The sequence below is a fragment of the Emys orbicularis genome, chromosome 16, assembly GCF_028017835.1.
Source record: "Emys orbicularis isolate rEmyOrb1 chromosome 16, rEmyOrb1.hap1, whole genome shotgun sequence".
Lineage (NCBI taxonomy): Eukaryota > Metazoa > Chordata > Testudines > Emydidae > Emys > Emys orbicularis.
This window is the reverse complement of record NC_088698.1, coordinates 31,384,859-31,521,654: the sequence shown is the minus strand read 5'-3', so window position 1 is coordinate 31,521,654 and position 136,796 is coordinate 31,384,859. Positions and strand designations below refer to the sequence as shown.

At 49.8% G+C, this 136,796-nt stretch overlaps 1 protein-coding gene across 1 annotated transcript; it reads right to left on the bottom strand.

Annotated features, from left to right (window-relative positions):
• Positions 1 to 15,361: 15,361 nt before the first annotated feature.
• Positions 15,362 to 75,757, bottom strand: SEZ6L (seizure related 6 homolog like). The gene is made up of 16 exons (XM_065417657.1): positions 74,974 to 75,757; positions 72,746 to 72,879; positions 54,484 to 54,676; positions 52,836 to 53,021; positions 50,776 to 50,938; positions 49,039 to 49,205; positions 44,212 to 44,406; positions 42,863 to 43,001; positions 27,706 to 27,902; positions 25,047 to 25,241; positions 24,504 to 24,695; positions 20,373 to 20,567; positions 18,324 to 18,356; positions 17,264 to 17,378; positions 16,770 to 16,872; positions 15,362 to 15,391 (listed from the first exon to the last, which is right to left on the bottom strand). The coding sequence occupies exons 1-16, from the start codon at positions 75,755 to 75,757 to the stop codon at positions 15,362 to 15,364; spliced, it is 3,021 nt and encodes a 1,006-aa protein (XP_065273729.1).
• Positions 75,758 to 136,796: the final 61,039 nt, after the last annotated feature.

Here is a 136,796-nt window from a genome sequence, read left to right as displayed (position 1 = left end):
CAAGTTCTCCCTATGAGACACATCTGCAGCCACTGTCTGAAAAGCAGCCCCAGGGTTTGGGGCCTCTGTTTTGGGGAACCCAACTTGAGACCCCTTGAACCTGCTCTTCAGCGGTGCTGAGCACCCATAACTCCTGCTAACGTCAGTGGGAGCCACAGGTGCTCACTGCAGCACCTTGGAAAAACAGGCCTAACACCAGGGTGAATCACGGCCTCCCTCAGTGGCTGGGAGCAGTACTGGCCCCTGCCCTGCTGAAAGTGGCTGGCAGCTGAGTTCAGTTAGTAACTCATGGCTGCTAGATCACTCAGGTGCACTTGGTTAGCCTGAGCAGCACTGCCAGCCATTCAGGCTCCAGTTGGGAGGGGCCTGGGAAAGAAAATCCAATTCCTGCAGGCAGAATGTAGCTGTGGGAGGGTGGCTGGGCTCCCAGAGACTTCCTTCTTTTAGTTAGAAATGGAGCTAGACCTGCCCACTGAGTACCACCTGAGCAATGCTTGCTGGGGAATGAGCTGATCTGGGAGGAATGGGGGGGAGGTGCCCACTCATAGGGCCTGGCAGTCACAGGGCTGGTTGCAGCTTCTCCCCTGTGCCTGGGGTGTGGGGATTACTTTGGATCTACGTGTTTGTACTTTTATTTGTATTTGGGGATGCTGGGCAGAAGGGGGAAAGAATTAAATGCTCCAGTGTCAGCCCCTGAGCTGTAATGAGGCCGTGCATTCGGTTCTGGGCACCAAGGTACTGACAGACGAGAGGGTGCTTGCAGAAGAGTGACGGAAATGCTCCAGGGGCTGTGTTGCGAGTGAATGACTGGAAAAGCTGAATGCATGTCACTTGGCTGGATGATGCCTAGGCAAAGCAACTGACAGCCCAAGTTAGTCCAAGTTGGGGGGGAGGGATAGCTCAGTGGTTTGAGCATTGGCCTGCTTAAACCCAGGGTTGTGAGCTCAATCCTTGAGGAGGCCACTTAGGGATCTGGGGCAAAATCAGTACTTGGTCCTGCTAGTGAAGGCAGGGGGCTGGACTCAATGACCTTTCAAGGTCCCTTCCAGTTCTAGAAGATAGGATATCTCCATCATTTCATTTCATTTCACCACTGCGGGGGTAGTGGGGTTGCTGACTATGGCAGTGCATTGGGGGAGAGTAATTAGGAATAACTGGATGAATTTAAGAAAGGGGGGGCCTTTAGGCAGTCTATCAGGAAAAGCTTTGTGAGCATGCGAAAGAGTGAGTGGAAGATTATTCTATCGACTGATCTCCTGTGTGGAGAGGTGGGTGGCCCATGCTTGTCTCATACTCATTACAGCAAGTGGGGTTTTCAAAGTACACCTACTAAAGACAGCGACAGCCACTGCTCTTCTGCAGAGAGCTGCCCAAGCCCCAGGCAGTCTATCCAGGACACCCAGCCTCTTGCATGGCAGGATCTGGTTTTCGGTCAGGAGGCAAACAGCTGCCAAAAATCAATAAGGGGTAAAGCCACAAGGTGTCCGACATGCATGAGACAATGAACTGTCCTCAGCCCCGGCTAAGGGGGAGCTGGTTAAAGCAAAGGAATTGTACAGGGTAGCATCTGCTGAATGCCTCTCTGCAGTAAACAGGGAAGGTGTCCTCCTAAGCCACAGCTTTTGCTGACATGGCTGACAAAACCAGCCACCTGCCAGTCGTGTCTCTTTATTCCTTCTCTTTCCCTCAGCTCCCCACAGAGGGTTTCCGCCTGGTGGCTCTCGGGGTGTCTCTGTGGGCCAGCATCTTGCTGCTTCTATGCCAGGTTCTGCTTTCTCTGTGGAAACCCCAGGCAGAGGAGGAGGACGGGCACCACTTGCTCTAAGTAGAGCAGCTGGGTCCAGCCTGGTGCAACTGAATTCCAGGGGTTATAAGCAGTTAGTTATCAGTTGCCAGAGGTATGCAGGGCAGATATAGCTGAGACCTTACGTAGCTTACCATGACCTCTGTACCAATGCAACACAACCCTTTTGGGGGACACGAGATCCCAGGAGATCTCCCATCACCACCAGGCCTGCGGGGGACTCCTGTAGTCATGCAGTCGCTGCTCCTGGACCCAGCACAGAGCCCCATTGCCTACAAGATTGCTGGCAGATAAATGCTCTGAGATTCTCCACTTCAGGTGAAGTGTGATAGAGAAGGAGAATCCAGAGGCCAATCCCCGTTTTTGCTGGTGTCAGAACAAAGGCTAAGCCACGGCACAAAGCAGGAGGCAGGAGATTAGCTCCTGTTTCACGTCACCCAGGAGAAGTGAGAACATCGATATTTATTTTTTTCCTTATTCCCCTCCACCCCAATCTGTGAGTAAAAATAACCCTAATTTGCCTCCCCAGGGAGCGTTCCATGTTTGAGCATCAGTTTCATTTCCCCCTCCAGCACATTAGTCTGACAGCTGTTAAATGAGGCTATCATCTTATTTCACATTACAGCCTACTTTAAATGCACAGCTCCAGCATGCAGGATTATTGTATTAGACTCGTGTGTGGGAGGCACGTTGGGATGCAGGCAGCCTCAGGTTCGCTTGGCAGCAGGGCTGGCGCAACCCATTAGGTGACCTAGGCGGTCGCCTAGGGCACTACAATTTGGGGGGCGGCGACCACAGCAGTATTTCGGTGGCGGGACCTTCCGCCGCCTCTGTGGAGGGCGGCATTTCGGGGCAGGACCTTCCGCCGCCTAGGGCGGCAGAAAAGCTGGCAGCGCTCATGCTTGGCAGTTTCACTGCCAGCACTTGCCACTGTTCTGTGCCCCTCTGGTGTTGGCCCCTTGGCTGTGACCAGAGCCTGGAGTGCTCTGTGTTTCAAGGTCCTCTGCCTGTTCTTCCCTGGGTGGGCAAGGGTTGAGAGAAGGACCAAAGATGGGACCTGTCCCTCGGTCAATAACCTAGCCCCTTCTCTTCTGTAGCAGTGAAAGAGGCCAGACTGGGCCAGCTCCCCCAAGGAGCTCGCCTACCAATAGCACTTCGGGAAATCAGGCCCCAAAGCTTTCCCTCAGAAAGAGGCTTATCTTGTCACCGTGGACACCAGCAAAGCTGTGCCGGGCAGCATGTGGCAGAGTTGTGCAGGCCCCTGCCCACCCCATTCCTGTGCCAGTCAGCGTGAGCCGGCATGTGGCTGTCTCAGCCTGGCCTTTGTGGCGTGACAAACGCAGGGCAGTCACAGAACCACACTTTCCCCTCTTCATGCCTATGGGAGGGGAAGTGGGGTCTAGTGGTTAGAGCACAGGCCCATGGTCCAGGACGCCTGGATTCTATTCGCTGACTCCCTGTGTCATCGGACAGGTTGCCTAACCTCTTTCAGACTGGGATTGCTGGTTTATATGCTAGGGACGCTAAAGATATCCTGGCTCTCCCAGCCTGAATGACTGGCTAGATAGAAAGTGCACTGAAATCCTCCGGCAGCCTGCTGGCACTGGCACCTGGTGGGTGGGTAAAGTGTCTCACTGGGTGTTGCAGAGGAGGCATTATTGTGTCCCAAGGCTTTCTGCTTGGAACATCCCATCCTTTGCACTCGGTTGGGGACCTGTCTGGGCTTGGCCCAGAGGGACTGTGGATTGTGCTGTCACTGAGCTGGGATCCTGGTTCTGTGCTGCACTTCATCAGGATGTGCAGGTGAAGTGACACTGCCTCCTCCTGTCACATAGGCAGCTCCAGATCCCACCTGGAGCTCTGCTGGTATTTAGCAAACGCCCGTTTTGCTCTCAGACTTTTCCAACATCCACAAAACTCCTTTCCTCTGCCTGACTCACCTTATGAGTCAGCGGCAATAGCATCAGGCCCTTTCCCCTCCCAGCACCTGTGTGTCACCTGCCATCCCAGAGAGCATTCTGCAAGGCCCCACGCTGCTCGCAGGGCTCTGGAACGGGGACTGCTGGTGGCTTTGCAGCTCTGCATGCACAATCAAGGTCGCTAACCTCGAAGGTGTCAGGCTCCTTGCCCCAGCCACAGAGCGGGTTTTCAGTTTACAGTTTAAAAGTCACTAACTCCTGAATTTCCTAGGTCACGTTGTCAGGTCCCAGCCATTCTCTGAGGTGCCATCTCAGAAGGTAATTGACTGAGCACCAGGGGCATTTCTGAATTAGTGATAGCAGACAAAGAAATACCAGAGCTTCCGAACTGCATGCAGACTCTTCCAGCGGCCTCTGGTGTTTTACGACCTCTTCCCTCTCCCAGGTTGTCTTGTACACAGGGGCGGCTCCAGGCACCAGCGCACCAAGCGTGTGCCTGGGGCGGCAAGCCGCGGGGGGCAGCCTGCTGGTCGCTGTGGGGGCGGCAGTCAGGTTGCCTTTGGCAGTGTGCCTGCGGGAGGTCCGCCGGTCCCGTGGCGTCGGCGCCAATTGGGCGGTGGGTACACCGAAGGCGCGGGACCGGCGGACCTCCCGCAGGCGTGCCGCCGAATCGGCGTGACCAGCGGACCTCCCGCAGGCGCGCCACCGAAAGCCGCCTGACTGCCGTGCTTGGGGCGGCAAAATACATAGAGCCGCCCCTGCTTGTACAGTCTAATCTAGGCCTGGTGGGGTACAGAACTGTAGAATTCATTGTCCAGTCTGCTAGTCAGATCTAGATCAGCTCATTATTTGTGTTCAAGTAGCATTCATGGGACTCCAAGCTGGATCAGGACCCTGCTGGGTACTGTATAGATCAAGGTTCTCAAGCTATTTATCGTTGTGGGCTGCAGATGCTGCTCTCTATGTGTTATGTGGGCAGCATCCACACTATAGATATACTGCCTTTATGGCCCTGAGGATGTCACATGGGCCACCGCTGTGTGCTGATTGGGCCGCAAGTGGCCCATGGTTTGAGTACTACTGGTATAGATACATGGGAAGACACTGATCCTGAAGACCTTACGGTCTTATTTAAGCCAAGACACAAGAAGTAGTCTTAAAAAACAAGAGGAGAGGTGGGCTGGGTAGCGGTGATAAGGCCACATGGGGACAGAGACAAACAATGGACGCGACCTGATGAGTCTGAGCCAATTTATGCTGCTTTGTAGCTACAGCATATAAATTAATCTCGTCAAAGCACCACTCAGCCTCATCTTCTCAAGTGGCCTTCATGCCTCATGGGAATGTCCTGGATGGTCTCACCGTCATAGACTTTGGGGTGATCCACCCCAGGTGTCCATAGGGCCCTGGGGACTCAGCTATGGACCTTGGCACTGCTGCATGGAAGAAGAGCAAAGGGCAGGTTGCAGAATTGGTAGCTAATGATGCTACATCCTTCCAGCACCATCATCAGAGCAGGGAGAGGAGGAAATAGGTCTGCCCTAGAACGCTATCATTTTGTAAATTCCAGATAAAATGTGCAGATTGTGTTATGTGTAAGTATCTGTTCCCAGCTCAGGAGATTGCTGGGGGGGTCAGGATTGAGGGGCAGCAGCAGAGGTGTGGGCATCCAAGACTGGAATAGCAGGGGGGCTGTGGGTTGGGATTGAGGTGCATTGGCAGAATCGTGTGTGGAAGCCCAGGGCTGGAATAGGGGGAGGTTTGCAGAGCGTGCGAGTTGGGATTGAGATGCATCAGCAGAGCTCTGTGTGGGAGGCTCCTGACTGGAATAGTGGGGACTGTGTATCAGGATGGTGATGCATCAGCAGAGCCGTGGGTGGGGGAGCCCCAGGACTGGAATAGCAGAGATGGCCCTGCCTGGGGAATGAGCTGCATCATCAGAGCTGTGTGGGGGAGCCCGTCTCGGGCATGGCAGTGGGGGCTGTGGGTCAGGACTGAGATGCACTGACACAGATGGACTCTTGCAGCTGATTGGTCAGCACATTAGAGCTGAGGGGCTGGGTGAGCAGAAGAATGTGCCTCGTACCAGGTTGGCTAGTGACAGAGCAATATGCTGCCCCTTTGCAGATTAGCACTAAATACCCAACGACTCGGAGGGTTGTAAACGCTGGAAGAGGATGATGAGTAATTATAAATGGACTCATTTGGCCCATACTGCTTTGATGCTGTATGTAAATCCAAATCAATAAAGCTCCTGCCAAGCAGCTCTGACTTGGTGTCAGCCCCTCTCGCTGGCTGGGAAGAACGGCCCAGACAAGGCTGTGATTCCTTAGGCCCTACTGATGTAAGAATCCCGTCTACTCAGCTACACTCACTGCTGGGCCCTGCACACAGATCCCTCCCCCAGCTTCCTGGCTTGCAGCACACACAATGCAAGGAGCCCAAGCCTGAGCGCTTGCTTGGCACAGACGCCCCCGGGTGCTGGGGAGTATCCAGCCACTTCATACGGCCAGGGCCCAGGGCGTGAGCCGACATGAAGAGCGGCAGGAAAGCAGTTAGCTAGAAGGTAAAGGCAGGAATCTGGGCAAAAATGAGCCAGCAATGCTTTAAGTCCCTTAGTGAAAAGGGGAGACCCTGAGAGCTGGCTGAGGACTAATGGGGTGAGCAGTGAGCTCCCTGCAGTGTGGGGCACTGGGAGGTGTAGCACTCCCAGGTTAGATCCAGGTTCTCAGTTCATGGGACCCTGTGCAGCACCCAGCGGACTATGGGGGCTAGGGGACAATTCGACTAGCCACAGCTCATCAGGCAGGAGCAGCGTATGGCCCCGGGGTGAGCGGAACATCTGCAATCTCAATCCCTCCGACTCCCCCAAGGGCTGCAGAGGTGGCTGCAGGAGCTGGTGTGTCGGCTCCCACCCCCTTATGGCCACACAGCCTCCGCCTGGCTGGGCTCATTTGTACCAGTGATAAGGTCAATAGATTTCCATCTGAGTCACAGTCACTCACAGCAGAAAGTGGCTCCACAGGCTCTAATGTGGCAGCTCAATCCAGCAGGCGACGTGAGCTGCCTGACAAACCGATCACATGGCCGGGGAGCACTGGCTGTGCGCTCTCTGCACTGCAGCACTCCAGCCTGGAAGTGGGGCAGCCACTCCCCGCACGACCCAGCCATGGGCAGTCGGATGTCAGACCTCCAGCGCCTGCTCAGCCTGCATCCAGCTTGCTGCAGGAACATCGGCCCTTCCTGCCCACACATGGTCCATGTAATCAACTCCACAGAGTCTGGGGCAGCTCAGGGCAGGGGGAGCCAGCTCTGGGGGCAGCAAGCCAGCGATGCTGCTCTGGGGCTGACGCTACACATTGCACACCCATAACTCCATGGTGCGCCACGTCTCAGGGCTCTGCAGAGAGGTAGACAGGCAAGTGCCCCACTCTGCACTAGGAACAGTGGCTTGTGTTTCTGAGACTGGTTCTCTCTCTCCCAACATTTGAAACGTTGGGGCACTTTGTGCAGAGGGAGAAATAACAGCAACCCCCTCCCTTCCCAGCTGCAGCACTGACGCAAGGGGCTGGAGACTGAGCAGGAGCAGTGGGAGAGCTGCTCGCTTGGCTGCATAGGGGCAGGATGGGAATCGCAGGCAGTGACTTTACCAGGAGGAATTTTAGTGCCACTCCAAAACAGGGAGAAAGGCACTTCTGCAGCACGTGGGTGAGAGACGCCGTGGGCAGCAGGCGCTGTCCGAGCTGTGCCCCAGAGAGCAGCGGCTTGTGTCACCTCAGTGCCTCCGGCCGGATTTGGGAGTCAGAGCGATCCCTGGAATTCCGCCCTGGGCAGCTGTTGCCCCAACAGATCATTCTCGGGAGAAAGCTCCCAGCTAAAGCCTGCTGAGGAGCGGTAGGGGCCAGGCCGGGGCTCTGGCAAGCCGAGGTGACGCTGAGGTGTAATGGAGAGCTCGCTGCCATTGTTCTGGAGGCCTCCGAGCCAGGCTGCTTTACTGGTGGGGAAGAGGAAAAGCCCCTGCAGTTGAGACACCCACACCCCTTCTTCAGGTGCGATGGGATTTCCCTCCCACTCCAAAGAGCCTCTCTGACTGACCAGGCCCTGCCCCTCGTTCCATGGCCATGTTCGATAGCGCCTCCCCCCGGGGGTCAACCAGCCACTGCGGAGCCCGGTACCACTCAGCCTGGGGAAGGGTGGCAGGATCTGGCCAGCAGTGACTGGCAGAAATTACGGACAGTGCCAGAGTCGGGAGAGACCCAGCATGTGAGAAGGGGGGATCCTAGCCCTAGGGCCGCCGGAGGGGGAGGAATCCCACTCACGCAGGCGGGAAGGGACAGGGCTCAGGGCCTCCTAGGCTGAGCTGCTGAAGACATTTGGTGGCTGTAAGGACAGCGCTTGCCGGGTTCCCTCATCCCTCATGTGGGTTCTGTGTGCATGAAAGCCGCCCCCCCCAGTTATCAGAGCCGTAGCCACCCCAGGCTCAGCCCCGATGGCTGGGCCATTGCTGGAGGAGAGGGGTCTAAAGGGAGGCCCCCTCTTGCTGGGGAGGGACGTGTGCATCTGGCCAGGCCCGTTTGTTCTCGTTTGTCTGAGATCCTGGGACCCAAACGCTGGTGCCCCATCGATTTCCCTTGATGGTCTCACTGACAGGACACAGCGGCTCCCTGCCAGCTTTAAGCCAGTCAGCTCCACCGTCCAGCCCCTCAGCTGAAGCTGCCGTTGAGATGCACCCGTTGTCGTGATCCTTGGGACCAGCATAGCTGCCTGGCTGTGGCGTTCTGCACTGGGGATGAACGCTCTCCCTTCCCCCAGCAGGAACCACCCTTCGGCCTCCCCATAACAAGCCAAGCCCCCTCCTGCTGCCCTGCACTGAGCGCTGGGACATGTTCACTCTCTGGGGCTGGGGTTTCCCTGACACCAGACACGCTTCCCCGCTCTCCTCCTTCCCAAGGGACCCACCTCCCTCCGCTGGCTGGGAGCTCGTGACAGGCCACAAGCCCTGTGGGAGCTCAGGCCAGGGGCTTAGGGGGGAACCCCAAGAAAAAGCAGCCAGAAACCCTCCCTGGCCTGGCTCCCTGGCAGCCTCCACCAAATCCTCAGCCTTTGGCCAGGCCCCAGATGTCTGTGGCCTGGGAATTAGCCGGGGTCCAGAGAGCCAAGGGCCAGAGTTCTCCTCCCCGGCACTCTGATTGCTCTAATCCTGCTCTTGTGAGTGTGAGGACTCTGGAACCCGACTACCGACATTACCAGTCAAATCCCCCCTCAGCCCCCCCGCTCCTTCCAAACCATGCCAAGCACTGTGGGGCAGGGGCTGTCTGTATTCGGTCCTGTACTGTGTCAAGCACATCCATGTGTAACGAACACTAATAACCTTCAGCTGCACAACGTCCCTTTCCTCTGTCCCAAATCCCCTGGGCCTCCTGCCCTCCCACACTGGTAATTCGGCCAGGCTAGTGGTGATGTGCAGCCTGGGGGCAATGCAGTCAGACATGTCAGGTTTGGGAGATAGATTATAAAGCCAGAAGGGATCATTGTGATCACCTAAATCCGACCTTCGGCATAACCCAGGCCATAGGACTTCCCTGGGCTCATTCCTGTTTGAACTAGAGCAGCTCTTTTAGAAAAACAGCCAATCTGGCTTTGCGAAATTGCCAGTGATGGATGGAGACTCTACCATGAACCTTGGTAGCCAATGGTTAATTACACTCACTGCACCGTATTTCTAATCTCAATGTCGACATTCAACTTCCAGTCACTGGATCTCGTTATACCTTTATCTGCTGGCTTAAGAGCCCTCTATTTTCAAATTTCGGTTCCCTGTGTAGGTACTTATAGAATGGATCAAGTGACCCCTTAACCTTTTCTTTGTTGAACTAAATCGATTGAGCTGTTTGAGTCTATCACTGTAAGGCAGGTTTTCTAATCCTTTAATCATTCTTGTGACCCTTCTCTGAACCCTGTTCCAATTGATCTGCATCCTCCTTGAACTGCCGACGCTAGAACTGGACATAGTATTCCAGCAGCAGTCTCACCAGTGCCATATAGAGAGTTAATAGAACTGTCCTACTCCGACTCAAGAGTCCCCTGTTTATACATCCAAGGATCGCATTAGCCCTTTTGGCCACAAACTCGCACTGGGACCTGATGTTTAGCTGATTATCCACAATGACCCCCAAGTCCTTTCAGAGTCCCTGCTTCCCAGGAGAGAGTCCCCCATCCTGTAAGTCTGGTGTACAGTCTTAGTTCCAGATTAAAACACATTGGTTTGCTTGTGCCCAGCTTACTAGCCGAGCCAGATTGCTTTGTATCCCTGAGCTGTTCTCTTCATTATTTGTCATTGCTCCGATCTTCTGTGTCACCTGCAAACATTACCATGGATCAAAGCGTTAACCAGCGGAGGGCCAAGAGTCAATCCCTGTGGGACCCCACTTGATGATGATTTCCCATTTACAATTACATTTTGAGGCCTATCAATTAGCCAGTTTTTAAACCATTTCACATGTGCCATGTTGATTTTGTATCGTTCTAGTTTAGTAATCAAAATGCCATGTGGTACCTAGTCAAATCCTTACAGAAGTCTATTACATCAACACTATTATCTTTATCAACCAAACTTTGTCATCTCATTAAAAAAGATATCAAATTAGATTGACAAGATCTCTTTTCCATAAGCCCATTAACTATATTACTCTCCTTTAATTCTTTGTTACTCAAGTCCCGTATCAGCCATTCAATTATTCTGCCTGCCAAGTTGCAGGGCCATCTCCCACAAGGCTCATTATTTTTCAGGGTGTAGGGCTGAGTATTTTTACCAAACCTGGAAGCCAGCCGACAATAAAGAGGTCACAAAGCACCAACTTACAAAAGCAGCGACAACACTCCTATTGTCCACACTTATTAGAAGCTATAGGATGGATTCCAGTGCCTAGTTATCAGAGCTCGGAACCAGGAGACAGGACATGTGAATTCTACTCCCAGCTGGGTGATCTTGAGTAAGATGCTTAACGTCTCCATGCCTTAGTTTCCCTATCGGTGAAACATGGGATAGTAAAGTAGCTACTTACAGGGGTTGTGAGCCTTAATTCATTAATATTCATCCAGCACTTTGAGATCCTCAGATGAAAGAGGCATGAGAAGGGCAAATGGTTATTCTCAGCAGTGTATAAATGAGGAGAGGTCAGACCTGACGCAAAATGAGGAATTTATTGCACTCAGGGTACAGTACCACAGACAGAGCTGAAGTATGTTTGTACATTAATATGGAGGGAGAGTTATGACTGCCGGAATGCTTCTCTTAACACAGTAAGTTCACCCATATTCAGATTTAAGAATAAGATTTAAGATTTAAGAAATTGTAGTTTACCTTCAAGAAAATTGCATGAAAAATATACATTATGTCGCCCTACAAATCCATTATTGTTCATGTGAACAAAAGTAGGATATTCTGACTCCTGGGATGAAAAAATACCAAGAGGCATCGTAGACAGGTGAGCAGCCGTGATGCAGCTGTACTGCATGCAAACCACTTGTAAAGCTGTACACGAGTACAGACAACGCTACGCAAACCTGTGGCACAGTTCGGGTTCGGCCTGTCCCTGCTGGCGTACAGGGAATGTTGTGAGCTGTGCATTGGAACTGCCCTGTTCTGCATATGCACCTCTTCTCCCTTTAAAGCCCCCAGATCAACCAAAAATAACTATATAAGAAAATGTTTTCATTTTTCCATCCAGTTCCACCTTGGGCTTTGTTTTTGAAACTGTGAACATATGAAATGGAGACCAACATAAATACAGCAAAAAAATCTAGACTGGTGGAATTTGCCTTAGACACTTTGCTATCCCTCCCTAGTCAACATTATGCTTTAAGGGCCTGATCCAAAACTCTGTGAAGTTGGTGGGAGTCTTTCCATTGACTTGGACAGACTTTGGCTCAGGTGGGCAGAGTGTCCTACGTCATTCTGCCCTTAGGAGAACAGTAGTGTTGAACGTACTGCTTGCCACACGCTTACTCCTCCGGACAGTCGATCTCCTTTATCTCCACTGACCCTTCTGACTGCTGACAGCGGAAACACAGACCTCATGGAGTATGCGCTCCATCAGCAGATGTTCTGAGCTCTGCACCCAAACCAGAGTCCCAGCTCAACTGAGGAGAAAGTCCTAGACTCTGCCAGGGCTAGCGCAAATCTCTGATCCCACGGGGTTGGATGGTTTGGGCCACACTGACTCCCAGAGGGAGCCAGTCTCTACGGTCGAGGGGTGTTTCCCTGCCCCATGGGGCAGGACGTTGTGATGTTCAACAGCGAGGCGACCGGGTAAGGTCTGTTGTTTTCATCCATGAATAAGGCAAGGGCATTTGTCTCATTTCCCACTTGCTTTCATTCTGCCCCGGGACAAAGTGCAAACGCCTCTTAGCTAACGGCACCAGCAGTAAAAGATCCACTGCCAAACCAGCCCAGGAAGCAGATGTGTCTCCCCTTCTCTTCCCTGGGAGTGGGGCCTGTTTACTGCAGGGTTGAAATTTCTCCCAGTCTTCAGCCAGTGGAAACTGCCTCCAGATGAGCCCAGACGACCAATGCAGAGGCTCTGTGCCCCAGAAAACAGATGCATCTGGTAGGGTCCCTTTGCTTCCCTTGCTCAGAAGGCTTGGTTTAACATGCTAAATAATGCACTAAAGCAACACAGCAGGAGGCAAGGGAAGGCATTTTAAAGTGAGCGGCCATGGGGCCTTCCACCTCTCCATCCTATCATATTTATATATGTATAGAAAGGAAATAGTAACTAAATAAGGGATCACTTCCATTCCTGGTTACCTGCCATTCGTCCGCCTGCCCTGATGCGCTGAATTTATGTAGCACAGCAAGCTTCTTCTAAAGAGGGCGGCATATTGCCCTGATAGTGTGGTAATACACTCTTGAGAGTGAAAAGCAAAGGAGCAGTTGCTCCTGTATTTCTTCCCAGGGGGAAATGAAGAGATTTGCATCTCGATAGTTTGTAAAACCAAATCTAAAGGAAACTGAAGACTCATTTGGGCTGGGTAGGCTTTGGAGAACACAGAGAGCCAAATCTCATCCCAGTGACTAGAATCTAGCCTTGAGGCGCCCCTGAGAGCCACCAGGCTCATATGCTGCAGGGGATAACCTGTGCCAATTTTCTGGAGAAAAACTCCACAGTTGAAATACTGTGAGATGGACCCAAGACATCAATCTTCACGGTTTGGGTCCAGGGGGACTCTTCTGCACCATTCACTCATTTCAGATCAGACTCATTCACGAATGTGACAATGGAAGGGTCTGGTGTGTAACCATGGAGACCTGCGGATCACATGGCAGATAGCGTTGAAGTGTATGCAGCATGTAATACAGGCTGAAGCACAGGCATATTCTGTGGCTCAAATTTTTGTTAAACTTATTTTCAACCATTAAAAAATATAGTACAATTTGTATTAAGGTTACACTAAATTCTAGAGCTTCCCATGGAAGTACTGTATCATGTTCAAAAATATTTAATCCCAACAATTTTCACATTGTTCTTATAAAAACAGACATATATGAACAGAAATGAAATACCTGGTACATTTCTGGCACCTTTTTTTGTTTTTGTTTTTCTTTTTTTTTAACCTTTACAAATTACAAATACACATTCAGTTTTGTTTTTTTCAAAGGAAAAAAAATCGAATGTCTCAGTCATAGAACTGCAGAGATGCACTAACCTTCCCTAAACTAAAACGGACTTGAAAACATTGTCATGGTTATAACTGCCATTCTACACAGACAGAAAAAAGACACCAGCAGCCAAAGAAACATCAACAATGTCGCTGTCCCTCCAATGATAGCAGGAATGGTCCTGTGTGACCGCCAGTTTTGTGAAGAGAAATATTGGTAACTAAGTCACTGGAACCTTTTGTGAATCTTTATGTTTCCATGAAAAGAAAACATTTGAGCATTTGTTTTGTTAAATGTGAACATATTATTCTCCAAAACCAAAGAATATGAATGTGGTGCTTGAATTCCAGTTGTCACAGGGTTAGATCAAGATGGAAGTGGCTACTAAAGGCTCTATTTTGCCTGCTATGTTCCTCCAGTGATTGGGCTCCTGTGCTGAAGTCAGGGAAGGTTTGCTACCTGACTTTCTTCCCTACAATCATCCCACTAGTCTATTCTCTCTTCTCCAGGTGGGGTTTGCCCAATGCCTGACTCACAAGCGGAGTGCAAATCTAGTTGATTTCCTGTTAGCTCAAAGCTGGACAGTGCAGCTCTTAATGGACAATGCTTACTGGACACTGTTTTCTGCCACGGAGTAGTGGCAGCGCCCTGGAATGGGTTTGGAATGACAGGAACGTGGTGGTTTGGTTGCTGCCACAAAGTCTTCCCATGCTGCTGAGATCTGATCAAATGCACTCTGCTGGTTTTGCATGCTCCGGGAAGATGGGAGGAAGGACTGACTCTGGCTCTTCTCATGCAGAGTTGTGGCTAACTAACCAGCCCACCTGCCCTTCCCAGAGCAGCTATTCCAGAAGAACAGTGGACTCTTCCAGTTGCATGAGGGCACCGTAACCTTGAAGGGCGAATGCTCCAAAATTAACCAGAGCATGTGATAGGATCCTGTATTCCATCGTTATTACCCTGAGATACTTACAATAAAGTGGGCAAAAGGTGAACTCAGACTTTGAGAGAGACTGCATATTCCTTGCAATGGCCACAGTAAATGTTATTAAAGAGCAATAACAGGTGTGAGCAGAAGACAAGCAAGCCTGTTTGTTCCCAGTGTAGCAGAAACACAGCCCTAGAAGATTTTACCCATGTCTGCCAAGGTCTCTCAGACCGGGGTTGATATGCTCAGCAATCGCTGGTTGCACACGTTAAGGCTTCTCTGCAGCAGCTCACATGTTCTTGTATGTGCCTCTCCAGGATTAAAAACAAACTGGGCCAAGCAAGTAGCATGTAACTTGCTAGTTTGGTCTCTGCTTCCCCTTTCTCCCCAGACACCCGAGGGCATCGCGCTGTACCTGCCTGGTAACTTTCCTGAGATGGGCCCCAGGAGAGAGGCTGCTCCCTCTACTCACTGCTCTTTGAATCAGAGAGCGTAGCACCAGATGCCTGATCAAACTCTAGGAGAACCGGAAATGTGTGGGCAGTAGTTAGGCTTAGGACAGTGCTCAGAAAGACTCTCTATGTATAATACCAAGGAAGCAAGCTCTGTGTCTAACCCAGCTCTTGGCAGTTAACTGCAGGATCTTGCATGGAGACATTTTAATTTTTAACACCACGAAAAACGTAAAATCTCTTTGCGTGTGGCCAGTGCAGAGTTGGAGACTGTCGCTGCTGCGGGATGGGGCCAGCTGATCCTTGCACCTCCCCACCTTCATGTGTGGACTGGTAACTCTGCACTGGTCCTCAGAGCTCTGGTACACCCAGGGAGCGGAGTACAGCCTGCTGGGAACACTCTGAACACATCTATCTCAAGTTAAATAGAATAAATACAGCGAAGAAAACAGTGAAATCATCAATAAAGAGGCAAAAGGACAGACAAGAGTAGGTCCAGGATTCCAATTAAACTCCACATGGTCTCTGGATTAGTTACGGAGGAAGTTCTATTGGAGTGAATTAAGTTCACATTTGGAGACTCTCGTATCACTGTCTTTATATTGAAACTTCATATTCTCTTGTTTCCTAAAAAGAAGAAAAAACACGTTTAAAGGAATGGTTGGGTTTCCACCCACATTAATCAGCCCTGGTCTATGTGAGATCAGACCCAGGTGACATCTAGGCCTTGTCAATGCAAGAAAACTGGCTTGATTTCATTAAATTGGTTTAGAAGCTGATGTAGTTAAAGGGTTCAAAACCCCAGGTGTCTCCCTTTGATTTCTATTTAAGAGGGCCTGTGCAAGAGGGCGATGTCAATTTAACTAGACCCGTTTCTAAACTGATTCGTTATTTGGTACAGTTTTCTCATGGAGACAACAGTATGGCCAACCCCGGACATTCAGAAACCATAAATCAGGTCCCAAAAATCACAAGATTGGTTTAAAAATCATGAGGTTTAAACAGATAATACATTTGGGGTCTTTTACTCTGCCTTCCAGTTTCGGAGCCTTTGGGTCACACTTGGGTCACATTTTCCAGCTTTTCTTCACAACCACAGGGGCTGGAAACTGACTTTTTAAAATGAAAGCTGAGATTCTCATGCAATCTGTGGCCTGTGGGAGCTGGGGCTCTGAGTCAAATACCAAATATTGTGAGGCTCGTGATAAAACTGAGAGTAGGCAACACTGATTTGAAGACCTAACTCACGCCAAGGCACTGCCTTATTTCTCATGCCCCCAGACACACACACCTGGCTGCTCAAACATGCCCATTGTCCTAACATGGAACTCAGAGCTTGGCTGTGAGACTCTCGCCCCATGTAACGGGAGCTGGTTGCTCAGCACCTGGCAGGATCTGGCGCTCTCCTAGTTAGAAGTTAGGCAGAAGCCATTGTGCAAAGCAGCTGCAGGAGGTGAGGACAGGACTTCCAGCAGGCCCCGCAGTTTCCCCTGGCACTGGGCTTAGCTCAGAGACCCGTTGGGGGAACTAGTTCAGTGTAACTGCTGTACCTGCCCCATAACGAGCCTGTCGTGTCACTGCAGACTCCACAGAGCCACTCACATCCCCTGCTTTAGACCTCAGGGGTCATAGCTGCGCCTGGGGGAGTCTCACACGCCAAAGGGCCAGGAGAGGGGAGCCCAGCAGTCAGCAGGAGGGTATTAGACCCTCCTTGGCTAAACTCTAACGCCCCTCGCTCTGATTGTCTGGCTCACCCTGTCCCCAGGGTGGGGTGGAAATGCTGGTGCTGTTGAAACTCCCCTAAAGACTGATTTTCTGGCTGACCCGCTGCATCGTTTGCCCACCGGGACACAGAGGGCGATAAGAAGAAGAGATGTTCTCTCAGGAGGGACCTTGAGGGGGCTTCGTAACCTTCCCTCTTGCTGTGAGTTTGCGCCAAGCCTTCACCTTCAGTTTAACGTAATGTACGGATGGAGAGAACTGAGGCACCGAAAGGCCAACTCACCCCTGTCTCGTAAATTGGATTGTCAAACTCCGTCTCTACGGTGATCTGGCTGTATGGGTGGGAGTACATGAGGGGCAAGCGCAAGTTGGAGTAGTACCGACATCTGAGAAAAAGAGACGCAAGACAGAGAAGTCACCTCGCTGGGTCGGAACAACGCAGAACCCAATGGCTTGCGCATGTGGAGTGGTGAAGCCAATGGAGCAAGGCAACCCACAGTCACGCTCCCAAATCACCCATTCCCCTTTGCTCTCCCGCCTGCATTCACTGCTCAGCACGGAGATCACGCAATACCAGCAGCAAATACTGCGAGGTAAGGGCCTAATTATCAGAGCTGCCTGGCCCCTCAGCACCCACAGGGTCCAGGGGTAGCTGCTGGGTGCTCCCTCTCGGGAGGAACACAGCACTGGGCAGAGGGCACTGGGAGGCTTCTGAGCTGCTGTTTGCCCAGCGCTCAGAGATCCCTGGTTAGTGTTGCTGTTACAGTGGGTCCCCACCTTGTGATATAGATGTATGCGCCCCCCAGCAGTAGTGAGATGATCAGCACTGGGATGAATATGGCTAACGCCATGTTTCCCCCTTCAAGCGACGTCTCTGCGGCAGCTTCTGCTACTGAAAACACAATATTCATTATGTTCCCATAGGCCAACGTTTGGGATTTCCCCCCCCCGCGCTCTTGGGCTCTGCTTCCCTCCTAACCTTTCCCTCCCCTCATGGTACTGCCTTGTCTCTGTGGCCAGCTGCAGAATGATGCTTGTTTGAAATGTAACCATAAGACCCAGGTTTCTTCAGGTCCACCCAGAGGATTCAGGGGGCCTGGGGTCTTCGGCGGTGGGGGGCCCCCGCCGCCGAATTCCCGCTGAAGACCCGGCACTTCGGCGACGGTCCCGGGGCGGAAGGACCCCCCGCCGCTGAATTGCCGCCGAAGACCCGGAGCGGAAGAAGCTCCGGGGGCCCGGGCCCCACGAGAGTTTTCTGGGGCCCCCGGAGCGAGTGAAGGACCCCGCTCCAGGGGCCCCGAAAAACTCTCGTGGGGGCCTGGGGCAAATTGCCCCACTTGCCTCCCCCCCCCCCCCCGGGCGGGTTTCTTCACCAGCCCAAACCAACCCCATCTATTGTCTAGTGTCCCTTATCAGCTGGGAGCACAAAGTGGGGCCTTGAGGTGCCCTGCAGGAGATGGGCAGGTGAAAGAGAGATTTTATTGTCTGAAATGCAATTGCTATCCAGTGGTCCTAGCTGCAGGCCCCAATGGGTGACCACGAGTACTCAAAGCCTCAGATCAAGCCCTTCTGCCCAGAGGACCTCCCCAAATATTCCATCGCTCTGAAGAGTCCTGCACTGAGGGCACGTGACACCCTCCCAGGCAGAGCGGTCAGCCCAGCTGCGTTCCAGAGTCCCTCATTTCTGAACTGCAGAGCAATGTCAATGCTGCAATGCATACTTGGTGCAAATTTGTTTGCATTGTCTGACCAAATGCAGGCGCTGCACTCTCCAGAGGGCGGTGCCAGACATGTGCTCTGCCTGACTGGGATTTTCCAGCAAATGCATTTCACTCACCTTCTAAAGCGTGTTCAAAGCTGTCTTGATTCACTGCAAGAGAAATTGGGAATCGTTGGCAGGGTTCGAGATGGTCATGGGGGCTGGCAGCCTCGTGTGAAACATGAAAAATACCCACATTTCCCTTAGGTGGATTTACTGTTTTCCCTCTTTGTGAAAACTCTAGTGCCCCCAGGCCAGAAATTAGAACTAGCCAGAAGGACATTCCCAGCAGCATAAGGAACCCCCCTGGATCTCCTCCTTCAGGGGAAGCTCACTGAGCACTTTCATAGGAACATCTGATGGGCAATTGTCTGCTCTCTTTTCTCCATCAGTGGCTTGTTTCAAATGCTTCCAAGAAAGGTGCCAGAAAGCCCATCGTGGGTGATTATGGAATGACTTGCCCTTTGGGTATCAGAGGGGTAGCCGTGTTAGTCTGAATCTGTAAAAAGCAACAGAGGGTCCTGTGGCACCTTTAAGACTAACAGAAGTATTGGGAGCATAAGCTTTCGTGGGTAAGAACCTCACTTCTTCAGATGACTTGCATCTGAAGAAGTGAGGTTCTTACCCACGAAAGCTTATGCTCCCAATACTTCTGTTAGTCTTAAAGGTGCCACAGGACCCTCTGTTGCTTTTTGCCCTTTGGGGACATTTCCTGCAACCCCGTCAGGAGCAGTCGCCTCATGCCCTGAGCACGAGAGTTTATAACCTTCATTAATATTTTCCGCCCTGTCTAATTTAACTGTGGCTGCTCTCATTATCCATATCAGTGTCTGTTTCTTTCTTGAATCCTGCTCTACTCTTGGTCTCAATGGCATCTTGTGACAGTGAGTTCCAAAGGCTAATCCCATGCTGGGTAAAAGGAGATTTCCTTGCATCAATTTTAAATTTGCTGCCTTTCAATTGCTTTGAATATCCTCTCGTCCTTGTTTTAGGAGAGAGAGGAAATAAAGTTCTGGTAGGCATCCCGCATGAGTGTCCCTGTGCATCCTTCTCAACTTCCCCTCCCATTCACACCCAGGCCCCTGCCCTCTGCAGTGACACACCCCAGAGGTCTCTTCCATCAGCACGTGGGCACGGGGAGTCCCCCATTTGGAGTCTCTGCTTCTCTCCACAGACCCCAAACCATGCCACCAACACTGAGCTCTTTGGATGCTTTTGGCCTTTCTGCACCCATCGAAGGCATTCCCGGACTGGCCTTACAACAAGTGCCATATAACTACAGGGCAAATCAGCTGCAAAGCAAAGCATGGGGTCAGGGGAATTACATTATCCTCTCCTGAGCAATCTGCAAAAGCCTGGAAATACGCTGCTGTTCCAGGACACTGTTACTGGGCAATTCACAAGAAATTGAGTGGTGGTTAGTCCCTGCTGTTTAGTGTGTTACCAGGAGGTCCCTCCTTGTGTCCATGAAATAGACTCAAACTGAAAACTGGCCAGTTCACCAAGCAAGGCTTCCTCTGGGCCAAGGGTTATGGCCATTGTCATCAACTCGTGACCCAAGGCAGAATCACAACGGTACACGTAGAGAAATGTTAAATGCAGGAACAAAGTGTTCACCGGACTTGGGGCAGAATCCAGACCCCTCTGGACACTCTGGGGACCATTCCTGCTCCCCCAGCCCCGTCTGCCACGTGCTAGGCAACTGCTGCTAGTTAGCAGCTTCCGACACAGTTCACTAGGAAGGGGTTGAGATGGATTCCCTCCCCCGGGCGGGCAGAACCTCTTAGAGATAAATCCGTAACAACTACCAAAATCTCCGATGCCTGTGGCTGGAAACCTGGCAACACCAATGCGTCAGAGAGCCTGGGTGACACCTGGAGAGCTGTTTGTTTTCAGGGCTGAAGGTAAAACAGAAGAAGGAGCTCTTAAGGAGGGGACTGCAGTGACACGCTCTGCTGCCTTTTAATGGCGGTGAGAATGGGGAAATCTCCGTGCTGGAGGAGGTTGCTGCTCAGAGCTAATTCTCTGGCGTGGCGGGAACCAACTGACACCTGCAAAATCCCGGTGGATTCCAGCCCCTTCCCAAAGTGTGGTCTTGTTTTCCAGCTGTCTCAGAAAGCTCGTTACCTTTGCAGATGGGCAGGGGTCCGCTCCAGTGGGACGGCTGGCCCAGAATGCATTTGATAGTAACCTCGCCCATTAGCTCAAAGCCTTCATAACACATGAACGTCAGGGATTCGCCTGGCAAGTAAAGGCGTTTGTAGAGTATTTGGTAGCCATTTTCAGGTAATCCTGGATTATCACAGGCAAGGGACTCTTCAGCTGAAAAGAAACATCCCAGTGAGAGTCACGCTTTTTCTGCCTGTCCCGAGCGTTTACCTAGCCGTCAGTCCAGTACTGTGGGATCTAAGCCGTAGCCACAGTAATCACTGGATTTATTTTTTCCTCACCTTCACCAACTACATTTGGCTAAAGAGGAACAGTATGTCAGGCAATAGCCTGGTATATTAGTCCGCTCAACAGCTGTTAAGTGTCTAAGAAGGTGAACTTTGTGCTCTGGTATTCACCAGCAGAAGTTGGTCCAATACAAGATATTACCTCCCACACCTTGTCTTGCTAATATCCTGGGACCGACACAACTACAAGTACACTGCATACTGGTATTATACAGTCACCATCACCACGAAAATATACACACACTCCAGAGCTGGGCACAGACTTATTCCCATAGGAAATAGTGGGACCTGAAGCATTAATTCTATGAAGGGACATCTGAGCTCTTTGGCAATAATCTAGCATCGCTGTTCTCTGTCATGGCACCAGAGAAAGGATGAGCGGGAGAACTAGGAACATCAGCAAAAGCCCTCCTCCGGAACACACAGGAATAAAACAACAAAGTGCGCTGGCAAATGGAGCTGTGATTTCCCAGTGCTGCTCTCTCTTCCTCACACTGGCTATGGAGCGAACTCCTGAATTTCAGGATGTGCTACGACAACAAACCTGATCCACACAAGGGTTGCAGGAAGTGGCTACTCAGCGGAAATGCCAAGGCAGAACTGATAGGCATGTCAGAGATCAGCCTGGGACTCTGTCTACAGGCCGGGCCTCCATAGAGCAGATACAAACCGACTGCTGATTCTGGTCTCCAGGCCCTGCAGAGCGATGAGCACTGTGATAGCCAACCCAGCCTGCGCAGCCTTTGCAGAATGCCAAAGGGTCTCATCAGGCAAGTGGGGCCGAGTCTTGCCTCTGCCCAGAGGATGATGGGGGGCGCTGAAGCTACTTAAAACGACACAGCAAACTCCAGGACCAGATGGGGTTTCAGACAAGCCCAAGGTGGCATTCTGCAGGGAGAGGGCGTGAGAGGCAGAGAGCGGGCGGCCCTGCCAGATGTGCCCAGCCAGCAAAGCAGCGTGACTGCAAAGAGACTTTGCTCCGTTGACCAGAGTGGAGTGATGGGCGATTGACACCGGCTGGGGATCTGGCCCAAAGCTTTTCCTTAGCTTTTTACACAACTGTTTACAATCCGGAACCCCCCTTACCCCTTCTTTTTATCCTATGACTGCTGGTGTTAACAGGCCACTCCACCTCGAATGGGCCCTTCCAATATGTGCCGACTACTTATGCTAAACTATCTGTTCCACCTTGCACTTAGCTGTGATGCCGGGAATACCTTGCCGCCGGAAAGTTGGTCTCTCTCACCAACAGAAGTGGGTCCAGTAAAAGCTATTCCCTCCCCCCTTGTCTCTTGCTATGAAATCAAACACTTAGGGGGGAAGCTGGCTTGGGCTAAGTGTCCAGCAGAGGGAGCAGAGACTGGGTGCTGCATGGAACAGGCAGGTTGCAAGTGAGCGGGGCAAGGGCACCGTCAGCTCTTAGCCAGCACTTTCTGGGGCGCCCTGTGTGTCCCTGTAAAGGTGCTAGGAGCCCCGTGGGCATGCGCTGAGCAGTCTGCGGCACTGGGGCAGCTGCTCTGGTCCAGGCGCAGAGAGTTGGGATGAAGGTACATTTATCTCTACTTCTGGTTTTATTTTCTCCCGGTTCTGAGTGGGGCTGAAGCAGTAGCTAAACCCCGACCTGCGCTCTGCCCAGGCTGGGTGTTGACCCAACACCAGCATTTCTGGTGCCAGGCCAACCACTGACTGTCACCCAGGGTCCAGGAGGCTGCCCCTTCCCCTTGTGCGCCCGAGGATGCAGGGCAGAGCCGAGGACTCCAGTAAGGCAGTGAGTAGTGGCTACAGAACGCCAGCGGGGGGAGATGATCGTTGCCATTAGCTCACTGACTTGTCCAGCCGCTGCCAGGCAAAGGCTGTGGCTGGGCACCGGAATGGGGCGCATGCTAAAAGGAAGGAGACAGGCAGCAGCAAAAGGGGGGGTGACAGCGCTCCTCCTAGATTTGGCCCTCTAGCTCCCTCGTGTAAGGAGCCTGTGGTTGCACAGCTGCCTGGTCAGTAGCAAGGTGCGAGCTCAGGATCTTCCACACCATATTACAGGCCTCCTCCAGCTAAAGGACATTTGCCATTTATGGTACAGGTTACTGGGTTTGTATCCTGCAGGAGCGAGAGCATGGCAAAATCACAGACACTTACGCAGATCTGGCGCCCTCCCCAGCAAATGACAGGAGTTCATGCATCGCCCGCCACGCCTTCCCCCCCCCCCCCAATACACGACATGGCCTCTGGAAAGATTCCCAAGAGAAGTAATATGCAGCGTCACTGCTGCCAATTCATGTGATTTGATCATGTCTCTCGTGGTATTTGGCACTCCTCTTAAAAGCCCCAGCTCCCGGAGTCAGGTGATTTACACGAGACTCTCAGCTTGCATTTTTCAAAGTCCTGGCAACCAATAAAAACACCCCTCCCCCATTTATCGTTTTTTAAAACCTCAGGATTTTTAAGCCAGTCTCATGATCTTTGGGGTCCAGCTCATGATTCTGACTAGCTGGGGCTGGTGATACTTGGTGTCTTGGAGGCCTGGCTGGATCACTGAAGGGAAAGTGGTCACGAACGGTGCCTGTAGGGACAAGGGCACTGGCTCACTGAAGCAGCATGCTCCCTGGGTGTGAGGAATATCTCTCCTGGGGTGAGCAGGGTTTTCACCCCCCTTGTTGGAGCTTGCACTGCTTGAACCATTTTAATACGTTTTTTCATTGAAAATGGCCTTAAAAAAAAAAAAAGACACCACTGATCTTTTCATGAAAACAGCTGACATGGTCAGCACCTACAAAATGGCCTGCCATCTCCTGGCCCCCTTTCGCAAGTTTTGACTGAAAAATCCTGGCAATGGCCATTGAAATGACAAGGAACGTTGACACCTCCCCAATTTTGAAAGTAATATTAATGACAAATGGGGGAAAACTGAAAAATGGGTCAATTTTGAACCCTGCAAAATGAAATCAAGGCAGCACTTTCTCACAGTAATAGGGATTTGACCAGCTCTGCTGGTGGTAACAGCCAGCGTACAGCTGGGGTGGCCTTTGCTCTAGATCAGGAGCTGGGGGACAAAGTGGCAGGAGCTGCTGAGCAGGGAAGATATTGTGTTTCTTCACCTTCCTTGCACCAGTCAACATTGCCTTCCGCTCTGGCAGTATAGGACCCCATTAGCAGGCAGGGTCAGGCGCTGGTAGCACCCCTGCAGGGAGATGGGGTGACACAGGTCTTCTGCAAACGAGATGGGAGGCCACAGAACAAAACCCACAGTGATTTCAGCAGCAGGCGCTGCCTGCTCTGCTGTTGCAGAGAGACCTGCTATCAGGGGTGTTTCTATTACACTGCTGCTCGTCAGCCTCTTTAACGAGCTTTTACTTATTCTCTCATTCTAGACCCTGGTTATTTGAATTATTAACTGCTTTGAATTGCTGGTGAGTAGGAAGGGATTCTTCAAACTTCCGGCAACAAAGAAAAGGCCTGCTGGATGGATGGGACCAGTGCGGCCCACATGGTATCTAGTGTACGGCATCTGGGGCTATAGCAGGGAGAACATCCCTAAAGATCTAGCTGTTGAAAGGAGGAAAAAACCTGGAGGAAACTGGAGGTAACAGAATAGGAGCAATGGTGTCTGATGCCTGGCTCAGTATGTCTGGTGCTTACAGAACGGCCTGTCTGCTGGGACCCTGGGCTCATCCGCTGCTTGCTCCAGCGGGTTCTGAATTTCCAGTGGGAAACTTGCAAATCAATTCAGATAACAAGGAGTAAAGTAAAACTGCAGCCACGAGAAGAGAAATAATTGCAACACCATAGAGCACGGAGCCCAACTTACAGACACAGTGGGGTAGCCTTGATGTCCAGATTGGAGTTCCTGTTTCGCGGCTGTAACACGTAAGAAGGGAACTTCCTTCCAGTACAAAGCCTGGGTTACACGTGTATTGAATGGTGGTTCCAACCAGCAGCACTGGATCAGAAATTAAACGGGTCGAGTGGTCCACTTCCCCAGGGTCTGTGCAGTACATAACTAGAGACAAACAGGTTCTGTAACTCCTCACAGGAACGTGACACAGGACAAGCAGCAAAACAGGAAGGCAGGCAGTGGGGGCAGATAAACAGATCAGTAGCTCTGAAATGGACTGGTGTGGAGTCCACTGGCAAAGTCACGTGAAGGAGGTTGGAAAACGCTTTATTCGGCATGTGTTCAGCACAACCGAGTCCCATTTCACATGCACCCTGACATTCAATGGGTCTGATCCAGAGTCCAGAGATGTCAAAGGAAAGCTCCCCATTGATCTGAATGGGCTTTGGACCTGGCTGACTGTGTGCATGAACCCAGCAATACCAAGCAATGTGTGTATGGGGGGGGTTGTCTTACTTTTTTCACAAAACGGAGGGTCGCTGCTCCAGGTGAGGTCCCATTGGCAGGTGAGCGTGTCACTTCCTACGATGTCATATCCTGGATCACACTGGTAGGTGATCTTGGCCCCTCTCACTAGCGCTGTGTGTGATGTGGTCTTCCACCCATTCTGAATTTCAGGCAGGTCTGAACACGAGTCGTTCCTTGAGACCTCTGTAGCCACAGAAAGATGCTGGCTAGTACTTAACGATCTGCACAGATTGCCCCTTGGCCTGCCTGCTTGCTTTCTCACCAACAGGAGGCGACCTTTCTCGGTGCTGCACAGGGTGCCCGGAGAGGGGTTATTTGATTTACAAAGTGAAGCTGATGACCCAGAAGCCTTCCAGCTCTGAATGTGAAAAGCATACAGCCGGCCATTTGCTAGCCCTGGCGGTGCTGGTGCCATGGTCAGCAGCGGGAGCGTCACAGCACAGTGTGATCAGCACAGCACCGGGTTAGGGCTGGGTTTAGAGGCTTCAAAAATCCCGCTAGACCCTAACGAGTTTCAGAAATGGGCGGCGCTTCCTAAGCGTCCCTTCACTGCCCAGGCAAGCGGTGTGCCTGGGTCTGTACACCTGACTATTGCTGCCCTCCTGTTAACGATCTGTCCCATCGTTAACGAGGAGCTGAAATAGCCTCCTGGGCCCAGATCCCCAAAGGACGGGGCTGGCCATGGGGAATTCCCGGCTAACCAAAGCCGCCTGGTACATTTGCCTTGATTTGGAGGCTAAACGCAGTTTGTCAGCATTAGTGTAAGTTTAGCAGAAGCTAGTTGCAGGCAGCTGATCCCGAAGGGTTTGAGTTTTCACAACTGCTGTGAAAGCAGCGCTAGCTGAGCGCAGCACTTACAGTTCAGGGCTAATTTGCTCCACCGTATTATTTCCTGCCCCCTACGTTCCTAAGGTCTGTGACTTTAAGACACTCAAGCGGATCGCTGTGTCCACAGACGCAGTGCGGCGCTTTACGGAAGGGGCCCTGCAGATCACAGCTGACCTGCACTGTATCTCATTCTCTGCTGCTGTAATAGTGCATGCAGGCGGGAAGGAGAAATGCTCGCTGAGCACCACTGCCAGCTCCTGGAGGGGGGCCAGGTGCTCTGCGTGTGTGCAAGCCGGGTGCTCTGTCTGTGTGCAAGCCGGGTGCTCTGCGTGTGTGCAAGCCGGGTGCTCTGTCTGTGTGCAAGCCGGGTGCTCTGTGTGTGTGCAAGCCGGGCGCTCTGCGTGGTGTGTGCAAGCCGGGCGCTCTCCACGTGTGCAAACTGGGCACTCTGCGTGTGTGCAAGCCAGGTGTTCTGCACTTGTGCAAACCGGGCACTCTGCGTGTGTGCAAGCCAGGCGCTCTGCATGTGTGCAAACTGGACACTCTGCGTGTGTGCAAGCCGGGCATTCTGCGCGTGTGCAAACCGGGCACTCGCGTGTGTGCAAGCCGGGCGCTCTGCGTGTGTGCAAGCCGGGCACTCTGTGTATGCACAAACGGGGCTCTGGATGCAGCTGGAGCGTTGCAATGCACACGTGGTACTGGGTAGCCCATCACCACCCTGGGTCGGTGCTGAGGGACCAACGGATGAGCCTGACCAAAGCACTCCCACAGCCATGCTAGTGCAACCCATCCTGTGCAGTGGGCCAGCCCCCGCCATGCATCGGGGAAGCCAGGAGGACACTAGGTGGTGTGTGCAGAATGAGGGAGTTAGAGGGTTTAGAAGGTGGGAATGAGAGACCGGCCCAAGGTAAGGCCAAGGGGCCAGGCTATCCCCACGGAGTCAGGGAGCCGTCAGTCAGCACCAAGCACCTCCCACCCCCAATCCTGAGGCAGTGAGCGTCACTCTGGCCTTTCCCCATGGCCGGTGCGGTACTGCAGTTTGGCAGCGCTGTCTGGCCCAGCCCATGGGGGCCTGCAGGGCTGGCAGAAGTCCAGGGACAGTAGCCACAGAGGGCTGTTGTAGCAGGTGGCCATTGCCTGGGGGATGTAGGCAATAGTGGCTACGGGTTTCAGAGGAGCACAGGGAGCCTCTGCTGCTCTAACAGCCTGCCCAGGGCTAGCGCATGGCTCGGCTGAGCTGCACCAGAGCCCTGGGGCCCATTGCCTGCCCTGGGTGAGGTAGCTCAGCATCGGAAAACCTGCATCCCCTCACTCACCACCCCAAATTCTGGGTTAGAATTCACTGAGTCGCAGACCCTGGCAGACGCCACACCCAGATGCAACGTGTCCAGCCTCACTGCCCCACGAGCAGATCGCAGTGCCCCCCCACTGCCCCAAGAGCAGATCGCAGTGCCCCCTCACTGCCCCAAGAGCAGATCGCAGTGCCCCCCCACTGCCCCAAGAGCAGATCGCAGTGCCCCCCCTCACTGCTCCAAGAGCAGATCGCAGTGTCCCCCCTCACTGCCCCAAGAGCAGATCGCAGTGCCCCCTTACTGCCCCAAGAGCAGATCGCAGTGCCCCCCACTGCCCCAAGAGCAGATTGCAGTGCCCCCCCACTGCCCCAAGAGCAGATCGTAGTGTCTCCCCTCACTGCTCCAAGAGCAGATCGCAGTGCCCCCCCCACTGCCCCAAGAGCAGATCGCAGTGCCCCCCCACTGCCCCAAGAGCAGATTGCAGTGGAGGCCCTGGCTGGACGGGGCAGCCCCCCCGGCACACCTACCTATGTAGTTCATGATGAATCCCTGCCCCTTCCCGAAGATAAGGCCCGCGGGGTCGGAGTGGAACTGGATGGTGAGGTCGGGGGTGGAGGAGTAGAGCTTCTGGGGGCCACTGCTGCCAACGTACTGCCCCAGGATCCGGGCCGTGAGCTCGTCCCCGTCGTAAATGGTCAGGATGTCGCTGTTGCTCAGGTTCAGGCTGGGAAGGGAAGCACAGAGAGGAGCCTGGTCAGACTGGGCGCACAGGGGAATCCAGCCGGCACGTTACTGAGTCAGACCCAGGGGACGTGGGTACTGGACCCCGCCAGTTCCAGGCCACAACACCACCAAACATGTCCGCGAGGCCCGGAGCCACCCCCCAGCAGACTCCCCTCACTTCTTCCACGCCCAGGACTTGGGTATGGAAGCGAAGTGTGTGGACCCAATGTTCTGACGAGCGCCCGGAGAAATCTCTGCTCCTGGAGGGCTCCGCAGACAGGGAACAGCTTGCACAGGGACCTGCTATCGTTTGAATTAACACAGGGGCCGATCCGGCGCCAGTGAGCAAGGCGTGGGACAGGGAGCGTTGCAGAGCTGCGGTGGACCTGAAAGCCTGCGGCCTGCGCCCGTGGCTGCACGGTGCACGGACGGCACGAGGCTGATCTCTGACTGGACGAAGCACAGAACACGTCTGCCTCTTCGGGCTTTTTCACAGTGGTGCCGTGAGCAACCGTCACCCCCCTTCACCCGCTGCTGGCGTTAGCTGACTTCTGACGGCGCGGCTGGATTTGCCACAGCTTAATTGAACTGAATTCTTTGTTCCTTTCGTACGGCAGAAAGCTCAGTGCTATGGGACATGGAGATGAGATAACTGGCTCCTGCTCTGAAGGGGAATTCAAGTTATCGTGTCACAACATCCACACCGCCGACGTTCCCGCTGGAACCGAAGCCTCAGGCGGCTCTGGGAGCAGCAGGGAGCCGGGGCCGGAACGAGGTGGGCAATAGGCAGGGTTACTTCCGAGCTAGCCGTGGCTTGCTGCAGGCCTCCATCGGGGCCTCCTCTTGCCCTGCTGCTGGGTCAGTGTGTGCCTAGCTCTCGCCCTCCTCCTGGGGCATTGCCTCCCTCTGTCACCGCTGCCTCCCTCCCTTCCCACAGCCAGCATCTGCTCCACCCCCCACCTCTGACCACGCGGCGTGTCCAGTTTTCCAGTGAGGAGCAGGAGGATCACTAGGAGGAGCTCGCTCTAACAAGTCCTTGGGGCATGGCGGATCTGACAGGCTGGTGCTGGCCTGGCCCTGGAACCAAGTGGCAGCGATGGCCAGGGATCACAGCCTGAGCTGGTATAAATCGGTACAGCTCCACTGAATTCAGGGGCAATTTAAATCTGGCCCAGAAAGTGTGGAGCAGGCATGGCCACCTGGAAAGCTGCGCTGAGACCACTGCACGCATCACTGAGCAAACAGGAAGGGGACTTTCAAAATTCCCAAGGACTTTAAGGGGTGGGGCTCACGGTTGGTCATCCGAGGGCAGGGCAGTATAGTTCAAACGATGACCAGAGAGGCGAGAACAGGCATTGTGGGACACCTCCCAGAGGCCAATCGCAGCACTGTAATCGACCAGGGTGTCTACACTGGCACCGCGGCCCTGTAGCCCCGGCGCAGAAAGCTCTACGCCTCTCGTTGGGGTGGTTTTTTTACAGTGCTGCAACTGTGCAGTTTCTGCGCACTAAGTGGCTTGGCAGTGTGTACACCTCGGGAGTTACAGCGCAGAAACCTGCCAGTGTGGACAAGGCTTTATTCCCAGGGCTCAGACATGTGTTTCTGAAGGACAAGTCTGTAAAAACTCCTGGAGCACGGGAGAGAGCCCAGAGGACTGGAAAGGGGTGAGTATAGCACCGCTCTATGAAAAGGGGAATAAGGACAACCCAGGGAATTACAGACCAGTCAGCTTCACTTCGGTACCGGAAAGATAATGGAGCAGATAATCAAACAAGGGCTTTGTAAGCACCTAGCAGATAATAGGGTGATAAATAACAGTCCACAGGGATTTGTCAAGAACAGATTGTGTCAAACCAGCCGAACATCCTTCTTTGCCAGGGTAACAAGCCTGGTGGGCAGTGGGGAAGGAGGAGATGTGCTGTCTCCTGACTTTAGTAAGTCTTTTGATAGCGTCTCACAGCATGGAAACCTCCAGGGACTGGGGCGCCCCGGCAGGGTCAGGACATGGCAGTGCCCATATCCCCTGCACAGGCACACTGGGGAGAGAGACGCTGCCCCTGTTGGGGCGTGCCCTGGTTTTACTATGCTTTCTCTTGCCCATCGCCGCTGCCACTCAACTGGGCACCTGCCCCACACCCACCCCAGCCTAGCGCGGCTTTGCTTCGAGATGCAAATGCAAATGTCTGAGTAAGGTTCTTTGTGGAAGCTAGCCAGCCAATCCCAGCAGAATGCTGGCACTTGGAGCAAATCTCTGCTTTCCAGCAAACACCATTTCTGTTTGATTACTTCAAACTGTCTGGCCTTCAGTTCTGCCCCGCCCCAGTTCCCACAAAGCTAGGAAGGTGCATTAGGAGCCCTGCCTTTGGATTTTCACTGAAAGCTTTAAAGCCGTTTTGACTCTAAGCTAGTACTTGATCTTCTGTGGAATCGTCTCTGGGAATCCCCAAAGAGCATCACAAGAGCTTCCCGCCGCATTGGCAGTATCCCCCTGGCAGTGGCTCTCAGCACAGGCAGCTTTCCGAGGAATCCTGTCTTACTGGCTAGCCACCTGAACATGCAGTGAGGCTGCCAGCTTGTATGTGCGCCGCATGAGGCAATCCTACGTCACATCTCTGGTCTCAGGGGCCTGGAACCCAATCCTCCGCACGCAGTGGGTCTGATGGAATCAGGCAGGAGAGTGGATGCATTTCATGCAGACGTGTTGATCCCACAAAAGAAAGAAAAGCCAGGACAAGGGAACTGGAGCTGGTTCCCACAGCTGAGCCTAGGGGGGACAGAGGAGGAGAGGATTTTATCCCTCCTCCCATCCTCTGGTACCTTTCCCAGTTACATCATTTCAACAGATCCTCCAACGACAATTTCTCCTTTGGGTCCGTCCGCTCCCACTCACTTCTCCAGCCCAGGTGGAGGTTTCTCTCATTATTAATTTTCCTTCTTTTTAGCCCCATAGCTACCACTGTGGGCAAGCGACAGCGAGGCGATGGGATGTGCCTTTTGCCTCAGAGGTCGCTATGGCTTGTGGTCCTTCCTCGCCCTCCCAGCAGCTGTGAAGGCGGAGTCACAGCCCTGTCGGTGGCAAAGTTATTCTGGTAGCGTGCAGCCTGAGACGGTGCCAGGCGCCCACGTGCGCTCTGTCTGCAGTGCATGGTGGCTGTGGGGAAAATAACTTGTGAGGGGAAATTCCGGACTGGTCTCCTCGCGCGCTGATGGAGACAGACCAGGGGAGCTCAGTGCCAGGCGCAGCTCACGCTGTGCTCTTAGCAGCCGTGTTAGTGAAAGAGCCTGAGACAGCGTCCCCTTGGCAAAGCAGCGTGCAGCCCTCCTGACATGCCGAAACAGGCCTGCCACTCAGAGAGCTGCTGAACACCCAGAGTGCAGCACCTCCCAGGACCCGGCCCGTGCTACTGAAACCAGCGTGCTGGGGTCCTCAGGCAGACAGTCACTTCGAGTCCAGGGGCCAATCAGGAAAGGGGCTGGGAGCTATTAGGAGAAAGGTTAATTAGTGAGGGCCTGTCCCCAAACCCACTGAAGTCAATGGGAGTCTTTCCATTGACTTCAACAGACTTTGGATCAGGCACATGGCATCTGTAGATGCTTTGAACATGTGAAGTCCAGCGTGAATACACACGTGTGTGCACGCGCACACACACCCACGCACACAATAATAATAATTTCTATTTTCCTGTCAGTGCAAAATCCCCTGTAGCTTCCCTTTCAATGGCCCCATCCATATTATCCAGGGGCAATGCTTCTACGTGGCCTGCACCTGTAATGCGCAGCCCAACGTACAGCGTGTCACAAAAACGTACTCGTCTCCTTAACTGAGACTGGCCAGTTAGGCGCCCTGAGTCCTGAGGCAGCCAAAAGCAGCTGTGCTCAGACTGTCAGCACCGAGCGGAGAGCAGCCATCAGCGGAGAATTCCTCTACACCCGCCGGCGAGCCCGGGGGTGCTGTGTAACGCTGGGCGAAGCAATGCTGGGGACACAGCTCCCGCAGAACCAGTCTGGTAGCCTGGTTGTCAGTGCAGCCCCAGCAGTGGGTCCCTGCATCCAAATAGCAACCAGGCCTCTTTGTTAAGCCGGCAGAATCCCTTAGATTTTCCTCCCACTGTCTGTTAATTAGTGTCAGTGATTACAGGTGATTCTAATTTTAGGCCCGGCTTGACAAAGCCCTGGCTGGGATGATTTAGTTGGGGATTGGTCCTGCTTTGAGCAGGGGGTTGGACTAGATGACCTCCTGAGGTCTCTTCCAACCCGGATGTTCTATGTTTGTATGATTCTGTGACATGCACACTAGTGAGTGACCAGCACTAAAACTATTCCACTGCCGGACACTAGGTAGGATCCCGTCCAGAGCATGTGTGTATGTGAGTCACAGTATGTACAAAGAGTGCCACCTAGTGGCACAGCCGTTAGGGTGTATGGCTCATCAGTGGCTAGTTTTAGCAAAGCTGTGGTTACATTACAAATGGCCTCCTGCCTGAGCAGATCTTAACAGGCCAAGCAAACCCAGCAACGACATTCAGCCAGGCAGGAAAAGCAGAAAAATCCCTCTGATGCCTCCTCATGAAACCCTGTCTTCCCAATCTTCTCCTTCATGCACAATCCAGATTTGCTCCGGGCTTCCATTCCTCAAACCCGAGCCGAGAGGGTCCCACTGTGACGATTTCCTGACATGCTTGCCTCTCTTGTGTGTATTCAGCCCCAGAAACAATCCCGGTAACAATGGTGCATAAGGCAAGCAAACTCTCCCCGCATGCTGAGGTTCATGCACAGAGGTCAAAAGTTGAGCACCTCCAGCAACGATACACCACACAACAAAAACACTAACCCAGGAACCTATCCTTGTAACAAAGCCCGTTGCCAACTCTGTCCACATATCGATTCAAGGGACACCATCATAGGACCCAACCACATCAGCCAGACCATCAGGGGCTCGTTCACCTGCACATCTACCAATGTGATATATGCCACCATGTGCCAGCAATGCCCCTCTGCCATGTACATTGGCCAAACCGGACAGTCTCTACGCAAAAGAATAATATTCAAAAACCAGTTGGAGAACACTTCAATCTCCCTGGTCACTCGATTACAAACCTCAAAGTCACAATACTCCAACAAAAAAACCACAGACTCCAATGAAAACTGCAGAATTGGAATTAATTTGCAAACTGGACACCATTAAATTAGGCTTGAATAAAGACTGGGAGTGGATGGGTCATTACACAAAGTAAAACCTATTTCCCCATGCTATTTTCCCCCCTACTGTTACTCACACCTTCTTGTCAACTGTTGGAAATGGGCCATCCTGATTAGCACTACAAACGTTTTTTTTCTCCTGCTGGTAATAGCCCACCTTAACTGATTACTCTCATAGCTAGTATGGCAACACCCATTTTTTCATGTCCTCTGTGTATACAGTATATAACTTCCTATTGTATTTTCCACTGCGTGCATCTGATGAAGTGGGTTTTAGCCCATGAAAGCTTATGCTTAAATAAATGTGTTAGTCTCTAAGGTACCACAAGGACTCCTCGTTGTTTTTGCGGATACAGACTAACACGCTGCCGCTCTGAATCCAATGAGTCTGACACCACTTGCTGTGAGAGCTGTGAAACAGGCCAAAGGGTTTGCAGGCAGTGTGATGAGTGCGAGTCTGTCCTGGCCCTTAGCTTAACAGCAGAGCTCTCATCTAGAAATACTGGGCACCCAGTTTCTAGCCCAGAGCTCTGTCCTGAGCCTGGAAACTGATGTCGTTATTGGCACATGCGCTTGTTTGCTGATTGAGATGTGTCGCGCTCTGTGAAGGGTGCACACACACAACACCGTCTCGTTTGCTCTGTCAGTTGAGTGCTCGAGTGGCAGCCACACCACACTTCAGGGGCTCGGACTTGGTGGTTTTTAAAGCATCAAACACAATTCCTGCAGAGCTGGAGCTGTGCTGAGCATTCCCAAGGGGCATGCAGCCCCACTGCCGCCTCTCTGGCTGTGGCACTATGCCCTTACCAGCTGGGGCAGCCATGGGGTGGGGAGCTGTGTAGACTGGATGCTGTTTGTAGGCTGTAGGCTGTGCTCTGTCTCTCAAAGTTACACAGAGTTCTCGGGAGTGTCCTACCTACACAATAAGCACCTTGAGAAAATATTAGGTGCCATGGAATTATGCTGTTTCTATTGCCTGGACCTCATCAAGTTCCCATTCAAAGAGAATGTCCTGGAGTTTAACTCCAGCCACAGGTGAGAGTGCCAGTGACTGCAGCCCTACTAACTAGGGCTTCCATAAAACTACATGTCTGAGGGTCAGAGCCGGCGGTGAGCTTCAGAGCACACTGGGCCAGAAGAATATAGGAAATAATGCAAGTTAGTTTGTAGCTTTGGACTGCCCTGGACAAGCATGTGTTAGCATGGGGTTCATTCATGGCAGAGACTGGCTTCAGTCCCCAGCTCATTTGTCTTTAATAAAACCTTTCCCCTGTTTTGGGGAACACTTCTTGGATCCACCCGAAAGAGAAGTAAAAGCTGTTTGCAAACAGGATGGAAGGGATCATTATATCAGTGAATGGCCATGCAGGCTTCTAAATCTGGAAGCAGGTTTGCAGAAAGACAGACAGAACCGGCCCACTCTCCACACAATAAACACACTTGCATGCGTATGTGCATGCGTGTCTGGGTGAGATGTTAAGTTCCCATCAAAGTCTTGGTTGTCTCTGAGCTAAGTGACCAAGTGAGACATGCACAGAGCCAAGGAGTGACTTGCGGAACAGGCACATACAAATACATCCAGCCCAGTCACACTTTCTCACAGTCTAGAGTAGGCCATTGAGCAACTGAATGACAGAGAAGGCAGGAGGTCAAGTGCAATTTGTGACCTGAAATGAGTCATGTTGTCGAGGGCAAGGCTTGTGAAAGGGACATTCAGTCCACCTGCTTTCCAACCTGTGTCAGTCTCCCTCTGCTCCCAGGAACCATCCAGTAGGTTCCCCCCTGCTGCCCAGTGTTATGGCCATGATGGAGTGTTTGCAGAATGCAAGGGGAGCTCTCCGCACACCTTAGGGCATTAGCAGGTCACCACAGTGAAGAAGAAGAGGCTTTGCCTTATGTGAGGTGTTACATATCCCGACAGGAGCATCACAGGAGTTTTTGCCCTCCTGCAAAGCATCAGGCAAAGCGTGCTGCTGGAGACGGGGATCACACTGGATAGCCCATGGGCCCCATATGCTATACAAATCCCATGTTCCTATCAATACTACAGGGAAATTGTGATTGGCACTCACTTGCATGAGTACCAGAGTGTAGGTAAGTCATTATTTATTGCGTGTCTCCATCTGCTGGACACTTGACTGAGTTAAAAGTACCAGGTGAGAGGAGGATGCTGGGTTTACACGCTGCCCTTTGCAGCCCCTCTGCACCTCATGCCTACGGAAGCGTCACTCGCTCTGAAGCTATCTCAGCCCTTGTAAATACAACATCTGCCCTAACAGTCCATTTTTACCGCAGTTGTTTCCAGGTTCTCAAATCTGTGCCAAAAGCATTGAAGTAGGAATTAAAAGGCTAATGAAAACGACCAGGGAACAGCAGTTGGTGAAGTGTTTATGGCTGTTCTCGGCACGTTTTTTGCAGAACCAAAGTTGTAGAGGGCATTGTTTGGGATTGGCGCCTTGTGTTTATTTGCTCTGAATTTTGATTAGCAACAGATACACCCAAACACCTGCATATAGTTTCAAACTGTCTCACCCATGGGTGTTCTGGGCCAATAATGATCCAGGCCATGCCTGAAAGGATGTCACAGAATTGGCCCATCAGCTTTCCCTGGGGCTGCGGCCACATTTCGGACAGCAGACTTTTACTGCTGGTAATTTGGGGAATGATGACGTCTTAAATTCCACCAGCGTTTAATAGTTTCAAAGGGAGAAAGGACAGCAAGAAAATTCATCCTCATTCCTCAGCTGCCCAGCCAGCCTGCCTCTGCTCTCAGGGCTGAACAGGCCCAAACCCTCTTTGGGTATGTCTACACTACAGGATTAATTCGAATTTATATAATTCGAATTTAGGAAACCGATTTTATAAATTCGAATGTATTCGGCCACACTAGGCACCATTAATTCGGTGGTGTGCGTCCAAGCTACCATAGTAGCATCGATTTCCAGAGCGTTGCATTGTGGGTAGCTTTTACATAGCTATCCCATAGTTCCCGCAGTCTCCACCCCCCTTGGAATTCTGGGTTGAGACCCCAGTGCATGATGGGGCAAAAAACATTGTCGCAGGTAGTTCTGGGTACAGCCTCCCCCTCCCTCCCTGAAAGCAACGGCAGACAACCATTTCGCGCCTTTTTTCCTGAGTGAACTCTGCAGACTCCATTCTGCATCAAGCATGGATCCCGTTGTGCTCCAGAACGCAGTCTTGAACATTATAAACACCTCGCGCTTTCTCGTGGAGTTTATGCTTACACAGGACCAGAAAAAAGAGGCGAGGAGGAGGAGGAGGCGGCGATTGCAGCGCAGCGACCAGCGTGATGAGGACATGGACACGGACACAGAATTCTCTGAGACCGCGGGCCCCGGTGCTTTGGAGATTATGATGTTAATGGGCCAGGTTATAGGCTTTGAACGCCGATTCTGGGCCCGGGAAACAAGCACAGACTGGTGGGACCGCATAGTGTTGCAGGTGTGGGACGATTCCCAGTGGCTGAGAAACTTTCGCATGCGTAAGGGCACTTTCATGGAACTTTGTGACTTGCTTTCCCCTGCCCTGAAGCGCCAGAATACCAAGATGAGAGCAGCCCTCACAGTTGAGAAGCGAGTGGCGATAGCCCTGTGGAAGCTTGCAACGCCAGACAGCTACCGGTCAGTCGGGAATCAATTTGGAGTGGGCAAATCTACTGTGGGGGCTGCTGTGATGCAAGTAGCCAAAGCAATCACGGAGGTGCTGCTACGAAAGGTAGTGACTCTGGGAAATGTGCAGGTCATAGTGGATGGCTTTGCTGCAATGGGATTCCCTAACTGTGGTGGGGCAATAGATGGAACCCATATTCCTATCTTGGCACCGGAGCACCAGGGTACCCAGTACATAAACCGCAAGGGGTACTTCTCAATGGTGCTGCAAGCACTTGTGGATCACAAGGGACGTTTCACCAACATCCATGTGGGCTGGCCGGGAAGGGTTCATGACGCTCGCGTCTTCAGGAACACCAATCTGTTTAAACGGCTGCAGCAAGGGACTTACTTTCCGGACCAGAAAATAACCGTGGGGGATGTTGAAATGCCAATTGTTATTCTTGGGGACCCAGCCTACCCCTTAATGCCATGGCTCATGAAGCCATACACAGGCAGCCTGGACAGGAGTCAGGAGTTGTTCAACTACAGGCTGAGCAAGTGCAGAATGGTGGTAGAATGTGCATTTGGCCGTTTAAAAGGTCGCTGGCGATCCTTATTGACTCGCTCAGACCTCAGCCAAACCAATATCCCCATTGTTATTACTGCTTGCTGTGTGCTTCACAATCTCTGTGAGAGCAAGGGGGAGACCTTTATGGCAGGGTGGGAGGCTGAGGCAAATCGCCTGGCTGCTGATTACTCGCAGCCAGACACCAGGGCGATTAGAAGAGCACACGATGAAGCGCTGCGCATTAGGGAAGCTTTGAAAACCAGTTTCATGACTGGCCAGGCTACAGTGTGAAATTTATGTTTGTTTATCCTTCCTGAAAACCCGCCCCCTTTATTGACTCATTCTCTGTAAGGAACCCACCCTCCCCCTTCCCCCAGCTTGCTTTCAAAGGAAATAAAGTCACCATTGTTTAAAAATCATTTATTCTTTATGAATTGATTATAAAAAGAGGGAGAGAACCTGAGTGGGGTTTGGGAGGAGGATCAGCGGGAAGGAAAAGCCCAGTAAAAAAAGGTTAAGAAAATGGCAGCCTTTTGCTTGGGCTGTCCACTGGGGTGGAATGGGAGGGTGTACGGAGCCTCCCCCCCCGTGTTCTTACACATCTGGGTGGGGAGGCTATGGAAAATGGTGAGGAGGTAGGGGGGTTATACAGGGGCTGTAGCGGCACAGAACCTGAGTGGGGTTTGGGAGGAGGATCAGCGGGAAGGAAAAGCCCAGTAAAAAAAGGTTAAAAAAATGGCAGCCTTTTGCTTGGGCTGTCCACTGGGGTGGAATGGGAGGGTGTATGGAGCCTCCCCCCCCGTGTTCTTACACGTCTGGGTGTGGAGGCTATGGAACATGGTGAGGAGGTAGGGGGGTTATACAGGGGCTGTAGCGGCACTCGGTTCTCCAGCAGCCGTTCCTGAAGCTCCACCAGACGCCGGAGCATGTCTGTTTGCTCACGCAGCAGCCCCAGCGTTGCTTCCCGACTCCTCTGATCTTCCTGCCGCCACCTCTCATCTCGAGCGTCTCTCCTCTCCTCACGTTGGTCCCTTCTGTCCTCACGTTGGTCCCTCATGTCCTCACGTTGGTCCCTCATGTCCTCACGTTGGTCCCTCCTGTCCTCACGGTCACTGGCTTCTTTCCTATACTTGCAAACCGTCTCCTTCCACTCATTCAGATGAGCTCTTTCATTCCTGGTGGATTGCATGATTTCGGAAAACATCTCTTCTCTCGTTTTTTTTTTACGACGCCTTATCTGGGATAGCCTTCGGGAAGGAGGAGGGAGGCTTGAAACATTTGCACCTGCTGGAGGGAGTGAAAAAAGGAGAGAATTTTTTTAAAAGATACATTTTTCAGAACAATGCTTATACTCTTTCACGGTGTATACTATTCACATTACATAGCACATGTGATTTCTGTGCAAGGTCGCATTTTGCCTCTTAATATTGAGTGCCTGTGGCTTTGCTGCTAGAGATCACAGACGCAGGTCGGGGCAACAGAATTCACCTTGCATGCTGCCATGGTAAGCCACTGTCTTTAGGCTTCTGCGCCCTGCTTTCCCACATACCAAGCAAAGCCCGTTGTGCTGCAGTTTTCCTGTTAGCTTGTTTTCTGCTGCTGAAGGTTAACACCCCCCCCCCCATCCAATTCTCTGGGATGAGTGCTTTATCCCTCCCCCCACCGCCTGGCTGGTATCAGGGAAGATCCCAGCAGGAACCAAACTAACCCCCCCCCCCCCCCCCCCGCCATGAATTCTCTGGGATGAGTGCTTTATCCCTCCCCCCACCGCGTGGCTGGTATCAGGGAAGATCCCTGCAGGAACCAAACTAACACCCCCCCCCCCCACCCGCCATGAATTCTCTGGGATGAGTGCTTTATCCCTCCCCCCACCGCGTGGCTGGTATCAGGGAACATCCCTGCAGGAACCAAACTAACACCCCCCCCCCCACCCGCCATGAATTCTCTGGGATGAGTGCTTTCTCCCTCCCCCCACCGCGTGGCTGGTATCAGGGAAGATCCCTGCAGGAACCAAACTAACACCCCCCCCCCACCCGCCATGAATTCTCTGGGATGAGTGCTTTATCCCTCCCCCCACCGCCTGGCTGGTATCAGGGAAGATCCCTGCTAGCAAAACGCGAAAAGCTCTGGGCCAATCCTCCCCCCCCCCCTTGCACTTGGCTAAATGCAGGGAAGGATTTCTTTTCAGCCACAGGCAAACAGCCCAGTAGGAACGGCCACCTCAGTCCCCTTAATTAAATTCCCTTATTTCAACCAGGTTACCCTAAGCGATATCACTCTCCTGAGGATTACACAGCAAGATAAAGAACGGATGTTGCTTGAATGCCAGCAAACACCGGGACCATACGCTGCCAGGCTCTGTCAGGCAATGATACCAGATTACTTGCTACTAGCATGGCGTGGTCAAGTGTCCTACCATGGAGGACGGAATAAGGCTGCACTGCCCAGAAACCTTGTGGCAAGGCTTTTGGAGTACCTCCAGGAGAGCTTCATGGAGATGTCCCTGGAGGATTTCCGCTCCATCCCCAGACATGTTAACAGACTTTTCCAGTAGCTGTACTGGCTGCGAATGCATCCCAAGTGCTCAGGGCAAATTAATCATTAAAAATGCTTGCTTTTAAACCATGTTTTATATTTTAAAAGGTAAACTCACCTGAGGTCCCTTCCATGGGGTCATGGTCTTGGGTGCTGGCTTGGGAGGCTTGGGAGGGTACTTCAGTCAGGGTGAGAAACAGTTCCTGGCTGTTGGGGAGAACGGAGAGCTGGGTGCTCTCTGCCAGCTCGTCCTCCTCCTCCTCCTCTTCCCCTTCCGCGGAATCATCAGGTGTCCCTGATGAGATTATCCCCAGCTCGGAATCCACAGTCAGAGGTGGGGTAGTGGTGGCGGCCCCCCCTAGAAATGCATTTAGCTCAGCGTAGAAGCGGCATGTCCGCGGCTCTGACCCGGAGCGACCGTTTGCCTCCTTTGCTTTTTGATAGGCTTGTCTGAGCTCCTTGACTTTCACGCGGCACTGATCTGTGTCCCTATTGTGGCCTCTCTCCATCATGCCCTTGGAAATTTTTTCATAAGTTTTGGCATTTCGTCTTTTCGAACGCAGTTCAGCTAGCACTGAATCCTCTCCCCATATAGAGATCAAATCCAGTACCTCCTGTACGGTCCATGCTGGTGCTCTTTTTCGATTATCAGCCTGCATGGTTACCTGTGCTGATGAGCTCTCTGTGGTCACCTGTGCTCTCCACGCTGTGCAAACAGGAAATGAAATTCAAATGTTCCCGGGGCTTTTCCTGTCCACCTGGCCAGTGCATGCGAGTTCAGATTGCTGGCCAGAGCGGTCACAATGGTGCACTGTGGGATAGCTCCTGGAGGCCAATAACATCGAATTGCGGCCACACTAACGCTAATTCGAATTGACAAATTCGATTTTGGCGCTACTCCGCTCGTCGGGGTGGAGTACAGAAATCGAATTAAAGGGCCCTTTAATTCGAATTAAATGGCTTCGTTGTGTGGACGGTTCCAGAGTTAATTCGAATTAAAGCCACTAAATCCGAATTAAAGGTGTAGTGTAGACCAGGCCTTTGAACTGTAATACACTGTGTGCCAGCAATGACTGAGAAAACCCCTGCAGCCAAGTATCAACCATTTCCTGTCCATGCTTCCCCAGCCAGCCTTGCTACACAGAAAAGTCTGAGGCCCAGGTGGAGAGTTTGAGACCTTGCTTTGGAGTCTGACGCATAGACCCAGCTAATTACTCCAGTGACAGTGGGCTCTGCCTGTAGCCCAGCTTGCCTGGAGCACTGGCGTCAGCTCCTCAAGCACTGCCGTGGACGCGAGTTTGGGATACTTTCGCTCCTTCCGATAGGGGCTGAGTTGTATAGAACACAAGGCCAGGCCCCCAAAAGGCTATTTCAAACTGAAGCTATTCCATCTGTAGACAGCAAGTTCCCTTGGTATCCAAGACTGCACGAGCTGCAGAGCTGGCAGCGAGGTCATCCCAAAATAGCACTCTACCTGCTCCGGAGCCCTTTTCCGAGCTCATTAGCAGCTAAAGGCGCGGACGCTCTGGAGTCTGGGCTGCTCCCCGAAAGCAGCGCGTTCTGTTGGCTCTGCCAGGCCCTTGAGCTGAGACTGTCTGAATGTCAGTGAGCCACGGGGGAGTCGGTAAAGGCTTTTCTGCAGGGTAAGTGACGGGGCGAGTTAGTATAGCATAATAATGGCACTGCAGAGCTGGGCTGGAATACGATCCAGTACCTGATTTTCAACTAGCTATGGAGCTGATCCCTGCCCAACTGTGATTCCTTGCCGAGGCCGATCTCACGCAGGCCTGGTATTGCTCCCTCCAGCATTAGGACTTGCAAGCACAGCAGCCATCTCAAGAGCCATTAGCTCGTGAAACGCCGAGACGAGCACGTTTCCCTTCCGGAGCAGCCCTCCTCATTACCGGAGCAGCGAGCCCAGAGTGCGTCACAAAGGATTTCATGCTGGGCTAGTGAAAAGAGCTTAAAAGAACCCAGCCACGGAGAGCCTCGGCCAGAGCCGGCCAATAGGGTCCCACCCAGAGCCCAGCTGGGGCAGGGACTGAAAGAGAGTGTTTCAGACCGGGCGAGGCTGGGTGGTGGATGGAGAGTTCTGCACCTTAGAGAACCCCACAGCAGCAGGAGTTTCATCTGCCTTCTCCCTGTGCATGCTGGGGTAGCCCTTTGCCAGGGCCAGGGAGCGCATACCTCCCTTGAGGGGCTTTCTCGCTCACCCCCATGCTCTAGAGCAGGCCCACGGGGGCCATGCTGCAGATCGAGTGGCACCACATTGGCATGGGGACTCTTGTCAAAATGGGCTTCACTGTTTAAAACTGCAGATTCTGCAAAAGGAGGCAGAACCTTCACCCATGAGTCCAGCAGATTTCCACGGGATGTGATCTAGGGTGATAAATCAAATGACACGTGTGTAATATTTTTCATCTTCAATATCTGCATCGCTAGTCCTCTTAGCACCTCTTCCTGGCTGGGGAGATCATTGTCCCTGTCCGATCTGCATCTAAAATAATGGCATTATTCATATTGCTCCCATTAATATCCCAAAGTCTCCTTCCTTGGAGGTTTTTAAGGTCAGGCTTGACAAAGCCCTGGCTGGGATGATTTAGTTGGGAATTGGTCCTGCTTTGAGCAGGGGGTTGGACTAGATGACCTCCTGAGGTCCCTTCCAACCCTGATATTCTATGATTCTATGATTCAATCCCTCAGACGGGTGGGGAAACCGAGGCACAGAGGTTCAGTGACTTGCTGAAGATGACCAGCAGTTTCAGAGACAGAAGCAGGATTGGAACTTTTGGGACACAGACTTGCTTTGCTCTGTGACGGAGATGGCTAGTAATGTAGCCTGTCTTGGCACAGTCAGTGCTATCTGTGGTCACTTTGTGCGTAGGCCTCCTGCCGAGGTCTAAGCACAGCAAAGGGCAGCACATCCCACAAACACACCCCGGGCCTTGTAACAGTTTCTGGTGTCAGCAGAGCAATCACACATGATAAACCAGCTGCTGGAGGAAAGGGATCAGCCCAGCCCGGGTCAGGCTCCTGCAAAGTACTCACAGCTGGATGTCCAGGAAAAGCCGCTTTTCCTCCCCAACGTGTATCCTCCAGATGCAGTCCTCTCCCTCAGCATAGGGCTCTGGCCAGTTGGGGGACAGGATGACTCCTGCCATGGCAGAGAGCTCCCCTCCACACATTGCTGAAATAGCGAGAGACAGAGAGAGGTGACTCATAAAAACGGCCAGACTGAGTCAGACCAAAGGTCCATCTAGCCCAGTATCCTGTCTTCCGACAGTGGCCAATGCCAGGTGCCCCAGAGGGAATGAACAGAACAGGGAATCATCAAGTGATCCATCCCCTGTCACCCATTCCCAGCTTCTGGCAAACATAGGTGAGGGACACCATCCCTGCCCATCCCGGCTAATAGCCATTGATGGACCTATCCTCCATGAATTTATCTAGTTCTTTTTTGAACACTGTTATGGTCTTGGCCTTCACAACATCCTCTGGCAAGTAGTTCCACAGGTTGACTGTGCATTGTGTGAAAAAATACTTCCTTTTGTTTGTGTTAAACCTGCTGCCTATTAATTTCATATGGTGACCCCTAGTTCTTGTGTTATGAGAAGGAGTAAATAACACTTCCTTATTTACTTTCTCCACACTAGTCATGATTTTTTAGACCTCTATCATATCCCCCCTTAGTTGTCTCTTTTCCAAGCTGAAAAGTCCCAGTCTTATTAATCTCTCCTCATATGGAAGCTGTTCCATACCCCTAATCATTTTTATTGCCCTTTTCTAAACCTTTTCCAATTCCAATATATCTTTTTTGAGATGGGGCGACCACATCTGCACGCAGTATTCAAGGTGTGGGCGTACCATGGATTTATATAGAGGCAATGTGATATTTTCTGTCTTATTATCTATCCCTTTCCTAATGATTCCCAACATTCTGTTCACTTTTTTGACTGCTGCTGCACACTGAGTGGATGTTTTCAGAGAACTATCCACAATGACTCCAAGATCTCTTTCCTGAGTGGTCACAGCTCATTTAGACCCCAGCAGTCCTGGGGGCTGAGGGAATGCTGCCTGCAGCGCGGTGGGAGCTCTGCCTGGCACAGTGGGAGCTCTGGCAGCTGACTTTGAGAAAGGTCAAGCCCCCCACTCTTCCAGTGCAGTCAACAGGCCCCATGGAGGCTAAGTCCCTCCCTGCATTTGCTGACCTGTCTCTGAATGCTGTGCAAGGGCTCACAGATATATGCCTTAACTTGGCTACGTTATCCTCACTCACATGCAGTCACTTTCTCTGGCAGCGCGGTCACTAACACTGGAGAGTTTTTAGTTTTGCATGTTCTCCGACATGCAGTATCAGCGCAAGGCACAGCGACCCCAGCTGGCTGAGGGTAACTGACCTCTGCACAGTGGCTCGGTGTCATTCCAGTAGGGGTCCCTGACGTTGATACACTCGATTATGGCAGGTCCCTGCTCCAGGGAATGGCCAGGGTCACAGGTGAACTCCACCGTCGTTCCCAGGTTGTAGGTAGGATCGGAGGTGGTAAAATTCCCATTCTGAATGTAGGGTTCATAGCAATGGCCTCGCTCGAAAGCTTGAAGGGAAACACCATGTTAATTGGGGAGGTGCAGCACGGACCCTGCTCTGGGGAGGAGACAGCACCTGTCACCGTCGCCTTTTCTAGTTTTTGTGCAACTGTCACAACTCTCACCACAAGTAATCAACAGAGTCTGCACTCTGGGCCATCAGCTCCAAAGCACCAGCTGAGCTAAAGGGGTAAGTCCATTAGCAGTAGTAGGCTGTTATCCATTGTACAGACCAGTGTTTCATAATCTCTCTGTAGTAGAGCTAGGGAGCAGTAAGCTGCTCTAGGAAGAATAAGAACCAGCCCGAGTCAGTGCTTATCTCCCTGGCAGGGCCTCACCGGGGGTCAGGACTGGTACGTCCCTGCTGGATTTGTGGCACCCAGCAGCAGTGAGCCTGGCACAGTCTGGATGCCAATCTAACTTGTGCCACGCTCTGGAATGCCATTGGGCTCCCCTGGCGCTGTGCCATGCGTGGAGGCATGTGGGAGGGAGAAAGCTGCCTGTCGAACTAAATTCCATTCCAATCACATTTGTTTTACATTTTTCTTTACAAACGAGAGTGAAAATCTGTTTAAAGGTCCCCCGGCCAGCCCAATCCCCAGACAGCGCTGAGCAAACAGAGCAAGTGCCCAGTGACTGTAAGCTGGGAAACAACGTGCGGAAGCCGAAATTGAAAGCTGTCAATTGACTGTAACTGAGCAAGTTCTAGTCAGGGCTGGGCTGGACGTTTTTATCACTGAACATGTTACCAGATGAAGAGTTCAGGGCTGATGTGGCACATGCTGGGCAAGCGCTCCTCTAGAAACCCCTCCCAAACTGCCGGTGCCTGGCATCTGCTTCACAGCGTGGCCACTGGATAGGATTGCTGCTGAACTGGGCTCTTGAACGGGGATGCTGCAGCTTATTTTACAGGCAATTAGGATTAACAATGGTTTATCTGGTCTGAGCTTTTAAGGCTTAGCCAAGCCCCACTTCTTTTGTGTATTATCAACAGTAATATACAAGCCGTGCTGCCAGTGTATATATTTACTGAGCAATCTTCTTCCCTGGAATTATTGCATGTTATTGAGTCTGGTCAGAGACCCGAGGTCTTAGACGGATCCTGACAGCAGCATGTATTTCAATGACAATTGTGGCAAATCTCTTGGAGCTCCCTGGGATTCACCTGGCATGTCCCTGAACCTCTCATTCTTCAAAGGAGAAGCTCTTGGCTATTAACTGGTTCACAAATGCAGCCACTCCTCAGTCAGATTGACAGCCGCTCGGCCTGCTCCATGGCAGTCCGCAGGCAGAAGGCAAATGACTGGAGTAAGATTACTTCGCTGTAATCTTGGAGAGGTTCCAAGTTAGGCATTTTCTGCAGTCACCAGGGGCTGTATTGCGTGGATCTGCACAGGAAGTTTAACTGGGGGACATATCAGCCCCTATTCTAGCGGCTCTCAAACTGCGGGCTGGGACCCCAAAGTGGGTCATGACCCTATTTCAGTGGGGTCACCAGGGCTGGCTGGGGCCCAGGCAAAAGCCGAAGCCCGAGCCCCACTGCCCAGGGCCAAAGCCTGAGCCCTACCACCCAGGGCTCAGGTTACAGGCCCCCCTGCCCAGGGATGAAGCCTTTGGGCTTTGGCTTTGGGGCCCCTGCCCAGGGTGGTGGGGCTCAGGCAGGCTCAGGCTTCAGTCTAGGGTGACCAGACATCCCGATAAAATCGGGACTGTCCCGATATTTAGGCGTTTGTCCCGCGTCCCGACCGATGTTTGGTCGGGACGCAATTTGTCCCGATATTTTGCGGCACTCCGCTTTTTTTTTTGCTCCACCGGTGCGCCGCTCCCTCTCCCCTCCCCCCGCCATGTGTCCCGATATTTTCTTCCTCTCATCTGGTCACCCTACTTCAGTCCCCCCCCCTTGGGGCCGTGTAGTAGCTTTTGTGGTCAGAAGGGGGTCTGGTGCAATGAAGCTGGAGGCCCCCGGCCCTGTTCTATGGGATAGAGGATGCCAGTCAGACCACCCTGGCCAGATCACCACCCAACCTGTGAGTGACGCTCACTCTGCTCCACCCACACGTGTGACTTATTCCAGCATCCGCAGCCCTCTCGCCCACACAAACCCTCTGCGGGAGAATCTGCTTATGACTTTGACTTTATTACTCTGCCTTCCGAGTCAGGGAGCCCTGGATTGTGTTAGGCAATTGTAACAGGACTGGAGAGCCAGGGGCTAAGCCAGCCCTGGTACAGGAGGGGCCCCACCTGGGTGGAATCAGGGTGATCCCAGGGTAAAAGGCAGCAGGAAGCTGCGGGGAGGGACTGGCAGAGTGGAGCTGCAGGGAAAGAGGGTCTCTTGCCAGGGTCCTGGAGGAAGGGCCATGCCCAGGGTAAGCCTGGGTGGAAGATTGATTTGGTGTTTGTCTGAGAACTTTGTGACTGTAATAACCCCCCCCCCCCCCCCCAGATGCTAAGCAGGGCTGCGACTGACAGCAGAGCCGGCTCCAGGCACCAGCGCAGCAAGCAGGTGCTCGGGGCGGCCCATGGAAAGGGGCGGCACGTCCGGCTCTGCGGCGGCGGGTCCCTCAGTCCCTCTCGGGGGGAAGGACCTGCCACCGAATTGCCGCCGAAGAACGAAGCGGCGGCGGTAGAGCTGCCACCGAAGTGCCGCCGATCGCGGCTTTTTTTTTCTTTTCTTTTTTTCGCCACTTGGGGCGGCAAAAATGCTGGAGCCGGCCCTGGCTGACAGAGACGGCGAAGTTTGCTGAAGGGGAAAACAGGGGCAGGAGATAGCAGAGGTGTCCAGGTCCTGAGGGGCACTTGGGTGGCAGCCCCCCATTACAGGGATGTCTAGTTAGTGCTCTGTGGTACTTAACATCCCCAGCTCCTCAGACCAGCCCGGGCAGCACTGCAGCGGTGCAGGACAGAGCTCTTGTAGGGCTGTCCATCCCGGGTTTCCTATTGCACATACCCCGAGGGAGGGGAGCTGCACCATTCCGTCTTTGAAGGGTGGAAGCAGGAAGGAACGGTTTGGGTTTGATTGAACCAACAGCAGGTCTGATGAAGGGAGATTGCACTAAGGCTCAGACATACCTGGTCTATTAGAACTCCCAACTGCTGACTAGACAGTCACTGAACAGTGAAATATAGAGAGCAGGGCCAGATTCCCAGCTCCTGCAAACAGGGGTAGCGCCACTGAAGTCAGTTCTGGTGATGTCAGTGCAGCTTCCCTGATTACACCAGTTGCTGAGGATCTGGCCCTCTGTACTTCCAATGCACTCTGAGTTAAAGTGAGCAGGGGTTATTTGTGATTAGCACAGACACTCTTTGTATAATGTAGTTTAATTACGCGTCATGGCACTTTTCAAATGTAAAGAAATTGCTCTTAACTCTGAGCACAGATGATTAGGTCTGGGGTAAGTGGGACTTAAATAGCAGCCAGGTGAGTGACACAGGGGGATTATTATAGCTTCTAACAGTCACCACGGAGCTTTGGCACCAAACTCCACAAAAGCTTTTAAAATAAAACAGCTGTATGGGAAAGCTGTGATTGTAGGGAAATATTTAAAGTGCATGCAAAACTAGGGGACAAGGCAGAAGACTGAATGTTCAGCGTCTTTGCATCCTCAGTAAGGAAACAGATTCTGATGTAGGATGGTGCCAGGGCAGGGGGAAGCAAAAGGGAAACTGGGAGTGAACAGGAGGTTTGATTTTCAGTTTTCAATGACATTGGAGGAACTGTGATTTCTCCACCCCTCCCACCTTTTAAAAAAATGTAGATCCAAACTGCCACTGCTCTAATCTGACTGCACCTGGTGCGTCTGTCTAGCAGAATGTATCTGCAGTGCTGCCTGCCATCCCGGGTACAGGCTGGCTTTTCCCTGATTCCTCTGGACAGTAACACCCCAGCAACTGGAACGGGGCTCACCTCTGAAGTAGTCACTAGTCCAACTCAAAACTAAACCAAAGTAAATCCGAAGCATAGGGCAGGAAGTAGCGTCCTGCTGTCAGACTAACATTTCTGGCTTGACTCTCCCCTGGGGTCTGGGAAGGCTCTCTGGTTTGTAGCCATTTGTCCGATTTGCCCCTCACAGCGAATGAAGGGAAAAGAACTCCACTTCCCGGGCTCTGTACTGCAGAAATGAACACTCGTTTCTTTTGCCTCGATTCCTGTTTGCTGGAACAGGTCTTTGGGGAGAACTAGAAGCTGCACCGACCATGAATCACCAGTGATACGTTCGCAGCTAGGAGGTAAATCCTCCCAGCATGGCTATGCAGTTGTCACATTTGCAGCAGCCAGGCTGGGAGGGGATAGGAACTGCTGGGACTTTCCTTCGGTAATTCGTGGGAGCCGCATGGGCAGACACTCGCCTGGCTCTGCTGGCCTAGGGATATTAGCGAGTTGACTACCAGTCTGCTGGCAGACTCAGCACCAGGTTCCAATCGATGCCTCCAATAATGCAGGGACAAGGGGAGGGGTGGCTATTGGATTCTGCTGGTGCCAGGGGCAAGCAGCTTCCTATAGCTACGAAGGGTAACCCCTGCTAGAGTAATTGCAATCAGTACATCTATTAATTGCCCGATTCCACTGAGCACAAGCAGCATTAGCTAGTGTCTGCCTGCTGCTATCCACCAGCCAGATCCAAAATTAAAGGGAGAGTCACCTTCAAATCGAATGTTGAAAGCTGTGGTGGCCCTCGCCTCATCCGCCAGGAAGTCAATGCGGATGGCGGAGCCGTCGCTGATCACGCCTTCAAAGGGGACGCTCTCTGTCCGCAGGGAATCGTAGAGGATGGCTGAGTGGTTCGTCTCTCCGCTGTACACCACCATTCTGTCCAGAGAGGACACGGCATGTTAGCAAAGGGCTAGTGGCTCCTCCGCTGGCCACCTTTCTGCCTGGGCAGGGACCGAGCCAGCACAGGCGGGGAATCGCTCACTCCACCCCCCACCCCCACCCCGGTTCATTTCCCAGCACAGGCCAGGATCAGAGTGAGGAGCTGGACGCACAGGAAGGAAGAGGATGAAACGTGTACTTGGCAACAGTGTGAGACGATTCTGTACAGGGAGTTGCTCCTTCCTCCTCACCAGGCCCCTGGCAGAGTGAAAATGCCTCCAACTTGCCACTAAAAATAGGGAAGCAGGAGGCAGTAACGTCTCTGCCTTTCAGCACTGTGGTTCCGCACCCAGGCAGGGGCCCGTTCGGTCATGCATTCGGAGGGCAGCGTTTGAAAGAAATGATGCAAACACCAATTCACAAAGCGGCTACGTCTGTTTTATCGTGTAGTAAACAGGTGCTTTATTCTCTGCTTTTACTACAAGCCATAAACTGGCTTTATTGCCTGTTACCAGACTGAATTTTTAATGCCACTTAAACACAAACATCAGCCCCATAAATGTGTGCTGTGTGTTATGGATGCCAAAAGACTGTGATCTGTCACTTTTCAGGGTTTGTGGGTGAGACGCAGCCATGGGCATTTGGGTTTTTTTGGGAGCCGGGGGGAAGTTTGTGGATTGGGCTACTGATTATGAGACCCAGTGTCACTATACAGACCCCATGCTAAATCACATGGTGGGTGGGGGTAACCGGAGACGTTTAAGGCCAGAAGGGACCACTGTGACCAGCTGCAGGTGATCCAGTTCCCGTCTGGGGCAGCAGAGCCCATTAGCTCTCCTGCCCTTCCCATCACTTTCTGTTTACAAGTTACTCCGGAGAGTCCTGCCCTAGAACAATGGATCTTTGACTCTTCTGTACCAGCGAGACTCACCTCCTCCCAGGATGCCCTCCCATCTCGCCGGGCACCCCTCCCACTCAGCAACACGGCAGAGCGGGGTGGTTGTGCCCTCTCCCCCCTCCCGCACACTGCAGACGCTTGCCCTAGAGAGTGCTGGCCTACAATGAAATCCCCAAACGGGTGATGCTCCCTGCCCCCTCCCATGCACACGAGACCCGCTAGAGGTCTGAACCCCTAGTGTGGGAATTACACTTCACCACCCAGGGCCATCGAAATCCCCAGCCAACTCACCGGCTCCCACTATAACGAGACAGAAAGTGCCCTGCTCCCAGCACGCCCTGGAGACGGGAGATCTACGCCTGGCCCAGGCGGTCTGAAAGGTGGCTGGGTAAGGCCCTCCCAGGTTGGAGTGAGGGAATACCCTATCCAGTCAGTCCTGAGGAAAACCCCTTGTGAGACCCTTGAGCCTCCTCCGGACGGGGTAGGGGGCTGCCAGGTCTTCCTCACGCTGATGGCCCAGGATGGGAAGAGCAGGGTGCTCAGACCTGGCGCCCCTGAACGCCAGCAGTACCCTGGGCAGCAATGGCACAGCTAACCTCCCTGCCCAGGTCAGCTCAGATGCTGGGCTCTCGGGTCAGCGTGCCTGCGTCTCCGCGAGCGACTCCTCACCTGTCCTTCTCACTCAGCAGAAGCCTCTCGAAGTGCAGGTGCAGCTTCTGGCCCTGGGGAGCGTCGATGGTCCACACGCAGTGCAGGTTGCTGTGGTTCCCGGGGTAGCTCGGCGAGAGAACTCGTCCAATCGTGGCATTATGCACCATGCCGCCGCAGGGTGCTGGCGAGGAAAGCACAGAGACGGTGAGACTGGAGCACGCCGCCATTCAGAGCTTCGGTCCCAGCCACATAAAGCGGGCCGCGCGCTCTGTACGCTAAGAAGGGCCTCTTCCCCGAGAAATGGGCTGCCAAATCAGGGCAGATTCTACTCTTAACTGCACCCGCGTAAACTGGACTGACTCCAGTGACTCCAAAGAAGTGGATTTACACCAGTAGAACTCAGAGCAGAATCTACTCTTGTTATGACTCCCCAAAGCATGTAAATCTTCCCTGGTTTTGCATTTCCTCCCAGCGGGGCACAGTGTGCTGGAGGGATACTAGGTTGATTTATTGCAGCTGCAGGTTCAACCCACGTGACGCTCGTGGCTTTGTGTGGGTTTGACCCCAGATCAGGGGAGCTCTGCTTTCCACTGGCTTTCTCTTTGACATTTTAGGTTCATTTAACTTGGGAAAGGAAAGTTAGGAGCGAGGGGTAGACCCCCAAACCCAACGTCAACTGAAACTGCCCCATCCTGCACTGCACATGGACAGGCGTGTGCAGCTCTGCATGGTGGAGACAGGGAAAGCCCTGCAAGCATGGGAGAGGGCATATGTAGGAAGGAGGCTGTAGAATGTAGTGAGGGAGGCTGTGCTTTGTATGAGTGATTCACACACAAGCTGGGTGGCTCTGAACCCAACTGGAAGTAGCTTAAAGCAGAGGAGTGCTAGAGGCGGCAGGAAAAGCTTTTTGAGATGAGCTGAGCAGATATATCATCTCCCGGGGGATTTGCATTCTACCTCCGCCAGAAGCCATGACGAGGCAGTGCCTCCTTGAGTCTGAGGGAAGGCGAGGAGACCTGGCCGTTCTGACAGCCCAGCAGCATATTAAGCAGCTGACAGACAAGAAGACATCTCAAAAAGTGCCCAGAACGCGGCTTGTGGCGCATGCAAAGGAGCGAACAGATGCAACCTCCCTAGAAGGATCTCATTCCACTGGGTGCACCGTGCTGGTCACACTGTGACTGCACAGACTGCTAGCCAGTGCCCGTTAGCACTCTCTGCTTTCAAGTGCCCGTAACTTGCTGAAACATTTGTCTTTGAGGCTGAGATTTGCCACGTCTGGTTTCTGTCCAAAGAGGAATTTTACTCCCCCAGAGCAAAACAGGTGAACTGCGACTGCTGCTGATAGTGCACAAATGGGATCAGGCCCATTTCATTGTTACTGTCCCCAGATGTGTCTGTTTATTCACTTATTGTGTCTTGTTATAAACCAAGACAGGTGGCTCTATGGGGCTTTTATTACTGGCTTGTACAGCCCCTGTGCTTCTGTACTCTTGCCAAATGAAACATGGGATGATTCTGTATGTAGATTAGTGGTGCAGGGCCTTGGTTTCCCTGGGAATCTAATACGTACTGAGAAATGCAGGAACAACTTGATAACTGAGCTTTGCTTGTTGTTTTCTCTCTCTATTTTTTAAACGGTCATTTCCTTTTTGTTACTTGCCTAACAGTGGGTCAGTTCTGCTCCCAGTCAGACATTTCTGTACTGGGAGCGGCTCCTTCCTCGTCACCAGGCCCCAGGCAGAGTAAAAATGCCTCCAACTTGCCACTAAAAAGCAAGAGGGAAGCAGAGGGCAGTAATGTCTCTGCCTTTCAGCACTGTGGATTCTTGAGACTCCAGCATGGCCGGTGCCGTGCCAGTCGTTCGACACCCGGGCAGGGGCCCGTTCGGTCACGCTTTACTTGAATAACGTGTAACTCCACTGAATCAGATAGGTACTCTGGATGCACGCTGGTGTAAATGGGAGCAGAATTTGGTACGGTTTCCCCCTCTCCCAGGCTCACATTCAACTTTTAACACTAAATTATTCTAGAGTCCAGCTTGTCCTAGCAGCTGTGTTAATGATCAGATACTGTACCTGAACAGACAGGTTCTGGGCTGCTCCAGTGAGGCCTCGATGCATTGATGCATGTGAGCAGTTTGGGGCCTTGGAGTTCATATCCCAGGTAACAATGGAAATGGGCGACTCCACCAGAATGCAGATCCATTACGGTGACATCGCCAAAGTCAGGCCTCCGTGGAAAGCTGCAGCTCAGCATGAACACTAGAACAAACACACGGCCAGATTTTAAGCATCACCACTGTCTTCTCTGCGTAATTCTGCAATAGGAAGAGTGGGTGAAAGCTGAAGAGGTGCTGGAACCTGGTCACACTAGCCCAGACACACCATTGTTGGAGACTTGCGTGTTTGTGGCACTGAACCATTGATTAATGACTTTTCACCTGTTCATGCTTTCGATTAGACATCTTTTCTAATTTTTGTTTCTAACAAGAATTCACTTGTTGTCATTTATTTTTCTGTAGCTGTTCAAGGGAAAAATAAAGATTCCGTACGTGTCCCTGTAGGATGGGCTTCTCTATGGGAACAGAAACAGAACGCAGTGCACCTAGGGGAAAATAAAATCGCTGGAAATGTGCCCGAAAGGCTAGACTTGTCAAGGCCCATACAAAGAACTAACCTGTGTCTGTACGGGAAGTGTCATAGAATAGAGATGGCTGCTCACTCTGGCCCTGATCCAGCAAAGCATTAAAGCATGAGCCTAACTCTAAGAACAGGAAGACAATGGGTTTCCTTACATGCCTACCTGCTTTGCTGGCGCAGACCCTCCGAGCACAGTCCCACAGAACACAGCCACATCCCACAAGGGGCAGAAGCCCCTGCAAAACTCGGGAGTGAAGCCTGCAGTTAGTGTTTGATTATTTATTCCTCTCCTAAGCAGGCGAAGGCTTGTGCAGGGGCAGATTGTGTTCAGCTACAATGGACACAAACTGGTTTTATTCACAAAAATAACAGGAGTACTTGTGGCACCTTAGAGACTAACAAATTTATTTATGCATCCGAAGAAGTGGGTTGTAGCCCACGAAAGCTTATGCTCTAATAAATTTGTTAGTCTCTAAGGTGCCACAAGTACTCCTGTTATTTTTGCGGATACAGACTAACACGGCTGCTACTCTGAAACCTGGTTTTATTCAGAGGCCTGAGGCCGAATGGGGGCTGGGGTATTTCCCTCTCAGTCCCTGGCTTCACCCTGAGCTTGGGAGCTACCAAAAAATGTCAAGCAAATGTGCTTCTGCCCATGCTTGTAATGACTGCACTTGTGGCCCAACAGCCGTTCAGGATACAGGGCCAGTGGCAGAGGGATTGGCACGGTAGATGGGGAAGGACATTTCATCTTCTAACAAGTCCCACTCACGTAGCATCTTTAGCCAGGGCTTGGAAAGGATTCTGCAAAGACGACACCCAGGGTCTGATTCCCTTCTCCCCTCCGTCTCCCGACTGCAATGAGAGCAGCCCCGTGGCACGGGAGAGGTGAAGTGACTTGACCAAGGTCACACAGCGAATCAGTGAGAGAGTCAGGAATAAAACCCAAGTCTCCTGGGTTGCAGCCCACTGCCCCAGCCACTCACCTGGCTGTGCCGGGGGGCCTGGTGTGCAAGGCCCCCCGCTGGGTTCTCACCCCCGGGGCTGGGGAGGGGCTCACTAGTTTCGGTTAATGAACACGTACCCTGATAATGAAGCTGAAAAGTCCCAACCACATCGTCTTGGAATGTCCGGAAGTAAACGGAAATAGTGTTGGTTGGGCTGCGAATCACCTGACCCTCCACCAAAAGTGTCTGATTGGCTAAGATCACCAAGTTGTCATCATCCACTCCACGAATGGCGAGCACCTCACCCTCTGACAGATTCACCCTCTTCACCTTAACAGCAGACAAACAACACACTGTGAGTTTTGCTCTGGCCTGGCCCTCGATGTACTAAAGCTCCCAGATCACCTACACAATACGGACACCTCCCTTCTTGGCTGCTTAGCATGGTCCTGACTCCTGTTCTGCACTGACAGGGCCTTTCATCTGAGTAGCTCAAAGTGCTGCACCCCGCCTGGAAAGTGTTATCCCCACTTCACAGCTGGGGACATTGCGGTGACCTGCCAAAGGAAGCTGCTGGCTGAGTCAGTAGTAGAACCCAGGTCCCCTGCCTCCCAGCTCCCTGATTGAACCCCTACCCCATTGTGCTTCTTACTTAGTCCTTGTCCTGCATGGAGAGCTGCCTCGGGGGCTATTGTGATTTACATGGCATCTAGAGTACATAGTGCTTTAGACATGTACACTCAGGCGGGAACTGGACCTTTGTGCCAACATGAATTTACTGCACTGTTAAATTATGCTGTTATTATTGGGATCATACTGGGGGAAAAAGAAGGTGGAGGGTACAGCTTCGCCCATGTGAGTAATCAGAATGGCAGTAGATTGTGGAGATGTTCAAAATAGGAAACTGCTGCTCCCCGAGTGCCACTGGAGCCCTTAATTGGGGAAAAATTAGTGATGGTACCTACCAACCTCCACCCACTTGTGGCTCCAAATGAGTCATCACTCAGTGTCAGTTGTGCACATCTGTGACCCTCCCTCTCTTTTCTTACCCGAAGAATGAAATAGTTAGTGACGTTGACCTTTAAATGATCATCACCATCATCATCATAAGCACCTAGGTGATAGGACTATAAATACTGTAGTAGCCAACATGGATTTGTCAAGATCAATCATGCCAAACCAATCTAATTTCCTTCTTTGACAGGGTTACTGACCTAGTGGATGGGGAGGGGGAGCAGTAGAGGTGATATAGCTTGATTTTTAATATGGCTTTTGACACAGTCCCACATGACATTCTTAAGAGCAAACTAGGGAAATGTGGTCTAGATGAACCTACTATGAAGTGGGTGAAAAACTGGTTGAGAAACTGTACTCAAAGAGTAGTTATCAATGGTTCACTATCAGACTGAGAGGGCGTCTCTAGGGGGTCCGTCCTGGGTCTGGTACTATTCAATATTTTCATTAATGACTTGGGTAATGGAGTGGAGAGTGTGCTTATAAAATCTATGGATGACACCAAGCTGGGAAGGTTTGAAAGTTCTTTGGAGGACAGGATTCGAATCCAAAATGACCTTGACAAATTGGAGAATTGGTCTGAAATCAACCAGATGAAATTCAGTACAGACAAGTGCAAAGTGCTATACTTAGGAAGAAAAAAAAATCAAACAGACAACTACAAAATGGGGACTACCTCGCTAGACGGTATAGTACTGCTGAAAAGGACCTGGGGGTTAGAATGAATCACAAATTGAAGATGAGTCAACAGTGTGATGCATTTGCAAAAAAGGCTAGTATCATTCTGGGGAGGATTAACAGGAGTGCTGTATGTGAGACACAGGAAGTAATAGTCCTGCTTTACTCGGCATTGGTGAGACCTCACTGGGCCCTGTGTCCAGTTCTGGGCACCGCACTTGAAGAAAGACATGGACACATTGGAGAGAGTCCAGAGGAGAGCAACAAAAATGATCAAAGGTTTAGAAAACCTGCCCTGTGAGGGAAAGTTAAAAAGAACTGGGCATGTTTAGTGTTGAGAAGAGAAGACAGAGGGGGAACCTGATAACAGTCTTCAAATACATTAAGTCCTGTTATAAAGAGGAGAGTGATCAATTGTTCTCCATGTCCACTGAAGAAGTCATGCAGGGGACTGGACTAGATGACCTCTTGAGGTCCCGTCCAGCCTTACACTTCTTTGATTCTATGGCTGTATGGTCACAGGGCATCTGTTACCCGCTTGCTGAGATAACTGGAGGAATGTGTAGCGCTCAGGGAGAGTTTCAGCTGACTCTGTTACACCCAGGGCTAAGGTTTTCTTCATCACCCAGAACAGCTATGGACTCAAAGCAAGCAAGCAAGCTGAGATTCTGGAGAGGACAGCTGCTTCAGAGAGGTGCTGGTATGGTGAATGGGGAAGTGTTATACTTTAAGGCTGTTAATTATTTGAGTGACTGAAGAGGACAAATTTGATAATGTGACTGGAAGTTAGTAGGCAGAATAGCACATCACCCCTAAGCCATGGCTATATCGCCCCCTGAGCAATGTGCATGGTCTCATCACTGTGCTCCCAGTCAACTCCTGCTTTCAGAAGGTGCATTTCACTACGTTTCCATAGTAACTCTGTGTGCGTTGACTGCCCTCCCTGGGGTGAGGCTGAGCTTGGTGGATGTTCTCAGGCAGGTTCTGTCTCAGCCAGGCCCTTCGCTCTCCATGCACATCCCTCCTCCCATACGGCCCTGCCTACAGAAAGCTTTCGTCACATTGTGACAGGATCTGCCCCGGGATGAAGTGCCATTGAGTTGGTTCGGGCAAACCTGCTGTAACTGGAAGCAGCTCCCCAGGGGCCTTTAAATAACAGGGCCACATTTTCAAGGGAAGGAACCTGAACTTTGCCAGAGCACTGTGACATTGCCCCATGTAGAGGGCTGCGTTGAGACTAATGTCTGCTCTCTGCACAGGATGGCTTTGATGCAATGCGTGGAACACCTACATTTGTAGATGCCAATGGCTGACTAGTGCCCACAGGGTTCCTGTCAGTAATTACACCATTGCCCTGGACATCTGGGCTGTTGTGTCTCCTCCGGAAAGGGCTCACAGCACATCCATTACAGAGCCAACTGCAACAGTCATCAGAGTGGAATTGGAATTAATTTGCAAACTGGACACCATTAAATTAGGCTTGAATAAAGACTGGGAGTGGATGGGTCATTACACAAAGTAAAACCTATTTCCCCATGCTAATTTTCCCCCCTACTGTTACTCACACCTTCTTGTCAACTGTTGGAAATGGGCCATCCAGATTATCACTATAAACGTTTTTTTTCTCCTGCTGATAATAGCCTACCTTAATTGATTAGTCTCCTTATAGTTGGTATGGCAACATCCATTTTTTCATGTTCTCTGTGTATATATATCTTCCTACTGTATTTTCCACTCCATGCATCTGATGAAGTGGGTTTTAGCCCACGAAAGTTTATGCCCAAATAAATTTGTTAGTCTCTAAGGTGCCTCATTCTTTTTGCAACAGTCATGGAGCTCTTACAAGCCCCCGGCTCCTTAAAGGTCACTGTCCCTGCAACCAAGCCAAGGCAAACTGGGCCGGGCTCACTAGAGACCTGTCAGTGCAGCCATTGGTTCCGTTCCTGCAGTGATCACTGCTGAATGATACAACAGTCTCCCTCCCCTCCTGGTCTGGTTTGCTACTACGACGGGAAAAATGTGGCTTATTATTTAATCTGGCTGGAATCCTTCACTGCAATGCTGCTAGCAGGAAGTGACCTGCTCCAACAATGCCCTTGGTTATAGAGGAAGCCTGAAGGAGTTAAAAGTCAGTGACAGAGAACTCTGAAAATGCAAACTGCACTGGGGGAATGTAGCATAAGAAGGTCTAGCGTCTACCCTGGGGAAGAGAGCGCAAAAGCAACTGCTCTAGGACTGAAATCGGTGGCCCAGAAGAGCTGAGAGAAAAGCAGGTTCCTTTGTAAGCTAAATTGTTGTTTACAATTAGCTCTTGCACAAGGCATCTGCTTGTAGGTACCACTGCTTCCATAGATGGCCATTTACAGAAAATAAAGCAGCTAATATTTCCAGTGAGCAGTAGAAAGGCCTTTTAATTAGTGCTTGGAACCTGGTAGCTAACAAGTAACCCCACATTTGTTTTCCTTGTTCTTTTAGCATAATAAAGAGGCTGGTATTTCAGCAATGAGATGCTCAACAGCTGCCATTTGTTTTCTTAAGGATGTGAAGACCAAGGCCCTATATTTAGCACTTCCCAAAACATTAGCTTGTAATTGCATGTGCTTGTGATGATGTGGTGACTAGAAGAATTTGTTGTTGTTGTTATAAAATTTGCTTGATTTCTCATCACATAAGAATGATCATCTTCACAACCCCAGCAGATGTGCTGTAACACCCAGGGCAGGAGCTCCAGCAGCCCTTGGATATCACATTGATAGGAGCCTCGTAAAGCAATTTGCAGCATTTTGAGCCTTTTGATCTCGTGGCTGCAAGGAGCTAGATTTCCTCAGGAGAAATGACACCAAACTTGATTAATAATGAAACTACTCCCCCAAACACCCATAAACCCTTTCCTAATTCAGTCCCAAGAAAGTGCCAAATCCTCACCCGATTCAGGACTACAAGATTGGGCCTGAAGGATGCAAAGTGCTTCTTCACCCGTTACCTCCCCTCTAAACAATCACCAGCAGGCAGTGAGTCTCCACAACACTTTGGGCAGATCTGAGTTGCTGATATTCGACTTAAGGACACAGCCCTTTGCCTGATGAGCTGTAAGGCCAATGATGAATAGGAACAGATGGTGACATATATATGTATGGGTACATATTTTGGCCAGTAGTAGGCAGTACACATTCTAAAACTCTCACCACTTGGTTTCCTTGGCCCCAGCAGAAGTATCTATTTCCTGCCTTGCTGACGTGGGGGGAGATTTGCAAAGGCACCAGTAGACTTAGGTGACCAATTCCTGCTGACTTTGAAGAAGAGTCGGGCACCTGTTACCTGTGCCATTAAAAATCTACCTTTGTTGTATAAAGCCCCCAACCAACTCCTGCTGCCATGCATGGGCACCTTTCCATTGACTTTGATAGACGCTGCAGAAGACCTTGAGTGAGAAAATGATCATTTCTAACCAAAAAGAAACCTTGACAGCTATTGGTTGCCAGGAGAAGTTTTGGTTTAATTTTTTAAAAACAAAGCTGGGTTTCATGTAATTTAATGATGCAAGTTGGTGCCTAGACTGTACCTCTGTCCTGGCATCAGTGAGGTCAGTAGCTCCTATCTCAGGGGGTATATGTGAAAATCAAGCTCAGAACAGAGCCTTGTTATTTTCTCACTAGACTCCTTAAACACAGGAGGAAAATATGCCTTGAGGCCCCGATCCAGGTGATCCCTTTAGCATGTGCTTACCTTTCAGCAGGTGAGTAGTCAACTCGATTATTCACCTGCTTAAAATTAAGCATCTGCTTAAGAGCATGGCTGGATGGGGACCCTGAAATTTACATTTTTTATGTAATTTTCCAGATGCCTTTCAACCCCTCTCCTGTATTCATGATGTTCCCGCATTGAACCCCTAACGCTGACAAAGCGAGAGCTGCAGAAAATCAACGTTCCTCTTTTCTCCTTGCTCCCTTATGGCCATTCTGAATAGACGTGTCTGCAGCACAGAGCCTCTCCAAGAGCTTGTGTCCAGCGCAGTTCGTAGCTGCCAGGCTCCTTGGCAAAGATGTCCTGATTATGATGAGTGAGCAGCAACAGCAACATCCCAGCATAAGGCCTAAGTTTCAAGGCTGTGCGATGAGTGAGCGAGTGCCGCTGGAACCCCTTGGAGGCAGGAGGAACTGGAGGGTCAAATGAGGAGAGCAGGAGTTTAGTTTAGAAGGGGTCCCGTTTTAGAGGCAGCACGTGAGGAAGTAGCCAAGGGCAGAAAGTTTTCAGCAGACATGAAATGAGGAGAAACAGGAGCTTTTCCTCCAGTATGTTAAGTTGGGAGTACATTTGTGAACCCAGCTGAGACATCAAGCTTGGGCTATGCTCTAGCTCAGACAGAACTGATGGGCTTGATGCAGACAACAGCGGGTGAGGTTCTCTGGCCTGCATTACGCGGTGGTCAGAGGAGATGACATAACAATGTCTTCTATCCGTGGGGGGGCTGGATAGACTATCTGTCTTCTCTCCTCAGCTGGTGTAGACTGTCACAACTCCAGTGAAGTCAATGTCACCAGCGGGGGATCTGCCCCTGTGAATCTGTGAACCTAACTACTTGTCCAGGAATGATGAAATTCACCAAGGCCTAGCTCCCACTTCTGTCCCCGTTCAGACCAGAAGTGGGAGATCAGTCTCCCCGCGGTGAATCAGCAAGAATTATATGCAGAAAAGGACCAATTTACTTCTAGTCTTACTCATGCGAGTAGCCCTTTTGCAGTCAACAGGTGAATCTGTTTCAGTAAGGCGAGGAGAATTTGGACCACTGACTTCAAAGGGCATTCCATGTAAGATGGGGCTCCAGCAGAGAAAAGAGAGGCCCATTGTAAAAAAGAGCAGCGTTTGCCTTCTCTGAATGCCAATGGATGTGGTTATAGTCCTAGTGTCCACATCCATGTGACACACATTATACCCAGGAGAGAAAATGGTGTAATAACCCCAGATGGAGGTGGGAAGAAAATGGAGAGATTAAAGGAAGATGCACAGCTGGGGTCCTGGTTCTCGTGACCGGGTAGCTTGAGAAATGGATTCCTAATAGCCAGGGCTTAGATGTGCCAGCGAAGATCCTTTAAGGGGAGGTGTCAATGGCACAAAGGACAGTGAGATGCTCCAGTCCCACTGAGCGTCAACAGGCGTTAAACTGCCCTTGGAAATCATCCCTTTGGATGCCACGTGGATTAGTACCATAGGAGCCCCACGCTAGAGAGAAGGGACAAAGGCCAGAGCCACTTTGCTTTACTTTGAGGGCTCTGCCAGCTGCCCACTGCCCTCAGCGATGGCACCAGTCTGATCGCTGCAGCCAGGCATTGCAGACCAGCCCTGCTGTCAACAGCCACATTGCTCCATTGAAGGCTGAGGAGTGAATGCCTTTAGTCTGCTGGTGCGGAACAATAATGCACTTTATGGGACTAGTCACAAGTTCCATCCAGGTTTTACGATCACTGGGAAGTTATGAGCAAGGGGCCGTGCTTTATAACTTGGGGTAATAACAGCAGAACTCATCCGCAAGACGGATAATGCCAGCAATTCCGGGTCACCGCCACTGACCCGTGGGCTGCTTTCGTCTCTAATTTTTCAAAGGAAAACAAATTGGCAGCTCACTTTTTCAGCCTGGAAACAGAACAACAAAAGCAACTGTGCTGGCCCGAGAGAGGCCGTGCTCCCTATCCAAGCCACCTTCAGCATCATTCAGCACTTCAGACCCCGCTGGCAAGCTGGCTCTCCCAGTGCCTGGCCAGTGTTGGGAGCATGAGCTACCTGAGGTCAAGCCCTAGCCAGCCAGCGGGAGGCGAAGCTGCTTGGTTGGGGAAGGATCCCTGGCTCCCATGCAGCACTTTTCATCTGTAGATGTGAAAGCACTTTGCAATCTGGCTTGTGTTTATAGATGGGGAAACTGAGGCATAGAGGCTAAGTAACTTGCCCAGGGTTATCCAGGAACTCTGAGGCAGAGCAGGGAGTTAAACCTGGCTCTCCTAAGTCTTATCACCTTAACCACTGGACCAGCGTGGCAATGAGGGCTGTCCCCTCTGCTCACAGCATGGAGGTGATCTTGGGTCTCTCCCTCCCCAACTGCTTCTGCAGGCCCAGCAGGCATGGCTGACCAAATGGGCCCTGGCTAGTCTTTGCGGGGTTCTCTTTAGGCTCCAGACCTGGCCACGGTGAGCCCTGCCTTGGTGATGTCTCGACTGAGAGCTTGGAGATACCCCGGGATGCTGCTGGCCCATGGTGCATTCCCTCTGGCTGCATTCGCTGCAGGGAATGCATGGCCCCCACTGGTTCCACTTCACTTCCAGACTGGGTTGGCTTTGATTTACCGAGGCTGTGGTGGGTTGGGTCCTGGCTCCCTGACACGCTTCCTGGAGGGCTCAGACTAACAGTCTGGGCTGGGGGAGAGGGCAGGTGGATTCTCCTTTCACGGACCCCAGTGTAAATCAGGGGGCACCTCATTGAAACCATTGTGAAATTGGTGGGAGAGGAGACTCGACTCCAGGGGGCTCTCAGAAGGGAAGGAGCAGCATTAGGGCTCCGTGCCAGGCACTGGCGTGGGGGGGGGGGAGTTGGAGATTCCTGCACGTGTGCTTGTTTTGGGGGGCAATTCACTTTTTCTTGGGCTTCCTGGATGAGAGGCAAGAACTGAGAGCTCGATTCCTACGTGCACAGGAGCATGCAACGAACATGTGCCCAACTTGTACACGATTGCCTTGTTTGTTCCAGACTCCAATGGCAAACGCCCCAATGAAAAACCTCTCTAGGCAGACAGAGACCTGGGCTCAGATTTAAACATTAATTCCTTGTTGATTAGGGGTGGATTAATTGGAATAGCTGATATGAACACAGCCAAACTCAGCCTTTGTATAAGTTAATGCAACTCCACTGACTTCCGTTGGGTTTTCACCTGGGCTGGATTTAGCTCATTGTGTCTGTTCTGAATCACTGGAAAAATCCAGAGACTTCCTGGCGTGCGTTGTGCTGAAATCACTCAAGGATGGTTCTGTTTCCAAACCAGGTTTGTCAGGTGAAGGCCAGCCCCAAAGTCACGCTGACAAATTGAGAGGGAAATATTAAAGGAACAGTCGTTGGAGCAGCTCTGCTTTACGGCTGCTTTCCCCATGTTCAGGGCCTGTCTGCGGAGGAGAAATTTCAGACTGGTATGTAGGCTGGAGACAGATCTCTGAAGGGGGCAGGTGCTGATTAATGCATTGCAGCACTTACCCAGCAATCTTACTCGCAGGCTTTCCTGACAGGCGTCAGCAGCAGGCCCCTGCGAGGGAAGGCTTTGCAGAGCTATTGCTCTAGCCGGCAGCCCGCATGGCAGCAGTCACTTTCCAGCTATTTCAATTCTGTCTCGGGTTAGTCTGTACTTGGGAAACGTACAGAAGAGGATGAAAGAAAGAGCCGGGGGGGTTCTTGCTCTCTTGAAGCAGATTTCTCCTTTATCACGGGGAGGTAGGTAACCAGCACAGTCCAGGGGACTCCCCTCTGTGTCTGGGATAACTGTCAGCTACACATTGGTACAGTGGCCTTGTGCCAGGTACCATATGTGCAGCTTCCTGCCAAGAACTGCAAAGGGAAATCAAAGAGTGAACTAATTTAAGCTCCTGGAACATGTGTCATTAAGACGGGGGCTGGGGGAAGAATCCTTCCAACCCAAACGAACAGGCTCGTTCACCCCCTAGAAAAAACCCAAACACCTTTACATTTAGCGGAAATCTCTCTAAGGAAATGATGTTTCTTGCCAAGAATGTCAAGAGTTTTTTATAAATGTAATTTTATTATAATTAGCTGCTCTGTCCTTATCGCTGCGATGCGGGGACCTAATTTGCAGCATGTCAGTGGCTCAGGGCTTGATGTGCTGGGCGGCTTGCAGTGGGCTCGGTAAGAGGACTGGGGTCTGAAACGTCTAATAAGGTGAGATTCACCCTGGGCAGAGCGCCAGCACAAAGTCTAGTTAGGAGCCACTTATATTCCACAAGGCTGAGGTACCACTTAAATCCCACTTCAGCCCCATGTGTGGTACCTAGGCCTTATGCACAGAGCTGAATTTCCCCTATAATTCATCAAGGGCCGGATTCACAGGCCACTGACGTCAGTGGGAAAGTTTGCATTGACTTCAATGGGTTCAGGCTGGGGTAAGGCCAGGATGACAGAGCTGCTGAGGTGTGCAGAGGGGTTCTCCATTCAGGGGCATGTGCAGGAGCGAATTGCTCGAGAGAAGTTATTAGAACTTGCCAGGGACTTTCATTTTCTTTCTCTTTTTTTAACTCCCGCACGGTGACATGGTAATGAGCTTTTCTCTTTTACGTCGCTCTGTCTCTTAATCTATATTACAAGATGTTAGTAATGTAGTAATGAATCTTTACTCTTCCAGTTTTTTTTCCTTCCATCAACCCATTTAATGAGTTATTACTCTATCCAAATGCATCACAGAGAAGGGCTTTTGTTTAAATTCAGCTTCAGTTTTTCTGCCTTCTCATCTGCTGCTGCTGTGATGCCATTAAAAGGCTTAAACAGGGAGATCTTTTCCTGTGTGTTTCTGAACTAGACATTCCCGTCAATGCTACTGATACAGCAGAGCTAATGAGGGACAAAGGGCAGTGTTTTGTTCTGTGATCTGCACAGGCCATCCCTCCAGTGCGCAGAACACAACAGTGTGCGCTGGGCCAGGGGCCGCGCTGTTCAGTAACCACGCGGGGCCCCAGGGGCTGGGAAGAGATCCCCTTTATTCAGTGAGTTAGTTCCCAAGTACCTCTGCAGAACAGAGCACAGGCTTCGGCAGCACCCGTCCCGCAGCCTTCCTGTCTGGGCAGCTAAACCACTTAAAGGTACAGTTCCCAATACCACTGGGGCCTAATGTCAGACATGAGGGGCCTGGGATCAGCTGGTAACCGCAGCACCAGCGTGGCTGAGTGGCATCGCCAGGACTGCTCTTCAGCCCAGCAGCAGCACTTGGCCCGCACCTGCCATCGCTCCTTTGCCTGCCTTGTTCCCTGCCCTGCTCCAGCCCAGCTCGGTTTCCGACTCCTGACTCTGGCCCTTGCCTCTGACCACTAGGCCTGACCAGAGGGAGCCTTTCCATTGTCTCTGGTGGGGACTGGACCAGGCCCTGAATCCCCTGGACCGTCCATAGGGGTTTGACTTAGGAATCCAGTCCTGAATATAGACCACAGCTGTGCTGCACCGGAGAGACGTGTGTGTGTCCCTGCCACAAAGCCTCTGCCGCAACTCGCAGGGCCTGGTCTCTCCACTGATGCTCTGATGACTAAGGCCTGGTCTACACCTAAAACGTAGGTCAACCTCGGTACCTCGCTCAGGGCTATGGAAAATCCTGTGCTCCGAGGGCCGTAGTCAGGTTGACCTAAGTCCCACTGTAGACGCAGCTAGATCAACGGAGGAGTCCTTCTGCCGACCTAGTTCCTGCCTCTCGGAGAGGTGGATCACCTGCCTCGATGGAGAAACCCGTCTGCAATGCAGGGAGTGTCTACACGACAGCGGCTGCAGCGCCAGAGCTGGGCTGCTATAGCGGCTGCAGTGCAGACGTACGCTCAGCTATTCTGTCGCCCAGCGACCCTTCCGGGCCGGGTAGGGAGTTTGTACGGCTGCTGCCCAGGTTGGGGCTGTGCAGTCTCCAGCCCAGGGAACCCAGCACCAGCACCAGCACAAAAGCCACTTAGAAACCAAACAGGAGCTACTGCAAAGTTGCATAACATGAATGGGGCTGCCCGGTTTAGCTGATGCAGCCCTAACGGTGTTATAGAATCACAGAAGATCAGGGCTGGAAGGGACCTCAGGAGGTATCTAGTCCAACCCCCTGCTCAAAGCAGGACCAACCCCAACTAAATCATCCCAGCCAGGGCTTCGTCAAGCTGGGCCTTAAAAACCTCCAAGGAAGGAGATTCCACCACCTCCCTAGGGAACCCATTCCAGTGCTTCACCACCCTCCTAGTGAAATAGTGTTTCCTAATATCCAATATCCTAGGTGGGATTCTCTGTCTCTCTCCCCTGCCACTCCACCACTGTGACCATTTCAGCAAGGCCTCTTCTGCTTCTCTCCGTTACAGGAGTCAGGAATTAAATCCAAATCACTTTAAATGCCAGCAATTACCAGCAGGAGTGACTACGTGGCGGGGGGAAAGAATGGCATTGCACTATTTCCGCACCTGACTCATGTAATTAGCTTTGTAGCCGGTGAAGCTGGGAGCATCTGTACATGTAAAATAATTAAAGGAGGGGGGAAGGGATTCTAAATGACAGGCTGGCAAAACAAGAGGGAGCAGCAGGAAAGCCATTAATCTTTTCATCAGGCCATCACGCTGGGCTGCTCTCTTCTCCTTCAGACTAGATGGGTGAGGCCGGGATCCCTCCGAGATGGGTAAAGATAATCGTCATCAGTGCTTTGATCAGCCATTCAGGCCATCTGAAAATCCCAGGTTATTTCCCTTCCGGGACTCCGGGAGTAGTGTGCGGCTAAACAACCCCGTCCTCAACAGCTTCTGACAAGGGCTGTGCGAATAATACATGACGCTTAGTTGGCACTTTCCCTCTTCTGATCACTTTAAAACACTGGATAATTAATCCTTAAAATACAAGTACAAGGGAGGCATTTAAATAGACAATGAGCCTCATTTTACAGAGGGGAAACTGAGGCACGGAGCAGGGACGTGACACCCTCTGGGCTACACGGGGAGTTGGTGTGAGAGCTGGGATTAGCATTCAGGATCTCCGGTGCTTGTATCATTAGACCACAGCGCTCCCCTGAGAGTGGAGGGGCCGTGGGCCAGGGACAGCCCAAACACTGACAGACCTGCTTCCTCGTCTACATCTTTAATCATGATTAGCCCTTGGATGGCATCTCTACCCATCAAAGCACTTGGCAGACATTTTCAGCCTCACTAGCCCTGTGTCAAAAGCCCTTGGTATGGAGGGAATCAAAGACTTCTCATATTTTGAGTGTTTGTTTATTTTCTGCAGTTACTGATGATTTGCATGGACCTCACATGACATTTAGGGCATTTAATTCCCTCTCCTGCCGACTGTCTCTCTAAGGTAATTTACCTTCATGTTGGTCTTGTGACCTATCCAGGGTTCAGCTCAGCGACTTCCCTTTTATCTCCTTCTAAACTGGCGTGACAGGATAACAGTGACACCTGGAATCACGGGGGCATTTCCGCCTGCGAAGTCCAAGCGTGCACTATTCTAGCTGCACACACTAGTGCTCTGTGTCTTTGGTGATATTCTCGGCGTAAGGACTATCCTTCCGTGCAGCCACATTCCCGTCGCACTCACCTGTATATCTGATACACTACATGCCATATAGAGATTAAAGCATGAGAAGAGATCAAATGTCTCTCACTTGCCCTGCATGCTATTTCCAGCCTCCATCTGAAATAAATCGCAAAGCTGGTTAAAGAGTCTTCCACAGAACTTGCTGCCCTTGGCGATAGGTGAGCCAGCTTTTGACACCAGAGCATGGTGCCCCACGTCCGATTCAGTGATCCCAGGAGAGGCTTCTCCAGCGTGGGGATCCTAGGAGCAAGGGTTTCTTATTTCCCTTCCGTTTGCTCATAGATTCTAGCCCATCTGCCAGGGAGATCATTAGAGGCTGGACGGAGGGGAAGAGTTTCTTGCTGTTTTCATCTCCAGGCAGCTGGTATTGAGGAGGCAGGAGACAAAGTTATGCAGGTGGGTTCCAGCCTGCCTGTACTTGGGACACTTGTACTGCAGTGTCCTGCACCATAATATGGAAAAATGGGCCCCCTGGCTCCCTTTCCTGCCTCACCATCAGTACCTGCTCAGGGCCCTGTTCGCCAGCCCTCAGCCAGGCAACAGAACAGGGTTAGCTGAGTCCATTCAACAGCTGTATGTGTTCCTGCGGCCCAGACTAGCAATGGGACTTTCCCATCCATAGCAGCAGGGACAGCTCCACTCTCTGGCTACCCCACAGCCTCACCCTGAGACTGGGCCAGCATGGAACTGATCTCAGGCAGGAATATTTGGATTCCCTTCATAAGCCGCACATGTGAAGGGACGTGAGCACTGCTCACCTACGTGAGGGGAAAACCGGGAAAGAGGGGCTGCTAGCCCGAAACAGTAAGTTATATTCTTGGCTTCAAAAGTCCAAAGTTAGAGCTTTCCCTTGGCGGCTTTGCACAGATTACTCCAAATGTTGCCCTATTTCCATGTATTGCTCTGCAGAGGTTATATTCTATCAGAGATTAACCATTGTCCAGCAATGTATCCAAAGTGCTAGGCTCAGACATGCTTTCTTTACAGAGCTTTTCTTTTCAAGCATCCCCCCCGTCCTGCTCTCCAAAATGTGCCTATTACGGTGGATAACTCCCCGTTCTTGGACGCTTCGGGCCTGGCTGTTCCTCTTGCTCTAAGGATGTTGCTTAGAGTGGGCTGAGTATTTTAGCAAGGGCAGCCAGCTTTCACATTGTTGTATGGGGCTGTGAAACAAATTCTCTCCCCATACATCCCCCAGCCTCCCCACTAAAACCTACCCCCGTCATCTGTGATCAGATCATTGCGCCCGGGCCTGGGCTGGGCATAGTGGCGAGAATTAGCGAGGGGTGTGTGTATGGGGGGCGGGGAGGCTCGCTACATTCCCCTGCTGCTACCTAGCCCACCTGCTTGTACATTCAAACCTAGTGACTGATTTGCTTTACATTCAGAGACCCCCAGTGGCTTAGCAGATCTGGGTGTACTTGTGTGTCATGCAGCCATGACTCCTGTCCTGTACACAGCTTGGTGAGAAACGAATGCTGCCTGTGCAGAGCAGATATGTGCTCGGAGCCAGGCAAGGCTGTGCTCAACAAAGGCAGATCTGCTTTGTAATATAACGGCTAAGAGCCTCAGACGCATCAGCAAAGTGAAAAGGGGAGTTCTGAAGGCGGAGAGGCTAATTTTATGCTCCATTAAAACCCTGACCTACAACGGAGCAAGGTCAGGAATGATGTCACTGGATGGGTTACAACGGGAGGCAAATTTACAGCAGAGCAGTTTGTCTTTAGCACCCTCTCGATTCAGGAGACGGAGTTCTTGTTAGAGAAAAGTTTTTAAAATATGCATAAAATGCCAGCGTTTCAGTGTTTGCCCCAATGCTCGCTCCACTTGACGACCGTGCTACACTTAATTCCATGAACACCCTTTCCATCAGGCTGCAACAAGGTCAGCCCTCTCCTTCAGTCCAGCCACGCATAACGGTGGGAACAAGCTCGCCCGTTCCTTTGAATGCACGTTGCTAATTACAGAGATTAAAAGTGGATGTAGCTTAATAAGAAATAAATTGTAACATGGGGAAAACTGAAGAAGAAAAAGGTCCCAAGGAGAGCTCTAGTCTAGTGCACAGACTACGCTGATGTTGTTTTACTCATGTTTCAAGGACAGATAGCAACTGCTCTTCTCCTTCTGGGGCTTATTTATCAGTTACCTGGCCAGGCTTCCAGGATGGCTTCTAACGCAGGGAAATATTAGCACCGTTTTCCCAGGAACAGCTCATTTCAGCTGCACACACTAAGCAAGGAGTGAGAGCTGTTTCCATGGCGTGTCAGTGACTGTTCTGCAGCTGACCCCAGTGGGACGGCCCCTAATCAGAGCACCTGGGCTGAATATATTTCTCCAGCGCCTTAATTGTGCCTGCAGGAACGTTCATAATTGGCCAGACAGGGGCCCCGATCCAGCAAGCTACTTAAGGGCATGCCTAACTTAAATCACCCGAGTAGTCCCTAAGCACCGTGCTGAATGCCGGCCTTGGCATATGGCAATTCCACAAACAGTGGGTCTGACACATCCGTCACATGACCCGCATTCTTTGGGGCAGGCACTGGCCTTTCCTATGTTTGTACAACATTGAGCACAATGAGGTGGTTGTGACTGTTAATATTAAATCATAATAACGCTAATATGTCTGCGGACTCCGGGGTCTGCAAACCCGCCAGGGTAGGCGTGTCTCTTTCCTGTGTTTGTACAGCGCTTAGCACCCTGGTGTCCGGATCCCGATCAGGGCCGTTGGGTGTATACTACACATCGTTACCATTACTCTCTTGTCACGTGTGGCCGCATGTTTATTTCTTCTGCGCCTGAGGATTATGGTCCATGTTGGTGAACGTGATTTCCTCTGGTGACCGCTATCAGACACGGGCCAGTATTGCACATGAACAAAAGGTGCGGCCCCAGGCGTGTGCTGCGCTTTGAGGCGCACACATGTTCTTACTTGGAAATAGTGCATTTTCCTGGTACTGAATTTGTGTCATGGATATAACAGGGGGATTCCTACGGAGTCAGCTCTGCACCTAAGAATAGCAGAACTGTTGGGTTCTCTTGACACGTGGGCGCTTCCATTTAGAGCCCATCCCATTAAGAGTTGGGGAACAAAGGAGGAGCAATCAGTCAATTTGGAGAGAATGCTTTTTATTTTTCTCCTAGCTATCAAGGCAGGATGTCTGTTTGGGGAATAAATTGCTTGCCATTGTCCCTGTGTTAAAGTTAATTGGATGGTATTTTAAAGCTTTGATCTATCTGGGGATCAAACTGTACCAGCTCCCTTCTATAGTTTATTTGTGACATGGGTTAGGAAGAATCTGGAGTTTTTGCCATGTCAGACTCATTTGTAGTAGCAGTTGCACCAGGCAAAATAATCTATATGACCATATGGCAGGTGAGCAGTAGGGAAGTGACATATACAGCTGGCCAGCACTGGTGATCAATAAATGGTAAACTACAGCCACCACCTGATGAATGTTATGTGTAGCTGCAGCTGGAGTTGTGTATATCGTTCACCTTGCATGTTAGGCAGGAGTTTATCCTACTAGTCTCCTTCTGTTTGTCTAGGGCACGGAGGCTTCTTTGGAATGCAAGGGTGATAATTTACATGAGTTTGAAATGTAGGTCCAGTGCTCTTGTTGGTTTCAGCCTCCCTCCCAGCTGGCACATAGGGCGTGAGCCTGGGGCTCTATATGGAGGGGGGGAGTTGATGGACATACAAACATGCATGGAATGGCCAGTGTAAGTGAAAACTGCCCGAAGCAGGACCGATAGAAATTAGGGCTAGTTGATATTTGTCTATCAGAATTCTTCTTGGACTGAAAACGGACTTTTCAACTAAGCTAAACTTTTTGCAAAAAGTATTTACTTTTCTGGGAAAATTTTGACTTTTCATGAAAAAACAAACAAACCCCAAAGTCAAAAAGATTTGGCGAAACCCCCAACATTTTGATTTGGAAATACTGCAGGGTGGTACCTCCCTCTGATCTCCCCTATGGGCGGGGCTCCCTGGCCAGGTTCCACCACAGCCGTGGGACTCCCATGTAGATGAGAACAGGGGCACAAGGTGCCTGACCTACGACTCCCATCAGGCACTGCGGCAGCATTCCAAATCAGGCTTTGGATGGAAAAAATTGGGTTTGATTTTTTTGCCAAAAAGTTTTAATTTTCTGGGAAAACTTTGACAAAAGCAAAGCCAGTGTAAACGTGTCCTGAATCAGGGCCACTGACTTCAGTGGGAGCATGTTTCGTTTACACTGGGGTACGTGACAGTGCAGGCACACTCAGCCACTGGTTTGCATAGTGCCCTTGTCTTTGCTAAAGCTTTGCCTTCCTTGCAGGCTGAGGCGTGTAAAACCTTCACACCATTATGATGCGTGTGCTAAGCCGGGAGTGGGGTTCGTGGTTAGGGTACTGGGACTCTGGCACTGACTTGTTGTGTGACTCTGGGCAAGTCACTTCACTGCTCCCTGCCTCAGTTTTCCCATCTGTAAATTGGGAATGAGGCAGAGCTGGTTCTCAGCAGGGTGGGACGGTAAACGAGCTGGTAGCTGTAAAGTGCATGGAGAAGCTTGGCTGCAGGGTGCTCTGGAGGACAAGGTATTAAATACTCTGAGCTCCTTGGATGGCAGATGTGCTAGTGACAGTATCACCATAACTGGGGCTGACTGGCTGGTGTTGGATGGGCAGAGGGCTCCTTCGCTCTGACAAGCCACTTGCATTCAGGGGCAGGATTTCAGCACTGTGTCTATGCCCCTGCTCGCCCGCCAGGATCTACGTTAATGTACACATGTTCCATTACAAGTGTGGCCCTTCCGACATGCTGTCTGCATGTGTGTGTGTTCGATCCTCTCCTTGCTGCCCCAAAGAACAAGCGCAGTGGCTGCTGGGTAGAATCCTAGAAAAACCCTTCTGCAGAGAGGGGCGTTTCCTGGCACAGTAAGTCTGAGATTCCAGTATCAGACCCCAGGCTGACCCAACACTGCTACCTCAGGCAGGGGGAACTGGGTGATCTCTGCCCCTGCTCCCCCTCTCTTTGCCTGCCACTGCGTCACACACTTGAGCTGAGGCTGTTTCTTTTGTCCTAGTCTACATTGATCAAAGTGGCCTGATGGGACCGGTGGGGATTCCCTGGGGCTGGAGCGGGGCCTATGGAGTGCATACAGCTAATGCTGGCCCACGGTGGAGGGACAAATGTCACCCTAGGTGCCCATGTATGTGGTGAATAGCTGCAGTCGGGGGCTTTGTGTCCAGCACCAACCAGCCCAGCAGATTCTGTCCCAGGCTGCTCTCTGCACATGTCAGGAGAGCGATGCTCATTTGATGGGAAGACGAGAACTACAACATTTTTTAATTACATGATGGCAGCTTCAGGCACTGACTCACTGAGGAAACAGCAGCCCCGAAGTGCCACCGTGTTCTTACCTGGAGCTCAACTCCATAGCCCGTGTAGACTGTCACGTTATAGGTGCACTCCAGGAAGTTGGGCACAGGAAGCGGGGGATAGTCGGTCGAGTCAATGTAGCCTTCTGGGTCGTAGAAGCTCACGCTGCAGATAACTGGAGGCAAAGCCACATGAATTAATAATGAACTGTGGGGAGCTTCCCACTGGCTGAGGAACAAGCCTTGTGGGCAGTCCCAGCTCCCCTTCCACGCTTCGGGTTTGGGATGGGGAAAGAGCTAAGAAAAAATGTTGTTTCCCTTTTTCTTTTTTTAAAAGAGATCTCTGACCAAAAAAGCTCAGACCATCCCTGCAGGTTCCCTTCTGCAGGCGACTTACCAGCGACAGGGAAACAGAGACTGAGACAGTATCAAAGTCTCTTCTGGAGTCAGATTCCGGCAGTCACTCCTGTTTCATTTCTGCATACGCACAAACAGTGACCCTGACTAAGGTGGTTCACTGCAGGCCACAACGCCGTGTTTCCTTACAGATAGACCTTGCCAACCATCCGAACACTTCTGGAATGAGCACAGCACCTGCACCTTTTAACTGCACCGCAGAGCACGGCTCATTCAGACACCTGGTCCAAAGCCCCTGGCAGTCAATGGAACGACTCCCAGTGAAGGACTTTGGATCAGGCCCATAGACCTTAGCTTTTTCTAATAGCCTACCTGGAAGTTTGGTTGTTATTTGACTGGCAGTAGCTTGGCCCTGAGGGAGGACAGCAGGCTAGTAACATCCTAACAGCAGTGAGGTGTGTGAGGAAGGTTAGGTACAGATGCACAATGAAGCGCCACCTCCCGCCTCCCAACCCAACACGACTCTCACTAGCGCCAGGGACCGTTAACTGGGGATGGGCCCCAGACAGCCCTGCTGATGGGGTGATAGCTGCACTGCCCAAACTGAGCTCGAGTGGGCCCAATCAGCCAGTGAGGATGCAATAGGGGAGAATTAAGCCTGGGAGGAAAGTCCTGATTGGGGAAAGCTCACCTGTGTGGGGACAGGCGGGACTTCTATAAAGGCAGGAAGTTGGCAGCAGAGGGGCTGCAGGGAGGTAGTCTGCAGGCACTCCCAGGAGGAGGGAGGTGCACTTGGGGGGGCCATAGGGACAAGTAGCCCAGGGCTCGGGCTGGCAAACCCGGAGGCGTGGGGAGGGCCCGGAGGTGAGGAAGAGGCTCAGGGAAAGGCAGCAGGGTGCAGGAGGGAACCACACCTGGGCTGCTGTTCAGAGGGCCCGAGCTGGAACCCGGAGTAGAGAACAGTCCTGGGTTCCCCTGCCAGCCACTGAGGGAGCAGCCCCTATGGCAGGGAACGGGAGGACTGACAGAGACGGCTGGTGAGCAGGGACTTTGATACACGTCCCCGGAAGGGGAAACCATGTACGTAGGGACCTGGCCGGAGGGCTGAGTCACACAGAAGATGCTGTGGTTCTTGGAGCAAGAGGGGCACAGGCTCAGAGAGTAGCTGCTGGTCGGGGCGTCGACCTGGTGAGCAATTCCCCACCGTGACAGGAGGCGGCGCCGTCCCTGCGGTGAGTCGAGCCCCCCGTGACAGATGGAAAAATCCCTGGTTTTATGTAAGAAACCTATTTCCCCGGCCGTGGGCTACCCCTGATATCACCATGTGCATCTCTGCTGGCAGCCCATGGCCTCTGGCTCCTGGGCCCCTCACACAGCAGAGAAGAGAGCTAACCCCCGTGAGCTGGAGCAACTCTGCTCGCTCAGCGGATGGAGGTGGCACATGCCAGGCACTTCCTTGCGAGCAGAGACTTCCTCCTTGGCTTTAGCCTGGGTTATTCTAAACCCTCCGTTTCCTGCTCCACATTCACTAAGTTCTGCTGGTTCCACTAGAACAGCCTTCCTGATCCCCAAGGATACCTTAAAGACTTGACTTTGGGTTACAATCTCGGTGTCAATGCCATTGCGTTGCTAGCTGGCTCCCACTCCATCTCCTGCATTATGCGCCAGGCTGCCTTTCGTACGAGAGCCACGTGCAGCTGTCTCCTGAACGTGGCCACGCCATTGCACTGGTGCAGATTTTTGACACCAATGAAACGTGCAAGCTCTTGGGCAGCTCCAAAAGTGCACGCTACATTTGCAGACACAGAAAGCGTGTCCTCTCTCACTTCACAGCCTGGCGCCTCCACCCTCCTCCTCCACCTCCTGCGGCTCGGGGTTTGTGGGGCTGTGGCCTTGCAGAGAGGGGGGCTTACCTGGCGTGTGCTCGGTGGTGATGACTGTGGTCGTGATGATGGTGGAAGTGGTTGTTTCTTGACTTTCTTCGGAAGCAGATCCATTCATCTCGTTCTCTGCACTGCTTGTCTTGTTAGCACTGGGGCCGATTGTATCGCCTTCTACAGCAGCCGCATCAGGCACAGACTGCTTTACTGTCTCTGGGCTTTGGGAGGTGGGCTGGCGGATTAAAGGTCGTAACGTAAAAGGAGAAATCTGCAGTGGAGACTGGCTGGTTGTGCCACTGCTTCCTCTCCTGCCACCCCACAGTGGCAGCTCTGGGGTTGCTTGCTTGGCTTCAGTAGCCATAGTAATCCCATTCCTCAGCGCATGAGGCTCTTCAGCAGAGGTGAAGGACCTGGGGCGTGACAGGTTTGGCTGAGAGGCAGCTCTCTGAAGCATTGCTGGGGTAGTTTGGGGTCTCAGATGCTTCCTTGCGGTGTTTACTTGCTTTAGAGAAGGTGGCTTCTTCTTGGAAGGGAAAGTTTGTTTTGTATGGGCTTCAGGGGCAGAAGCTGGCTCTTGTAGAACATCTCTGTGAGGCAATGGAGTCATCTTCTCAGTCACAGAATCGAAGAAGTCTTCTCCTGACTGAAGAAGGTTGTGAGCTGTGGTGTGGGGGGGCTCTCCCTTCTCTTTGCCAGTCGTGTTGTTTGGGAGTTCGTCAGAGCCGAGTGGGTAGGACCTTGAAGGGGCATTCTTCCCCTCTGAGTTAATGTCTGCAAGAGAGGGAGGGAAAAGAGATGCATTGAAAATTCTGGGCATGAAATTATGCCCTGTACCTAACTGCAGGAAATCAACCCCCGGAGAGACCGGCGGCTGCCTGAGCACACCGCCGCACTCACAAACATTCTGATCATGGCAGAGCAATAAGGACCCTGCACTGATTGACTGACACTGAGATTTTTGCCAAGCCCGGAGAGCCTTATCTCACAGCTCAATTCAGTGCTTCTCTTTGAGTCCGTTTTGCTAAAAGTTAGTGGTTCGAAAGGTTCATTTGCTCATGACGAGTGTACTGCTGTAGCTCTGTCTCTGTGAACTGCTACAATTTTACAATCCGCATCAGCGAATAGGTTTACTTGGAAGAGATTGATTGTGCTGTTGTTCCTTGCTATTGTCATGCATGTACTGTACTGCATGCCCAATGGAGGACAGACGCCTAATCAAGCTGATCTCCTACCTTCTAATCACATAAAACTACTGTTTGGTTTAGACAATGCAGCCAATACACTCTTGTGCTAAGAACATTAGAACAGCCAGACTGGGTCAGATCAATGGCCGCAGTGGCCAATGCCAGGTGCCCCAGAGGGAATGAACAGAACAGGCAAGCACCAAGTGATCCATCCCCTGTCCCCCAGTCCCAGCTTCTGGCAAAAGTTAGGCAAAGGAAAAGACAGAAAAGATTAGTCAAAGCTACATCCCCAGAGTTTAGCTGTGGAGATTGGTCATAAATAAATCTCTATTTCAGACAATTTATCTGATTCTGTTGTAGTCCTCAGGGTAAAATTGTCTGTGGCAGAACAGCTACATAAAATGTAGCATAAAGTAAAATCAAACAGAATAAACACTTCCCACGAAAGCAGTGATTGCTAGGGAAGGTACTTAATACGCTTTACTTAGGAGTGGGTTTTGCATTACATTTCTTATCTCACAAGCACATTTGGAGTCCAAATCCTCCAAACGTAAGGTTAAACACAGTACAAATGAGATCTTTTCTATTGTTAGATTAGGGGAATGTGTTCGAAAGGTGACTGACTCCTTCACAGCTGCAGACATCAGCCACATCAGATATGAAAGCGCCTGTGCTTCCTGTGTGGCCCTCAAGTACCTACACGCTGCTTAGCCATTATAAAAGTGCAGCTTCAGACACTGGTCTCAAGGATAATGATAGACTGACTCAGTCATCTCATGGTTTCACTGAGCTATTTACAGAGATTTTTCTTGTGCTTTCTGGCTCCCGCCATGTCAGCTGCAGTCACGTTTGATTGCACTGCACCCACAATATCACTGATCATTGGAAAAGCCTGGGTTTATGAGCATGAATCCTCGAAGGGTGAAAGCCACCCCTGTGCTAAGAGCCAGCCAGAGGCCCATCTGGGTCCACAAAAGTCCTGCTTCCTCTTCTGACCATTAGTGGAACTAGAGGGGCATAGAACTCAAGTGAGCTCTTTACAATTTCACACAGAGGTGAGCGCCAGTAAAGAAGGGATCTGTCAGACAAAGCCCAGGGCACAGTCAGATCTGCACTGCTGTAGAACACAGACAGGATTTTGTAAAGCATCAAGGATTTTAGTACACAAAACCTCCTCCCCCGCCATACTGCATCAGGCTAAACTGAGTCGTGATGGACAGAGGTGAGCATGGATGGGTGTAAAGCTACTTCCAGGTTCATTTTTATAATCAGAATTAAAGTGTATGAAAAATGGTGTGAAATCAGCCGTGCAAAGTTATCGCTGAAGTTCACCATGCCAAGCACAGGACTTGTATCACAGCGATAGCTGAGGGGAGGGGGCAGAAGTGCCTTTTGCAGCACCCTGTTCCTGCAGCTTCCCAGTATCTGGGGTAAATTAGAGCCACCGAAGCTTTCAATAGTGTAATGCAGATTTTGCCCAGATATTGATTTTTTTTGTATAAGGGTTAAATATATTCAGATCCATCACAACAGTGATTCCTTGAAATTTCAAGGACAGTAAATTCCAAACAAATACAAGGAAATTTCACTTTATGCAACTTATAATCAACACATGCAATCTATGACCACTGGAGGTCAGTCAGAGGAAAACAGCCTGGATGAAATAGGCAATGGGGCATGGGATTTTATTACCATTTGACTAGACAGGGGTGAATAACAACTTCTCTAATACATTCAGTGCCTCTTTCTGCTCACAGAATATCCCAGATCCAAATGTAGTTCCCTGCATTTGCATTATTCTAAATCTGACAGCAAACATTTTTGGGTTGCACACACTAACTCACTAGCAGAGCGCCGAGCAGTTGTCAGCCACGCGGTACTGGTTAGATAAGTCACATGGTATTGTTTCTGAGCCGCATTTGCCTAGAAGGGCTTTAATTTGCCTTCACTGACACTGAAACTATGGTAAGATCAATGGAATGGGGGTAAACTGGTCGTTCCAGGGCCCACAAAGGCATTTCCCCAGCACTGCACAGCCAGGCCAAATGCACTGGGGGATGGAGAGGTTCCTTTGACCTCCCCAGTGGTCTGAGCTGCCCAGGCAGCTCCTGGGATTTAACGATATTTCACAAAACAGCCTCTGTCTGTGACAAGTGGCTTGAAGCCCTAAATTACCCTGAACATTTCATTCAAATTAAGATTAATGGCACTTAAAATAAAAGCACAATAGTTATTTTTACATCTCACTTTATCTCCTGCCCTTGAGTTTCCAGGAAATAATCTAGGACCAGAGTGAAAAGGAACAAAGGGACTCTTTGATGTGAAATCTGAAATGTAGGGCCAGTTCAGGGTTATTAGCATAGGTGAGTACAACCTCTCTGGAATTTAACCATTATTTATAATAATCCATGATTTTAAGGCCTTTGAACTTCTTGCTTCTGACGTTTTAGCATTAGTTTTGCTATTACAGAGTCTTTGAACTAGGCATGAGAAGTTACATGCGCTGAACACAATGAAAACAGCCCATTAGCAGTGTAGCTGGAATGTAGAAATGCAGCGAACAGGGACAGTAATTTAAGGGAAACACTGTAACAGGGTCAGCTGCCTCCTGAACGCCCTTTCACAGACTCCACATGCTTTTTCAGTGGTCAGAATGCCCCCTCCTTAGGGCCTGGGTTTATTCACCGAAAATCAACTCAAAGTCCCAAGTTAAAGTCCAACAAACCAACGTTGCTTAGCTCTTCCTGCTCTCAGGTCTTGCTGCCGGAGAGCTCTGCAGTCTCTCCCCTGCTTGCTTAGGGTCTCTCCTATCTCAGCAGGCTACTCCTAGCCCTTCCTAGCTTGAGTCTTAATTGTCCTAGACCCAGGACTCTGCTGGAGTCTGCTCACTCCTAGTAGGCTTGGCTTGGCCTTGCCTTTCCCTTCGCCCCTCTGCTCCCCACCCCTCATTGCAGCTTCCAGCTGCCCTCTATAGGGGGATCACCTGATCCCTCTCAGCTGTGCCTCTTTCAGGACTCAGGTCCCCAGACCCTCCAGCCCTTAGAGGGCAGGCCACCCTGTTGCAAAGGTTACAAGACAAGTGCCAGAAATCTACCATGTACAATCGTTTTCACCTGTTCAGTGAGGACTGATATCCCCAGTGCACTGATGGGGACCTGAGCAGATAATCCTATAACAACCTAGACAGAGCTGGAGATCAGGCTTCCAGTGATGCTAAAGTGGCAATGAAAACCATTTGTATTTACAGTGCACTTTCCTGCCTCCATATCCCACCAGAGAAACTGGCGCTAATTTGCCATTACACTTTGGAAGACAGTGCTACCTTCAAGCAAGCAGAGATCCCTGCGGAGTTCCTAGCACCACTCCACGGAGAGAGCGTTTCATTATCTGTGCTGGTATCCCAAGTAATTTAAACTGAAAAAGGGCAGAAGTGACTACAGATATTTAAATAAATATAGCAACCTGCTTCTAGATTGCCCTTACATTGAGACAAAACCAGTTCCCTCTCCATTCCCTGGGATACAGGAAAGTGCATGAGTCAGCACAAGGAAGCGTTCTGCTGTGAAGAGAGTAACGTGCTGAAATGTGGGTTTTTTGTGTTTAATATAGAAACTCTTCAGGGGAGGGGACAGAATGCAGGCCTCGAGGATACAGGCTGATCTGATATTTGATTTTGCCTAGACTGAACTGGCCTTCACACCATATTCTAAAAAACAAATATTTAGCATGGCAGTACTTTGATAGCTGTGTAAAAAAAGAGCTAGGGAAAGGCTAGGAACTTCTAACCAGGGACTGAGGGTGAAGCACTGGGGTGGCTGGTGCCGTCTAGCTGACGAAGCCTTTGGAACACTAGATTGTGCAGCCCCCGGTGTAGGGGGCTCTCCCTGTGGCTGAGCAGAGAAGATGGGCATTGAGGAGAAGTTCACAAGACAGAACCCATTTATTGCTCTCCAACCTGAATCCCATGTGTGTGTGTGTGTGATTATAACACAATGCCTCATCCCATACAGCAACCTGTACTACAGAAACCCTAAACACCGAGGAGAAAGGCCTGGTTAGTTACTGGTCATTGTCTGGTACTTGGACAGCAGGCAGCAGAAAGAGGGGTGATGGACAGATGTGTGGAAGACTGGGCACGCTAAAACGCTGATCTGCCAGTTCTGGACTCTGCAGCGTAGCTGGTAACAAAAGAGAAGGTGCAATGTTAGCAGCAGCCGAGGTATTCATTAGAGAAGAAGAGGTGTAGGGAGTTTTGTCCTGGGTTTGCTTTAACGTCTCATCCACACTTGCCCTGCATGGTGCCCAGGGATTATTTATGTCTGTGGCTGGTGCACTAAAAACAGCTGACTCCATATTTGAAATACGGAAAACTAAGCCACACCCAGCGCCACATCCCCAGGCGAACCTCCAGCTACATCCATCCAAATGCCCCCTCCAGTGAGTCAGCCAGTGGCCATGGGGAATGGACCTCATCTGCCCTATGGCCACATGACTGCTGCTTGGGTGACACTATGCTCCCAGGGTGACAATCACCTCTGCACCGCTCCGAACCCTTACAGGATTGAAGTGGTGCAGAAACTTTGTACAGGCCTCTGCAGAGGGGGTTTCACACTGGGTGTGCTCATCTAGCCAGTGGAATAGGAACAAGTAGGGTAAAACTCGGGGCAGCAGGATGAAGCCTAACGACATTGATGAATTTCATAGCTGATGGAAACGTCAGATAACTGTTAAAACTCTGATATGTTTCAGAGCTGATGGTGAATCCAGCAATTCATGCAACAGCTCCTGAATTATTCAATGGGGGATACGCGTCTTTATCCAGGGCCTGATCTCTATATACAGCCTCCTCAGACACAGTCTCCCACCTGCCACGTATACCAGCCCACAGCGACCAAGTGCTCAGCTAGTTAGACTTCCCACACACCAACTGATCAACAGCCAACAGATGGAGCAGCAGGGGATGTCAGACACTTAGCTTCCCAGCTCAAGAGGGACAGGTTCCTAGGGAAACTGGGGGCTAGTGGACTTGAATACAGAGACTGCCTAATTAGCAGCATTGTGTGTGCCTAGGTATGTTCATTTGAACAGCCTCTTGAAGTGCGAAACTCCCTCAACTCCCCCAACTCCCCTTGGGCAGCACTCAGCACCTTGCAGGATCGAACCCTTAGGCCTTGATGCTGCCAAGACGTATGCGAGTATTAACGTTCTGCACTGTGAGTAGTTCTATGGATGTCAGTGGCACTGTTCACCTGTTTCAGAGTAGCAGCCGTGTTAGTCTGTATCCGCAAAAATAACAGGAGTACTTGTGGCACCTTAGAGACTAACAAATTTATTAGAGCATAAGCTTTCGTGGGCTACAACCCACTTCTTATGCATCCGAAGAAGTGGGTTGTAGCCCACGAAAGCTTATGCTCTAATAAATTTGTTAGTCTCTAAGGTGCCACAAGTACTCCTGTTATTTTTACTGTTCACCTGGTGTCATGTTAACCACGTCTGCACGACTGGGGTCTTAGCTTGGTCTCTAACTTAGGGCTGGCAGAATTCAATTTTTTTTCTAATTTTGACGATTAGTATTGCTTTTTTATTTAAGAATATTTTTGATTTTTAACTATTTTTATTTTTACAGATGCTGGAAATTAAGGAGGGGGTCGGTTTGGGGCTGGGGTTCGGGCAGCGCTGACAGTGGGGCTGCAGAGGGCTCCCAGCACTGATAGCAGGGCTGTCGGGGTCTTCTGCCCCAGACGCTGGGGTGCAAGGTGCACAGGAGGCCGTGGTCCTGGCCCACTGAAGCAGAGACCCCGAGCCAGGACTGCAGGGAGGAGGAGCCCCCCCGGCGGGGTTGTGCTCCTGAACAGGTCTTGCCCGGGAAGGGCTCCCATGCTCCTGGTTGACGAGTGGGACCGTGAGGGGCGGCAGAGGGCTCCCAGCGTGGCTGCAGGGCAGGTGACACCTGATTTGCCCTGGTATGCGGGGGGAGGCTGCTTTCCCTCTGACTGTTACTGATCAATACGTCTTTTCATTGGTTTCAACGTGGCAGCTGAAATTGACGTTTACCGACATCTGTCGCTTTAAATCAAAAGCTGCCAACCCTGTTCTGATTGACGGTAGTTTTAGGTTTCTGTTACCGTCAGAGGTAAGAGACGGCTGATAAGCGCAGGAGTGTTTGCTGGAGATGTGCCACCTTCTTTTCTTTCAATCTATAATCAGGGATTTGAAATATAATGTCGTTTTTGTTTCGAAAGGCTTGGAGCGATCAAAATAAAGCATGACAGGAAATGAAATGTAATTCTTCGTGACTTGTTCGGGTTCCATACTGAAGAGCATGCATGTAATTATGACTATTTGTGGTCATTCAAGACCCCCTGGCCCTTTTGAAAGACCTGGGGAGCTATCTGTGGTGTCTTGGCCAGATTTCAGTTGGCTTAAAGATTTTCCATTGACCTAAATTCCCTCTGCATTGTGTCAGTGGCCCCAGGGCTGGGTGTTTTTTGCTATACAGAGTTGTTGACAATCAGTTAGCAAAGTCTGTAAAGCGATTTGGGACATGTTTGGATGAGAGGTGCCGTAGAAACACAAGAGCATTAAGGGCTCTAAGGTGCATCCACACCAGGCTTTTACAACCTGGCACTGTGGTAAATGCCTAGTGTGGACAAGGCTGCCCCTAGTGTTTACCTGTCAAGTATCAGGGGGTAGCCGTGTTAGTCTGTATCTACAAAAACAACAAGGAATCTGGTGGCACCTTAAAGACTAACAGATTTATTTGGGCATAAGCTTTCGTGGGTAAAAACCTCACTTCTTCGGATGCATCCGAAGAAGTGAGGTTTTTACCCACGAAAGCTTATGCCCAAATAAATCTGTTAGTCTTTAAGGTGCCACCAGACTCCTTGTTGTTAGTGTTTACCTGATACTACATGAAAACTGCAAACTGCCCCGTCTTCACTAGGACTTTACCGTGTGTTCACTAACGTGGTAACATCCCCCTTTGTTTCCTAGTGAAGACAAGGCCTACACGGCCTGGATTCCTCCTCTGCACCCAGGCTGTGCTGCTGCAGGTGGGACCAGTGGAGGTTCCCAAGAGAGACCCCCCTGCCACACACAGTGTAAGAGCCAGGCGGCTGCAGGCAGCGCATTGTCTGCAAGGGCTGCTCTTTCAAACCCTCCTGACCCTGATGCAGCCCCGATCTGTTGCACGCTGGAGGAGCCCAACTATTTGAGTGGCATTTGGGGAGGGCCGAGGCAGCTGGGGTGGGATTTCTGTTTCTGCTGGGTGGGAGATTCGGACCCATGTGCTGCCATCTGGAAGTCATTGCATGGGGGGCAGAGGCTGGGCAGAGAAACGTGCTGCTGTTTTGACTTTGCAATGACTTTGTACTGTGGCTTTTGCTCAAGGAGAAGGTGTCTGCAGTGTCAGACGAACACACTTTTATGCTGTATTTAAATCCAAAGACATAAGAATACTTGTTCTGGTGCATCATGTCCTCACTCACTAACAAGTTATCCTGCAGCGCATGCCGACTTCGGTAGAATATTCGTCAGGATTCTTCTGGGTCTGGTTAAATCTCCTCCACTCCTGGCCTCTCTTCTCTGTCCATCATCTCAGTGGAGGCGCTAGTCTCCTCTGCGTATATTTAACAATCTGATTAAGTGAGGATGGCAGCAGCTCCCCCCTGCCAGCACTTTAAGCTCCTCTCTCTCCTCTCATCCGAGGTGGGAGAGTGACTGATTGCACAGCAGTGGCGTGGGAGAGCTAAACAGCAAGGCTTATTGGTATACTGGAAAATCAACCCTTGTGTGGGGTGAGTCACTCATGAGCAACCCCAAGAAAGTCCCAAGTAAATAACAAGCTGACAGCTCAGGAAGGAAAACACCAGCGCTGCAGTTTGGCCAGATGAACAGACGTGGTTTTGGAATGGATTCAGATGCATTCCCAGATTACATAGAGCCACATATTATTGAACAATTTGCCTTGCCATGAAATTGGTCTGGAATCTTTCTGCCAGTTCAGAGGGACCTGCCGATCTTGACAATCCACCAGACTGGGCGATGTTATAGGTGGAGGAGAACTGTCAGTTCACATCTGTTTGAAGTATCAGCTAGTTAGGTGCTTAGATCCCATGGTCGTGAGCTCCTAAGGCTGTTACAGTCAGACAGACAGAAGTAGAGGAACCGTGGATTAGCGATCACTTGAGGACTCAGCGCTGTGTCTTCTACACGGTACAGAGGACAGAGAATATGGTGGCGTTTTCTCAGGGCGTGAGAGAATGGGGAGATCGTTTTCAAGTGCTGGTCTCTTTAAGGCCGATTTCATAGCAGAGAAGGACTGGAGCCGATGTCGCCCACATCTGCCAGGCGGAGAACAGCAAGGGCTAGACTGCTCTTGGAAGTAACCTAATGGTTTCAGAGGAGAGTCTCTGCAGTTATAGCAGGTTGATTAACACAAGTGCATCCGTGGGCACAAGGAAGCCAGGAGGCCATGCCCTGTGAGGTAGCTAAGTGAGTGCCGGAGGGTAACAACTCCCCATGGGTGAGGCAGCCCATTACTTGGTGGGGGAGGAATGAACAGACAAGGAGTGCAGGATCTGGGACTTGTTCCTTTTTTTAATTCCATGCCTATTACATCAGTCATTCCTGAGCGCTAAAAGGGGAGTTTGTACTTAGAGAGACAGTAAAGGGGAGGATGATACTGAATGTATAAATCGCATCTTTCCGAATGCTCCCTGAGGGCTTGGAGCTGCTGTAGGGCTAACACAAAAGCTCCGAGGAAGGGGCTGGATGAGAAACTGGGTGCTCCTTGCTTCCGTTTTCCCCAGCTCGCTGTCCTTTCTCTTCCCCTGGATGCTGGTTGGGATTATTTCAAAGGTTAGCCCTGTGGATTTCTGCATGGAACTAACGATGCTGCCTGCACAATCAAAACTGGCAGAAGATAAAGGCAAGAAATTGGCAGGGTCTGATGGTATCGACAGCCCGAGGAAACCAGCTGAAAGGCTTTCTAACTAGCTGGGTAGCGTAGTGGCCAGAAATGTGTGACAATTGTTAGCCTATGATGATGATAAATAAAAACAACATCACCAGCATTGGTAAAAGGTTGCAAAAGCCTCATGACAAGATTCCATATCAAGGCCCTGGTGCCCTGGGGAGACGGAGCCCAGAGACCCTTGTGTTCTGACCTCTTTCATAGCACGGGGGATTGCTGCCAGTATTGAGCGATCCCATTGCGTTTGGAAAGACATCCCCTCTTGATTTAAACACCCCAAGTGCTGGAGAACCTCCCCCCTCCCCTCGGGGAGTTGATCCGTTAGTTCACTACCCCTCACTGTTAGAAATTTGCACCTTATTGCCAGGCTGAATTTTTGCAGCTTCAGCTTCCAACCACTGGCTCTTGCTCTGCCTTTGTCTGCTAGCTGAAAGAGCCCTCTACTCGGAGAAATCTTCTCCCCACCGAGGTGCTTACAGACGGCGATCAAGTCACCTCTGAACTTTCTCCAGGATAAACGACACACGTGGAGCTTCTTTAGCCTCTCACTGCAAAGCAGCTTTTCCCAACCTTGGCTCGTTCTCGTGGGTCTCTTCTGAACGCTTTAGTTTGCCAAAATCTTTTTACAGTGCAGACACCAGCACTAGACAGGCTATCCCAGTAACAGTCTCACTAATTCTGTCTAGTGATAATCCTCCCTATTTTCACTCTATTTACCTGCTTATACACTGTATTACCCTCTTAGCCACCACATCTGACTGGGAGCTCATGACCAGTCGATTTCCACAGGACCCTTGAGTCCTTTTCAGAGTCGCTGCATTCCAGGGTACGGTCCCTTATCACGAGTGTGACCTGTTACGTTCACGGCACACATGCAGAGATATTCAATAAAAACCATAAATACTCGTGCTGGAAGGTTGCAACGTAACACTAGTTAGAATTCAGAGCCACAACACATAAAACCCAAGAAACGGAGACTCAGGGCTTGGCTACACTTACGCGGTAGTTCGGCGGCTGGCAATCAAACTTCCGGGTTCGATTTATCGCGTCTGGTCTGGACGCGATAAATCGAACCCAGAAGTGCTCGCCGTCGACTCCAGTAATTCTGCTCGGCGAGAGCAGTACGCGGAGTCGACGGGGGAGCCTGCCTGCCGCGTCTGGACCGCGGTAAGTTCGAACTAAGGTACGTCGACTTCAGCTACGTTACTCACGTAGCTGAAGTTGCGTACCTTAGTTCGAATTGGGGGGTTAGTGTAGACCAGGCTTGAGAAAACAGGCTGCTCCCTAAGGCATTGGGGCACAACTCACCCCACCTTGCTGTAAGCTGGCTCTTTCCGGATTGGCTCTGCTCTGCCCCACAGCCTTCTAGCCTGCAAGCAGGACCACTAAGAACCAAGAAAAGGGAGCTCAGGTGGTTTCAAGGCACATGACTGTTTACATCCAAGGCCTAAACTTAATCATTGATCTCACTGTCATACATGAGCTTAAGCATTGTGCAAAAAGGCAATTTTGGCTCCATGAAATATTTTCTCCCATGCATTTTGTACACGCTCCTATAAAATTGCAGGTGCTCAGGATCTACCCATTGGGAGCAGAAGGGAGATTTTGCTGTTTGCTCTGTAAAGGCTGCTTTATCTCATTACTCTTAAGCACTGAATCATAAGCTACCCTGCTGTTTATGCAATTAGTTGCAATGAGAATTGGACAGATCATCAGAATCCAGGCAAATGTTGACAAGATTGGCAGCCCAGCTTTTAGGCAGTGCAGTAAAGGATTTATTTGGCATTAAAGACCAGGACTACAATTAAACTCTCTTCCCCTGCAAAGCCCTGCTGGAGTGTATTTGCATGCCGAGATGTAGAATGTGCTTCTCTGAATTTGTTTTGAACGAGGAGAAGCCCTGACCCCAAGAGAAGTTATGGAGAAACTATGAACTTTAAAATGCCCCTCTGTAATGCCCACAGAACAATCAACGATGGCTAAGATGCTGGTGTACTGCAAGTGCTGCTTGTTACCTGGCTCAGGATCATCTTGCTGTTACTTCTGCTCCCCCTCTCTATTTGCCGCATCCATCTATTGTCTCTCGCTGGATGCTTAGCAATTGATTCTGGAAAGAGTCATGCATGTGCTTAGATTTCTGCAAGCGAATGGCCCCATTTGGAGATTAACTGCATGTGGTTTTAAATTAAACAGGTGCATAATGGTTTGCAGGCTCAAGGCCCTGGACTGGAAGAGGCAGTGGACATCCCTTAAGCTCTGCCATAGTTCAAATAACAATAACCATAGTGCTGGGAAGTAGGCTTAGCTGACGTGCTTGGGGAAACAGGGCACGGAGCCACCCAGTACTAGGGACAGAAGGAAGAGTGCCCTTCTAGCCCAGGCTTTTGTGATTCAAAGCAGTCGTTGCTCTCTGACTCACATTTTATTAAGCTGGAGATAGGGGATCCATGCTTCAAGCAATCACTCAGTTAAAAAAAACCCCTAGTGTTACCATGCACATAATAACCACCCGACAGCAAGAATATCACTGGAAAAGGTGTGAAAAGGCAAAGCAGAAGGCAGGTGCCTCCTGGCTCATAGAGACAAGGGCTGAATATCCCACTGCACAGGGGAAATAAAGGGCTTGCACTCCTTACTCATCTTAGTCCTCTGGGAAGTCTCAGCAGAACAAGAGACAGTACGACACATAAGGCAAAGCCCAGGACCTAGCCAGAGAGGAGAGAGTTACATGCAACTGCTTTTCTGAAACTGAACAGGCTCTTAGGAATGTAATAAATCTTTGTCAGTTAGAACTTCTTTACCTCCAATATTTATTGCAGTAAATGTCTTTCATGTACTCGGGACAAACTTCGATTCTGCTATAGTTTGACTTGATCCGTCAATAAGAAAACTACAATCTGGGCTGGCACTGCAGTAAGATTGTTGCTGTTTGTTTTCTTTGCAACCTATTTGAATAGCTAATGTAAAAAAATGAATTTATTCCAGCTTTAGATGAGATTAATCTAAACAGAGACTTTTCTCATTTAGATTCAAGCTGCAGAGAATGTTAAATTGCTTTTCCTGAGCCTCCTAGCTCAGCCCAAGGGGAGAGCAGCTAATGCACTGGCTCTAGTCAAGAATAATGTGAGGAAGCTCAGATGCTAAGAACAATTGTGGTACATACCTCTCTGCTGCATTAACTGAGGAACTATGTGAACTGAGAGCTGAACTTTCTCAGCTAAAGATCTGTCTCTAATGATTTCTGATGTTCCCACCACGATCGGGCCTAGGTTCTGCTTTCCTTACTCACACTGAGCAGTGCCTTACTCTGAGAGGAGTCAAACAGAAATCAGAATACGGTACCATGCAGCATGAGTAAGGCAGGAGCATTGTGCATCGGGGTGAGATCAAGTTGCAGGATGATGCCTTTGTTGAGTTGTGTTATTTTAGAGCAGTGACACATTTGCTGTCCATTCAACTCGCTTTGTGAAGATTGAAAACCCACTGCTCTTGTTGCCTTTTCAGATGGGAAAAAAATGGAAAAGTTTTGAAATTGTTGAAATGTTTCATCTTTCAGTTGAAATGACTTTTCATTCACAATCTAAGTTAATTTTAGGTGGGGTTTTTTAAAAGGTTGAAATGGAAATGCTTCGACTGACTCGATCTTCACAAAAACATTGAGGTTTCAACTTTTGTCCCGATTTGGGATGGGACAAATCTCAAATTCTCACAGGATGGGACAACCATTGCCTCGCCAGCTCTATGCAGAGCAGCCAAATTCTGGGACTGCTGAACAGGACAGGTCACTAATATGCAAACTAGCAGCAGACTAAACAGCCAGCCCCTATACTGTGGAGAGGTCATTGGGCTGCAATTAGCATCACAGGTTAGTTTTCCATGACTTTTAAAGATGGATCCCTGAATTAGCCACGGTTCAGTAAATTCATTAGCCAATTCCCTTAGCACATTTCACATGTCATCTGGATGCAGTAATTTGCGTCAGTCTCCAAAGGTTCTTTTTCCTGCTTCTTCCCAGCAGGGTCACCGTCGCCTCCTGGCTGCCCTGGACTTGTTTCTTGTTGAGACACATTAGAAAAAAGTGGCTCAGTTGCTCAGCTCTTGTAGATTTATCACTGATTTTAATCTCACACTCTTTTATGAATGGCTCTACTTTCTCTCTAAGGCCCCTCTTAGTGGGCCAAATCCGGGTCCCACTGGTGTCACTGGGAATTTTGCCTTTGACTTGAATGGAATGAGGATTCAGCCCCTTTCCCCTTTTGGCAGTGTCAACAGCTGTTCTTCTGTCTGAGTTGCAAAGTTTCATGAGCTCTTTGCCTGCTAACTTGTTTCCTTTTCCATTCCCAGGACAGGCTCGTGACAGTCTCACTCCCACGCAACCTGCCGATGACTAGGCACCTGTTTATTTGATCTATTTTAATGTTCTGCACAGGTTTCTCCTTTAGGGAACAAAATGAATACGTTAGACGCATAAGAGACAGTAATGTCCAGGGAGGAAGAAAAGACCTGCTACCCCGTCACCTCTGTATTTGTTGTTCACTAGGGATGGCTGGGAAATTAGTACGGAGACTCTAGCATTTAAACGTAGTCTATTAAACAAGGAGCGTCCCAAGGTTATTTGTATTGTAATGTATACCTCCATTTTTAAAATGGTTGTTGCTATTAAACTACATTTTATGTTTCCGGAACGTTGACTAGTTTCCCATTAGCTCCTCCATGAGGATGCATTGAAACGCTTCTTTCCTTAACAAAGCATGAAACGAAACACACAGTACTGTGACTCCATAATGAGATCTTTAAAATGTCTAAAGGGCAAATGGTTACCTCAGTGAAATGCAGATTTCCCAGCTCTGGCCGGGGAGATACAGGCACAGTACTGGCTCCGGCTGCTATGATCAACAAGGGAGTTTTCTACAATTTAAAAAGTGATTAATGATCTGAACTCAGAACTGAATCAACCACCCAGCAAACTGGTGCCCTGGTACGGCAAGCCCGCAAAGTCATGCCAGAAGCACTGAGCAATGGTCACGCTGCTGTTCCTGACATGTTGCCAGGAAAGCAATTTCAACATCCCTCGCTGGACTTCTTGTCCTGCCTCGATGACAGTGCATCGGGGCAAGTTCTGCATCACCTCTGTGCTAGAGAGCTCTCAGGGATAGGGGGCATCAAGGAATGGAAGCCAGAAATCCCTGAGTTCTAATCCCAGCTTGGTCACTGATGTGTTACGTGCCCATAGACATGCTTCTCTGCCTCAGTTTCCCTATCTGTGAAAAACGATAGCAAGGCTTCCCTCAGAGATGGTTAATTAGCCAGTGTCTGCATAGTGCTTTCAGCACACAGAGTGCTATAGAAGATTATTGCTTTATGTATTATTTGTAGTGCATAGAGGCCATTATACTAACGTATAGTAGGAGACAGTCCCTACCCCAAAAAGCTTACAAAAAGCGTGTGTGGTGGTGGTGGTGGGGAATACAAGCTACAAGCAGGACAGTAATTATTTGTTATTGGATGGCAGTAACCTGGGAGGAATGTGTATGTGCACCCCTAGGCTGAAGCAGTACTGAAGTAGTCTCTATGCTTTTTGCCGGGTCTCAGCACAGGAATGCATTTCACCCTGCATGCATCTGGTTTGTACCCTGAGTAGGGCATTTAAAAATAAATAAATAACAAGGCTAAACCAAATGCAGCCTATTCTTCATTGCAAAAAGATTTTAACAGATTTCAATAGTGGTGTCAGGATAATGAAGGCTTTCAAAGACATTTTTTCTGAGTACTCTGAATCCAAGCAACAATTCTTTCATCTCCGAGCTGCATGGGGCAGTGGCTGGCTGTTGCTGACAAACCTAAATATGCCTGGATCTGGGGTTTGAAATTTCAAGACTTCACATGGAACATTTCATCAAAGAGGTAAAACGGGAGCTGGGGGATTTTCACAGCTTGCGTTTGTCAATTAAAAATTCTGAAAGGCTCCCCTACGTCCTCCGAGAATGGCCACCCAGCGCACTGGGCTAGCGCCCACGGAGCACTACATTCACTGTGAATTATTTATAATTCGTTTTGGAGATTTACTTTGAATTGTACTGGTAAAAAATATTACGACATGGGGCTGCAGTGTTAGCAGTGCAGGAGAATTGCTTGGGAATATATTTATAGCCAGACCCCAGAGTATCTGAGATCACTTCGACGGCATGCCACTGACAGCACATAACCGCTCTGCTCAGCGGAGAGACTGACTTTCTTGTTCTGGGCAGTAAGGAATCTTTACAGGCACTTGGCTGAGGGGATGAGTGAGCAATGGATGACAGGGGTAACTGGGCGAGGTTCTCTCTAGTCTGTGCTCTGCAGGAGGTCAGACTAGGTGAGCTGATAGTACCATCTCTCAGTCTATGACTGCACCAGCCCAGGTACTGGGATCACACTTGGGGATGGGGGTCAAGTACTGACACTGGGGCTGTGGCTCTGAAGTGCACTGGGTCTGGGCGAGCACATACTGGCCCTTGCTTTGTTGTCATATGGCTTAGAGTTTGCCTGAAAGACTTTTCAAAAATTGGGCCTGTGCCCTTTGCAGCTTCTCTCTGCAGGCCTGACAGGGTCCTTAGGAGTATGGAGGGGCAGTGGGGATATAAGTTACCTTCCTGCTAGTTTTTTGCCTCCTCAGGAATGTCACTGCTGCTCTGGCCTACTTTTGCTGGCGTTCTCACACCTTAAGCGAAGCTTTAACAAAACTGTCCCTCTCCAAAACGTTAATTGGTCATTGAGATGGAAGTCACGGGAATGAAAACGGACTTTGGAACAGTCTGAGTGGCAGTTCTGTCCCCTCTGCCGCTGCTGTGACCTCACTATTGGCTCTTGTGATGTCACCAAGTCACTAGCTCACCTGTCACCTGGGGCAGGAACAACCTGGGCTTTATGGTTAAAAAAAAGAGGGGGGGGGGGCACGGGAAAAAATCTCTTACAAAAATCCTAGGAACATAAAAACACAGGAACTGCCAGACTGGATCAGAGCCCAGGTCTGTCTAGCCCAGTGTCCTGTCTCAGTCAGTGGCCAGTGCCAGGTGCTTCAGAGGCAGGTTTAAGTACCTCATGGTCAGCAGATGTGGGATCATCTCCCGCACACAGGTCTCATCCTGGTCTCTGACCTCTAGGCTTGAGGATTGTTCTTAGCTTTAGCTGTTTTCTTTGGTTTACCACAATGCTGATAAGCACCTTTACCAGGGGTTTGGCAACTCGTATCAAAATGCATCCGGAGACCAAGATGTGGCCCAATAATTCCCAGAGACCCCAAACCAGAATGCGGGAACCCAATCCTGAACTGGACTTAGTCCTAATCCATGGACATGAAAACTGAGTTTGGTCCCAGGCACTAAGGTATAGCCATAGAGGGATACAAATGGTTAGTTCACTTGCGAAACACATTCAAGATGGCATGTCTCTTGCTGTGCAGATATGTGTTCTATTACAGGGAAAAACAGAGCGCCTGCTGCAAGGATCCGCGTCACCCGGTGAGTCAGTTACTCCTTAAGAAACTCCGAGAGGTCTTTGTAATCAGTAGCAGTAATGGCCTTTGATTTGTAATGAGCAAAATCACTCCAGGGAACTTTTCAAGGCTGAGTGGGGTTTGGGGGAGATGTTTTAGTGGCTGGGAAGAAAATACAAAGTGCAGAAGGGAATGGCATGAAGGTGGAAGTAAACAAATGCCTCTTGCATTTCAGTGGTGCCAGGCTGGATTAGACAGCAAGTCTAGTGTCCTGTGTCCAGTTGTGGAACACCCTGCCACGGGGGCTGCACTTGGAACAAATCAGGGGACCCTGTGTTCCTAAGCTTCTACCAGTGACAAGTTGGAATGTCCTTCTGTCAGCAAGGTGAACTAATGTAGACAAAATCCTGCCCAAACCTCTGCCTAAGCTTAGAACCAAATCTCAGCCTGGCGCTGGCTTGGGATTCGCTCACGTTTTCTTTGTTCCAAAGCACCTTTGAGTTCCAGCGTTTCAATAGGAAGCAGAAGAAGGACACAAATGACACAACCAGATAGTTGTGAAGGTACCTTCAGCTCAGGCACAGCTGGAAGGCATGGAAAATTCTCTCTCGTCATTCCATAACCACATGGCTCTGTCTCTCCGAGAGATCCCAGAGCCAGCTCTATTCCTCGTCCGCTAATAAAAGGAAGAGTAATACTGAGGCCCATTGTCTAGGCAAACAGCATCTGCAGCGTGTTATCTGACGGATGAGGAGATAACATGTTTTATTAGTTTTATGATCACACTATGTTTCACAATCTTTTTCCATCACAGGCTGGGCAATTTTAGCATCCAAACGTATTTTGGTGCAAACAGTGCTGGTTAAGGAATAAGTGAAAAATAAAGTCTATAATAGAGCCTGGCAGATCAGAGATTAAAGTTAACCTCAATTTGCCAAAGTCCCACTGTACAAACAATGAATGTGCACAGTAGAAAGCAATATGCATCGCTAACGTCAATGGACTGAAAAGCATACTAGAGACGTACATTGTCACTTGAGCTCCCATCCAGCCGCACTTCCTGGGTGATTGGATTTTTAGCTTGACAGTGCAATAACAATGCAAGGGAAGGACATTCACAGAAGACTTGGCAGTGAAGCAGTGTCCTTCAGAAGAACGTGTCCCCGATTGATTGAGGACAACGGGGATTCAGACAGGATTTTGTTTCTTGCAAGCATTTGTGACCTTCTTAGGGGCGCATTGAGGCCTCAGCCTGCACAATTGTGAGGGTGCCAAGATCCAGCCCATGCAGGAGGCGCTCGTAGAACTGGGTACCTGTTCGCTATTGAACGTGTTAGAATCTTGGCCCTGTATTCTCAGACTAGACAGTGTCTGAACGGGAGAGGAATAACCTTGCTCAGTAACAGAACAAGCCAAGACGGGCCCGTAGGCCAAGCTAGATGTGAAAGGCTGCTTGCAGAATTATGCTAGAGGCACATGTAAAGTGTTCAGATGACAGCAATCATGAAGCAAAGACATGACTCAGTCTCCCCCTCACCCTGAAACTCTGAGCAATATATAGAGCTCTATCATGAGGGGGATGGTAAAAATCACTCTTAGGGCAAAGTTGTCTTTCCAGTGAAGAAAGGGACATTCTCCCCCCATTCTGTCCAAAGAGAAGAGCCAGATAGATCAGCCAGCATGTTTATGCCAGAATGTGTCAGGCAGAGCTGTTTTCATCACATACTGTCCAGCAGGGGGCACTCTCCCAAAGCCCCGTGCGCTGAAGATGTAAAGTATCTGGTGTCAAATCAGAAATTACATGAAAGACGTTGGAACAGCAAGGTCCTGTAAAGACAAAAGCAGCTGAGCCCATGAAATCTCACCCTAGAGTGTAGCAAACCTAGGGACACAAGAACTTGTTACTATACTGCACCACGTCCCCACCAGGAGCTTTGCGGTGACAGCAGAAGACTCAGGAGTTCTTGCTCCAAAAGCACCCAGCTCCTACCATTTGTGCTAAAGGAGAATCTTCCTTACTTGTTAGCACTATAAGACTCATGACACATGACCGAGCAGTTCTGATTCCATCCAAAAGAGGGCTGTGATGAGACCAATGCAGTACCCACAAATTCAACTATCTGTATCCTATTCCACTAATCAACATTTCTGCTAGGTCTCACTTCATTATTTGTTTACAGGGATTATCTCGGTAAATTTCATAGGGTCAAATGTGTTGCATTGGTTCTTTGTCCCATCAGCAGAGGGAATAACATATGTGTCACCGAGTCTGTTTTGGAGAGCGCTTAGCCATTAACCCAGCACTGGATCATTCTCTGACCTCTTTGCCAGAGAGACCATATGGGCAAGGGAATATCTTTATTTATTGGACCAACTTCTGCTGGTGAGAGACAAGCTTTTGAGCTTACACAGAGCTCTTCTTCAAGTCTGGGAAACTTACTCAGAGAGTCACAACTAAATACAAGGTGGAACAGATTGTTTAGCAGAAGTAGTAAACACCTATTTCAAGGGACCATACAGGGTGAAGTGCCCCATTAATACCCCTCCAGTCATAGGGAGGAAAGGGAGGGGGTTGTTAGCAGGTTACAGATTGTTGTAATCAGCCATAAATCCAGTGTCTCTGTTCAGTCCATGATTTTTAGTGTCTAGCAAAGTTATGAATTTAAGCTCCCAGGCTCATCTTTTGAAAGTGTTGTGCAGGTTTCCTTTGAGAATGAGAACTGAGAGGTCAGATACAGAGTGATCATTTTGTGAAAAATGTTCGCCCACAGGTGATAGAGTGTTTTTGTCTTTTATCATTTTCCTGTGTGAGTTCATTCGAGAGCGCAGTGATTGTCTGGTTTCACCCATACAGTTGTTATTGGAGCATTTAGTGCACTGGACGAGGTACAGCACGTGTTGTGATAGGCATGTGTAGGACCCATGGATCTTGAGGGGTGCGTTGTGGGAGGTGTTGATCATAGTAGCAATGGAAATATGTCTGCAGGTTTTGCATCTGTTGTTCTGCCAGGGTCTGGTGCCGCTTTGAGTTGGTGGGTCCTGGTCTGTGGGGAGCTTGCTTCTGATGATGAGCTTGGAGGAGTTGGGGGATTGTTGGAAGGCCAGAGGAGAGGGTTCAGGAAAGATTTCTTTCAGGATAGGGACAAGGAAAACAAACCATAGGAATACATAGTTAACAATGGTGGCTGATTTGAACCCTTTGATATAAGTCCACTAGGCCAAATGGAGTTTTTTGTATTGTTACATATAATTAGCTCCATAAAGCTTTCCCCCCCTAGTAGAATCCTCTAAGCACAAGGACAGCTGTGGGCTACACACTGTTCATATGCTCAAAGATGGCTCATGCAGCAATCTTTCACAGACAGACTTTGCACTGGGTTCACAACTTTAAGCACTTTTCACTGTATCCAGTAATTTGCACAAGTCCTTTGGCAAATCTTTGAAAATCTCAGGTGCGCAGAGCAACTTAGCAACGTTACAGGCGGATTCAGAACCCGGGATAGCACACTTGGAATGTAGCCTGCTAAGGAGCTGCAGGTTGGACGAGTTGAACATGAATAACGTTTTTCTTTTTAACTGCAGGAAAAGAACGTTCTTAGGAAAGCAATTGTGCTCCATCAGCTAACCTGTCTCCTATGCCTAGAGGTCTTAAATCATCATTCACCTGCCAGCCAGGCATCACACCATCAGGTGCTTTGTGAAGAAAACAGTCGATTTGGAGTCCAAGACACAGGTGAGCCAAAGCTTTGACGAGGTTTGGAGCATCCAGGGCATCAGAATGACAAGAGCTAAGTGCAGACAAAGGGGGCTTTGGGTAGAATCACAACACAATACGTCCAAGAGTCAAGGGCAGAAACTATAGTGGGGCTGGTGAAGGGGGAAGTGTCCCAACTACCCACCCCCATTTTTCACCAACTTCATTTTGCCCGTTGGGGTTCGCTCTCCAGGGCGACTCCAGCAAGTGCAGTGACTAGCAGGAATAGTCACTCAAACAGCCACTTTGAAACAACGGTTGGAGAATCCTTGCAGAACGCAAAGTTTGAATTTCCTGCTAATGCAGGACACCTGATCCCTCCCCGAGGGAATAAAATGGATCCCTTCCCGGGGAAGCGTAGGTTTGTCCCCTGGAACAATGCATGCAGATGTTTGTGTAAGATGCTGATTATTGGGCTCTGTCAATGAGTTGGTGTCATTGAGGGAGTGGAAGGGTCAGGGGGCAGCGTGATAAGGGGCTAGAGCAGCCCTAGGGTGTGGCAGAGCTCTCATGGGCATTGCAGGGGCAAACAAGTAGCTTGACTTTGATAAATAGTAACTGGATTCAGAATCTAACTGATTTCAGCTCAAGCCCCTTGAACAGTCTTCCAGCTGTCCCTAGTTTTCTAACGCAGGGGATCTGCCGCTCAGATAAGCAACATGGAGAATGGAGGTTTCTGTTCACTCAGACCATCCACAGTTGCTTTGTGCATTTCATGCTCTCTCTTGCTCTTTAAAGGAAGACAGCAGTATGGCCGTCTTACAGAAGCCTTCTGTGACGAAGTGGGACTGTTCTTAATGTTTTCCTCAGTTTCCCCTATGCAGTTCTTAAGTATCTAGGTGGTGGGATAAGGGTGTATGGTTGCTGCAGAGCAAAGGGCCAGTGTACATAAATGCCCGACACTCTGTCTCCTAGCAACTGATGGCCTGGGCCCCTCCTCTGCAAAGGTGCCAACTGAAGGTGTTGGAGACAAAGGAATCAGGTAACCTCCTGGCCTGGGAAAGAGACAAAGCCCAGAGAAGGAGGGGCTGGACGGGGGGGGGGTGGAGTTTGGAGCTAGCTGGGGACTGGAAGGGAGGGCAGACGGGGGTCTGCCTCACTGGGCCCCAAAATAAACACGGCGGAGGGGTCCCGTTCGCTGGACCTACAAGCTCTGTTTTAGACCGTGTTCCTGTCGTCTAATAAACCTCTGTTTTACTGGCTGGCTAAGAGTCACGTCTGACTGCAAAGTGGGGGGTGCAAAACCTTTTGGCTTCCCCAGGACCCCGCCTGGGCGAACTCGCTGTAGGAAGCGCACGGAGGGGCATATGCTGAATGCTCCCAGAAAAGACTCAGGAGGTAAAGCCGTGTAAGCTTCTTGCCCTGAAAACGGTCTGCTCCGAGGGAGAGGAGGCTCCCCAAAGACCTGACTGGCTTTGTGGGGAGCAGTTCCAAAGCATCACCTGGGGACTCTGTGACACCTTCATTCATGGGCTGACGCATGGAGCTGTGGGTATTCTCACTCTCAATAGACTCAGGGTTACTTTAGGGGACACACGTTATTTGTTGTTGGAAAAGGTGGTGAGCAATATAGAGAGTGAAATCTAATAGGAAGGTTTTAATTATCCCGAGATTCTGCTTCTTTATCTGACTGCTTACACATGAGAACAGGGGCAGATACCAGCACCGCTTGTGCCTATCTTCCCTGCACACTAAAGAGCTCTGCCCAGGGAGCCCCCACAACTGCCATCCCGGGGGTGTTGTGTAGCTAAGAAGAAAAAACAGAAGCCTCCTTCCAGGGGCTGAATACATGGATTTTGAATTAACTTGTTCTCCTACCAGCTGGGCCCTTGGCTAATCTTACATTAAAGCATCAGCGGCTTCGTGTGGTTTATGACTCACCAGACCAATTTACGAGCTACTTTAACTACACAGGCAAATGTAGTGACAATGGAGCAGTGTAAAGCCCTGACTGTGGTACCCTGACTCCGGGCAACCAGTGCATGAGTGGTCCCACTGAAATCCCTGGGCGCGAGTGGGCCTAGGCATTGTGCTGTCTGTGTGCACAGAGCTGAATAAGGCTGACAGAACTGAGCCATGAGGGAGAGGGGATTCTTTTTTTTCAGAGGCTGATGCTGTTTAATGACATTACAGACTATAATGCTACCACATGAGCAGGTTTCCTAACGGCTCTTTTGGCCTGCAGTATGACACCCCTACAGTGGTGTGGGAGGGGCTGGGGTGGGGGAGAGGAGCTAGGAGGAATAAACATGTTTTTACTTTGCTAAATCTCTGTTTCCCGGAATTGGTAAGAGATACTGAGCAAAGGGACGAGAAAGATCAAGCGCTAGTGCGACCCTATCTGCTAAACTAGCTCTGGGTAAAGTACAGGAAATGTCATCAAGATGCTATGATCAATTTATCTTGTAACTGGATCAGTTACATTTGTTACACATGTTTGGCTACTAAAGGGATTATTGGAATTCATGGAAGTGTGCACAGCAACTCATTGGTAACCTAGCGGATTGCTTAGCAGTGACATACAGCAATTAAACCAATGGGAAATCATCAGGGTCTCTACTCAAAATGTAACACATTTCATTTCGTGCAGACGACAGAAAATGCATGAACTCTGTCTGTGTTGGCTACATTCCAGCTGTAAACTTCCCTGTTGAGCTGATACAAAGCAGGCAGGCCATTTATCAAACTCTAATAAGAGGAAATGCTCACATAAGACATTCATTACTGTGGGCTGGAAATTTTAGGGCAAGGTCAGAGCCAAAGTGAGCCTATTTTACTTACACACACACACGCATGCGCACACACACACACACACTCCCATCCTGAGATCTACTGCAAACAGCCAAAGAGAGCTAGGTGCCGGGGAGGAAGACTCTAAAGAGCTGTCACTCCCCCACATCTTATGCTGCTTAGGTACAATCAGACAGCGCTTTCTCTCCTCCAGGCTCATTAATGTGAAATATGCAAAGCGCAGATGACACTTAGTGTATGCCCCAGGCAGCCTAGTGACAGAGGACGGGCTACTGGGGTGAGTAAAGGCCCATTGTTGACGGATTGGCACTGGCATCCGGTTAGCAATAATATTCCTAGGCATCGTGTACCTGCTGAAATATAGGCCTTTCCTCTGGAAGGCCGGAAGGATGGACTGCACAGACCTATGGTTCTCTCCAGCCACACTTTTCTGTTTCTAATTTAAGTTTGCTTGAAAGACCATTAGTCATGTGTTTGTCTCAGTTTTTTATTGTTATTCCAGGTCTGCTGCTGGGAGCTGCCAGAGCCCATTGCGTTCAGTGCCAGCCTGTACACGTATTTACATCTCGGCTGTAAGTTTCCATAAAACTTCCAAAAATGGGTTGCGAGAAATGCTCTAAGGTCTCCTAATTAATAACCTTTCGATCAGCACTCACTGTCTGAATGCAGATTAGTATGTCACAGAATGAGTGACTGAGAAAATTCTGAAGTCATGTGCAGACTGCAAAAAAGCCCAAACAAATAAATATTGTCATTCCTGAACTCCTCAGCAGAACTTTTACTTTCATGCAGTTGTCTTTAGTAACAAATGCCACTAAAGTAGGCCCAGACAACACAGGATTTATCCAGAGAGCTGTGCAGTATGGACATATGTGCAGAAAGCATCTAAGCAGAGCAGAGCAGGAAATGCTTTTCCTCTCCCACAAGAATTTTTTGAGACACTCAACATTTTTCCTGTCCCAAATCAGGATGAAAAGTTGAAAATTTTCATGGAAAAAAAATCAGTTCAGGTCAATCAAAACATTTTGTTTTGATAATTTTGAAACATTTCATTTTGATTTTGACCTTTTTTCCCTTTTAAAAACATTTTTAGTATAAATTAAGTTAAATGTCTAAACAAAAAGTCATTTTGAACTGAAAAAACAAAACTTTTCATTTCCAAAATGTCAAGACAGGCTGTTTTGAGAATTAAAAAAAATTTCAAACATTTTTTGAGTTGGGAAATTCATCAAAACCAACCCTTTCACACAAACAGTTTTGTTTTTGACAAATCTGCATTTTTGGCGACATTTGTTTCTAAAATATTTCTCAACTAGCTCAACATGTAAGTGCTTATCTTCACCGGGGAAATTCCTGGAGTAGCTCCCCGTATGGACACTGTGTTCCAGAATAAAAGTCACCTAATGTGTTTCCAAAGCAGAGTAATTATTGTGGAATAAAAATCACTTTTATTCTGAAATACAATGTCCACACTGGGAGGTATTTCAGAATAGTTATTCTGGTCAGTTTCACCATGTAGACAAGATCTTTCGTAATGAGGACCTGAGAGATCTGTTTGATTGATTCTGAGTTTTGAAGATGTAACATCCTTACTGTTCCTGCCCCACTAATCTTCTGAGCGGCAGTGGTGGTTTATCAATAATTGTGCAGAACCGCTTTTCTTCATTAACCACCAGCAATAGCACCCCTCTACACTTCTCAAAGACAGGTTTGATAGGCAGTTCCATTCTGAGAGATTAAATAGCCATGTTTTAAGCAGCCTGATGATTCCCCAAAGAGACCATATTTTCCAACCATTAATATGCACAATGGAGTGTATTCAGATGGACAATTGGTGCTATGGTGAATTTAAAATACAATTGATGTTTTCCAACTGATTTCTGCAGGTTTCTACAATTCTCCCTCTGTTTCACTCTGGCCCCTTTTCCCATTTTGAAGAAATGCCATAGGATATCTCAGTGAGCAGGAGACCATGACTCAGAATGAAGAGAGCCGCTTTCCATGCAGATTGTTCCCTATGCCTGGGACAATGAGATTTCTCTGTTGTGTTTCCTGAGTATGCAGCAGTGGCCAGTTTCAACAATTTAGAAATCAAATGTTAGCATTAGAGAGTCTGATACTCAGCAAATCCAGAGCAGCCAGAGCAGAAAAGGTAGCTTAAAAACGTGTCTATAAGTGTTCACAACTGGTGGTGATGGATTCAGACACTGTGCTGAGAACCCGAAGGTCAGAGGGTGAGAGCCAATCAAGGGCTTTTGAAGGTAATTCCTGTGCACCGAGTGTCAGACTGGAAATACCATTGATCAATAAGTATTCATTCAGATGGGTCAAGTCACCGGTCTAAACCACCTTGTTCTTTTTGTGCCAAGGACTCTTTCACCTAGATCACTCTGTCTCTGACATGATAGCTCATCTCAGTTGATTGGCCTCTTACAGTTGGTATGGCTACTTCCACCCTTTCATGTTCTCTGTATGTATAAATATCTTCTTTCTGTGTGTTCCAGTCTATGCATCTGATGAAGTGGGCTGTAGCCCACGAAAGCTTATGCTCAAATAAATGTGTTAGTCTCTAAGGTGCCACAAGTACTCCTGTTCTTTTTGCGGATACAGACTGACACGACTGCTACTCTGAAACCTGTCTCTGACATGATGAGTAACATTGTGTATTGTAATGCCCTGACCCAAATGCCATTGACCTCAGTGGGAGGAGGACTGGACTCGTAATGGATCTGGACATAATGGAGTTCAGGACACAATATATTTTTATTGTGTCTTTCATCCCGTATTCTGGCATCTCAATAAGCAGGTTGTTTTGAAGCCATAAGGAGTGAGGCATAGGAATGGCCTCCTTTCTGCAGGAAAGACCTGAATAGAAGCACATGGGGGTGGGGTAGAGGGGGATGCAGATGTCTTTCGCTTTGGGGATCCGTGGTGGGCTGAGATCAGCTGCTGAGATGGCAGGCGGGCAATGGCTGAGTGTGTGGGTGTGAGGGAAGAAATCACCAGCCAGCCAGCCCTAGACCAGTTTTGGAACATTCATAAAGGAAACACAAGGAAAGGAAAAATCCCAACCTGGAACAATCTTTGCAGTTTACGGTCTGATAAGTACATATTTAGCCCAGTTTAGGTTCTGCTATTACCTTACTTGGTTGGTGATGGTTCCTATCCCTGCTGGGTCTGAGCACCTCAGAATCATTAATTCATTAATTAAACCTTGCAGCACCCAATGTGGTGTAGGGCAGAATTACTATTCCCATTTTACAGCTGGGAAAACTGAGTCACGGTGCCATTAAGCGACTTACCCCAGCTCACATAGTGAATCAGTGGTAGAGACGGGACCTGATCAGAATCCCTGTCCTGTGTCTTAACAACACGACCATCCTTCCTCTCAGTGCCTCTTAAAAACAAAATCCTTTGTGCACCTGTTAAAGAGGGGAAATGTTGCTACTTATAAGAATAATTGAAAATCTCTTATCGAGGGACCTCTGTACATAAAAAGAATGAAATGAAATAGTCTGGCCTCATGTTCTTTAGACAGAGTCTTTGCCTAATACCAAATTAGAAGATCTTGGGCTTTTTCTCTGAGGAATCTGTGTGCGGTGTCTGCCTTCTGTGCACGTAGCAACAATTTTCGGGTTATGACCTGGAATTTTTTGTTATGATGCAGACATATTAACTTCGTGAAATTAAACCTATAAAGCGAGAACCACGAATGAGATTACAAAGCGGAGTGACTGAAAGAGAACTAATTAAATGGGAGCAAACGCTGCCCTCTTTGCCACAAGTTAATACTCTTATTCTTAGTAACAAGGCAATAGGCTTTCATTTATATTCTCACACAAAAAAACAACTCAGGGTTTTTTCCCCCCTCTCAACACAAAACACTAAAAACCAGGGAAATCCTAAATTAAAGCACTTTTTACACCAACACCTTACCTATTTCCAAGCGTTTGCCCCCTGACCTCCATGACATGCAATGAGACCAATACATTACTACTTTCTAACATGCTCACTTTAATGCAACCTCCTCAGCACCCATGTCACAGAACAGAAAATCACAACGCTTAGAGTCTGGAGCTTCTATCTGATGACAAAGCTATTAATCAGTGATCATTGTGACATAGAAATTCTAAATCAACAGTGTTAATAGATCACAAATGAACACGTCAGCACTTTAAAAACATAGTCTCTGCCTCCAGTCTGGAATTGTGTCAATTTTCATATTAGCTAAACAAAATCAGGATGTTATATGTTAGTGGGAGCTGAAAAAGAGGGTTAGAGATGGGAGGGGGCCTCTAGTGGATCCATTTTAAAATTATGCAACTTACAATCTAACATATTTACTTGAAAATGCTTAGAAAATTAATTCTGAACTCAGAGTAAATGCTGTCAGGTGAGGAGACACTGTATTATTCATACCTAACAGAGTGATTTAATCCCTGCTTTAAGTGCAAATGTCAACACAACATTAACTAAGGAGCTGCTGTAGCACCTTTATACTATTCCAGAGGCAGCAGGGAGTCTCAGGTATCAATAACAGGCTTTCATTTAACTGTCAGATGACAAACATAGTGAATGACAACAGATTCAATGTCCTACTGCCAAATCTCTTTATTCCTCACTTTGTCTCTAGCCTACTTCATTTTAGATTCCTGCTGGATCCACAAGAGGGCAGGATGTCACACTCTCCATAGTAATATCTAGAGCTGGTTGAAATTTCCTGGATTTTGAGTTTTTGATTCCCCCTCCCCCCAACATTTTGATTTAGCACCCCACCCCCACCTCAGGAATTTTCACTGCAAATCAGGTTTCCAGCCAGCAATTGAACGGGTCAAACTTTTTCATCAACTATAAAAAAAGAAATTCAATGAAATTTCAACATTTTTCAAAACTTTGACATTTTGAAAAGCTAGTAAAGAATCTCAAATAATAAAATAATAATAATAATAATAAAATCCCTGCACCGTATTTTCCCAACCAGCTCTAATGATCTCTTTTTGTTATGGAAAAAATCATGTTTTGAAATGCCCTCTCCTGCCCTGATGCTCTGCTCCCAGCATGACCCTGCCTGGGAGTGCGGTGCTGTCTTAGGCCCCAGTCCTTCCAACCCTTTCCCACCTGCTGAAGTTCAAACATGTGAGTAGGACGACATGCGCGGGTAAAGCTGAGTAGGTGCATTACTGGACGGGGGACCCAGGACTCGGTCCTACAGACACAACTCCCCAGGCGCAGTGACGACTGCTGGGCGCAGACTCAGTAAACTGGAGGAGGCAGTGGGTGGGAGCCGCGAAGGGACTCGGGCGTTGCACTGGTGAGCGTCCTGCTGCCGTGACAATCCCAGAACAGCGCTGCGATCCCCAAGGCTGAGTTAGGTGCCCAGGCTCCCTGCGCTGTGCATGGGGGGGGGGGGGAAGAGAGTGATATCCCCAAACGCCAGCACGCTAGGCGGGGAGCTCCTGAGCTAGCCAATGGGAGACACTGCCCACAGGGGTGTGTGCTAAGCCCCGCCCGTCTCTCGGAGCCAAGTGCCCGAGTCAGTGAGTGATCCATGGATGGGAACCTGGTGCTGGGAGCCAGGAGCCTGGGCCCCCTTTGGAGGGAATGAGTCAGCCAGAGGAGGAGGAGCGCTCACTTCTAGCTCTTAGCCCAGTGCCTGGGCTGTGGGAGAGTGGCTGGAGCAGGGGGACTGGCCACCCTGACCACTGGACTCGAGTCTTGGGGCCCATCTAGAGTGGCCTAGAGGAGGATTCCTGGCTCAGCAACTAGGCTGCTAAGTGACCATGGGCAAATCACTGCCCCGCTTTGTGCCTTAGTTTCCCCCTCTGTGGCATGGAGACAATGGTTCTGTCCTCCTTTGCAAAGCGCTTTCAGGGCTAAGGACGAGTGAGGGTTTGGTATTATTACTCACAGGATTCAAGTTACTCAGATGTGCTCCTGTGTGCTGGGCCCATAGTGTGGCCTGCTTTGCTGCCACTGTTCTGGTGATAGGAGTAAAGGATGCAAATAACACCACTGCACCTTTCCACGGGCTTCAGAGCTCGTTCAAAAGACAATGGGACAAATTCTCAGCTGGTGTAAATCAGTGTAGCTCCACATAGGGTACATCTTCACTACCCGCCGATACGGCGGGTAGCAATCGATTTATCCGGGATCGATATATCACGTCTCGTTAAGACACGATATATCGATCCCCGAACGCGCTCACCGTCGACTCCGGAACTCCACCAGAGCGAGCGGCGGTAGTGCAGTTGACGGGGGAGCCGTGGCCGTCGATCCCGCGCCATCTGGACCCCAGGTAATTCGATCCAAGATACTTCGACTTCAGCTACGCTATTCGCGTAGCTGAAGTTGCATATCTTGGATCGACCCTCCCCCCCAGTGTAGACCAGCCCATAAATACTGCTTTACACCAGCTGAGTCTCTGGCCCTGCAATCCCAACAACAAAGCAACAGCTAGCACTGGGGCCTGATCCTTTCAAACACTGACACAGGAGGGTGACGATATGCACCCATGAATCTCCATTGCTCTCATATGTGCCAGTGTTTGCAGGAACAGGGCCTCCAAGGGATGGCTGCCAACCCCAAATCCTGGACCAGTCTGGGATTTCCTTTGAGGTCTCCTCCCGTCCAGGTGCTAGAGCAGATTCAAACCTGCAGAGCTGGTGAGAGCTAGCCGGTGCCCCGGCCAGGTGAGGCAATGCCCGGCACACGCAACACACGGTATTGTTTGGTAACTTAGTCAGTGATAATGACGTTTTGTTATTTTTGCACGTTCCTCAGGTGAAGAACCCTCTTCACTCCGTGACATTTCAGATATGCTGGAACCTGTCCAGCCAGCACGGTCTGACATCCCCACGGCCACCGATGCTGAGGGTAATTCCAGCCGTGCAGCTGCCTTGACACATTGCTCTGTTACTGTGGGACAAGATCACTGTGGCGTGGCGGGCTCGGTAAAGGCAATGCATCGATACAATCAATCTCCTCGTCAAACTCATCCCCACCCACAGAAAGCTGTCTGCAATGGAGCTGACTTCTCCCCTTTAACCACCACACTGAACATTATCAGCACAAGGAGACGGTGTTCCTGACAGTTAATCATAGCTTTGTTATCCTTTTTGTCTGACTCACTGTACCAGATTCTACACAATATTCTCTCTTGGATTTCAAACCCCCTTCTCCTCACATTCTCTGACTCAGCCTGAACTTCCTGTTATTGCTTATTTGTTTCTGGCAACACCTCCTACGTGCCAGGCACTGTACAAACTGGCCCTGATCCTGAAAGTTATATTCAGCCCCTGCAGCCAAAGGGAGTCCTCTCACCTTCCTGGAATAGCTTGCAGAACAGAAGGTGCCGTTTCTCACCTGTGTGTTATGTCACTGTGCAAACAGTTTCACTGCATAGAGCTAAGTACCAAAATGTTTCACGTCTTCTCTGAGAGATGCCACCAAGCTATTTAATTCTCTTTTCTAGCAGGTCTGGTGCTGGAGTGTTCCTTGTAGCTAAGGAAGTTATTGAAGTAAGGAATGAACCCTTAGCAAGTAGGACAGCTTTTGAATTAGGAGTGCAATGAAGAGCTTGTTTTATCTCAGAAATTCTTTGAGGAATAGCACGAGGGCTAAGAGGAAAGTATTTAAAGCACTGGAACCATTCCCAAAACTGCTGGTTGTAACCCTGTGGTTACACTGTTTGCCTAGGATCTATTTTCTAACATGCTGATGCACAACTTGAAAAAAGTCTTGCCCAAGTCAGAATCCAAACTCCCATTGATGCCATTGAGCTCGCCCTAAGATTCTTGTTTTGTTTTTTCCCAAAGGATCCAGCATTTAACTAGCTTTAGGAACACCGCCAGAATCAGCTGGTCCCATGCAGAGCAGTAACAGGGCTGCTACCCAGGCCCACTGAGACACAGAGTGAAACTCGGGGGTTAAAGGCTTTTCTCTTTCCCCTGCCAATGCTGCTGCTTAGACCACAGCCAGGAAAGAAAAGTGCAGTGAAGGTCCTGGGACACAAGGAGCTGAGCCTGCAGCACAATCTAATACACCCCCAACACATAGGCAAAGGGCACTGGAGAAATGCACGTAACAGACTTTAACCGTGGCCAAATGGTGCCCACTTGTACCCAGGAACGACGCCCAGCCGCTTTCATGGGAGCTGCTCGTGCAAATCAGAGCAGAGCCTGGCTCCGTTCCCCAAGGCCTGGGGCTGGTGTATGGGAACAGATCCTGCAGCTATTACTGGGAGACGGGATGAGGCTGCTGCCAATTGGCCTCACTACTGTGAGCAGCCTGGCTTCTCCCAGCTGAGCCTAACGAGCCACCTGACTGTCTCTGGGGAAGGGGCGAGTCTAATGAGCGAGGAGCTGCTCAGTTTAAAAGGGAGGGCTGGAAGCAGGGCTAACTAGCCCTGTGCAGTTGGGGATTTAACAGGAGGGGAAGAGCGTTAGCAGGGAGTGAAAGCAAACGAGGTGCAGGGTGGTGCTTTAGCAGCACTTATGGGTGTCCCCTGCCTTGGGGCAGCAGCAGAAGTGCTGTTTGTGGGGGGACTGAAGCTAACTTTGTGACTAGAGGAAAGGGCTGGTGGGTTTGGAAAGAGCTGAGGCAGGAGCAGACATGTGAGCCCTGGCTGCCTGTGGGAAGAGCTGTGGCTACCCAGGGTCACTACTGGAATTGTAGCAGGATCCTCAGGTGAAAGGCACGTCCATCAGTGACCTAGGTCAGGGCCTGCTGAGAGGGAAGGGGATCCTCTGAGCTCTCCTGCTCAGGGCTCCATTGGAGAGCACTAGGGGCCCAGTCAGGGAAGGCTGGAGCTGCTCCCCAGTGAATGAGGCTGGAGCTGGGAGAGATTTTTACTTTCATCTCAGCCTGCCCTGGACTATGGGGAGGAAGGCACTGAGGTGGCAGCTACAACATGCTACATTTCTGTGGCCTGTGGGACAGTCACTGCAGAGCAGGGGGCTTGGCCAGATCAGCTGCTCTCTGCCTCCCCAAACGCACCCCCTACATTGGGCACAGGTGAGGCAAGGCGCCCTTACTCCACTTCTACACCAAGTGCGGAGCCTAGGTGCAGCAGGTGTTGGCAGAGGGCCATTTCCACTCGCTCTAAGACACACCCCCACCTTCCCGGAGCGCATAAAGGGGACCTGGTGTCGTTACCATGAGGTTAGGTGAACTAGCCTGGAACCTGAGTGCGGTTTGGCTGGGTCTCCCCACCTAGCTGCCCTGTCTCGATCGCTGGGCACTAGTTCCTTATTGCCGCCCCTCCAGGTGCGCAAACCCTCACCACCCAGAGCCGCAGAGGAGCTGGAGAATGGACTAGCTTGGGGCTCAGTAAACAGGCCCTGAGGCTTTCCTGGGCCCCACCACTACTGTCGAGTCAGGGGAGAGGTAGTTGGTTGGTCTAAGGAATCCAAACTGCACCTCCACCCACCTAGCTTGGCTTGTTATCCCCCCGAGTCCCTAAAACATCTCTCTGCACTCCTAGAAAGTAGCCACGTTTTCTGGTCCTTTCTTCGACTCACCAGGGCATTGTCCACATTGGCTGCCTTTCGCAGGCAGCAGCATACACAGCACTGCAGTGCCTGAGTCCTCATTTATAACCACCAATCTCCTTAGATCACCTGGGGAGGGAATGATGTCACATTACGCCTGTCTGAACCTCACCACTGAGCCCCGCGAAGGCAAGCGATGGTGCAAGATGTTGACAGAACAAGGAGCAATGGTCTCAAGTTGCAGTGCGTGAGGTCTAGGAAACACTATTTCACTAGGAGGGCGGTGAAGCACTGGAATGGGGTCCCTAGGGAGGTGGTGGAATCTCCATCCTTGGTGGTTTTTAGGGTCAGGCAGCTGTCATTTTGGCAATGTCACCCTCTCTGCATAGGAGTATTAGAGACACTTATTTTAATTATTGGGCTGGGACAGGATGGAGCGATCTGTATGCAGCACATCCTTCCGCATCGGAGCGTGGTGTTTTCAGGAACCCAGGTGACATGAGTTAATGCACTGCCCTTCATGTATGATGCATTCTCTTTGGAGGTCCACTTGCTAATTAATGATGGTGGATTCTCTCATTTGCAATGATGGAAATAGATTATTTTGTACCGCAAGCAGAAAAATGAATAATTTAACTACTGTCTTATTTTTAAGCTCTGGGGTATTAATGTTATGAGTGGTGAAAGTTAAAGACCCAATGAAACATGGTCCTCACATCCTCCCTGACCATTAGCCGGGTGTAATGCACAAAAGGATAAACTTCCACACACACCGCCTCAAATCAGAGCTGAAGCAACCACCAGCGTTAGGAAATAACAAATCTTTCCTTCCCCAGATGCTCAGAAGGAAGGCCTTGGGCAACTCGACAGCCCAGCAGATTTTAAAGCAGAATTGGCTGGGAAACATTCCCAACCAGTAGATTTGACCCCTGGTTATTTTAGCCTTGAAATACTAAAGGTTGGAGGGTCATTCCCAGACTAAGTACCACCCTCACATTTTGCAGCCTACTCCAAAGACACTAGCCTGGGGGAAAGCGACATAATTCGGATTGCTGCAGAGATCTGCCCAGATGAATGTGTAGAAATTACAAAGAAATAGAACTGCAAACTCTTGATAAAAGGGTAGTGACAGCATCATAAAGCATTCATTCCAAGCCATCCTCCTGAAAGAACTAAATCTAATTAAGTAGCCACCTTGCTGGATTCCCATTACTAATACAGATGCTATCAAGTTCCTAGGCACTAACAAATGTCTCCGTGGCTGCTGCAGGATTCTGGATGTGCTGGTCCGAGTTAAATGGCTACAATCCTTTTTAGCAGTTTCATTCAGAGCTTGCGATGCCTAAATCTTGCTTAAATATGTGACACTTAATGGCAAAGTTTAGCCCTGTAGTGGGGGCCTGTGCTCTAGCTGGGTGGCTGGTTTATAGGCCGCATCCCAGATAGATCAGCCTGGCGTCATGCTGCACACCCAGCTAGACCTGTCATCCTGATGATGATTGTAACGACTCTTTGCCATTTGTTAGGGTGGCCTTGATGTCTGTTCTAGGAGACTGACTCTCAGTAAATGCTGCAGGACCATTTCTCTGCACAGCTTCTGCACCCTTCCATTTAGAATCCTTGATTCCCAACATGTAGCTGACCATTCGGTGGCCACCCGCAGAGACACCTTTTCAGGATTTTCACAGTTTCCACTGGAAGGAGGGGAATGTTGAATGGCTTCAAAGCTGCTCCCGTTTGCTAAGATCAATGGGCACACTAAGTACCACGTCTGGGAGACACCGCCACTAGGAGGTGGTTCTGTGAGCTTGTATATTACATCCCGTTGTCTGCCTGGTCTAGTTACATTGTAAGCTCCTGGGGGCAGGGACTGTCTCTTACCATGTGTTTCTGTGGTGCCCGGTGCTCTGTGGGCTCTGATCTCAAACAGTGCCCGGGCGGGCACAAATAATCCTCAGAAAGGAGACATGAGGCTGTGCTGTGAGCAATGCTCCATTCCCTCCCATGCCCTGCTCCAGATGCACATTGGCTGCATCCGTTCAGCCTGGCACTCGGAGGGAGGCGGGTCAGAGTCAGAAAAGCAATGCCCCGAATATGCTCTGGAAGATAGTGAATCTTTTCCCAGAGCCCACACTATAAACAGAAGACAACAAAGAAGACACCCTGGTTATATGCATCGTTAACGTGAAGTGAGCCTCTGTGTCTGTCATGAACAAAAGGGAGGCTGTAGAGGAAACATATTACTCCACAGTTTGCTAGGACAGTTCTGAGGGCTACCCACGGAATACTGTCCCATGCGCCCCGCCCTGCTTTAACATGGGATTCCCTACAGCTGTTGTTTTGGTTGGACAGCAACACCCCCCGCATTCTTCCTCGCACCGTTCTGAAGGGGGCAGCACCGTGGGCCAGTCTTACAGAAACCCATTTCCAGAATCTTGAGCAGACTCGGACTGAGCTGAGTGTCTCTGGGCTCCTCTCCACCCCAGCTGCCCCCTGAGTGCGAGACAGGAAGAGACGAGCTCGCTGGGGTGCTGCCAGGAACTCAGCCGTGTGTTGCTCCGTGCAAAGCTCCCCTGGAGAAGTCCAGCAGGGCTACAGGAGCATTTTGCACTGGCAGGGCCAGTCATTTAAACTGTGCGGGGACCCAAAATAAATGGATGGTCTGACTGGGATGGGGATTTGATTTAATTATTGCAATAGACCCTAAGGGCCTCCCACCCGGTTGTCCCCATCGTCCTAGGTGCTGTACAGACACAGAGCAGCTGCCAGGCCCTGCTCCCACGTATTTACAGGCTAAAAGAGCAGCTGTCCCTGGTGGAGTAGAGGAGAGGATGGCCAGTCACAAGACTACCAGCTGAGCCTAGCTGTGTGCAGCACTGGCAGGGGGAATACAGGAATCGATCGCAGCAAGGCCAGTAATGGGCTCCTTGGCTGGGTGCAGGGTGCCGTCTAAACCAGTGGTCTCCAAAGTGGGGTGCGTGCACCCCAGGGGGTGCGCAAGAGGATCCTTTGGGGTGTGCGGCAGGAGGAGCACCGCCGGAGCAGCGCCGCTTCGGCAGTTCGGGCGGGAGTCCAAGTGCCTTTTTTTTTTTGTGGGTTGGGGCGGCACGGCAGGGGGTGTGTGCTCAAAATTTTTTTACTGATAGGGGTGCGCGATCAAAAAAGTTTGGAGACCACTGGTCTAGACAGATAAAATGTCCAGGAGCTGGAGGCTGACGGCTATGCGAATGCTAGTCCAGGCCGGTTCAATGATGGTTCATCTTTATGCATTACAACAGTCTTCCTCTGCGTGAAGCCACGAAATGACATAATAAGAAATGACCCTCTGAGCTTTCCCCCTGCTGGCCCATATGTGTGACTTGAGGGAGGTGTAAGTTCAAAGCCACGGATTTATTAAACTTAAATACTGTCAGCATTCCCATATGTCACAGCTGCATTATGACCAGCCCCCTCCACAGCTGTTTTCAGCGATTACTGTAATTCTCCTTGAGAGCCTGACGACAGGGGCTGAAAAAAACCAAATGGCCTCAGGAGAGGCCTGGCTTGTTGGAATGCTGCGGCCACTTTTAATAAGAGTGACTCACTCTTTTCAAAGACAGTGTTTTCTTTCCTTATCTCCGCAAAGCCTCCAGCGTGTCCGGACACAGAGGTCATCTAAAGTCTGCAATAACATTAGAGCAGGTGAATGCGCTGGCTGCCGGCACAGAATGACCAGTTACTGCCAGGACAATGAATGAGTGTACACGCACACCGTCACTTCCAGCAAGGGAAGAGATCGGATCATACGTGCACGGGGAGACGTCAGGACTTGCACAGGGAGTGCTGGGCATTGCTACAATACATAACCTACCGTAAATAGAGATGGTTAACAAGGATATTCTGTTTCCTATCTAAAAACTGACTTAGTGGCCTGTTGACGCTATCACTCCAGGAGCATGTGGGATGCTCTTCGCTCCGTTATCATGCACAATGAGAGATGATGCCCTTAGCTTCTGCTGAAACACACTGTCTGGTAACCAGAGTTCTCCCCGGCTCCCTACACTCCACAGCAAGTCAGTAGCATGATTAACACCACATACCTACCCCACTGACACCGAAAACCACACCAAAACACCTCCACACTGACTAGGGTCTCAGGCACCGTTTTCCTTGATTTTTAGTTTTTTAACATTAAAACAAAAAGTTTGTTTGAGCCCCCCCCCCCAAAGAGGAACTTCTTCCTTTTGAAAAAGTCAGAACAAGGCATTTAGAAACTTTTTTCAAAATGTTTTTGAAATGGGAAATTTGTTGAAACTGGCCCTTTCCTGCGAATAGTTTTGGTTTTGACAAGTCAGTATTCTCTGATGAAAAAACATTTTGTTTAACATTCCTGACCAGCTCTCATTATGAACAGGTAAAACAGTGATTGTGCAGGTACTGATTATGTTCCCAATCTGCACACATGGGGCACACAGAGAAACTCAGGCAGGTGGATGTCTGCCTCTGGGTTGTTGAATTTGTGACCCATTGTCACCTATGAAGGTTGCTCCTGCAGCCTGTAGCCAGCATGGGAGGTACAATAGGTTTCTTTGCTGAAGGAGAAGGCAGTGTCTCCATGCACAACATTAGGCACTCCAAAATAATTCTACAGTTTATTTTACAGCCAAGGGAAATCTCTGCACAGCAGCATGGCCGAGACGAGTCTGGGTAGTGCTGGCGGTGTGTTAAGAGGGCTATCAGTAAGGAAGCTTACTCGATAATCAACATTTAAAGGAATAAAAAAGCAGGATCTTGTGTTCTCCAGTCTCTCTCTCTGTCTCTCTCCCCCTTCTCCCTCCAACTTCCCCATGAATTTTCAAATGGCACAAAGACCTACATTGCCTCTGAGGAGTCTATCTGAAATATTTTTAAATGCTATTAAATTGGCCAGGTGCAGGGTTTTTATGCTCAAACTATTGTGGCCTGAATATTGTATTTTAAAATTTACATCTGTGTCACTAGCAACACTCAGATAAGGTTGCCATAGAAACCCCTCATTACATGGCAAGGATGCTAGCAGCAAGTTCAGAATTGTGTAGAACGGAAGCCCCTTGACTAATGGGAGGCAAATGTATGTTCCTTCCCCACAGCCCGTCAGGTGGGGCTGAGACACCTGTGCTAGTGACAGAACCTGTAAAACCTCACCTGTCTCGCTCTGGGCGATCAGCCTAATGTCTCTGTGACATTCCCCAGGGTACAATCTGGACCACTGAACAGCTGTGTCCCCTCAGTTCTGTAGCCTGGGGTGCCTTTTACACTGCTTTGCTGTGAGTGCAACCTCCTGGCCTGCTCACACCCAGCCTCCAGCTATACGATGTGAGTGCCATGGCCAGCCCCCCACGTTACACTGCACAGCAAGACCAGCAAACTTCCAGTCCCAGACTTCCCCCAGAAACGTACGTCTTGTACCGCCCAGCACCTTCCTGGACAATACAAGCTCAAGAAAGTCCGTCATTTCAGTAAGAGAAAATGATATGCACAAATCTTGTTACCTCAATTGAGTCCAAACACAGTGGTTTAGATAAAACAAATTTATTAACTGCGAAAAGATAGATTTTAAGTGATTACAAGTAATGAGGCATAAGAGTCAGAATTGGTTACAAGAAAATAAAAGGTAAATCACAATTAATATCTAAGGGCAGGTCTTCACTAGCAGCGTTAAAGCACTGCCACGGCAGCACTTTAACGTGGCTGTGTAGTCGCGGCACCAGAGCTCTCCCAGGGCTATAAAAAAACCACTAGGGGAATAGTTCCCAGCGCTGGTGCACTGTCTACACTGCCACGTTGCAGCGCTGAAACTTGCAGCGCTCAGGGGGGTGTTTTTTCACCCCCCTGAGCAAAAAAGTTGCAGTGCTGTAAAGTGCCAGTATAGACAAGCCCTAACTTAATAAGGTAAATGAGTTGAAAGCAAAAGGTCTCTGTCACCACATGTTCTAGCAGTCTGGCCTGATGAATCTTTCAGCCAGGATCCCTCCCCAGTCCAATGGTGCTTCCTTTGTCCTTCAAGTGTTGTCAATACCGTGAGTAGAGGTGAAGGGAGATACATTTTGGGGCATCTGTTCCTCATTTTTATCACATTTCCTTTTCTTTGAGAATCATCTCCAGCTGGGGTTCAGGGGACTGAAAGCCTGTGGGGATGGAACCCTCCAGCTGTTTCTTTGCCAATGTGTAAGTTTCTTGCTTACACCCTTTTTCCTGCCGAAGAATGGCCGCTTAACCAGATGATAGTCCATTTGATTTTGTTGACACCTGGCTGAGATGTCAGTTTGCCTTTTGTTTCTGAGGAATTGGTTTGTGTCTGTTTTTGCAGATTTGGAATAAATAGGTCATACAATAGAAGCTTATAACTTTACATACAATGTGGCCATACATTTTTACCAGGACAATAATGATCAGCAAATTATGAGTTTTCAGATGATACCCCAGAAGGCACACTTTGTACAAAATCTATTATAGTCTTGTATAAAGGGTGAACATAGGGATACAGATTGTCACAGTCTCCAACTATGATTGTTAAAGAATACATTTCCGCTATGCACAAAGCAGGCCAGTGTCTTACCCTCAGTAGTGACATCAAGTTTACAAGGGTTAGAGCCAGCCACACACGAAAGGACTGCGATGGACAACAGCAAGGCAAGAGAGAATAAATGTTCCTTGAAGTTCATCCTCCTGCCTGCTGTCTAGTGACCTCTGCTGTCAACAAGATAATCTGGGTACCGGCTTGCACTTCCCTAGAGGGCAGAGGGCCACAGTACAGGGCAATGTCTAGCAGAGAAGAAGAGAGGCGCAGTCCGGGTACCTCTCCAGGCATTTCTCTTGACATGTTGATATCCTGATCATTTGGTTAAAGGGCAGGGACTTGTTTGTATAAGGCCAGCAATGTGGATCTGTAAATGGGGTCCTAACACACCCAACGGGATTAATGTTCATTGCAGAAAGTAGGTTTTCTGGGGCCTGGGCACCAGCGGTTTCCATTGTTTTCCTCTGGAGTTGAGTGCCTGGCATTTCGGGGAACCTGCTCCCTTGCGTTTCAGTTTCCTATTAACGGCGATAAAGCATTGTGTAATTACTGTGTATTAAGGAGATTACATCAAACACTATGTATAGGAGCGGGATGTGGGTTGGGTTTTATCTGATCTGTATCTCTTGTTTCTAGTTATCTGCAGAGAAAAACAAGAGGAAATAAATTTTCTCCCATATCTTCTGTACTTAATCAGAGATGGCTCCTTGGTGAGATTGCCAACGCTATTACTAGTGAGACAAATACATTTATATCCTTAGAGAAGGAGGAAGTATGAAAAGAGAGCCATTTTCACAACGTCCTTCCTTGCTACCCTGTCCTGGAAAAAGAGCAGAATCCCAACATCTTTGCACATCTCAGATCCACTTTCCTTGTGGCACACAGAAATAATCATTGGAGTGCGTTAGAGGCATCTGACCAGCAAGCACATCATTATTTTGGAACGGCTAATTTAAAAAGAGAGTGACGCTGTACGGAGTAATATCACCTGGGAGAGTGGTTGGTGGGGAAAGACTTAGCTAGAAAAGAAACGGATAGCGTTTAAAAGCAAATATATTACGTGTCCTGGCTGAATGCATGACTGCTTCATGATTAAAGGTGGCATTTTCCTGTAATTATGGGACATCAGGAAGGAAGAAAAACAGACAAAAATGGGAACATGTTTACAAGTTAAAAGGCTAACAATAGAAAGAGACTCGGAACGAATCAGAATGCATTATACAGTGTAGGAGGTGTATGCCAGTTTAGTAGGGGGTATAAAACAACAGGGCAGGCAAGGAGTCACTGGAGCCATTAAAAAGAAAGCAGTGGGAAGAAAGTGACAGAGGAGATGAATGAATTCTTGGCTTCTGTGCTCAAAGAGAAGCTGAAGGTCGTATCCTAAAGACTGGGCTACATTTTCCTAGGCAGGGAAGTGAAATGCTTCATGATCACAGCAGAGCAGCGAGTGAGAAAGCTGGAACTCTTCAAAGCCAGCAGCGTGCCAGGCGCAGATAAATGACATCCGAGGAGTTTCAAGAAGAAAACTGGGGGAGGAAGGGTGTTACTGGCCGAAGTTTTTGAGAGCTGATGCTGAGAGTAAGTGAAGACGTGAAAGAACTGGAAGGGAGCAGACCTCTTCACAAGGGATTATAGAAATTATAGACCCAGACTGGAAATTGAAACAACTGGTCTAGGAGAAACTAGTGAAATGGGCTGAAAGGAAGAGTTTAGCTCTCTCAAATGGTCTGTGCCAAACATTCACACCTCAGAGACTGAAACGTGGAGCCAGGCTCCTCTCCGTCCCTAGTCTTACCTCTATCTTGAGTAAATATTCGCTGTGCACTCCCCTTTCATGCCACTTTGCTGTTATTTGGTGTAATCTGCAGCGTTAGTGTTGCCCCCCGAGACACAGGAGGAATTTTCAGGAATGCAGGAACCTTCCAATCATCTTCTCGGAATGCTCTCGGATACACGTCTCAGGTCTGTGTCCCGCTGTTGGGCTGTAGCCTGACAGATGCCTGAAAATGATACATTTATCTTCCAGTTCTCCTTCCCCCTCCCACTACAATTGGGAACATAGATTCTTTCCCCCGTGTTGCTAAATGGAGCCCCAAATGAACATGCCTCTGGCTCTTTCTCATGGATTCACATCAGCCATGTCAGCCCAACTCTGGCAAAAGCCAGCCTGGCTGGCGGCAGCTCCCGTGGCTTTAGTGGCATTTGCTGGGGCTCCAGGTCATGGATTTGTCAATGTCTGTGGCCTGAGAGCAGCAGACAACTACACGTGTGTTTCAAACCCAGTTTGCCCCAGTTATTGTCAAGGTCTCAGCTCTGAGTGTGATCTAACACATATCTGTGCTTCAATACCACAACACCAGGCCTGGCGTAATTGACGGTGACAGAACGGTGCTGTAATACCCAACCTATGCCTTGCTGACACATCGTATTCAAACCACAACAGCAAAGACCTCCAGATCTCTGTGAGCTGAATCATCCAGTTCCTTCAGTGTCCATCTCCATAGGAGACATTTCCCCAATTGATCAGTGAAATTAATTATCGTGATATTTCTGTGAAAATACAATAAGCTGGTCCAGATCGCAGAGCGGGTAAGTGACTCTGTGACATAGGTCATGTTCCATTGACACAAACATATCAACTTAATCTCAACATGTCTTCTTATTTTTATTTCAGGGATATAAGCAGGGAATTGTTTCTACCATATAAGGATCAGATATGTCCCTTCTGGAAAAATTAACACGGTGACCTTGAAAATACCTCGGGGTGTTGCCAGCCAACCTTGAAAATCCAGCCTCACTTGGTTGCAAAACCTATGCATACAAGTGAGTCTGTTTTTCTTTGTAAACTACAAAACATGAACCACTGGGCTTGGGCCAAGCAGACCCCACATTCCCACGTCATGCAAATACGAGTCACTAGAAACCTGCATAAACAAGGTGCTGCAGGCGGTGTCCTTCCTTTTGCCCACTGCCCAACCCCCCTGTGAAATCAGCACACTCTAGAATAGTCGTATGCCCAGTCTTCTGCCATCCTGATCCAGGCCCCGACCACCTTTACTTTGGAAAACCTAAACTACTCCTGTGTAGGGTTAGAGTTTTTACTGTCAACCAGGGCAATACAGTAAAGGAGAAATAGTTCTTATCCCCGTGCGTCTCTGCCCACCACTGTCACTCTCCACCTCGCTGACGTGTAATCCTGCCTTGATACAGGAGATTGAACATTTTGGCAGCTTTTCAGGATACCAATTGAACTGGGGGTAGCAGAAGCTCCTTACTTCTCAGCCAATCATCTGACCCAGTGATCTATACTGGGCTATAAAATTCCATGGGAGAGTATGTCTGTGTCTACACTACAAGAGAGGGGTACGATTCCCAGCTCATGTGCACCGACTTTCAGCATCTCGATGAGAGGTAGCATGATCGTCGGGCAGCCGTGGTAGTGGCAATGGTAGCATGGCTCAGTAGTGCCAAGTATGTACCCACAGGGTTCAGGCAGGGTTACACTCAGCATAGCTGCTCATGGACTGTGGCTGCACTACTATTTATACTAACACTGGTGTGAGTATGTGTATGTGAGCTGTGAGCTCACCCCCTAGCTCGTAATGGAGATGTAGCCTATATTTCGATTATTTAAAAGCCCATGCTAGGCAGCTATCTGAGACTAAAATAATTAATCTCCCTGTGACAGTCTGTACTCTTGTGTTCACCCTTTTCACAAGACTATGATAAATCTTGTACAAAGTATGCCTTGACAGGTATCATTTGAAAATTCATAATCTGCTGAACATTATTGTCCTGGTAAAATGTGTGTAGTAACATTGTATGTTGAGTTATAAAATTCTACTGTATGGCATTACTAAGTTTAGAAAAGCAGGCATAGATGAGTTCCTTAGAAACAACAGGCAAACAGACACTTCAGCCAGGTGTCAACACAATCAAGTGGGCTATCACTTGGGTAAGTGGCAGGAAGAAGGGAATAAGCAAGAAATTTACATTTTGGCAAAGACACAGCTTGGGGTTCCCATCCCACAGACCTCCTGTCGCCTGAACCCCAGCGGGAGGTGACCCTCAAAAAGAGGAGAAAGGTATAAGAATAGAGAACAAATCCCACAAATCGCTTCTCTATTCTTCTCTGCTCACGGCTTCAACAGCACTTGAACAACAAAGAAAGTCTGAACTAGGGGGAGGAGTTCCATGCTGAATGGAAACCCAGCCTGTGAAGTGTTGCAACCCTATGGTGAGAGAGAGACATTTGCTTTGAATCCATTTTCGCTTGTTAAGTTAGATTCTAGCTGTGTTTGATCCTTTATTTGTTTTGTAACCAATTCTTTCTTTTATGTCTCGTTACTTGCAGTCACTTCAAATCTTTTCTTTCTGTAGTTAATAAACTTGTTTTATTGTTTTACCTAACCAGTGTGTTTGGATTAGGGTGTGTAGGGAAACTCCATTGGGGATAACAAGGCTTGTGCATAGCATTTTCCATTGATGAAATGACGGACTTTCCATGAGCTTGCGTTGTTCAGTGCAGGGCTGGGCAGAACAAGATGCACGTTTCTGGGGAAAGTCTCGAACTGGAGAGTTTGCTGGTGTCGCTCTACAGTAGCACTCGTACTGTGTAGCTGGGGGCAGGGGGACTGGAACAATGTTTATAGTGGGGGGGCTGAGAGCCATTGAATCAAACTGTAAACCCCGTATACAATGGAAACCATTTCAAACCTATGGCTGGGGTGATTTACATGCTGGAGGCTGGGTGTGAGCAGACCAGCAGTGGTTGCTCTCACAGCAGAGCAGTGTCCAAGGCCCAGCTTGGAGCACTGAGGGGACACGGCTGTTCGGCGGTCCAGACTGCACCCTGGGGAATGGCAGTCTCCCATCACGATTGAAATGCACTGGAGATGAGCTGAGAGGGGAATCCTTTCTTTGGGCGGCGACTGGTCCTGCTACCTGGGAGTTGTACCCACAAAAACCCCAGGCTGCTTCGAGCTCAGTCTTGCGAGGTGCCATGCACATGCCCAGGAACTCGGCTGGGCGGGGGCCAGAGCACAGGCAGCCCCCCGGCAGGGCTGAGCTCCTGCATTTCCCTCCAAAACTGGGAAGTGCTTTACACAGATTAATTAAACCACCAAACCTTTGTAAGGTCCCTCTAATCGTGCCATGTTACAAACAGCTCAACTGAGTCCCAGAGAAGTCAAGTGACTCGACCATAGTGACACAAGGAGTCAGTTGCAGAGCTGGAATTAGAACCCAGGAGTCCTGGCTCCCAGTCCCTAGTCTCGGCCCATGAAAAGATCCCTGACTCACCCAGAACTTGACTGAGATTAAAGTGACCTTCTCTGGACTGTTTCCTGTGATAGTCTTCGAACTGGGGCAAGCCCAGTCCCTTCCCCCGCAGGGTGCAGATGCCCCCAGCAGTGGGACTGGCGCTGTTCTGCTGCACAAGGCGAGGAGCAGAATTCCAGGGAGGGGCGGCCCACAGACTGAGCCCAGCTGTGTGCCAGTGCCTGGGGCAGGTGGGCCGGGACTGGAGGTCACACTGCCCCCAGGATCCTCTTGTCCCCTGGTGCACACCCACACCACGTGGAGGAGAGGAGGGGCCTTAGGGCCCAGGCACATTCCAGCCCCGGTCGTGGGAGAGCCATTGTGCAGCGTGAGGTGGAGGAGCGGTCCAGCTCGCCTGCCCGCAGAGCTCTGTGATGCTCAGCCCAGCTGTCAGACTGCGCTGGGTGGGAGGGTGTGGGCCTTGCACACAGCACACGGAGAAATGCCCCGAGGGTTTCATTGCAGGGGGATGTTGCCACCCTGGCTGAGTTAACTTGGACACACAGGTGAGCAGGGCTGGGTGGAAAACACTGTCATTATGCAAATAATGTCACCGGGGAATTTTGTTTTTCTTCTGACGTGGCACGAGCCTGGGAATTTTCAAACGTGTTCGTGAGAAGAAGAGAGAGGGCGCCCCAGAATACCAAATCCCCCAACCTGACGTTCTCCATGTTTTTTCTTCGCTGACATTTCTCCTGACAGGAAATAAACGTTCAACCCTCAACATGTTTACGTGTGATTTGGAGGTGGGACCGACCCTGGGTCTCCCACATCCCAATGTCGTGCCCTTACCACCAAGGTGTTCTGGGGTTCTCCCACTCTCTCTTTTCTCCCCCCCAATCCCCAACTTGGCCCTGAGAAATTTCCCCAGTGGAAATTTCCTCAAACCCACCAAGTTCCCAAGAATTTTTCAGTGTTTATGAAACAGCACTTTCCAATGGAGAACAGTTGTGTTGAATTTTTTCACTAGCTCTGCATGTGGGGTTGTCTTGTTGGACAGCCAGGTCTGTATGTGGGTTAATATCCCCCAATGCTTGGAACAGGAGTGACTCTGGGAGATCACATTTGTCACCAAAATTGACCCTTCTCCATGTTTTTTCTCTGCTGACCTTTCTTCTGACATAGAAAATAAACGTTCAACCCTTAACATCCTTATGTGTGAATTAGCTCAGCCCTGGGCTTCTGACAGCCATGGAGCTGTTGCTCTTGGCCTCTCAGATTGTGGGAGAGGATTACTTGCCCTTCACTGTTTCAATTAAAACTCTTGCATTAGCTGAGGTTGGGTTGGCTGGTTTGTTTTTTGAAGATAAATTTTCCACCAATCCCTGCAGTTTCCCAGGAACGCTCTTCTCCTGGTTCATTATACCAATTGACATGGCGGCTGGGATGTTTTCAGCCTGTCACAGATTGTTGCATCAAGTAATGGGGTGGAATGAGGCTGAGGCAATGTAGCACAGAGCACCAACAAGGAAGCCGGGGCCTGCTCAAAACTCAGGAAAGGACCAGCAGAGAGATGCTCGTAGTGTACATCTGTGTCCCCACTACACAAGAGAGGTTTTGGCTGGGACCTACAACAAAGCAATTCTTTGTCCAAACAACCAGGGAGGTGCGTAATAAAGTAACCCTGTGTGTTGAGTAAGTCATTTGAGTTTCCTCCATTGTCTTCTGCGCATGGGCACATACAATTGTTCTGATCTGCACAGTGGTAGGTGCTGTTGAGACACATGTGAAGACATGGAACCTGCCACAGAGCCCTCCAGAGAGAGGATGTGAGCGCACAGGAATGCCGAAGGAAGCTCAAAGGCAGCCTGAGTTTCAGCAGCCCCGGGTGTAGCTGAGGAGTTGTGTGACTTTTGTATCGCTGGCTTCGTCTGCTTTGGGTAAAGATTCCCCACTCTTTAGCTGGATAATGCTCCTCTTAGGAGAGGAAGTCAAGTGTTCATACATCTCATTGAAGAGGTGTTTGGTGAGGGATGGGGGAATGGAGGACAATACAGGTCAGAGCATGGGGAAGAAGCTTGGCAGCACGTGATGAAGTGAGTTTGCCTGTGTGACGGCTCACGTGAAAGTGCCAGGAGAAGGTCAGACTTGTGTCTCAGTCTTGCTGTCCTTCCTCAGGCACCCTCCCCTTACTTCAATGGGGCTGGGCCCTTCTCCAACAGGTCCCTCTAGGGAGACATCACTGCTGTGTTTTCACATCTCGCTCACCCTGAGATTAGATGGCGGTAATACACCCCTCTGTAGGGCTGCACCTTAAACCCAGAAACTCCAGCAGCTGCAGTGTCTTGCAAATGGCGTAGCTCCCGGAAGTGCATGACCCCAGTGCCCTGGGACCTGTGCTGGCTGCCTGTCTATTTCTGGGTGGAGTTGAAGATGTTGGTTGTGACAGGCGATGCCCTACATGGCTTGGGACGGGGATCTGCCTATTTGGGAAACACGTCTCTCCTGGCGACATGTGGCTGGAGTGGAGACCAGGAGAAGCACTTGAGCTGGGCTCCCTTGGGTGTGACTGTGAAGGAGCTGTTTGCCATGGGGGCCCATGGCGGGGATCTGGAATGCACAACTCTCCGGGGCCCTGAAGAGCCCAAACCTGTTGACCTTCAGGCCCTGCTGCAGAGCTCCTTGGCGTGTGTCCTGAGGTTCTGGGGAATGCAGTTCTGTTTCACTGCTTTGATTGTTGCAGGCTGTGGAGACAGGCAGCGGGAGCCGTCGCTACGGCTTGTGGTTCTTGTGGCTCTGGCTCCCAGAGCACAGGGCAGCTGAGATTTTGTTCTCTATGTCTCAGAATAAAATAAATAAATGTTACTTAACTGAGCTGCCGCAGGCTGCTTCTCGGGGATGCTGGAGAGCCAGGACAAGGGGTAACCCTCTGAAACAGCCTGAGGAGCGAGAGTTTCAGTGAAATGGAATGGATGAATGTTTCCTTGCCCGGCTATAAATCATTCCTGTCCTCACTTCCAGACAATCAGATCCCTGGTTTATCGGACTATTCCAAATCTCCCGAGTTTGCTCGAACTGTCTGGAGTGTGTTTTGCTGCTTGGTTTGATTTGATTTCTGTTCTGGAATTGAAAATATGGAATTACACTATAGCATTAAAGTGCTGTGTGAGCAGAGGGCGTATCTGGCTCGCAGTGCAGGGCGTATCTGGCTCGTATGTGGCCCCTGTGCGGTGGGTGTCACAGAGTATTAGATTTCTGTCCCAGCCAGCTGCACAGCCACTACATTTCGTTTAACACCTTGTTGCCATGGGCCAAGTGGAGACATTAAAACGGCTTTTGGGGATGCCATATAATCTCCTCTGCGGTAGGTGTAGGAAGCAATGTGTGGTTTCTAGGTCTTTCTTCTAAGGGAACGCACAGTACAGCGCTGAGCAGTGTGACTGCATGAGAAATGAGCTCAGAGCTCAGCTGGACTCCGGCAGGATTAAGATAAAGGGTTCCTAGGCACTGTCCCGGTGTCTAGAGACAGCGGGAGCCAGGAGTCTTGACAATTATTTGCTGCCTCTGCTCCTGTGCTGCTTCTCAGAACAGTCACCAAAGCCCCTCGGAGTCTGTTCTCGGGAGTCTGGGCCTACCGCTGGCCAGGCGGTGCTGGCTGGCTACACGGGCCCAGAGAAGTGACTGGGCATCTGGGAAAGTTGTGAGGTCATGTTAAGGAAGGAGAGACGTAGCCCGGACAACCCTGGTCTCCCATCCTAGACACGGGTAACAAGCAGCGGTGGTGCCGTAGCTGGTGGGCTGTTTGATTCTCCAGTGATAGTCTAACGGACACCTTTTTCATTAAAGTCCCCTAAGCTGGCACCATCAGAGCAATACAGTGCTCTCCCCACGGCTCCCGGATGAGACTGTTATAGAAAGTGGTTCTTCTGCTCCTCCTTGGCCACGGCTGCTTCGCTCTGAGCTCGGCCTGTGCTGCTCAGTTCGCCCTTTGGAACAGGACGGTGAAGGAGGAGTGACAGCATTAGGATGTGCTGTAGGGCTTTGCCAAGGAAACACCAAGGATTATAACTGCAGCTCTCTTGTCCATTGTACCACCTGCTTCCACGAGTGGGTGGAGGAGGAACGACCTGCCTAAGGCAATCAAATCTGGGCCCCAACAGCAGGTCTGAAAATCAAACCATGGTGGATTCCCTTTCATAGGGTAAACTAAACCTATTCCAGGCATAGCCTAGCTGCTCGGTGCCGCGCCCTGAATCAGACTGGCTCAGGCATCGGGCAGTGTCTTTCATGGGCGCTGGACAACATGCCAGAGATACCAGCTCCACCTTGAAGTCCCATAACCCTGCTGCACACGAGCAGTGGCTTGGCGTAAAATATACTGTGCTCCACGGCCTCTCCACGTTTGTGTTCAGTGCTGGACTGACTGCAGCAGTGGGAAGAGTCTCTGTGTAATCACCAAGCAGGTAAACACAGGCAGTGCAAGCATCTCCTATGCTGCTCTGGGAGCGTGATTCCATCCTGCCCGAGAGACCAGTCTGGGGTGGAGCGTTCAGTCCATCCAAGGGAAGCAGAGAGCTGGTCTCCACCCTTTCATTGTGGGAGTGGGCTTCCTGGACAGTCGCTCAGGTAGCACGGATGGAGTCGCTCTCCTTTGCTTTCAGGTTCTTGCAGCAGCAGGGGAAGGTTCACCAGAGTGTGTCCCCCTCAGAACAGCCACATGTCCTAGGTGCGGGGAGTCCAGGGTACAGTCACATTACACCACGCAGTGCAAGAGAACATGTCCTCTGCTGCAGGCTGCTCCAGGCCTAACCCCTTTCGGCCGTGCATGCCACTAGGAGGCAGCAATCACTGAGACAGTGAGAAGAGAGACTTCCCTTAAAGGAACAGGCACCCCCAGGGCATATTCACAACAACCCTGGCTCACTCAAACAGCCCTCTGCCTCTCTGCGGAGACTGCCCGGCGCCCTGGCAGAGACAGCTTCCACCTTCAACTTCAATCCCTGTGACACCGTCTCCCCCCCCAGCACACACGTTCATTGTGCCACCTGTTGTGCTTTCAGTTCCGGCACTTTGCTGACACAGCTCCATGCCCAGCACCGAGAACAACAGGCATGAGAATCCCAGCACCACAGAGAGGCCCATTAAAGTAATTAAAGTCCATTATTCCCTTGGCATCTGCTAAGGGTTTACATGGTGCCGCACGAAGCAGAGTGGAGAAGAACAAAGACGCTGCAGATAAAGCCTTGTGCCGTGGATCTGCAGCATCTTCTGTTACTATTTTCTGCTGCTCCCCAGCTGAGACTGCCCTAGCAACACAGGGAACAGCAAGTGGGAAATGAATCCGGAATCTGTGCTGGGGCAAGCGGGGGGTGGGTAGGAGTTAGAGAATGAGAGGGACTGGCGGGGGGGGGGGGGGTAGAGCGAGAAGAGGATGGAGGGAACTTATCAATTTAACCAAACTGTAATTCTGGATTACTTCTGGGGGAAGGAGTTTGTTCTAAAGCAGATACAAACTCAAAAGCTCATAGCCAGCACTGCCCGGAGTGTGTCTATACACGCTATGGTTTGCTGTTGAACTAATGCAGACAAACATATTTAACACCACCGCTGAGGAGTATTTCCATGGCACTTGATAATTAAAAACTCTTCCCACTAATGTGGCAGCAATTCCTTGATATTCCCATAAATCCCCATCCTAAAACACTAGCCATGAGGGGCCAGATTCTCTGCTGGTGCAAAAGGGAATTTGCTCTGCTGATGGGTCACTGGTTTCTATCTCTAGGTCTCCGACCAATAGCCCAGTACTCAGCTCATGTAAATTAGTTAAATTCCATCGATTGTATGACCCAATTAAATACATAATTTGCCACCACATCCTGTTCCTCTGTACTCTGTCCCTAGGGTTTCTGAGGCTGTGCCCTTATTTAATGGGTAACATAGGTAACATTCTATCTTCTGTAGTTTGTTGCATTACCATAATGTTTTTGAAAATAAAACATTAAAATCGCACGCGAGACATTCCGCATCCCTCTGCAGTAACAGGAGTGAAATCCTGAAAGGACCGAAGCAGCCAGTTTGCTGTACCTAAGGGCTATTAGGGGCACACGGCACCTCCAGTCGTTCCACTTCTGACTTGCTGCCCGCTTCCTCTGTCCATATTCACCATGTCCACAAGTTCTAACTGGGCCCCTTGGTTCTGTCTGTCTCTTCAAGAGGCAGGACATGAGTCTGTCTCTGAGGCTACGTCTACACTGGGGGGGGGGGGGGGATCGATTTAAGATACGCAAATTCAGCTACGCAAATAGCGTAGCTGAATTCGACGTATCCGATCCGACTTACCCCGCTGTGAGGATGGCGGCAAATCGACCACCGCGTCTCCCCCATCGACGGCACTTACTCCTACCTGGGCTGGTGGAGTACGCGCGTCGATTCGGGGATCGATTGTCGCGTCCCGACGAGACGCGATAATTCAATCCCGAGAGATCGATTTCTACCCGCCGATCCAGGCGGGTAGTGAAGACAAGCCCAGAGACTCATCCGGGAGGAGAGGACGAGAGCAGCTCTTTGTGTTAAATTAAATGTTATGTGTCTACACTATTAAAAACGTTTCATTCGTCTTAGAGGTTAACGGAATTGTCTCAGCAAAGGGCAGGTCCTTCTCAACACAAGGGCCAGGGAGGCAGGGGATGAAGGTGTTTTTCTTCCTTCCAGTGCACAACTCATCATCCATGAAGTGTCACTCTGCACACCATAAGTCAATCCTCTTTTCAGGAGAAGCCTATAGCTCCAGATATTGCACAGAAGGTTGTTAATGTAATTTGCCCTCGTCACTCTGAGTTTGCCCCAGGGAAGAGCAGAGAGTGGTTTATTGCCCAAACCCCACTGACGGTTTTGGGAATAAAAGGAAACTAAAATTTGGATGATTAGATTCAGAGGCCCAAACAACTTTGGGGCATTTTACGACTGACTCCAGTAGAAACAGTGTTAGGCCAATGCTAAGTGCTTTTGAAAACCAGGCCCTTAGTTCATTGTTTGGTATCTAGTTGCTGGGTTACTGCGTGTTCCTCCCTCTCATTAGGCCTTGTTCATCTCAGCAATATTTACCTCTTACTTTACTGAGAGCTGTGGATGGAAAACATGAGGTAAGAGCAAGGCATTGGTATTGTTTGATAACCTTCAGCATCCCACTGTTTGGTCAGTTCTGTTGCTTTGCTCTAAACTCCCTTCAACTAGTCAACCTCTTTCAGGAGCTCAGGCATATGGGGTATATTCGATGAAATCTCACCTGTGCCATGTCCTCAGTGCCCTTCCGTCAGCAGCTCCAAACTGCAGGGGCTTTTAACACCCTGCCTCCCATCACACATTTCCAGCTCCCATTCCGTTTGCTCTCTGCTTTCACCCCTAGGTCCTCTCAGCACTGCTGCTCCCCAAGCATCTCTGTGTTTCAGATGATTTTTCCCTCCGATTAACTTGTTTGCATTTTTTCAGGCTGAATCTCAAGTTAGGTATTTCCTGCCCACGTTTCCAACTGCACTGTGTAGATTGTACCATATGCTTTTCCCTGAAGGAACTGTTCCAAATGCTCAAACTTTCTCAAAAAGCGTTTTCCTTCATGCTTTCCTCTGGCACTGAGACTGGGCAGAAACCTCCTCGCCTACTCCTTCAAAAGCCCCCTGTTGTACCTCTCTCAAATGATGTAGCTCTGGAGTCTGATGATTTCTGACAGATTGTGAATGGTCCCGCTGCTAGCAATGAGAAAGCGAGGGAAGTGTTGCCTTGCTGATGTTTGGGGTTATTACGGTTATTGGACACCTTTGATGATGGGGGAAAATGGCTGCTGTTGGTAACCCGGCCAAGGCCTGCCATTCCCTAGTTATGTGTTGGCTACCTGCATGTTTGGCAAACTCTCAGCAAACCAGGGAAATTTGAATTACATGTGGCTTGAGGATAGAATTTGGTCTGTTCACAGACATCATTTAATAGTCTAAAATACTGCCACCAAGCTGTGACCAAACACCGTTTAATCGTCTAAAATACTGCTAGACAGTGTGAGTCACTTCGGCAGAGGGTCACCTCCTTCATTATGTAATATTTTCCTTCAAAAGAAAGTAAAAAACTCTACTTCAGCTGCCTGATGCTCATTATGTCAAAACCATTTCAGATTTGGCAGCACAACAATTTCCTTGTGCCACACAGTACAGCCTGTTACTCAACTCATTATAGGAAACACAGCACCAATATGTCACTTGTGTGAGTCCAGCCCTGCCATATGCAGCAGTGCAGCGAGATTAACAGACGCAACATGTTCTTGTTTCAACCTCAAACTGTGAAAAATCTTGAAAGTTCCTGAGAGCTTTAGCATAACTGGAGCTTGGCTAGAAGAGGATGGAGAGAATTCTAGTTTCTGTGGAAAGCAAAAAGCTCTCCAAGGTTTGGGCAGTGAAAAACATCCTTTGTCTCCAGCTTCATGTAGGAGCACAGATGCTGAGGGCTATAAAGGCAGGAATAGAGCTGAGCGGGAATTTTTCACCAACAGATTCTGCATTAGAAAATGGTCATTTGTCAAAACTGAAGTTGTTCACTGGACAGGGTTGGTTTCAATAAAATTCTCTGTTTGAGAAATGCTTGAGGAAAAAGTTTCAGAAATGTCAGAATGGGACATTTCTAAATAAATCATGCCATTATTTTGGTTTGCTCCTAGATTTTATTTAAAAATTTAAGCTACTTATGGTAAAAACAAACAAACAAACAAAGGCAAAATAAAAATGAAACATTTGGAAAATCTTGAAACAAAATATTTCAGTTGGACCCAGCCTGAACTTTTTTGGATTGTTGGTTCATGAACATTTTTGAGATTTCAACTTTTTGTCCCAAATTGGGAAAGGAAATTATTTTTGAAATCTCAAAATTTTTTCCTAGGAAAACCATTTCCTGCCCAGCTCTAGGCAGGAGGTGGCAAATTGCTGTGTGAGCTTCCTCATGCTAGATGGATCGCTCCCCCCGATCAAGAGAGTCTGAAACTAGCAGGAGGTTATCCATCCTACACAGGACAGAATGGATCCCTTTGCATTGTCCTCTAGGATAGCACATTGGAGGATGCACTCCCAGAGTAGTCAACAGCTAAATCTCCCCTCAGTCACTGAGTCTACTGGCCACGAGTTCATTTGGTAAGGTAGGGATGGAAAAATAAAGAAAATATTTGATTTTTCTGCTTGACAATTATGGCCTCGGCGGGCTTTTCTTTTCTTTTTTTTCAATCTTGTGTGTGTATGCCTGCTCATGTGTGTAGCAGACAGCATCGCCCTGGTTGCACAGCCATGTCCGTACAATCATTGTCCTGGGGGTAATTTCACAGAGAAACCTTTTATTTTTGCCATATGAGAAATCCAGTCTTTCTCTAGAACAGCATCTCTCAGCTACCTATAGGTTTGGAAGGATTAGATTTTTATCATTAAATGTTGTTTAATGTCTATTTCACCATACACACACACACGGACAAAAATATTTCCAACCCTTTTCACTGTACTTAGCGTTATATAGCCCTTTACCCGGCCAGACCACACCCCATTGGCCTCAGTTGTGGCTGAGAGAGCTCAGCATTTCTGCAAATCAAGGTCTCAAGTCAGGCACCCAGAAAACGAGGAATACACAGTTACGGGCCATCTGTGAGCATTTTGGCCTAAGTGTCCTGCCCTGCGTCACACAGGAACTCTGTGGCAGAGGCAGGGATAGACTCCAGTTCTCCAGCGCGGCATTCAACTGCCTTAGTCCTGAGACCGGCCTTTCTCTTCATTCATTACGCAACTTCTAACCTCTGCACCAATGAGCTCGGGGTTCTACAGACACCAGCATCCTTCACTCCAATGGAAGTGTTCGCCTGGCCGTCCTGAAATCACCGTGGCTACTGGATAGCCAAAGAGAACAGTTTGTGAACAGTCCCTGGGCTGAACCCCGTTTGCATCAGCTGCACAACATTTTTTTAAATAATGAGTTCACAAAAATCTGTTTATGGATAACCCTCAAACAGAAAAAAGAGCTCAATGTCGTGTGTAAATGACACAATATAAATTGCTCACCTAGCTCCAGAGCATGTGTGTGTAACGTTGCCCTCTAGTAGTCTCCCACAGGGAGCGTGTGAAAACTACTAAGCCTGACCTCTGTTCACAATCTCCTTTTGCCTAAGTGGCAGAGACCTGTGTTTTGGGCACTGAAACTCGAGCGTTCTCGTCCTGGCTTGCCAGCGGTGGAGAACAGTCTGTTGACCCTGTTCCCTGCAGCATACAGGTTTGTTTTTCAGTCACTATTATTGGCTATAGCCCATTTTATGGCCACCATACAGAGAACTCGGGGATGTGTACAGGGATCAGTGTGATGGGAGAGACTGGCTCTAGCTTGGCATTTCTATCATTCCTCTTCCAATTTATAACGACACTGTTTTTTTCTAATGAATTGTCAACAGTGTCAATCGTCAGCGATTTGTGTGTTGAATCTAGGCTGGCAGAACTAATTCCATTTCTGCAGTGACTTGCTAGATAATGATCACCTCGGTATCATTTATCCCAGAGAACATAATGATGAGTCGTTGCACTTGATTTTATTTAACGTGGATAGTGAATGTATTGTCATTAATCACCCCAATATCACGGGAGCAACACAGGCCTCTCTGAATTGCGAGCAGCAGGATCCCTCCAGCCTTTTGGTTGTCACATGGTCTAGTTAATCCTCACACTCTTCCATGACCTGGCACATGTCAGTGGGCCCCATGCCAATGATGTCTCTTTAGTTTGATGGAGGAATTAATGTTTCCAGGTTTTCAAGCTGCAAAGGCTGGGGAGGTTGGGACGGGGGGAAACTCAGCACAATAATTATAAACGAGAAACTTTTACAGTCCGGTTCTACACTGCAGAGTGACTGTAGAAATGCACAGTGGAGTCCCATGTGTATTGCTTCGCAGGGGCTGCCATTGCAAATCTGCTCAGTTTACAAGAATGGCACAAATTTGCTAGAAATGTGGCCAGTAACCCAAGAGATTCTATCCAGGAGACCCCAGACAAAGATGGCAGCTTCACAGAGCCAGCCGAGTCGGAAACACTACAGGCACTAACAAAGAATTTAAACATCTCTTCATGGCAGACTGCAGCAATTACAATAAAGTTTGTGCTTTCAAGTCCAGCCTTTAAAAGCTCCTTTTCCAAAAGGCACATAATCCTTGGACTTCCTTCCGGAGCAGCGTTAAATAACCAGAGGACTGTGAATCTACACATCCCCTGAGAGTCAATGTATAGTTATGTCCACATGGGGATAAAAACCTGCAGCTGGCCCCAGCAGGAAGAGGGCCCCAGAGTCTGGGCTCCAGCCATTTTTAGCCCTGCAGCCCGAGCCAGCCTGACAGAGCAGTCGCAGCCATGGCACGGGGCTTTTATCCCCGTGTAGCCATATCCTTAGGGCCCAATGTGACGTGCAGAGCGGGTGGTTAGAACAGACCCTTGTGTCTTTCTTGTAAACAAAGCAGATTTGCAATGGCAGCCCCTGCGAAGCAATACGCATGGGGCACCAATGTGCATTTCTACCGTCACTCTGCAGTGCAGAGCCGTGCGGTCAACGTTTAGAAACATGTGGCAGCAGCTTTTTTCTCACCTCCTTACTAGCAAGAGGCCATCAGCTTCCATTCATTGTTAAAGCAAAGGGAGAGAATATCGAAACGGGTCATGTGACTGAGAGATCCTGTGTTCTCAGCTACTGACAGTGAAGGAGGTCGTGCATCTGCTGGGCACAGAGGCCTTGCATTCTGCAGACCAAAAGGGTCGTTTCCTGGGAACGAAGCAGCAGATCCACCTACCCATGCAGCTTTTCCTTAGTAACAATTTCCAGTGTCGTGTCTGAGTTAAAAGGTGCTGCGGGAGTTCACTCAGCACAGTCAGTCTAAGCTGGTCGCTGTGATCAACGTGCACAAGAAATCCAAGGTCCTGGATCTGGGACTCGAAAGTGACGGTTATGTAAAACAAAGGATTTCTCACCACACCTCTTTGTTAAGACTCAAAAACCCAGATACAATTATCAGTCATGCTAGTAATTTCTGAAAGTTAAAATAATCAAACCAGCTCCCTGTTATTTCTCTGATGAATGCAGCCCCAAATTCCCTGTGGAAGTAATAGCCTTTATGACCTATGCTTTATTATTCCATTCAGCCGATCTTAATTATATTAGAAAGGATAATGACAAGTCTTTATGGGGTACAAGTACATTTGGAATGAAAATGACAAAGACTCTTTGTTGGGCATAGCCAATAAAATGAAGGGGGCTGGAATGACAACGGCAGGCGAAACAGCTCATTTCGGGTAAAATACAGCTGCTCTGCATGTTGCTATTCATCAGATGAGGGTAGGAATGAGCAAACTTTACTGCTTTCATTTTGTGAATACATACGATTGCTTCTTTTCATGTGATAGTGTGTGTGTGTGTGTGTGCATGTGTGTGTATGTGCGTGCGTGCTTGTACGTGTGTGTGCGTGTGTGCGCGCACGCATGTACGTGTGCGCGCGCATGTGTGCACATTTGTACGTGTGTGTGCGCACGCGTGTACGTGTATGTGTGTGTGCGTGTACGTGTGTGTGTGTGTGTGCGCACGTATGTGCAAGCACCCCCACTTCCACGTTGGGTGACATTCACGTCTCTTCAGAGGCCGGCACAAGGTCTGTGCATCGTTATCCCCTTTTCCCTTCATGGTGCACAGAGCACAGCTGCTCCCCTTGTCCACAGAGGCTCAGGCATGTGCCGTCTCTGGCATAGAAAGGGGCCGTTTTGTTTTAACATCTGTATGTGCGCAGTCACTACTCCTATCTGGGCCCCTTTCTATTGCACCCAAGAGGCTCATTCAGCCCCTGGAATTGCTGGGGTTTGCCTCTTAGCTACAAATATTTCATATCCCTCCACTGGCGAGGTAGAAACTACTGTAGATATGAGACTCAGGGGCTAAGGTCTGCAGCGTATATAGCTAGGGAGGGAGAAGAATCAGCTGCTCCGGCATGAGCAACTCCTACCCCCTAAACATGAACCTTGTTAGCAGCCTCCAGCCCTCCTGTCTAAGAGACAATAGGGGGTTAAATCTGGGCTATGCTAACATGACCCAGCATAGCTGGTATTTTGCATGGCCTCTGCAACCTATTAGTAGGATATCCAGAGTTAACGATAGCAAGCATTTCTGGGAATTAACTTTAGAGAAAACCCCCCACCCCCACCAAGGCATGCGGCTCTACGGTACAGCACGTTTAATGTACAGCGGGCTGATGTGAACAGTCTGCAGGCATGGCCCTATTCAATTCAACACGCTGCCTTTAATGCCACAGGCAACACATTGGCAAGAAGCATCCTCCAAACTCGAATTCTCTATCCCCCTGGAAATCAGAGAGCCTGTGAAAATGTCTAAATGGCAGAGGGTAAAATACAGATACTAAAGCAGGCAAAGGGAATTTGGGCCGCCCAATCTGACCCATACAGATAGCAGGACTTTTGCCTCCACTGCTCATGAACATCTGCAGTAATAATGCCTCGGTTTTCCTACGCTGCCCAGTCGCTCTAGTACAGCAACTTACTGAGCCCTCCCGCAGGGCTGCAGGATTTGGTCCCTAGCTTCCACCCTCAGTCTCGTTAGAAACATTCCCAGTGTATCTGGATTCCTGCTGAATTTGTGTTTCACCAAAGTCCCTTCAAGCAACATTACAGTTGTACTTGACATCCTCCTAGGCTGGCAGGGGATTTGACTGTGCATACGTACTAGTGTTGGGGACAGGACAGTAGTTAAGAAAAGGAGTTTGTGCTGATGCATGAATATTTTACTGTGCTGTATCAGGGTCCTTTGGGAGGGAGTTTCGGTTGTGAAGGGAATTCACCTTTGGACTCACTGTACCCAGAAGAGCTGACACATCCAATGTCATTAATCTCCCCTTGGACACATCCCCATAATGCACTTCCTCAGTGCAGCCACAGAGCCAAGCTATCGTCACAGAGCGACTGTTCTTTCTTTCTTTTAGTCTTCAGCACTAGCTCATCAGCGGCTGTCCGGGCCCTGAGAGACAGCAGGGGGGAGGTTCTAGTGAACAGAGGAAACCCTATTCTCAAAACACCTTTCCCTTTGCTCCCATTCACGCTGGTAATGGTTTGTACCTCCGGTTTGCCCTCAGCTGACACCTAGTCTGGTCCTGTCCCTGTGTGAATCTGGAGCAGCACATGTCTGTTGACTCACCAGCCGTACTGCACATTGAAAATCCCTTTTCACCTTGTTATCACCCAGGGTGTCACTGTTTCAGAAATTCAGAATTGTTAATATCAGACTCGGGATTAGCTGATCATTTCTTCATCTGATTTAATATTCCCTCTGCCAGAGATAACCGCCCCCATCCCTTCTCCCTCTCTCATCCTGTTTGATACACGTCAGGCAGCAAAGTGCTTTTGCTTGTAAAATAACATTAGTAGCCAGGATGCTACTGTTTCTCCAGGGGATTGATCCTGCACCATTTAAGTCAGTGGGAGTCTTGCCATTGACTGCAGTGGGAACAGAAGTAGGCTCTCAAGTAGTTTTCTGGTTCATTTGTAGCTAGTTTTTAGCAGGCCTCTAGGTAACGAATATATTTTATACCCGCTTTGATACAAGCTCAGTACAATAGTACACTTCTCTTTTGTAAAAACAAAAGTGAAAATTACACCTGGACTGAGAGACGGGTACAAGCTAGGAGTGTTTCACACCCAGAAAAACCACCATGTTTATGACGGTAACATGTAGACACCCACATCTAGAGGGGGTTCCACCCTAACGTGAAAGTAGAGAACCAAATGAAGTTGCTATTCCTCCTCCACTCTGGTCTGATGGTTGTGTGTGGTTAAGACTGGCAGGGGAACACAATTCACCTTAGGATACTCTACAGGATTTGGAAACATTTCCCCTCCCAATAAATCTCTGAGGATTTTTTAAAGAGAAAATAAAAAAAAATCATTTAAATATTTGTGTGTTTTTGTTTATTAATTACAGCTGGGTTGATTGAACTGAAGAATCCATTAAAGTCCCATATCTTGGGACCCCTTTCCACTGTAAACCCTCCCTCACACAAGCAGGCCCTATTCAAGAGACTCCTCCCCGGGAGATCAAAGACACTGATCACCTGAGGCTGGATTAGGTGTGTACGGAGGGGGTGAAGGGACTGGGCCCTCTGTGATTTAAGGCAGTTCGGAAGTTTACTGCTCTGATAGACCCATTAAAAGAGGAGTTGTAATAATAATTAATGGAGATATCCCATCTCCTAGAACTGGAAGGGACCTTGAAAGATCATCAAGTCCAGCCCCCTGCCTTCACTAGCAGGACCAAGTACAGATTTTGCCCCAGATCCCTAAGCGGCCCCCTCAAGGATTGAACTCATAACCCTGGGTTTAGCAGGCCAATGCTCAAACCACTGAGCTATCCCTCCCGCCCCCAGAGTTGTGCCATCCCCTCTCTGTTATCGCTTCCGGAAAGAAAAGCCAATCTAGAAATGCTTTGATATCTGAATCAACATGCAGAGGAGGCTTTATCAGACTTTCCTGACTTATTCTTGTAAAACACATGTCATTTTCTTAGGGTTTGTGCATGTTTTCTGGCCATATAATTGTTTCTGATAGACCCTGCTGATTGAGAGATGTGGTGAAAAAGTACCTGACTCTGTTCTTCCCAGGAGGTGACATATCAGTGAATTATAAAGAACAGCATGGGGTCTGTCTCGAGTCACTTTTTTCACTGTTGATATTGTTTATGTTCCCATAGGGCAATAATAATTTTTGATGTACTTTTTGTAGCCGTCATGCAGTGATTAAAATAGATGCATTTGGGGAATCAATCTGTTTTTTAAGCATTTCTTGTTTGACATGCCTAAATGGATCTATACTGTTGAGGGCAATAGGGTATTTATCCCAGCAGGCTGGGATTAATATCTCTGGGTATAGAGAAACGAGGGGTTTATCCCAGAGGTTGAGATTAATATCTACAGGTATCTCTCTGAACAATGCAGTGAGACTAGGATAAATTAGCGTGTGCAGTGGCAGAGACAGCTTCAATCAAAGCTCTAAAAAGCAAAAAGGGAATGTAAACAATGCAGAATTCTACAGACAAACATAAGAACATTTCTGGGAGTCCATGAGACACAAGCGCATTTGGAATGAGCAAAGCTGGGGAAAAACAATCACAAACCAAATGAAAGAACTGGCTCGAGAAGTGCCTCTGCCGATGACAATTCCAGCGAGCCACTATCGACAGTTCACTCACAGACCAGGACTTTCTCAGTGATTTCCGGTAATGATGCTTGGGGGGAGGTGTTCTCACCCATCCCAGCCAAAGCCAGAGATTTGCAGTAAACGTTTCTCATACTCATTTCTGAGTCCACTGAGGCAGGCTGTGGTATCTCTGATTGCT

What these genes read in the sequence shown, in the direction of transcription:
- SEZ6L (XM_065417657.1), bottom strand. Translation starts at nt 75,757, where the DNA reads ATGCCCAGAATTTTCAATGCATCTCTTTTCCCTCCCTCTCTTGCAGAC. An exon ending in GCTATGGAGTTGAGCTCCAG is followed by an intron (nt 54,677 to 72,745) that starts GTAAGAACACGG and finishes TCTGCTGTTAAG; the next exon opens with GTGAAGAGGGTGAATCTGTC. An exon ending in CTTTTCCTGGACATCCAGCT is followed by an intron (nt 27,903 to 42,862) that starts GTGAGTACTTTG and finishes TTCCCTTCCCAG; the next exon opens with CCTGAACCTGAGCAACAGCG.